This window comes from Esox lucius, chromosome 3 (genome assembly GCF_011004845.1).
Source record: "Esox lucius isolate fEsoLuc1 chromosome 3, fEsoLuc1.pri, whole genome shotgun sequence".
Taxonomy (NCBI): domain Eukaryota; kingdom Metazoa; phylum Chordata; class Actinopteri; order Esociformes; family Esocidae; genus Esox; species Esox lucius.
Window position 1 is genome coordinate 31,510,831 of NC_047571.1, and position 139,978 is coordinate 31,650,808.

Genomic DNA, 139,978 nt, shown 5'->3' on the forward strand with positions numbered 1-139,978 from the left:
GCACCGAACAACACCGCGCCATTCTTCTGGGCGATGAAACTCTTGTGACATGACACCCAACATCTAAGCAGTAAGAATGTGGAGATATATAAAGCACAAATACAGCACGAATAAACATAACAATGTAAAATAAAAGTCTAAAACCCAACCATTTCCTTAACTGGCCCCTTAACAGGGGACAAAATTGTGTTCCTCATTAACACACACGGTAAAGCCACACTGGCCAGCCAAGGCTACAGAGTTTCACACATCTGCCGACACAGCTGCAGATATGTAAACGGTTGAGGTGTGACAGCAGAATACTGGTGATTACAGAAAAAACAAATGTATAATTTCCTGTGACTCATCAAGGTATGTGACTGATATCTGGAAGATGCTTAATCCGTTTTCATATATGCTGCGCTTTGGTGTTAGTAACTGGGCTGGAGTGAGTGGGGAGGGGCACATGTCACCTCATTACTGAATGATATCTCCCTACTGTTGCCTGATTGTGCGCACGTCATTAGTGGTTTAACTGAAACCTACAAAAGCGTTTACTGAGCAGGCAGTTGCCAGACAGTTCCTCAGAGTGTCTGGTGACAAGGAGGCAAACAACAAACATTTCAAATTTTGCCGCCTGATAGAAATCTTCACAATAGCAAAAAACAACAGTAAGTAAAACTTGCTAAATTCCATTTAAGTTGCAGTGTTCTCAGGTGAATCAATACTATTTAAGATTGTAGACTTGGAATTATCATGAGGTATGCATTTTATGCTGTTTAGTCTAATTTCTTATCTTTAAATATGATTAAGAAACAGATTTGCAACGAATAGCAGTTTGTTTTAATAACATTGAAACACTTATTAATCAATGTTTAGGAACCATTTTTCTGAAGGATGTGCAATTAAATTAGGGGAAAAGTGAGCACAGTTTTGGAATGTCTTGACCTAGAAGCATGTGGAAATTCATGTGAAAGGAGTAGGTGAAATATTTGCTAACAAATCTGTGAGAGGCATGAAAAGACGCTTCATATTACAGCAAGGTCTGTAAACAACCTTGACACACTACAAAATGTGATGATCTATTATTCTATACATTTTCTTCTCTTTTAGATGACATTTACAGATACTGCAGTGACTCAAATCTATGAGGTGAACATCTTTTTGTTACATAGATAAAGGACATCTGTTTTATAATTTTTGTAAATTGCCCATTACCGTGCATGTTTATTGATGTAAAATGATGTTTAGATATTATTACTCGTAAAAAATATTGAAATACACACGAAATACAATGTCGATGACCCTTTGTCTGGAGGTTCTGCATGTCTAAGAAACTGTGTTGTCCGGTTTTGCATACAGATGGACTATGACACCAACCTGACCCCTACGGCTAGCGAGGATTACCTGGACGATTACATGTGCGACAAATCAGTCGTCAGGGATTTCCGAAGCAACTATGAGCCGCCTTTCTATTGGACAATCGTGGTTCTGGGTGGCCTGGGCAACCTGACCGTGGTGTGGATTTACCTTCACTTCCGCCAGCGCCTCAAGACCATGACCGACATCTACCTGCTAAACCTGGCCATGGCCGACCTTTTCTTCCTGGGCACCCTGCCCTTCTGGGCTGTGGAGGCCAACCACGGCTGGAAGTTCGGCGTGGAGGTGTGCAAGGTCACCTCGGCCCTCTACAAAATCAACTTCTTCAGCAGTATGCTGCTGCTCACCTGCATCAGTGTCGACCGCTACGTGGCCATCGTCCAGACCACCGTGGCCCAGAACTTCAAGACGCAGCGGCTGAGCTGCAGCAAGGTGGTGTGTGCGTGCGTCTGGGCCCTGTCCGTGGCCCTGGCCGTGCCTGAGTTCATGTTTGCTAACGTGAAGAACCTGGAAGGCCAGAGCATCTGCACGAAGGTCTACTGGATGAACGAGGACAACAGCACCAAGATCTTGGTCATCGTGCTTCAGATCTGCGTGGGCTTCTGCCTGCCCATGCTGGTCATGGTGTTCTGCTACACCTGCATCATCCGCACCCTGCTCAAGACCCGCAGCTTCCAGAAGCACAAGGCGCTTCGTGTCATCCTCGTGGTGGTGGCTGTGTTTGTCCTCTCCCAGCTACCGCACAACAGCGTGCTGGTGATGGAGGCCACCCTGGCGGCCAACAGCAAAGGGGTGGACTGCAACGCGGAGAAGCGCTTCAACATGGTCGGCCAGTTGCTGAAGGGCCTGGCTTACATGCACGCCTGCCTGAACCCCTTCCTCTACGTGTTTGTGGGCGTGCGCTTCCGCAGGGACGTCATCAAGCTCCTCCACCTCTACTGCTGCTGGCCCGGCCAGGGGAAACTCGGCAAGTTGCCTGGAGGCCCTGGGCGCTCCTCGGTCATGTCCGACACAGACACCACGCAGGCGCTCTCGCTTTGAATGCGCGGTCACAGGAACACCTTTGCACCCTCTCCGCCAGTGCCTCAGAATGAAAGGCGTGCAGCACTAACCTTTTTTGCGAACAACACTCACATTGTATTCCATGAAGAAATGTCTTGCGACAAAAGAACAAAGCAAGCCAGTGTGGCGAACAGCTCTGCTGATAGAGGTGGTGCGTCGTGCAACAAAACGGCCACTCTTGCATTACCAAGACCGAAACAGGATGGAAGAAGTTCCTTCCTGAGAGACGTTGACAAAGTCGTCTTTGTTCATGGGTGCATTGCTAGGGATTTGTTGGTCGTGATGGGACTCTTGTTTGGCTAGTCCAAATACTTTCAGCTGGTGACCGACCATAAGGGATGGGTGTGTTTGACGATTACAACCGTCAGAAATATGGTAACTATTACAAACCTGATACTTGTCTGCCAATTGAGCCATGTCATTTTGTGCCTTTGTTGCTTTGTTCAGCAAAGCACTGAGATGGGACAAAACCCTTTTATATGCAAATATATACTGTGACAGCAATGCCGTTATTAAAATATTTGAATTCATTTTATACTTCTCCAAGTTTGTTATCAGTTTGTAAACCACATTAAAGTGTGTATCTACTGTGTTTATGCCGGAAAAGGTGTATAGTGCTGCATAGCCTTTGAATGAACCATCTCCTATGCTCTAAAGTGAATTGTCAGTGGTGACAATCTTTGCTGCTAATCTCCTCATTGCCGCAAGCAGAGTAAGCCTACATTATTTCTATGTTTATTTCATGTTATGTAGGGGATGACATCCATAGATGTCATCCCCAATTCATGTTCATGTCATCATCACCGATCAACTGCATTAAAGCTTTTTGACTGTGGCAGTGACAGGAGACATATTTCTGTCCCCAAGACTGAAGTTCCACTGACCCCTTGCCTTTATCTTGTTCGTTATTGCCATTTTTAGGTATCACCGTGAGTTTGAAAAGGTGTCGTGAATAAAAAGTTGTATTCTATAAGACAGAGATTTCCTTGTTCAGAATTATGAAAATGACATCATAACGATTGTAAATAAACCTGAGTCTCTTCAATTTGTTGGTGTCTTTTATTTAATGAAGTTTTTGTGAATTTACAAATATCTTATTAATGTTCACTAAGAAAGAAAATCCCTCACAAATATAATGGAAAATGTTACAACACGGAGATTCAAACTCGGAAGTCCCAGTGACACCCACTGTATCTATGTCAGGTATTTGTTCGGCTGAATTATGGAACGTACTGCTCAGGGCTTTATGTCAGGATGGCGCTTGAGACTTCATTACGTGGCTGCTCACTGACTCCATCTAGTGATCCAACCGGAAAACAGCAGCCGGGTATCCCAACATGATTCCATGTGCGTTTAACATTTACGTAGTTCAGCAGACACAATGAAACCAGAATGACTGTGGGATTTGAACACACAACACTGGCGCCCTGTTCTTCACAAGGGACCACCAAGCCATCCAGGGACCCCCAGCAATTCCAAGTACTTGATGTATTCCAGAGAAAGCAAACCTGATTGGGTTTGTCAGCTAATCATCAATCCGGGGGGTCCCTGAGGATGATCAAAGACCTAAGAGGTAGAGGTGATCATTTTTCATGTTTTCACCCCCTGTTTTATGCACCTGGATGTTGTGGGGTTATACAACCCAGTTTCCAAAAAAGTTGCAATGATGTCCAAATCATTTATTCCTATATTTAATTGAAAATAGTACAAAGATATATAAAATATTGAAACTGAAAAATGTTATTGTTTTTTGGCAAAATCACTTTTCAAAGAAATTGGGACAGGGGCATGTCCACATTTTCCACTGGGTTGCATCACCTCTTTTTTTAAGAACACTCTGTAAGCTTTTGGGAACTGAGGAGACCAATTGCTGTAGTTTTTAAAGTGAAAGGTATTCCCATTCTTGCTTGACATAGGATTTCAATGGATGACAGGTCTGGACTGCAGGCAGTCCAGTTTAGCACACTGATTATTTTACTACAGAGCCATGCTCTTGTAAAACATACAGAATATGGTTTGGCATTATCTTGCTGAAATAAGCAAGGCCTTCCCTGAAAAATATGTCACCTGGATGGCAGCATATGTTCCTCGAAAACCTAAATATATTTTTCAGTATTAATGGTGCCTTCACAGATGTCCATAACATTACAGATGCTGGCTTCTGAACTGTGCTCTGATAACAAGCCGGATGGTCCCTCTCCACTTTAGTCTGGAGGACGCAGCGTCCATGATTCCCAAAACAAATTTCTTGAATTAGCACGGGCCCAGAGAAGGCGGCTACATTTCTGGATCTTGTTATATATGGTTTCTTCTATGCATGGTAGAGTTTTAACTTGCATTTCTGGATGCAGCAACGTCCTGTGTTCACAGACAATGGATTTCGGAAGTGTTCCTGAGCCCAAGCAGTGATGTCAATTACAGAATTGTGTCTGGTTTTAATGCAGTGCCGCCTGAGGCCTGAAGATCACGACCATCCAAGATTGTTTTTCGGCCTCGTCCCTTACAGAAAAGGCCGAAAACCAATACAGAGATACACATACTGAGATTCCTCTGGATTTTTGATGATATTATGTCCTGTAGATGATGAGATCCCCAAACTCTTTGCAATTTTACCTCGAGAAACGTTATTCTTGAATTGTTGCACTATTTGCCTGCGCAGTCTTTCACAGAGTGGTGAACCTCTCCTCATCTTTACTTCTGAAGGACTCATCTTCTGGGGGATTGCACTTTTTATACCCATCATGTTCCTGACCAGCTTCCAATTAACCTAATTGAACCTAATTAACCTAAAAGTTCAACCAGGTCCTTTTTTAACATGACGCAACTTTTCCAGTGTTTATTTTGTCCCTGTCTTAGTCTTTTTGAAATGTGTTGCTGGCATCAAATTCTAAGTGGGCATAGAGTGTTTAAGAAACAATAACATTTCTCTGTTTCAACATTTGATATGTTGTTTTTGTAGTATTTTCGATTGAATACAGGGTTTAAATGGTTTGCACATCATTGCATTCTGTTTTTCTTTACATTTTACACAATGTCACACCTTTTTAGAGACAGGGTTGTAAAATGGGATTCATTATTAAATATCACATGAAATAATATTATGTGTTATTTATTTCTGATTCATTTTTCTGATGCACACATTATACTCCAATGATAGGATGAAAAGTAGGGATAACATAACTATCTCTAAATGAATAATACATAACTGACATGTCTTTAGGTTTATTTAGGTTTACATACCTAAATATGTTCAGGTGCATAATGTGGTTATAAAATCAGAATTAGTAATTATCTTTTGAAGATTTCCCAATTTTTAGATTGTTAGGCAAACCAACAGTTAGAAAATGAAACCTGCAATGTGGTATCTGAAATGTTGCTAGTGATAGAATATGGGCATGAAAAACTTAACACAGTGCATATGTGCTGACTTACTCAAAACAAAGTACAATAGATAGGATGTGGGGCTGGGCCCATTATTGATGAGTCCCACACACCCTACCCACACACTCTGTCCATACCTACTGAAAGGAGTTTTCCATGTGACTATGAATAGACTCATGGGTCGTAGGTTGGAACATGCCATGTGAGGTTAGGATATAGAATACATGTGTGTGATTGAAAGACAGCCAGATACTACAGTCAATCAATCAAATGTATTTATAAAGCCCTTTTTACATCAGCAGTTGTCACAAAGTGCTTTTACAGAAACACCCAACCTTAAACCCCAAGGAGCAAACAACAGTAGTGTTGAATTTCAGTGGCTAGGAAAAAGTTCCTAAGAAGGCCGAAATTTAGGAAGAAACCTAGAGAGGACCCAGGCTCAGAGGGGTGACCAGACCTCTTCTGGCTGTGCCGGGTGAGATATTAAGAGTCCAATTGGAATAATAAATAAATGCATGTGGGCTAAATCCAGAGTCTATTTAAATTTAGACTAGGTCAGAATCATGACCAGATGGACAAGGACTGGGACAGCAACGGGCCCCCCAAACCAGGTACTCAGCAGGTGTGGACCAGGACCTCATGTCCTCCTAAAGTTTAAAACGGGAGGAGACTGGGAAAATTCAGAAAATGCATTCCTCATATCAACAATGATTTTTAGTGGAGAAGGAGAACATAGTGGGGAAGGAGAACTGACCCAATCCCCCAGCACAATAATATAGCAGCGTAAGACCTTGGGACTGAGACACCCACCAACTGCAACTACAGGGGATGTGCTGGAGCATAAAAGACTGTGTTTAACTTTGTAATTATTGGAGAACTATGGAAGATCAACATCTTGGACTCAGACTGAATAAAGATTCTTCCCTGACTACCAGTTGCATTAACTTTGTTCATGGATAAAAAATTTACAAAATCTGACACTAGGTCAATCTGCCATTCTTTCCCTGTGCAAGGCAGTAAATGCTTTTTGTTCCCAGATTGATACTTTAAATGAGAATGTGTTTTCAAAATAAAAGTCATGATGCCCAACACCGACAATTCTCGCTATGTTCCCCAGCAGCCGGATCATATCAGCCTGGTTTTCTGACATGGACGGAGGATTAAGGCCGTTCTGGATTCAAAGTGGTCAGATGTTTCACTTGATGGGTGAACTGAAATAAAATTGAAAAGTGTAGGTTGCAAACCTGCTCAGGATAATACTGACCCTTCATGGTGAACGCACAATACACTGTATACTAGACATGAATCAAGAATAAATACACAGGAAACTAGACATGAATCAAGAATCCATACACAGGAAACTAGACATGAATCAAGAATCAATACACAGGAAAATAGACATGAATCAAGAATCCATACACAGGAAACTAGACATGAATCAAGAATCAATACACAGGAAAATAGACATGAATCAAGAATCCATACACAGGAAACTAGACATGAATCAAGAATCAATACACAGGAAACTAGACATGAATCAAGAATCCATACACAGGAAACTAGACATGAATCAAGAATCAATACACAGGAAACTAGACATGAATCAAGAATCTATACGTTCTCTTCTTTCTCTGAATTTTATATAGCCATGTCTGAAAACTCAACCATTTTGATCAAACCAACAGCCACGGCCCGCTTCATGTCTCGCACAGCAAAGCGGCTTGAGATGGACATGCAAAAAAACATTTAAAAAAACATCACGTTCTTCAAAATGACCAATTCATGGAGCAACATCCTCAAAACATTAAATATTAAAGAACATATCACTAAATCATGTTTCAGTAATACTTTTGGGATTTTAACATCTTTCTATCCTTTTAACTTTTCCTTTAACACACAAAAACATGACATTGCCACCATTGTCCATCCAGGACAGGTCAAATAAACCCTTTACTGAGCAGCTTTCCAGTGTCCCAAAACATAAGAACTGTGACATTTGTAATGGAAACAGCAGATTTCAGAAGAAATGTTCTGAAGGTATTGTTTAACCACTTGATGGGGCTAATTTTGTCTCTTAAATATTACTGCGAGAGGTTGTGTGGGGGGCATGACAATATTTGTTTTTAAATACATATTTTTGCTAATCCAGACACCTGTTCCCAGACACCTCTGACCATATTCGTAGAAGGCCTGGTGACATTGCCTTCGTTGCCAATTAAAAGATGCCAAGAACCTGGCAGCTCAAAAGCCATTGGCTCAATTGTCTGTATTTAGTTCAATAGCTTTTTGGTTATTTTTCCATTCCTTGAATATTGTATTTATCCATCCATCCATCTTCTTCTGCTTATCCGGGGCCGGGTCGCGGGGGCAGCAGTCTAAGCAGAGATGCCCAGACTTCCCTCTCCCCAGACACTTCCTCTAGCTCTTCCGGGGGGACACCGAGGCGTTCCCAGGCCAGCCAGGAGACATAGTCCCCCCAGCATGTCCTAGGTCTTCCCCGGGGTCTCCTCCCAGTGGGACGGGACCGGAACACCTTCCCAGGAAGGCGTTCCGGAGGCATCCGAAACAGATGCCCAAGCCACCTCAGTTGAACCCTCTCGATGTGGAGGAGCAGCGGCTCTACTCTGAGCTCCTCCTGGGTGACCGAGCTTCTCACCCTCTCTCTAAGGGATCGCCCAGCCACCCTGCGGAGAAAGCTCATTTCGGCCGCCTGTATCCGGGATCTTATCCTTTCGGTCATGACCCAAAGCTCATGACCATGGGTGAGAGTAGGAACGTAGATTGACCAGTAAATCGAGAGCTTCGCCTTGCGGCTCAGCTCTTTCTTCACCACGACAGACAGATACGATCAGCACTGCGCAGTCGGCCTGGAAAACATGAACATAACCACACTTTACGTGGTCCGCAATAGATGCGTGGTAGTGCCATTGGAAGGACAGTAGGGGGAGCTCTTTCCACTGGTCTCAACATGAAATCCCAGGACCCCCTCAGGCAGAGATTCAACCTGGGAACGGTCATTTCAACGGGACTGTGTGGCCACACAGAAAACAAATCATCAATACTAATGTCAGTACACGATCAGGAAACCTCTGACCACGGCTACAGTATGTGAATATGCCACAGCTTACCATGGCTAGGACTCTAATGCAGTGTGTCAGAGTTCTGGGCCTCTCACTGAAACCCTAAATCGACCCATGATCCTCCTGATGGGACATTTTGTTTTGTGGCTGGAATGTTCCGTAACACATCAAAGTAAAGATGCAACACGACTAAGATCTAAATGACACCCTAAAATACAGTGAATAATGGTCTAAATTGTCAGAAATAACACCTTATGGGGGTTCCTCACCTGAGAGGTACCAGTTATCGTGTTTTTGATGAAGTCCCTGTGACCGGGGGCATCAATGACAGTAATGTCTCAAACTTCCAGAGAGTGATGTCAATAGTGATGCCCCTTTCCCACTCTGCTTTCAGTTTGTCCATCACCCAGGCGTACTTGAAGGAACCTCTCCCAGACTGCAAAACCATGTGTGAAGGATTTATTGTCAAGATCCTATCTTGCAATTCTATTAATTTTGGAGAAGATGCTGGGTCAGGAGGGAGGAGAGGCTGGGTCAGGAGGGAGGAGAAGCTGGGTAAAGTGGGAGGAGAGGCTGGCTCAGGAGGGAGGAGAAGCTGGGTCAGGAGGGAGGAGAAGCTGGATCAGGAGGGAGGAGAAGCTGGGTTGCTGGGAGGAGAAGCTGGGTCAGGAGAGAGGAGAAGCTGGGTCAGTGCAAGGAGAAGCTGGGTCAGGAGGGAGGAGAAGCTGGGTTGCAGGGAGGAGAAGCTGGGTCAGGAGAGAGGAGAAGCTGGGTCAGGAGAGAGGAGAAATTGGGTCTGGAAATGGACAGTGTTTTCCCATGTAGTCAAAAAATGTGTTTGGTTGTGTGTCATATTAGATGTTCAGCTCTTGTGAAAAAGTCTCAAGTAGAGCCACACTGCTTTATAAAAAAAAACTGCGTGGCTCTCATGTCTTATTGAAATGAATAGTTACTTGTCTATTGTTTTGTGGCTGTCCCTGAAAAATATATGAAAGATGTCTGGGAGGGGCTGGGTACAATGGACATATTTACACATCATGTGGATTACTCCACACAGGGGGGGCGAAGGAACCCAAAGCAGATTTCCCAAGTTCTATCAAGACTGAAGAGATCTCCATTATAATCCATCCCTGAGGATGGTTTTGGTGATTCCTGTGTCTAAATTGAATCAGAGAGGTTATAAACAGAGGAGGGTCCTGCTAGATTGCTTTGTATATGAATAAAAATAGATGCAGCTGTCTTACAGGCAGAGAGGTCCATACCACATGTTCATACAAAGCACAGTGATGAGTCCTTTAACTGCCGAATTGGCAAAATATATATTTGTATATGTTACAGTGCTATCTTTTGCTCTGTGTCTGTATGTGGTGGTTGCAGGCCGATTGGCTTCCTGATCGCCGGTTGCAGCTGATTGGTTGGATTTCGGACTGATTGGAGAGCTGACATACGCCCGCTCGTCAGTGGTTGCAACTGGTTTAGCCTGCATATAAGCTCTGGAACCTCAGGAGGAAAGCCTGCTGCTGCTTTAGCTGATTGGTCTGTGGTGCTGTCTGTGAGGTAGTAGTACATTGGTGATTTAGTGCTTTGGTTGTGTGTTGTGGCAATTGTTTATGTTAAAACCTTTTTCATTTGTTTCCAGGGGGGAAGGGGAAAGCCATTGTGCTTTAGGCAAGAGGCCCTGGGGCATACACCTCCCGTAGCTTTACTCTGTCTAAAACCACTAGGTCAGACCTGGGGCATACACCCCCCGTAACTTTACTCTGTCTAAAACCACTAGGTCAGACCTGGGCAGACCACCCCCCTGTAGCTTTACTCTGTCTAAAACCACTAGGTCAGACCTGGGGCATACACCTCCCATAGCTTTACTCTGTCTAAAACCACTAGGTCAGACCTGGGCGGACCACCCCCTGTATTTTGGTTAGAGCACCGGCGCAAGAGGTGCTAGTCAGGTAAGTTCTCTGTTTGACAGGTAAGGTAGGATTAGAGGGTTTGGGTTTACTTTTATGTTCTTTGCTTTGGTTCCATCCAGCCCCTTTTCCCTAATTTACCGTTACATTAATTAAATAGTCCTGTGAACGGTAGTCCTGCCTCTGTCGTCCATACTCACACCCACGACCCCCTACCCATTCTGACAATTCCTAGGGTGCCTCACGTGTAGCGGGGTGTTGCGCTCTCTCCTCCGGGAGGCGTGCGTAACAGTATATAAAGAAACAATCATTACGACTGTCATGTTAGATGTTTTTTTGCTCTGGATAAGTGCATCTGCTCAGTCACTTAAAATGGCCAGATGTCACCCCAGTGGGCACATTCACTGGAGAGGCCATATTCACTCACATTGCTGCTAAGCCTGAGGGGCTGAAGCAACCTGCCCAAAAAAGAGGGGCCAGAGATAAAACAGGCTCTTATGGACAAGGCTGCCACGCCATCCGTCCCCCAAAACCGAAAACACCAGGGGCAGGGGCAGTGAGACGAAGGTGGCAGGCAAAGGGAAGAGAAACACTTTCTATTTTTTACTAGAAAAACTCTAGCAAAAGCAGATGTGAGAATTGCCTAACACGGATGTACATGTGAGGAGCGGTAAATCACGGAATACAAATGTATGCTGTGTATTTACAGGAAGGCAGGTGGGCTCGCTGCTGCTACACCTGTGTGGGGCCATATCAGGCGTGATTGTATGTTTCCACGGATATGCTTGACCCACATGATGTTCCCCATAGCGGCACCGAAGTGACATACTGACAGGGAACCTATTCAACCCGGCTTACAAGGTTTATTCATACTTTTTACAATATTTCAAGTGGAATTTTTCTGTACCATGTCACATAAAAAAAAAAAACAGGAAGGTAAAGATATCGTTCCCCGCGCAAGGTGCACTGCGTCCCTGGTAATTTAGCGTATTAGCAAAGGTAACCAGTAGGAAGTCCTCTTTAGGAAAGTTTCTACTCAAACTTTAACAAACAAAACGGAAGTGCTTTAGGTTATTTCAGGCGTTACCATGGTTTTAGTCACTGTTTCGGTTTCAAGGCATTTATGTGCTGGCCATTGCGCTGCCCGTCGACGAGTTTTAATTAACATATTAGAAAAGCTTGTAGCGTACGACGTTTTGGCACTACTGTTGCTCACTCTTGATGTAACGGTGTAAAAAATGATAGCTACCTGTTTGAGAAAAAGGTTTAAAGGCAAGATTGCAGAAGAGAGAAGTTTAGCCACGGGTGCGTGAATATGACTAGACAGTAGCTCTTGAAATGACAACATGCCAAATATTACTGACGTCTGGAATCCAGTTGACTTTCTATGGAATTTTCGAACGGAAAGAGGAGAAGCGTGAACATGTCATCTCCTGTCCGACATAATGTAGCGAAGACGCATCTTTCGACAGGTAGCCCCCTTGGTCCTTTTCCGAAATACTTATTTCCACACGAACTTTGCACCTGTCGTTGCCTGTCTTGGACAGACATGTTAATCAAATAACTCCTTTTTGTAGGATCCGGTCTATCTGGCCGAGTATACCAGGTGAGTAAACAGCCTGCCACTCACCAAATCATTTGTAATGTGATCTTGAACAGTTACATCTTTATTATGTTTATATCTTAAGCAAACTGCTAGCTAACAAATCTCGTCTAGTAGCCCAATACTCAATTTCATTTTAATAAATCTCACAAATGTTTGGATCAATCAAATGTGTAGGCATTGATCGAAACGTTGTGTGTGCTTATAATTGAACATGTGGGCAGTTATTTCCATTTTCTGTAAACTGATATGGAGAAAGAGAGACACTGTTATCCATAACATAAAATATTACTTTAGAAAGTTCACCCACCAGTGAGCTAATCGGGTAAAATGATCACGTGATTTAACTGGCAAACTCAATTATAACTCATTGGTGACCTTAAAACGTGTATCACATTTCAGACTGTTTTAAAGTGATTCTTTGTTGGACTATGCGCAGCAGTCTGATCACATCTAAATGCTGGTGTATCGTTGGTAAGGTAGGCGTAATGGAAAAGTAAGAACCAGAAGGGACTAAATCGACCAACTGTTAAGCTGTAAGAAAATAATGTATTAACTGTCTGCTCTCCACAGGATCTCTATATCTCGCAATTGATTCGTCATCTCGAGGACTTGGACTTATCAAGTAGCGTCAGAGCACAGAAGGTAATAACCGCCCCATTCCTTGATTACTGTAGCGCGTTCAGAAATATGTACGGTACATTTAATCTGTAAAAGCATTTTTTATTCATTCTACACAAACTCTTAAACTGGCTCTCTGTGACTGCTTAGAAAACGCGTTGTTTTCTTGTCTTTGTTGTCAAACTCTTCATAATGCCCGTGACTTTATATATGGATTTGGTAGTCATCCATTCATTTCTTCCCCTAGGCATTTCCATCAATTTCAAGAGTCCACCTCTCCTGCTGTAGCCCATCAGAGTCTACATCAGTGTAAGTAGATCAATTATTTTAAAGGCTGCGGCCTACTATACTTGGTGACAGCTGGTCTATTCACCGGCAGAATTAGATCTTCAGTGTGTTGGAATATTACCTTCCACACTTCTGGACCATGACAGATGGTTCATTACCAGTCACCCGTGTCGATGACAAAGGGATATTAAATAATGGGTCAGCCATTACTCGGATGAAGAAAAAATCTGTCAGAAACCTATGCCAGACAGTCTGACAGCGGTTGGCGTAATGTTTGTTCTGCAATCTGCAAACCCCCTTTTTTTTTTTATCGTTATCGTAATACATGGTCATTTTATTTTTTCTGTTTTTATTCCATAGATATAACAACATATTTTAATGAGGGTTTCCCATGAGCCGACCCTCGACTCTTGAATGGTTCAATCTGATGATGTAGATGTAAGTTTGAACGTATTCACAATGTTAGTGTTATTTCCAACCCCCCCACCCCCCAAAAAAAACCAACAGATCCAAATTCCAATACGAGGACAATAAATATTTAAGGCAGTTTCATGCTTTGTTAGACAGGAAAATGGGGGACCCCCACACTGCAGGAGTATGTATGCATTGGAGGCACCAGCCCTGCTACTGGACCACCCCAGGACACCCCAAATATCAGGCTACCTCACTCTAAAAGACATGTAAAAACCCTGATGCAATGGCTGTATGCCGACTCCTAAGAGTCCACGAAGATTGTATCTTGTAAAGGAATTTCACTTACAGGGCCAGATTAACTAAAGGAGACCATGTTTATGTCGATATATGGCGTTTAGATCTGATGTAAACACATCGCTAGCTTAGCATAATTGCCTGAGGTCCAAAGCTGTTGGAAAGCGGAAAGGATCCAAGTGACTTTGAAAGGGATTTCTTTTTTGGGTCTCCTTGGGGATGACAACGCCCTCATCCATGGGGCACGAGGGGTCACTGGATGGTTTGATGATTATGGAAATGTGAATCGTATGCTATGGCAGGGGTTCCAAAACCTTTTTGAGCCGGCGACCCCATTTCGATATCTAAAAATTATTGCGACCCCAACCATGTGAAGAAAAAATATGTAATCCGTCTATGGGAGTCATTTGTAAAACATTCTCCTAATTTTCAAATCAGATGACCCCACATGGGGTCGCGGACACTAGTTTGGGAACCTCCGTGCTATGGTCTTCACAGTCACCAGGTCTCAACCCAATTGAACACCTATGGTGCATTTTGGACCCATGTGTTAGACAGGGCTGTCCACCACCATAAAAACACAGAAAGTAGGAATATCTTTTGGAAGAACAGTGTTCCAGAGACTCATAGGATCTATCACCCCTCTGAGCCTGGGTCCTCTCTAGGTTTCTTCCCAAATTTCATCCTTCTTAGGGAGTTTTTCCTAGCCACTGAAATTCAACACTACTGTTGTTTGCTCCTTGGGGTTTAAGGTTGGGTGTTTTTGTAAAAGCACTTTGTGACAACTGCTGTTGTAAAAAGGGCTTTATAAATAAATGTGATTGATTGATATGCCAAGACCCTTTGAAGCTGTTCTGTCGAGACACCACGTTGGTTTTTCCTTTAAATTTGTCGCCACCATCCGTACATCTCACCGTGCCCCATTACAATATTAAAATGATCTGTCACTGCAATAATTGGCTGCTTACCACATTTCTACGCCCCCTGTTTCCATCAGCCAGTGTCAGCAACAGAGAGCCACGTTCAGGATGATCCACCGCCATCCAACAGTCAGCGTCCATCATGTCAACAACACGCTACGGAGCTCCACCGAACCCCCCCGCGGCAGGGCCCTGGACGGTAGCTCCAGGGAGCCTCAGCTGAGGGTCACTCCCGTCCAGGTGGCGCGCGTCAGCCCCGGGGACACGAGACGGGGTGGCAAAAAAAGAATGGCGAAGACATTGTGCCGCGGGGGCTCGGTCGGCGACGGGGTGCGGCGGTCCGCCGGGCTCAAGCCAAATGATCGAGGCACGCGGGCCGATTTCAACACCGACGACAGCGATCTGTCCGATCAAGAGAAAGGGGGCGCCGAGGTCCACGGTTGGGCCACGCCTGCAGCCGAGCTCCGGTTGAGGCCCGACCCTTTCGGGTCAGACTCGGACGTCAGTGTACCCGTGTTGCCGGACGCTGAATTTCAGTACGAAGAGGTGCTCCCCGCACCTCTGAATGGGCTGGATCTGACCCGAGGTCTGCCCAGCGCGGCCGAATGGGAGGGCGAGCCTTCGCTGGCTGCCATCGTAAACCGACTGTCTGAGATGGCGGCGCTCCAAGCGGCCACGGTGCAGCAAGAGCTGACCAGAACGGCCCGGTGTCGGCTGGTCACGAATGCCAGCTTTACCAGGAGCAGTCCTCGCTTGAGGAAAGCTGATTTCCCAGAATTCAAATCGGAATCTGCGCCAACCAGCAGGTATGGTACAGTGGTGTCCAGTTTGATGAAACTGAGCCTGACGCGTGACCTGTGCACTAGGCGGAGTGGACAGGCTTGTGCTCTTTACAAACAGAATCGTGCCAGAGTCTTTAAACGGTCCTGTTCGAGCCCAACCAAACCAAACAGCACAGAGGCCCGGGGCCAGGCCCGGGGCGGCGGATCAGCACCAAAATCTAGAGCTGGCAACAAAGACAGAAAAATCAAAGCTAACAGGAAAGGCACATTTTGTTCCCACCGAGAGCCACCATCAAACTCAGCGAAGAAAACCAAATCCAGTGACTTGGGAAAGGCTTAAAGATTGTAGACCCAGGGATAACTCAGATTATGCGCCTAGAAAGACCTGCCTTTACCCTTACAGGGACTGGGAATTATGGAACACAGCACTCTTCCAAAAGGAGCTTATTTCAGAGTAGAATATGACAACCAACAAAACATTGTCAGTCAATAAATATACAAAATAATGTTGTTACCTAAACCTTTTGGTGAATAACAGTCAGAAAATGTAATATACATCCGGTATGCTGTAAGCTAGTTGACTAGCGGAAAGTAGCATGACTTATATTTTGTACAGGGATAAAAGTAGAACTTATATTTTATAATTGAAATGTCATGGTTGTTCATCAAGCCAGTCGTCGTATGAACAAGCTGTACATGAACGTCACATTTATCATAATGGCAACTCCATTATGTTGGCTTTGACAGAGTCCAAGTAAACTGGCACCAAATATCCCTATTGGCCATCAGATAAGCACAGACTATCAAATACCTTCGGCACACGTTTATTATATGAATGCACATGACAGGGTGTTACATTCTCAAGAGGACGGAATGTTCATATTGGTATTTCGTCACATTTTATCTAAGTGGTGTGCAGTTATTTGTGTTGGATGACATGAATAAAGTGAAGCATGTGATAAAACCTGTTAGGTACATTTCCTAGATGTATTCATGTTTTAACATTTCCTAACCATGTTTATGTTCCACTTTCTGGAAGTATCCGAGGGTGTCATCGGTGAACGTGTGTCTGGTCCTTACAAGGGAACCAGCGCTGACACATGGCAGGGGAAAGGCATTCTGGTTAACCCTGGGAAAAACAAACGTGTCGTTACCAAGGTGATCATAGGAATCTGGACATATTGATCAATAACAAGCAAGAGTATTACCTTATTGTTGATGGTCAGTTTGCCATAGATTTAGCCACATATTAAACCAAGTTCAAGCTGAATTAAGTAAAACTGCTCATGATTGCGTTTGTTCACAGTCCATAGGGCAAGATATTGAGTTCGTGAACAAATCAAAAATGTTTAAAATGGACTCAAAACCTCACCCAATCGGTTTAACGTTAATTATGATAACTGTAGTAGCTTCTGCTAATATACTTGAAATGGAACAGAACATTACGACATGACATCATGCCGATTACAGGTTGAATTAGTGGAATGACATCATACATGCCCAGCCTTCCTCCTCACAGACAGAGTTGTTTTTCTTTTAATAGGCCAAGACTGACACATTTGTCTCTCTTGACCTTCCCATGAGCTTCAGCCACACTGGGAGGACTTATAACCGAATGTATGTCTGTATGACAGAATTTGCTCTGCATTGTATGATGGGTCCATTGTTACAGACTCTTTATAGAACAGAAACCTTTGTGCAGATGAGGTTCCTTGTGTCTTCTCTAAAGGAACGGCACCTAGGATATACAGAGAACAAATGAACAAATGTCTTGGTTCAGCTTCGACAGATACAAGACAAGCCACCATGATTCCTTGATTATGGCAGTCTGAAACCAGTTAAGAACCTGGAGGATTAAACAAAACACTCAAAACACCCAGTCATGACTTATACTTCATTAACCAGGAAGCGTCTGTGTCACTTGGAAATAAATAAAAAGATCAATTGGATCTTGATTAAACTTGGAACCACAACATTTGTTAATACTCTTAAGTGGAACTAAGTAGTATCAAGAAGAAATTAAGTGAAAGTATGTCGCCATCAGATAAGACTACGGCGTCTTCCCAATTCTGAGCCTTTTTTCCCCCTAATTGGTATTTTCAAGAATCACACTTGAGGTAATTTTTCAAAAGACCCTTAGTGTAACAAAATATTAGAAATGTGGCTGCTTGAGAAAACACAGCACTCCTAGACATTTCCCATCTCCCCCGTGTTGTCATTTGCTTTTTGCAATCTACACTTGCCATCAAAAATGCCCTGGATAAGAGGCCTTGCGGAGGTCTGGTCTCTCTGAAAGTGAAGCCCAGGTCGGAGAAGGTGCTGGACTGTCTCGCTCTCAGCCCCCACAGGAAACATCAGTGCGGAAAAAAACAAACATCACAAACATCAGTTAGTTAGTGGAGAAAAAGCCCCACACCTTTTTTTTTTGCTCATTTGGTTTGAACTAAATCTAGAGTATACTAAGACAAATTATTCACTGTTGTTGAATTAGACATCCACCCTAAAAGCTCAGTTTAGGCTCGTCAAAATAGCATTAAGAATACATTCTAGTTAATTACACTAAGAATACATTCGGTTAATTATTGACACTTTCAGTGGCCTGAACATTGGCAGATTTATGTAGACATTTATGAAAAAGCCATAAATACTGCATTATCTAGTCATTTGGGCACGTTTATTTCCATTTTGCTCCTATAAGAATGTCACAATATTAATATAACAAAATAAAATAGATGCAATTACCGCTTATAACAAGCAGACCCAAAATCTCAGAGCAGGAATATCCCTGTATCAAAAGACAACATAGTCACAGAAACATGAAAACCAATGGCAAATACAGGAAAACAAAACATTTAAATATCCTTTTTTTTTTTTTTTTTTGCAGAACAACACACCTAACAAATTGTAAAACATGGTTTCGTATAAATGTACAGTAGCAGAGCATCCATGGTCACCCAACACATTGTATTGAATGGGACACAGGAACAAAAAAAGTATCCTTTACAGCAGAGCAAAAGAAATATGCGTTGTTCCTTTGTGACAGAAGTACACTGAAAGTGCTGTTGTCCATTGTAGCTAGCTGGCTACTGTCCCCACGATCTGGTTGTGTGACTGATTTCCTTGATAGACACTTTCACATTAATTATCAATAGTAATTTTTTTAGGTTTAAGAAACATATACTTTACTTCTAGAAACCTTGTCTCTAAACCAAGCCAACAGAAATTTTTGTCCGACGTTTCTTGTCATATATAAACCGTGCCTACGGAGCCTCTGGCTAAAGCAAGGTTTGTAACATAAAAAAAAGACATTTAAAAAAAAAAAAATGAATAAACATAACCAGGTGAAGTTGATGGGTTTTGTTTTTTGGAGGGGGGCTGAGTGGCTTACCTTAAATGTACCGAACATGGCATACAACTTGCTTTAAACATGTTGAGATGTCAGCAGGTGGGCTCAAGCAGGACCAAAGGACCACCAAGGGGTCCTTTGGTTTTGTCTCTGACAGACCTACTGGCAGATGGGGGGGGGGGATTACACCTGAGGGGATGTGGACGCAGACGGTGGTTAAACTGGCCCGGCGCCACATCACAACTCACAGGACAGGTAAGAACATTAGAACACGAGTCAGAAGAGCCGCCAAGGCTGCCGACTGCCAACATCCCATTCAAAAGGCTTTGCGCCCGGCTCCGCAGCCAGTCGGACGAACACCAATCAACCAAAACCCATGACGAAAAACTGTGAAACGGCCAATCAGCTGTGAAACGGCCAATCTGGACCAGCGTCCCCTGCTGGTCACAGCCTTGGCAACGGTGAATCCCAAAACGTGTCCCGGAAAATTTGTACAGCTACAACATCATTCACGTTCAGTCGCCTGAAACAGGGCCCGAACTGAAGATCTGAGTGGATGAGACCCAAACTTGTCTTCTGCGGTCAGGTCAGACCACAAGATCTTTGCATGTCATTATAAGGATGTGTTTTTCAAATGGGGCTGGGAGGACAGGACTACTTTGTCAGCTAAGTCTTCCAGCTCTAATAAATCGCAGGGTCCGACCAGAATGGGCCACGGCTTCTGCCGACGGGTGATGGCGACAGGGTGGCAGGCGGTTAGAAGATCTTCTCCTGGATGTAGGGGTGCTGCAGGGCCTGGTTGATGCTGATCCGCTTGGCCGGGTCCAGCATGAGGGTTCGGTCCAACAGGTCCTTGAGCTGGGCCACCTTCTTGCGCTGGTCCTCGGGGAGACGCTGGCAGCCCACCATGTCGGACAGCAGCTCCTTGGTAGGGTTGATGGTGCTCATCACTGTCACCTTCTCCTGTGAGGGCGGGACGGACGATGGGGGGAGGGGGGGGGAGTTGAAACCAGAAGTGGACAAAGTTTGAGTGCGAGTTGGTCGGGGTGAGACAACAGAAGCTTGAAAACGGCATTTTAGAAGACAGAAAATAGAGGAGAAGGGAAAACAATATGGCGGAGAGACAATTGGCACAGAAGGGAACACTACTGTGGGCTGTCATGGCCCTCACTAATGTTTAGTACCATATTCAGAAAACTGGGGTTCTTAAAATGGACATGGACATGGCTCAGCTTACTGCACGACGCCTAAGCCACCCAGGGTAAGCAAAGCTACTGACGTTCCCTGTAGGAGGTACCGCAGTCTCTGTTGCCAAAGTTCCCGCTGTCATGCCGTGTCAGACACCATAACAACCACCCACCCGTTCAGTAACCTTGTCCACTTCAGTGTACAGGAAGTTGAGGTTCTGGTCAAAGTGTTGGTCCTTGAACACGCCTTTCCTGATCATCTGTGAAGAAGGGGAAGAAAGAAGCCAATCGGTATCAGTTTCATCCTGAATTAGTGACGAAGGAAACTTCCTCACGGATCCCCACGAACTGGAGTTGCAGTACTGCAAGTTGACAGCAGTAAGGGGGAAGGCGGCGTTTCCCAGCGGACAGTCGCTCTCACCTTGTTGGGCATCTTGCCCTTGAGGTCCATGGCCAGTTTGATCATGTGGTTGTTGGTCTTTCCCGGGAAGAGGATCTTGCCGGTGTACAGCTCGTACAGGGTGCAGCCCACGGACCACATATCGATGCCGTAGTCGTACGGCTTCCCTATGACTGAGGAGAGACACGACACGGGCTTCACAGTGCAGCCTCCATCACACATTTCACAGTTTTAATGAGGTTCACTTAGTCACCGGCCGGATGAGTAGTTAGGGGCCACAACAAAACTGCAACCTGCCTTAGGTGGATGTTATGAGTCTGCAAAAAAATATTTGCTGTTATTCATGTTGAAGTAGCCCCCCCTCATCTGACTGGGGGGGGGGGGGGGGGTGACTGAACATCGGCCAGTTGTAGTCCTGGGATGCGTTAATTGAGCAGTTCCCAACTCCGGTCCTCAAGTACTCCCAAAGGCGCAACACATTTATGTTAGCAGATTCTACGCTAGTAATTATCAGACCCTCATTGAGTTTAACTGGGTGTGCTGGTCCAGGGCTAGAACTAAAACGTGTAATGTTCAGGGTACTCGAGGACCGGAGTTGGCAACCACTCCACTAACTTAACTAATCAAGGGTTTGACGAGGAGTTGATTTGGTTTGTGGCTGCATAAAAAAATAGTGGCACTCAAGTCAAGGGTTAGTGAAAAAACAAGACAGCGACAGGACATTCAAAGCCAACCCAGAAAGAAATATTTAAGGAAGAAAGACCAGGTGAGAATAACAAACAGAAAAAACCGAAGGAGCCGAGACTCACTAATCTCCGGCGCCCGGTAAAACCGGCTGACCAAGTAGGGGGTGATGTCATTCTCGGCCACGTGGGACGCCGAACCGAAGTCGCACAACTTCAGGATGGTTTTCGACTCGTTGACCTGCCGAGAACAAGTCAATCAGAAAAAGAAGCCACCCTTCCGCCAAACTTCTTTTTCATACAGTCTAAGCAGTGAGAAGCTTCTGTCGAACAAAGAACCGGGAGGCAAATCTGGTATATTATTGGTAGTAATTAGCAGGTGAGAATAGCCTGCATAGTAAACTAAAAGTGTTAAAACATTAACGTGTGGATTATAGAGGCAGAGGCATTGTACCATTGGCGTCTCTAAGCCGGTGAGCGGTGTTTGTTTACAGCCCTCTAACATCACATTGTACACACTGAGTGGGTTTAATTAGAGCCCAGCTGGGCTAGGCAACGCCTGGTCACGTGACCCGGCATAACCGCCCTGCTTGATTCGAACGCCGATCTCCGCAACCACCCCGAAAAGGAAGCGCAAATTAATCATTCTGAAACACACAACCCGGTCTGAAACACATGCTTTCCGTCAAATGTTTAGGTTTAGATGCGACGCACCAGGATGTTATCGGGCTTGATGTCGGCGTGCAGAATGTTGCAGCGTTTGAGCAGCTTCAGAGCCAGGAAGAGCTGCTGGCTGTAAGAGCGTACTGCCTTGATGTGGAGGCCCACGTCTTTGCCATACTTCTTCAGCACCTCGCGGAGGTTCATGCTGGGGAGGGGGAGGGGGGGAGAGACGTGCCACTTAGAATCTGGGGCTGGGTCACAAAATAACATTTAAGCACAGATGTAGTAACAGTACAACATGGGGTTTTAGTCAAACATTTACTTTAGTTCAGTCGTACATTTGTGCCGACATGCAATGTCAAACAGCATATTCTCATCAGTGACACCTTTTTTTTATGTATACTTTTATTTATACAATCTAGGTCTATAGGGAATATATCTACGCTGGATACTATGTCTCTTGGGTAAATCTAAAGAGGGAAAAAAAACCTAGTAAGCTATTCTGTTTAAACTACTGGAACTATATTGTTGCATTTTCAAGAAGATCCTTTGGAGGGGCACAGTTAGCTTGAACTTGTTCTGAGTGGTGAGTCAAAGCAGGATTGGAGGATCCTCTGTTTTCATTTAAATCTCCAGACATGGAGAAATGTTGGTTTCACTGTGAAAAATTTGTCTATGCAGCTGCCAACACCTTAAAACATGTCCACATCAACACCAAGCAAGACAGGAACACAAAGAAACACTTCAAATTGTATTAAAGCATTGTATTAAAGCAGCCTCTCGCACCTGACTGACCAGGATAAAGACATTATAAGAACAATAACAAATGTTATACATGTGGTTATCGTCAAAGTGCCTGATTACAAATTTCCCGCTCACCCACATTTCAGCAAACGGGTAGATTACAGCATGCTGTCATGAGTAGGAGACTGGAAGAGACACGCTAAAGAGGCTAACAGTCTTGGGTAGGACATGGAAAGAGATGCGCTAGAGGAGCTAACAGTGACAGCGTTGGGTAGAAGACGGAAAGAGACGCGCTAAAGAGGCTAAGAGTGACTATCTTGGGTAGGAGACGGGAAGAGACACATTAAAGAGGCTAAGAGTGATTATCTTGGGTAGAAGTCAGGAAGAGACTCGCTAAAGAGGCTAAGAGTGACAGACTTGGGTAGGAGACGGGAAGAGACACATTAAAGAGGCTAACAGTGACATTCTTGGGTAGAAGACGGGAAGAGACGTGTTACGTCTGTGTACCTGAGAGGCTCAAAGACCAGGCAGAGGTGCTGCTTGTGGTAGAAGTGTCGGAAGAGGCGCAGGCAGTGGAACTTGTCATCCGGGTCGGCATCGTTGAGTTTCTTCAGGAAGTCCAGCTCCTTGAGGCCGGTCTTCTGCCTGTCGGGACAAACGGCACGTGGATCAGACAAGGCGTCACTTTCGACCAGGACAGGCCTCCATATCAACCTTCTCAAGCTGAGGAAGCATCCCCACCGTTTCCAAATGTTTGTTTTGCCTCCTGAATGGGACCAGGTTCAGCTAGTTCGCACTCACATGAGCTCGTTATTGCGGATGATCTTGATGGCCACGTCCTGGCTAGTTCGAGCCACATCTCGGGCTCGTATGACGTTGCTGAACACGCCCTGACCCGTGTAGCCGTACACACTGTACCGCTTGTCCAGGATCTCCCCGATGTTAAGTCCTGGACAAGAAACAGAAATAACGTACGCCGGTGGGTAAGATGGGGGACAAATTCACAATTGCGCACCGCCGTACAGCAAATTAAGAACAGATGAACTCAAAACAGTCCCCTCCAACTGATTAATAACGGAATGGGCAAAGAAAAAAAGAAGCGATGGAGGGAATTACGGCTAAAGGGACTTACGGTAGTAGCCCTCTGCATCGGTCCAGTTGTCCCGGAGGTTGGGGTTTTCCTTGAAGTCTTTCCCGATGCCTGCAGCTCGAAGCCTTGCATTCTGCCGAGTAGCTACCAATTAGTTTTGGTGTGAAGTGAGACCCGCAACTTCAAGTAACTGCTTAATGTCATGGTAAAACACTGTGCTGTGAGTTCAGTTTAGTTTTTTGGTTTAGGAATGGATCTGTCAAGGGTAAATTATAAATAAATATTTGTGGAATTATTTTTTCTTTTTCATTTACAGTGTAGGCGATCTGTGTGGTTGGTGGTTTTGGTATTCCATCTGAAGTGACAGGCCTTCCTTCTAAAGGTCTTCTCCTTTACTCCCTGACTTTGTGTTTTCCCTCCCTCAGTGTTCCTTTTCCTGACAATGAGAGAGCACACAGTCCCAAGGGAACACCGACCTGCTCCTATAGAAAACCTGAACATAGTTCAAGTGCTAGTCGGACTTCTCACGATGTCTCAAGAGTCTCACAGTAATGCCAATGGATGATCTACGGCAAATTTCCACGCTCATCTCAACTCAGATTAGCGGTTCTTGGTCGCCTCACACAGTGATCCCCACCAAATAACCTGGTTTAGGGTTACCTAGTGACAAGAGAGGTGTTTGGACAGTAATAATAAAAGGACGACCCGAGACACAGACACCAGGCCGTGCAACCTTATCTGCCAGGATTATGTTCCACAGACAACTTCATTTAAACGCTGAAGGCGAAGTGGCATGATTGATGCGCTCAAAGAGGCCAAACAACACCACAGAGACAAAAAACAACAAGGGAAGTACTCACGTCAAAGTAGGCGATGAACATGTCATCTGATTCGGTGAACATATCGGGGGCAGATAGTTTTTTCAAGTTGGTCCCATCTAGGAAAGAATGGCGGCAGAGTTTAGGCTCAAGCACTGGTCCAACACACTGTGTGACGGGGCAGTTTCTTTACCTACTTTTAGCAGTTTCTCCACTGAAAAATGTGTACAGCCGAAATATAGATTTACTGTGCACAAACACACATTTACCATCCCTCCCGGGTTCGATGAGGTTGTGCTTGGCCTTGATGTTCTCCTCGAACGTGTTGACATTCTCCCGCTCATACTCTTTGACGTCGGCCGCTACACGCTCCAGGATGTCGTCGGGCGAGGGCGATCGGCTGCGCGGGCTGCTCTGGGGGCTGCTGGGCTCAGACGGAGCGGACAGGTTACTGTCCTCGTTTCCTCCCTTGTACTTCTGTTCATGGGACACACACACACACACGTCGAACTAACACACTGTCTCCCGTAAGCAGGCAGTGTACGACAAACAGCCATTTAAAAGAGGTTAAACATTTTGGGTAAGTTTTACGCACACAGATTAGGCCAGGTCCTGTCCAAAGAATTCCATTTCAGTAGAGATTCCCAATTTCGGTCAGATTATTTCTTTTGGTCCACGACTAGGCTTAATCTGGGTCCGTGAAATCGGCCCTTAAATTCCACGGCTGTTTTGAGAAGGTTGAAGGTGAGTCCAGAGAGTATGATAATGTCCACCCACCTGTATGATGGCGAGGCGCTGTAGCCTCCTCTGTTCGATGAGGGCCTCCTCGTCCTCCTCATCCAAGTCAAAGTCTTCCAGCCTGTTACAGGACACACTACATCAAATCACACACAATACGGTCAACAGACACAAACGCACGCCAGTCTGTGTGGTTTAATGAGATGGAAATGACAAGGTCGTAACCCTCGGCTTGCAGAGTTAGCTCATATTCTTACGAGCCCGGGGAAGTTTACAGTATAAGCGGGGAGCTAAATGAACGCGGGTAGGTGTAGATCTTTAAAACATAATGAAAACCGCCACGCCTATTCGGAAGACCAAATTATGCAGAGTTAGCATATACTTGGGACAATATAAGAACTTTTTTAAATGTCTTGTTCATATAATCTGGTTAAAATGACCAAATTTGACTGACAATGAAATCAATTGCATTCATTGTGGACTCTTCCTTCCATTAATGCATGCTTAACCCCTAACCCTATTCTAATTGCTGGAAGTGGCAAAGAACTTGGATACAATACATATACTGAACAAAAATGTAAATGCAACATGTAACAATTCCAACAATTTTTACCTGAGTTTCAGTTCATATAAGGAAATCATTCAATTAAAATAAACATATTACGCATTAATTTATTGGCTTCATATGACTTGGAATACAGATGTGTGTTTGGAACATTTCGGGACCTTTTATTTCAGCTCATGAAACATGAAACACTTTACATGTTGCGTTTATTTATTTTTGTTCAGTTGAATACAAATAGGACGTTTTTGTGCCTTTTTCTAAAAAATAAAATAAAAAACTTCAACAACTTCATAAGGTAAAGTAAAAGCCAGGTAGAGGACAGAATGAACCAGTCAACACCAAAGCCTAAACCTGACGTAAACAACAAAAACAAAACAAAAAAAATCTATCCACAGCCAAACAAACTCCACTACGCCTACATCTCGTCTTCAGAGTCGTCCTTGTCGACCCTCATTCCCTCAGACAGGCTGCCCTTGAACTTGTCTTCTCTGTCCCGGCTCCGTCTCTGCTTTCGCTCCTGGGATCTGGACCTCCAGCTGGACCTCCGTGCCAGCCTGTCTCGGTCCATCGACCTATGTACAGCAGCCAAGGGTTGCAAAGAACTGAGTATCTCATTGGTTCCATGCAGAAGATTTCCTGCCCTTCGAAGGTTCTTTGAATAATAATGAGATTATTAACTTAGATGCCACGTAAACCTAGGAACAACTGGGAAGGGGAAGTTCAACCCTCCCAGTAATGTGTTGACTTACTGGCTGTAAATGTTTGAGGTCAATGGATTGTTTTCAGGGTCATCAGACAGAATAGGTGTAGGCCTTGTCAAACTGGTGGGGCTTTAGGGGGTACTAACTCAGAAACAGCTGGAGGGATTTCCAGAGCCGAGGCGTGACCCTGAGGAAGGCCTTGTTGCCAAAGCTCTGGAGTAACCACTTTAACAAGTAACAAGTCACTTTTTTAAATAAAAGTAAACACTTCTGCACTAACACCCACCTCCTCCTGATTGGAGACCTGCTATGTCTCCTGGGAGAGCGAGACCTCCTCTTAAAAGGTGAACGGCTGAACCTCCGCCGGGCCCCGAGCCCTGGGCTAGCTGCCCTGCGGCCTCCTGCTTCCTCTTGGCTCCGAATCCTGAAAACCACGCAGCAACAAGACAAGAGGTTACACATTCCATGGTCTTTGTGAATTACCTAGATGATTCATTTCCATGGTCTCTGTATATTAACTAGATCATTCCTTTGGTGTATGACAGAGACTGGGCTGTGTTTGTTTGAAAGTCTTGTGTAATGAAGACATGTAGAGATGGAATGCACAACTTCTTTTCTATTCAGCTAGAATATGTTGCCACCTTTTCTTTGTCCTCTAAACCAATGATTTGTTGGCAATGTGTGGTCTTTTAGAAGGGCAAATGTCTGAAAAAAACTTTTCTCAGTCTCCTCCAGTTTTAAACTTTAGGAGGACATGAGGTCCTGGTCCACACCTGCGGAGTACCTGGTTTGGGGGGCCCGTTGCTGTCCCTGTCCTTGTCCACCTGGTCATACTTTTGACTTAGTCTAAAATCAAATAGACCTGGATTTAGCCCAGAGAAATGTATAAATAATTCCAATTGGACTCTTAATATTTCACCCGGCTCAGCCAGAACAGGAATGGTCACCCCTCTGAGCCTGGGTCCTCTCTAGGTTTCTTCTTAGGGAGTTTTTCCTAGCCACTGATATTCAACACTACTGTTGTTTGCTCCTTGGGGTTTAAGGCCGGGTGTCTCTGTAAAGCACTTTGTGACAACTGCTGTTGTAAAAAGGGATTCATAAATAAATTTGATTGATTGAAATAGGCTTTCTGAAATAACATTTGCCGCTGATACTGCTGATCATTGCATTTTCAATAAGGATTTACTTGAGGGAATGGTGATGTGTGGTTTTAACTTGCCTCGTGTGGTACCTACAAACCAAATAGAAAGCAGCCAAACATGGCAGGACTAACCTGAGTTTGCTGATAATAAACACATTTTCATTACGTTTTTTCTCCTCAAAAACACTAACACAGTTAATCCGTATTTCATCGAAAAGGCCAGACTGCCTTACTTTTTGTGTGATGTGGGTGTATGTGTCCTAACCTCCCAGGGGAGATCCTCATCTCTCTCCTTCGACTCTCCGGGGAGCGTGAGTGGCCTACTCTGAGCGGTGGCGGTGACCTGGCCCTCCGCTCAGCTGCCTGGGGGCCCGAAGAGGACTCCCGCGGTTCCCGGCGCTGTGACGGGGATGTGCTCTGCCTCAGGGTGGGGACTGGCAGTCTCTCCCGAAGGCAAGGAGAGCGGTTCTCCTTTCCAGAAGAAGCCTCCTTGGCATCTTTCCGGTCCACGTCCCCTTCTGTGTCCGGCCGTCTGGCCTTGGAATCGTTGGACTGCCCGGGTGACTTGCGGTTGCTGCCGCTGGGCTCCTGGCTTGGGGCTTCTCTGCCTTGAGCTGGCGGGGTGTGTCTCCTAGAGCCGGCGGGAGACTTGGATGCACGCGCCTTTTCTTTGAAGCACTCCGCACTCCTAGAATGTCTCCGTCTGTCGCAATCCCTGGACGTGCTACTTCCTCTCGTCACAACCTTGGTCTTCACGTCTGTCCCGCTCTTCCTGGCGTTTTTACAGGGACTGCCCTGAGTAGCTTTCGCGGGGTCCGTCGACTCTCGTCCGACTCTAGCGGTGTCCTTAGCTGTCTGCAAGTCTGAACTGGCCCCTGTCGCGTCCCTGCGCCACGGCTGCCCATTGTGTACCCATTCCCTCTGATACCCCCCACTTCCCTCCCCCTCCCCCTCCTCCTCCTCCTCCTCCTCCTCCCCAGACTGGTAGCCCTGGAGGATGAACCCCCTACCCCCCTCAGTCAGTTCACCATCGAGCTCGGCTTGGATCAAGGCCCTCTGTTTCTCCAGCTCCTCTAGAAGCGTCATCTCGTCGTCTTCCAGTCCTGGCTGCTTGGTGGAGGTGGAGTACAGGGGTGCATCGCTGTTCCCACTTGGGGGGAATCCTTCGGTCGATGGGCCGTCTTTGCGCTTGCGCCTCTTGTGCTTGTGCCGGTGCTTGTGGCGACGTTCTTTGTCCTCGGGGGAGGGGTGCTTGTGGCGCTTGTGTTTGCTGCGGTGCTTGTGTTTCCTCTTCTTAGCCTTGGCAGAGCTTGCAACAATGCCGAGCTTTGAGGTACTGGAGGCGACCTTCCCGACACTGCCCCCTTCCTCATCTCCATCTGACAGCCCCTCGTCTTCGTCTTCATTATAACTTCTCTCAGAGGTCCCTGGGTCCTCTCCACTGCTCGGCCAAATTATATGCAAAAGAGTGTCATAATTGGAGAACTGGAATGCCGTAATTTGTACATTTCTCAACTACTGCTGGTTTATTATTTTACTTATAAGTTGCAACATTTGAGTTTCTCAAACCTCTTCTTACTTTTCAGTTGAGAACCCCACCGCCCCCCAGTCGTTTCACAATGTTGATATTGCAGACTTAGTCAAAGTTAGATACGTTAGCCGAGACCTTTGAGAGCCTGGCAGAGACACTGAAACTAAGCTAAACAAGGGTTATAAGCTAGCTGGCTAATCGTATTCCGAATTACGGTAATCAGACTGAGCATCCATAAATGACACTGGCTTGCAAGTTCGCTAAATAACTTGACTATTTCACTACGTTTATTTGCGAAATGGGATTTTATTTTCACTAACCAGTGAACTTAACCTTTTTAGCTAGGAGCGGACTGTAGCTAGCTTATTTAGGAACGTCATCTACCTGGAATAGATTGACAGTGTACATAGGCTAGCACTACCGGGCTTCGACGATTATAGAATGCATTATTTATTAAAAAATACATTTGAATCTGACACAGGCAGGATCACCTCTCCTAAAAGCTATGAATGTTGCCTTAACACAATTTAAAACATTTCTTACGCTTGGTTCCTCTCGCTGTCACCACTTATAAAGTCCATGGCAGCCATTTTCATTGTTTACTTTGGACATGCGCACTGGATAGCAAAACAAGAAATGTCAAGGCACTGTCGTTGAAGTTCTATGCATATGCATTATTGTGTGCATTGTTTATATCTGAGATTTCGAAAGAGCTGGTATTTTTTGGTGTATATTTTCTTGCTACCCATTATTTTACAATTACTTAATAAATAACGTGTTTGGATATTTAAATTAGCTGCACATAAACAAACAATTCTAACATTGACAGTGGTCCCTAAATGTCCGCACGGATTGTCTCCTTTGCTGCCTGGATTCCGTTTCGGACGTGTTTACATTTAATAAAGCATCCTAGCTAATCATAGTTGATATAACCACAGTACTTACATTGAGGGTTAATTAAACGTATTTAATTTAACTCTGACACTCCAACCTAGCCCATTGATAGTATACGCGGGTAGCAAATGAAGTATCTGGTTATGTTAGCTAGCTACTGTAGCTAGATAGGAGTTTTCAAGACCAAGGACAAGGTTCAGCCAGGTAAGGCTGTGGTGACAAAAGGAGATGGTCATTCACGCTGAGCTGCGGTCATCGCGGCGATCCAATGTGTAACCTAGCTAGCTATGGTTAGCTTCCGCGGTGAGTTTATTGCACAACGTACTAGACTAGTATGTTCTATACACCTAATCAAGCTACGTACGTATTTGAATTTGGAGATGTGAATGTGTTGATGTCGATGTGTTTTCTAAAGCTAACTTGTCTTGCAGTGTGTACTTGACCATTAGATATTTATATTATTATAGCTACATCGATAACTGCAGCCACGGTGCAATATATTCTCTGTTAAATATTTTGTCATATCTAGCACGGTCAATACACGGCCAGGAAAGTGTAGCACAAACCAAGGTATTTCTTGTGTATTGCATCCCAAACATTTATCTTATACCTGCATGTTATTAGTTATTCATGCAGCCTGTCTCACCCAATCTCTCTGCTCAGTTCAATTCATAGAATGAGTCCAGTCAAAGATGACTTTCAGGACATCAGTCCGGTCACACTACGACTTTCAGAGAACACTGTCACCTCGAGCCTGTACTGTGCCACTGCTAAGGGGCTGGACCCCCGGGTAACCTCCCTAGTTGAGTCCTTCCTGGTCGAAGTCTACCGCTGCAGGGCTTGCCAGTACAGCAGCAGCCTAAAAGTCAGTGTCCACACGCACATACTGGAAAGACATGACTCCCGCGCCGGCCTGCCCTGCCTTGAGAAGGACGATGCCCTGGGGATGGAGGTCGGGACGAGAGGTGACAGAGAAAACGACCACGGCGATGAACTGGACCCGAATGGTTATCACCTGGAGGATCATCTCCACTCCAGCTCAAAGGATGCTGATGAAGACCAGATGGATCACATGGGCTTGGAGCGCTTGTCCTTCCTGCTGCCCATGTATGGCATGCTGCCCAACATCAGTCCCCGGTCATGTGACATGGCTCTGAGCGCCAACTCGGACGCTAGCCTCCAGATCGCGCAGTCCTGTGAGGTAAGCTGGCGAGGGTCCCGGGAGCAGGTTAGGAGAGTGGGGGCAGCGTTGTGGGTTTGGAGAAGCTTAAGGGTCGGCTGAAATGCTTACCGAACCTGTCACGATAAGTCAGTGTTTAAGATCCGTTTCTGATGCATTGAAAGAGAAGATTTGGATCTAGAGAATAGGAAGATGGACTTGTTTTTCACCCTGCCAATTCTATGCAGTCAGTTTTGTTGATCCCGTTCTGGTCCTGTGCAGGTGAGCACGTTGTTTGAGGAGGAGAGACACGGAGCTGCGGATGAAGAGGAGAGTGTGTTCCGATTGGACGCGGCCGGCTCTGTCAACCTGTCCTGTCCAATGGGATCAATGGCGGCGACGGAGCCAGAGGCTAAGGATGAGGAAATGGCCCAGTCAGCTCACCTCATGACCCTGGGTCTCTGTCGTATCTCCACTGCCAAAAAAGGCCCGTCAGGCAGAGCCGGTACCCATGTTCCATCGACTCCGGTCGGGCAAGAGGGCTTGGAGTCCGACACCTCGCTCGATGAAAAGATGGATGACAAAATATCCCAGCGCCAGGGGCAGCAATCTGCTCCTCCCGGTGGCTCTAAGCAGCGATGGTCACTCTCCTGTGTTCTCTGCCGCGCCACCCTGGCCTCCAAGCACCTGCTTGAGATCCACCTGAAATGCCACGACGGGGCCCGGGCCTTCAAATGCCTCCAGTGCGGCTGGACGTCAGCCGGCTGGGGTGAGATGGAGCGCCACTGGCGGGCCCACGGTAAGAGGCGGAGGCGAGTGGACCGGGACAGAGGCTCCAGGCCTCACAGCTGCCGGGTTTGTCCCCGGAGGTTTCGGAGCGCCAGGTCCCGGGATGCCCACGAGCGGCGGTACCACAGCCAGCGGCAAGAATGCTTCACCTGCTTGCACTGTGACTACAGTGGTGAGAGCCTCTTTAAAACTGAGCCACGTTTCACACCATGTCCCTATACTCTGCCTAACCGTGACTTTCAACAGGGACGAGCATGTTTATATTGGTATAGGTCACGCCGAATGAACACAATTATCGCACGTCTGTCTTCCAGATAAGTCATGGGACAGGTTGCACAAACATATTCTGTCGGAGCACAGAACCTTCCGGGTCCGGCTGACCGACACGGATGGACGTGGCGCCCGTGTGGCGTAAGTTTCCCAGCTGTTGCATGATCCCACTCTGAACCAACCCTCTCGCCCTGCCAGTGTTTTGCATTGTATTGTTTGTGGCAGTGGATGTATTTGAAAACACCCTTCTCCTCTTCCTTCTGAGGTAATTACTAGGGCTAATCGTTAGACATGGCATGTGTGAAAAGGCCAAGACTGCTGGCGTTTTCTGGGACACGGCCACTGGCGCTCTTTAACCGGTTCTAAGGTTCAGTGAAACTGAAATTGAATTCCTTGTTGCCGGTTTGCCAGTTTTATACAGCAAGCCACGCCCACGTTTCATTTTGGTGACTGGGACTTGGACCTAACTAACTGGATTTGAGAGTACACCGTTTGGTTCTTGAACGCTATGTGTTATGGATGCCTCTGCAGTACAGAAAGAGATTTTGTACGTCACTAGAACCCCAAATATAAGATTGTTTGTCCTGTTATCTGAAATCGCTATTGTAAACAAACACTTTACATTCTAATTTTAGCTAACCGCTAAAATTAGCATCTGAAGGATGGCCAGTCCCCACGTTAATGGCTCATTTTTGAGTTGCATTTTTCCAGCTCAGTCATGTTTCGACTGTTCACCAAAACAATGATGGGGTCCACCCATCTCTCAGCTATCTATATAATAATAGCAGGGTGACCCAATTTGTTGTTTATTTGAACTGCTGATTGCCAATTTTAATGTTGCCCTCACCGACTTACAGACCTGCTTCGAGGAACTTGACCCACGAAGGCTTGTATCCACCAGACCTAGAGGGAGGGAAGCCAGAGAATTGGTGCCATGCCAGGAAGAAGAAGGAGAAGAAGAGGAGGCCGAAACGGACAAATGGCAGAATCGATGAAGAGGAGAGAGGCGAGGACCTGGGGCAGAAAAAGGAGGAGTCTGTGAGGAGGAGAGGAATTAAGGAGTTCTGCTGCGCCCTCTGCAACAGGTAGTCAAGCAAGAGGTGCCGCAGTAACACATTCCACCACATGGGGTCATTGTTTTTGTTGTGGAAGATGTTCACCTAACAGCAGACGCGCCCACCGTTTGGGAGGAACCTGTGTAGTGCTTATAAGGACTTTAATGGCACCTTATAAAGCACGCAGGGCCGTGTGTTATGAATCTCTGAACAAGCCCCGTTTCCTGCCCTGACAGGAAGTTCTCCACCAGGCTGACGATGAGGCGCCACATGGGGATCCATCAGGAGGACAAGCCCTTCGAGTGTCCCCACTGCCAGTACAGCACCCGGCTCAAGGCCTCACTAGTACAACACCTCAGAGTCCATACAGGTACTGGTCTCCAGACGTCATCCAGTCATCAGCTTCTCTTGTTAGCCTAAGTACACACACCCCCAACAGTACACACACCCCCAACAGTACACACACCCCCAACAGTACACACACCCCCAACAGTACACACACACACACACCCAACAGTACACACACACACACACACCCAACAGTACACACACACACCCCCAACAGTACACACACACACACACCCCCAACAGTACACACACACACACACCCCCAACAGTACACACACACACACACCCCCAACAGTACACACACCCCCAACAGTACACACACACACACACCCCCAACAGTACACACACACACCCCCAACAGTACACACCCCCAACAGTACACACACACACCCCCAACAGTACACACACACACCCCCAACAGTACACACACACACCCCCTACAGTACGTGAGTGTTGTTCATGCCATGCACCTTGATGTTCTAGTTGGTGCGCGAACTCTGGCCGTTGGCCAACTCTTCAGCGGACAAACGCTTATTGTCAGGAGACAGGAAAACCTTTGGGTTTTTTGGGGGGGGTTTAGGAACAGAAAAGCTTTTGATCACTTGGGCACCGTGCGCAATCACTGACAGACAGCTGAGTTTTTGAAATCCAGGGTCAGGGAAAGATGTTGGATGAGTGACTGGACGCTCGATAATTAGCCCGGTGTTTGCTCGTTCGACTGTGGTTATTAGAGAACCTTTCCCAGACATCCTGTCCCGACATTGACTTAGCTGTGTTGTCATGGTTGTGCCGTTGAGGTGACACAAAGTGCTGTGGGCTTCATGACTAAAATCCTCATCTCATATAGGCTAGTTTTCCATTCCAATGACAGGATGTATATACACCATAAAAACACAATGGGTATATTTTGTAAAGTTTAGATATTCGGTCGACCGTGTACAGAGGAAAGCAGACCCCGAATATTTACAAAACATTTCAGATTTTTCTTCTGGTGTTAGGAGGCACTGAGTAACAGAGCAACACAGGCAGTTACGACCACAAACATGTTTGTTGTCGAGCAACTGAGCATAGCAGGCATTTAGAGAAATGCCCGAAACTAGGTTCCCCACATAATTGGGTTGACAAAAAGGAAACTTTTTGGGGGGAGGTTGTTTTCTGCACTGTTCAACCAATCCAAGTGGATTGCATTGTAGTTGAAGTCCTCAAACAGCCACAAGGACTGTACTGTAGCACAAACCTCTTCCATGAAAACGGTTCGATATTCACATCAAAATGAACAAAATATTTAAATCCCCAAATGACATTGTTTTTTGTTGCTCCAACACTGTTCTGATCTCATTCGTAATGTTTTATTGAGTTTTCGGACAATAAGATTGTGATGCATTGTGATGAAATTTAATTTCAGTCATTTAACAGAGATTTCTCAGCAGGTCATTATCACTCTGCGACCCCTGACCTGTTAACTATCACCCTGTAGGTGAGAAGCCCTTCAAATGCCCTCAGTGTCCCTACGCCTCAATCGACAGCAGCTCCCTGCGCCGACACTCCCGCACACACACACAGGAGAGGCCCTACTGCTGTCCATACTGTCCCTACAGCAGGTAACCACACACACACACACACACACACACACACACACACACACAGGAGAGGCCCTACTGCTGTCCATACTGTCCCTACAGCAGGTAACCACACACACACACACACACACACACACACACAGGAGAGGCCCTACTGCTGTCCATACTGTCCCTACAGCAGGTAACCACACACACACACACACACACACACACACACACACAGGAGAGGCCCTACTGCTGTCCATACTGTCCCTACAGCAGGTAACCACACACACACACACACACACACACACACACACACAGGAGAGGCCCTACTGCTGTCCATACTGTCCCTACAGCAGGTAACCACACACACACACACACACACACACACACACAGGAGAGGCCCTACTGCTGTCCATACTGTCCCTACAGCAGGTAACCACACACACACACACACACACACACACACACACACAGGAGAGGCCCTACTGCTGTCCATACTGTCCCTACAGCAGGTAACCACACACACACACACACACACACACACACACACAGGAGAGGCCCTACTGCTGTCCATACTGTCCCTACAGCAGGTAACCACACACACACACACACACACACACACACACACACAGGAGAGGCCCTACTGCTGTCCATACTGTCCCTACAGCAGGTAACCACACACACACACACACACACACACACACACACACAGGAGAGGCCCTACTGCTGTCCATACTGTCCCTACAGCAGGTAACCACACACACACACACACACACACACACAGGAGAGGCCCTACTGCTGTCCATACTGTCCCTACAGCAGGTAACCACACACACACACACACACACACACACACACACACACAGGAGAGGCCCTACTGCTGTCCATACTGTCCCTACAGCAGGTAACCACACACACACACACACACACACACACAGGAGAGGCCCTACTGCTGTTCATACTGTCCCTACAGCAGGTAACCACACACACACACACACACACACACACACAGGAGAGGCCCTACTGCTGTTCATACTGTCCCTACAGCAGGTAACCACACACACACACACACACACACACACAGGAGAGGCCCTACTGCTGTCCATACTGTCCCTACAGCAGGTAACCACACACACACACGCACTTTACCTAGAGCAGATAACCAGACAGACACACACACACACAGGAGAGGCCCTACTGCTGTCCATACTGTCCCTACAGCAGGTAACTACACACACACACACACACACACACACACACACACATACACTTTACCTAGAGCAGATAACCAGACAGACAGACACACACACACACAGGAGAGGCCCTACTGCTGTCCATACTGTCCCTACAGCAGGTAACTACGCACACACACACCCACACACACACACACACACACACACATACACTTTACCTAGAGCAGTTAACCAGACAGACAGACACACATACAGACACACACCGTTTATTTTCATCTCTACTCCTCAATGGCAGCCTTTGTCCACCACTCCAGTCTCCCACACACTGGCTCCTCGATAAAAGTCTCGGTAGTAGCCTTCAGCCAAAATCCAAGTTCGCAGGCAAAATGTTATTATTGATAGGCTGAGAGGCAGGATTCTGTCCACTGGGGAAACCACGCCATCCACTTCCATTCGGGGGAAGGTCATTGCTTGGCAACAGAAATGGTCAAAGAAAACGAAGGCGACTGAAATTAGGATGGATGGGCTTTGACATGGTAGAGAAGCGATTCAAACAAGTCCGTTAGAGGAGGTACAAGAGCAATATGTATCGACAAAAACACGACGGTGCAAGAAATGTATGGAAAGAATTGCTTTCTGACGATCGCACAGAAATAAGGGCTTTGACACAGTGTCAGGTTGACACTTCAGAGGAGCTTTATGAGCTAAACAAAGTTTGACTTCTCCGACAATATCTTTGTACTGAACAATGCACACCTCTCTCTCTCTCTCTCTCTCTCTCTCTCTTTTTTTTTTATCTTCTGCATCTCTGTCATCTTGTGCTTTTCTCTATGGCCATCCCTGTCTTTCTGTCTCTCTCTCACTCTGTATGTCTCTTTATGGCCATATCTGACTTTCTGTCTACCTCTCTCTGTATCTCTCTCCTTTTGTCTTTTTGTTTGCCTCTGCCTCCATTTTTCTGCAGCATCCAGAAAAAGAGCTTGGACCTCCACGCCCGACGCCACCACACGGGCGAGTCCTTCCCCTGTCACCTCTGCCCATACACCACCCCGGACCGCCAGCTGCTACTGCGCCACGTACGCAAGCACCACGCCTCTGAAACAACCCCCCCTGTTGGGACCAAGGGCATCCAAATGCCCAGAATCCTCTCTGAAGGAAACATCCCACAATCCTGAAAAATTGCTTTTTTTCCCCCTCAGGCACTGAATGAAACTGACTGAAATACAGAGAGAGGAGTTGGACTCATCAAGACTAGTTTTAGTTGCCTAATAAACACGACCCTCATGAATGGAAGTAGTTTTTAACAAATTAGCCGTATATTTTAGAACACCTCACAGTAAAAACCTATGCATTTTCTGAGAAGGTTATGAGGTTTCGGTCTGAAAGAAGATTCTTTCAGATCTATTCCCATTTCCTCTTTTGCTTACAACAGACAAGTGTTTTTTGTTATAAACCCGGAATTTAACCAAACACTTTATTTAGAAAATAAAATGTCATACTTTTCATAACTTCCTGCGTGTGCCGAGTTTTCTATAAAAACTGTAAGCATCTACCTGAAACTAACCAGATCGCCAGCTAGAGTAAAGCTAGCAGAAAGATTTCACAATAACCAAGTGTCAGATGGGGGAACAAATATTTCTCCCATTGTATGCTTTGTTTTTCCCAACAGAGGGAATTGCTGCCTTTGCCAAAATGATCTGGAAACCGTTTCTAAAAGTCTTTCATTAGAGCCGGTATCCAAGGCGACTGGTGAGGGGTTACATAATAATGTGGGGTTCAGGGACAGACTGTGGCTGGAATTTTCTTTCCCCATCCCACAAGTTTCTCTTTAACCACTTGTTATTTATACCTCAGCAACAGCGAAGCCTGAGGAATGGTTGTATGTCAGTGATTTTATAGAGCAGTCCTACCCTTTGTTCTTGAGCAAAGGGATCTGTGGTACTAGAGGGAAATAATTCATGTGCACTGTACGTTTGACTGTGCTGAAGCTGATCTCATAGCAGTGCTGGGTGGAAACTCTGGAAGTTGAGTTAATACTATTACACTGTTGGGTGTGATCATGAGCTCCTTGGGAAGTTGGGTTAATACTATTAGAATTCACATAGAATACAGTACTGTTGTTTTTGTTGTGTTTGATGGGTTAGGGTTAGCTTGAAGGTTGCAATGGAAAAGTAGAGAAGTCCTAAAGTACAAACTCCAGCCAGGCAAACTCTTTGAATGTATTTGAAAGAGTGCAAAATAGTATTTGAACTTGTGTTCATGTTTAAATGTATTATTTTATCTCCTGCACATTTACACAATAAATTATGCAGTGAGATATCCTACAAGATTAACCCAAGCCTAAGGTGACATGGTTTTACCGTGCTGTGAAGCAAATCCCACTACCCAATCCTCCAATTGGATTATCCTATAAAAATAAGCAGGCACACCAGTCCCACCTGTATCCAGTATGGAAGGACCATAAACTAAATAGCAGAAATGGATTGCCTGTGTGTGAAAATCGTTGGTTTTCCTAATTCTAAACCGTCTTTCTGCTTGGTAAAACTTGGTGTATGTTTCGCAGGGCTCGGTAGTCGTTGGTTTTAGACGAGTGCTTTCCCTGCAGCAAATAGTGGTCTGCTGGAGAGGGGGCGAAATGGGGTGTTGGGGGGAGCAAGCTTCTTAAGAATCACTGTCACTTCTGTAGAAAGATAGTGTACGAGTCGCAGCCATCTGGTCTTTATGGCATTTGTGCCATTTTGATTCAAATGGATATTATACCAACCTATGACAGTGTGAAGGACACTTTCTTTTAAAGCTTTCGAGAAGAAAAAAACCCGATGCAGGATGAAGAATATTAAAGGAAGTACAAATGGCAGATATTTATGTCCTTCAAAGTCGAACGAACAACTTTGGCCTATCGTGGAATGAAATAAAGGAGTGAAAATGACAACAGTTGCTTTTCGGGGAACTTCTCTCATGAACATGTTCATACAGAACTGTTGGGTTGTTGGTACACAGCGAATAATCAGTCCCCGCGGCGAGGAAGAATTCATTGAAGTCCGGACTGAATTGTCGGATAGAAGTATTCTCTATTTGCATAGAACGGACCGCGATCTGGGAAGCTTTCTAAGAAAACTCATGGATGCCTTCCCAGAAGACAGAGGAAGCCCTACACAATCAGCGCTCCTAGATGGTACGTAGCCTGTTAAATTGCAGACTGTCAGCTTCGATTTCAGGGTATTAACATCCATAAAACAATAACCATGTCAGAATTTTTATACATACCCCTGCACTTTAGGGGGCAATTTTTAGGAAGAATTAACAATCTTAAATTTCGTGGTAATTATTAGTACTGGGTTGCATTTGGTGACAGACTGATGTCTGCGACCCATAGATATCCAGGCATTGGATATCTTCCCTGGTGATCCTCTGCCAGACCTGTACTGCAGCCATCTTCAGTTTTGTTTGCTTTAGGGATTTCTGCCTTCAGTCTTGTCTTCATCAAGTGAAAGACAATTGGATTCAGATGCCCAAAAACAAAACACCTTCTCCACCATTTTGAGTTGGTGGGCCAGTTCCTTTTGATATCCACACTTGCCAAAACACTTTCCACTGATTGGTTCATTCTGAATTACTTGTATTATAATGGCCAGCTTGACTTGCACCAGCACTTTGGTCCTCGTCTTGTCAGACACCAGCAACCGACTCCAAATGCAAAGCCTATAATAAACAAACAAATGCATGCCTAGTAAGAGATAGCTTTGAAGCCAACTGACCAAGTAACCTCACATGGGTCAACTATGTACTAACCGTGCTGTTATTCCTAAATGATTCATTCGATATGGATGAAAATGTTCTGAAATCAAAGTTGACGATCGTTGTCGTATTTCAATTAATCGTCGTCGAGTTTTCATCTGAAGTGGTGGTGTGCAGAGCCAAAACAACCAATCACGTGTCACCGTCCACATCCTCATACACAGTATTTAAACTGAACCTGATACATTCTGAAGTACTTAAATATGTGACTGTTCAAGCACACCACAGTACTTCTTGTGTGTGTTTTTCCGCACCAGGACTTGTGAGAATCAGAGAAGCCGCCAAGGCCAATGACATTGAGAGACGATTGGTGGAGGTGGAGAAGCTTCTCCGTAGTGCCATCAACTTGCCCATGAAGGTGGAGTGGCAGTTATTCACATTCAGAGATGATTATCACCCTCGATGACCATTTATAATGCCTCTGCCATTTTGATTACTGTTCCAGTAGGGCAACTGCTTTCTAGTAAGAAACGGGAAGGCGTCGCGTCGAAGTATTTTCATGTGTGGCTTGTGTTGTTTTTATACACTGTAAATTCATTCTGAAGATGATGAGTGTTGCTCATGGTGTTAATTTCTTTATCCTCACCCAGATGACTTGTGTCCTACCCTCACCCTTGACCTTTTGCTCTGTCTGCAGTACTCACGGTCAGAGGCAGTGCTCGCGTTCTTCGAGCAATCTCCACTGGACATGATGATTAGAGAAAATGACATCAGTGACATGGAACCACACTGCCAATGTCCAGTAACAATATCAGGTCGAGATTAGTTTGGTTTAGCGATATATGGGTCGCAATTGTCTTTCACTGTAAACCATTGTATGTTTGATTTTTTTGGTTAAGACAATTTCACCACTCACATTCAAATTCCACGAGGGCAAGCAAATGCTACGTTTTCATTTAGGAAATCTCCACTGCCCAGCTGAAGCCACGTCAAGTTGTTGTTCATGTGCTGACCACTAAAATCAATAGCGTGTAGTCCTATCATGTTGTTCTAGTTACTAGGGACAGACTACACGTGTGTGTGTGTGATGACAGATACAGGAACTAACACTGTGATGTCACTGCCACCCGATCATGGTTTCCAATGGGTTCAACCTCCGACCCCTCAAGACCCCAGTAGTTGTCTGATTGACTGTACATTGGAACTGAACACCGAAAGCAAGATGTCAGAAATGTAAACAATTCGCATGTCCACAGGCCCGGATCCTTGGTCGGCCACTGCCCCTCCAGATAGAATGTGTGCACCCCCAGATTTGTTTCCTCATAAACACTGCAAAAGATATATAGATTGGATATGCCCCCTCATATATAAACAATGCTCACTCAGTCACTTCATCCTGAAGCCGGGCCTGCGTGTCCAGCTCTGCCGTTGTGACCCCGGTTGACAGTGTCCGGGAGTCCCTGTAATTGGCTTAGCGTCGCCAGGGTTGGTTGGAGGTATGTGGGACAGGGCAGCCTTTGTCATTGGAGTGACTAGTGGCAGGTTGGTTGCCTACAAGCTCAATGGGGGCGCACGTTTTGGCAAACCTCTTGGTTTAACGAGCTGTGTGATAGGTCCTGGGGAATGTTCTTTAAGGTACATGTTCCAGTGTTTCCAGAGAGTGTATGTCGTCGTCTTTGTCTTACAGATGTCATGAGGAGCAATGGATTTTGCCTGGCCAACACCGAGACCGTTTTCTATGATAACTGTGTATCGAGGGACCGAGGGAGAACTCTGCCCGCACCTGACCAGGCTGCAGGGTCTGCGTGAGTCGTCAAACATGGCTCTCTTCGTTATATTCCTCACAGGTTTATTTGATCGTATGGATAATTCTACAGTTCAGTACTGTAAAATCGTACTATAATTGACTGTAAATCCATAAATTGTTCACCTAAATATAAAGTGGAACTGGTTTTTACAAATATTTTGGTATGCTAGATGGAAGCAATGGAAACTACTTGGGTTGATATTGTAATTTCTTCTATTTTCTTTAAAAAAATGTTCCTTTCTTTTCTTCTTTTGTCAAACATCAACCTCTGACATGATATTGTCAATGACAATTTAAAGTTTTGGATGTAAAAGTATTTTTATGTTATTTCTCATTGTTTTTCAGGTACAACACCCAGTCTGTTTTCAAAGACACCCTGGACCTTGTTGAGGCGGCATCAGCGGAAGGTTGTGCCGAAGACCAAGAAACGCCTTTCCCTAAGTTAACCTACTACCAACTGTTGACATATGAGACGGATATTCTGGAATGAAAGAGATGGCTGCCATGTTGCTCTAGTCAACCTACTCTTTCACTGGCCTAGTACAAAATGTATAGCTTACAGACAGTTGCTGCTTGATTTAAATAGTTCCTACTTTTTGCCACAGTAATAGTAAGAGAATAAAAACGTGTTAAGATTATAATTTTTTACGTCAATCCCATTCTCAGAACAGATTTAAGAATATACTAAATGTTGCATTGCACTGATAACTAGTCTTTTTTTTATTTTTTATACACCAGATTTGTTTTCCCCGCGTAGTGCAGGCATTCGTTTTCGTTCATCTTACACATATGCTTTTAAATCACGAAGTTAGACTGTGTTTACGGTTTACTTGTTTTCCATGAAGAACAGGGAAATGGATGTGATGGGACCGGAGAGATATAGCGAATAAGTTGAGCAATGGGGCTGGGGCAGCTCAGTCTAATGCCTCCAAAGTTAATGACAGGTGTGAGGGGGTGGCGTCTACCACACCAGACGCCGTTTCCACGGATCTGTACCCCGACCGTACGTCTTTCTGACGTCTGATTTGATTGTCGTGCCAGAATGTGCGGGGTTAAAGGAGGCTGTGTGAATTCTTTGTAGTTGGAGTCTGAACCGGGGCCACATTGTAAAGGACCTCCATGGTTCATAATATAAGCTTCACTGCACTGCCATCCACTGGCCAATCAGGTTCAAGAACAAACCAGACATCGACTGTGTGTTGTTTTGTAATGCATTTAGTCTCAGAGGTCCTGCCATTATTGTTTTTCTTGCCATCCATTGGTTCACAGGTAATTCTGCACTTGATTAATTAGCATTTTGTTTTCTGCAGTATTTCAGGATATGTGTCTGTCCGCATTAATATAATGATGGGAATCAATTTTCTTCCTGATCTATTGTTGGCTTTTTAACATACATGTTGTGTAGTTCATTGAAATTAAAGATTATATTGTAATGGTTTGCAGTTTACTTCTACACTTCACCTTTTTGAAGTGTAAGGTTGCAAAGAGAGGTTCGATACCTGGAAATTTGTGAAGTGTGGTAAATACTAGAAGTTGTGTAACGTATTTTAGAAAAGACAATGTCAGATGACATCTAGTGGCCTTTTGGGGTACTTCAGATTATTACAGGTCATATCACACTGTAACGACAAAGCTGTAAAACATGATCCTATACATATATATAAACCATTTAATTAATGAACACAAGGCTTATACAATGTTAGAAAACATCTAACTCTTTTTAACAGGTGCTTTAGAAAGTGCCACACTTCATCAAGCCAACTTATTTCTCATTTATATAAAACACAAGTCTGCCAGCCAACCTTCAACAGGTTATATCAGGACAAACTGGGAAGAGGAACTTGTCTCCGGAATGAACGAAGCAGGCTGAGAGGAGATCTTAGAGTGCATCCACACTGGTTCAATCCACTGAGAGGAGATCTTAGAGTGCATCCACACTGGTTCAATCCACTGAGAGGAGATCTTAGAGTGCATCCACACTGGTTCAATCCACTGAGAGGAGATCTTAGAGTGCATCCACACTGGTTCAATCCACTGAGAGGAGATCTTAGAGTGCATCCACACTGGTTCAATCCACTGAGAGGAGATCTTAGAGTGCATCCACACTGGTTCAATCCACTGAGAGGAGATCTTAGAGTGCATCCACACTGGTTCAATCCACTGAGAGGAGATCTTAGAGTGCATCCACACTGGTTCAATCCACTGAGAGGAGATCTTAGAGTGCATCCACACTGGTTCAATCCACTGAGAGGAGATCTTAGAGTGCATCCACACTGGTTCAATCCACTGAGAGGAGATCTTAGAGTGCATCCACACTGGTTCAATCCACTGAGAGGAGATCTTAGAGTGCATCCACACTGGTTCAATCCACTGAGAGGAGATCTTAGAGTGCATCCACACTGGTTCAATCCACTTAGAGGAGATCTTAGTGCATCCACACTGGTTCAATCCACTCCAGACATTGTTGTTCACCATTTAAGATGTTTCACTTCCAACAACATGATTTTGCCTAACACCTGCTCTTCATGGTACAAATACCAAACTGCGGAGGGCACCCTACTCCACTGCTTTCCCCGGAGCTCAAACCTGCTAGGCTGTCAATCCGGATTATTCTGGGATTATTCTGTCGATCCGGAAAACTAGGAGTCTCAGAGGCTTTGAACTGATTACCCAAGTCTCAATCAACTACTAATTTCTTCTAACTTAAAAAAATGTTTTACGTTTTGATGAGTTCCCCTCAACTGTGAAAGTAGCCCCCCCCTTCCAAAAAAAAAGACATTGTATGAGATGGAAAGTACTGGTGAAGTCAACATTTTGATATGGCCTGATAGACAAAGGAAAGGGCTACAGTGAGGGCTACATTGGGCTCATCAAAATGATGGCCCAACAACAGAAAAAGGTTGCCAACCATTGGTTTAGAAGACGTTTCCTTGTTGCTGCTTATAAAGCTGCCCAACATGGATATAGAAAAGTTAACAATGTACAGTCACTGAATAATCAATGCAGTATGATCACCTCAAAAAAAACATTCACTTCAAAAGACAACAGGCCTGTCATTGTAGGTGCTCTGTGGGATGAACAGTGGAATGGTGTTCCGTAGACGTGTACTCTGTTGATGTGTTTCTAAGTGTTGCCGTCCCTCCCTCATTTATGATTTATTTTTTTCAAATCAAACACCTGCTTTTCTTGTTGTACCTTGTCGTTTTGGCTTAACGTGGCAATCCACTGAAAATACATGTTGTAACGTTAAGAGTTCAGGTCAATGAATGCTGGAGGATGTGGAGCTAATAGACCTGTTTATCTTCAGCTGTCGGAAAATAAACACCCTGTTCCACATTTCCGCTTGATGCCATATTGATTAGACGCGCGACAAGCACTCAAATGATCCATTCGTGGAAGTTTAATGGGAAAAAACGTTATTCTAAGTAATTTTCCACTTCCTTTGACCCCAGAAAGAGAGACCAACAGCTTCTTGTTCTAAACAACATTTGACGATTTTATTGACCTATAGGTGAAATGTTACCATTATTACAATCCCGTGCATGGAAACGTCCACTCTTAGAGCCATACTCAGTAGATAATAAGCACATCGAGGTTTCTGCATTAGGACCCATATGGAGGCAGAACCAGAAACCAAATGTGTCACCGGAGAGGTGGCAGAGTGGATGAGAGGGTGGACAGTTTGACCCACTAAATGCCAACCTTGGTGGTAGCCGCTAGTTAATATTATTTCCAGAAGTCAGCCACACATGTTTAGTATAAGTGAACGAGGCAATACATTTGATATAACATGACTTGCTTGTGAAATGACGCTGGCAATTAATTGTAATTGCTGGCCCCTCCATGACAGGGAAACGTATAGCCTCTGATGAAGCTGGCAACATAATCAGACATTTCGCCAACATCCAGCGCTGAAATGATCGCATTCACAACAGCCCTAGAGGAATAACAGCCCTCATTAATGCCATCGCAGGTGAAGGCAGTCGCGATAACATACCAGACTTCTCAGTTAAATCTGGGCTAATCCTTTCTGGGCAGGGATACATCTTTTGAGTCCAAATCAACATTCAAGAACCCGCAAGAACCTGCTGAGATGGAGTCATGCAGCTCTGAACCCCAGAGAATGAACGTGGGAGACAGGATCAGAGGTCTATGGTATCGCCTGCTGGTGTGACTGCAAGCCAATCATCCAGGTTGGTTAGTTCCCTGAGCCCCATGTAACAAATTGGAGCAAGCTAACATTAACCCACAAATGTGCGACACTGGTTGCCGCATGCCGGACTTGTAGGGAGAGTAACCGGGACCATTTTTAGATTCACGGAACAAATTTGCCATTCACCAAAGCAGTGTTTCGTAACGACTATAAAGCATTGTGAATGCATCCAGCTTTGTACTGGGCTCTTCACTACGGTAATTACTATCTTCCCATTGGTTCATGTGTGCAGCTTGAGATTGAGTTGAAAATATCTTAAAGGGAAAGTTCACCCAGTTTACCAAATTACGATTTTCCTTCCCATTTATTCTTCAGTCAATGTATTTTTTTTCCATTATGTATTATTTTTTTTACGTGAACTATGCAGGGTTTTTTCTACCATGAATGAGTTGCAACCACCAACATAATACTGAGACAACTCAATATAGACAATCAATGTTAACCAGAGCATGATAATGGAGCAGTCAGGGGTCTGTTCAATAGCCTAGAAATGAATCTATCAATATATATGGAACTGATGGTTTTGGCAGTATGTAGGTAGTCGGTGGGCAAGAAGGGAACCACAATGCTCCCTCGTTGGCTGGGAAGTGAGCCACAGGACTGGTTATAACTAACAGTTATCTCCCCTTTGTAGATTAGTCTGAAGTGAAGTCGTTGAGATAAACTGGCCTGAACCCGCTCTAAACTGGTTGACCGCAGAGGACATCTCTGTTTTTCTACTGTTCACTTTGTCTACCTGTTTTGAATAACAGCAACATTGGTAGTTGTTAGTTCTACAAAAAAAATAATCAGGAGATGGCAAATCACCAATCGACGAGCACAGTCGTTTGCCCACCGGAAGAGCTCAACTGCACAGCGGTTTTTAAGGACCACCTCTCGGCCTCCAGGAACTACAGAGTTCATCGTGGGTCCGTCCATGGGCCGGCCGAGCTGCCAATCCATCCGGACACTTGGCACCCCACCCCCCCCTTTGTTGATGTGCCCGACCATGCCCACTACATCATTGGCTCGGCCGTCCTCATCGTGGGCATCACGGGCTTGCTGGGCAATGCTTTGGTCATCTACACCTTCTGCCGCAGCCGCGCCCTCCGCACGTCGGCCAACATGTTTGTGGTCAACCTGGCCGTGGCCGACTTCCTGATGTCGCTGACCCAGTCGCCCGTCTTCTTTGCCGCCTCCGTGCACCGCCGCTGGGTGTTCGGGGAACGCGCCTGCGAGCTCTACGCCTTCTGCGGTGCCCTCTTCGGCATGTGCTCCATGATGACGCTGACAGCCATCGCGGTTGACCGCTGCGTGGCCATCACGCGGCCACTGGCCTCCCTGGGTGGCAGGAACCGGCAGCGCGCCGCGGTCATGTTGACGGCCTGCTGGCTCTGGAGCCTGGGCTGGAGTCTTCCCCCGTTCTTCGGCTGGAGTGCCTACGTGCCGGAGGGACTTCAGACGTCGTGCAGCTGGGATTACACCACCTTCACGCCATCTGTGCGCGCCTACACCCTGCTCCTCTTCACCTTCGTCTTCTTCATTCCGCTGGGGGTGATCGGCGGCTGCTACCTGGCCATCTTTCGCGCGGTCCGCCGGGCTGGACACGACGTGTGCCGGCTGGACTGCGGCGAGGAGCACAGGACGTACGAGAGGCTGCGCGGTGAGTGGCGCATGGCAAAGGCAGCACTGGTGGTCATCCTGCTGTTTGTTGTGTCCTGGTCGCCCTACGCGGTTGTGGCATTGGTGGCCACGGCCGGCTACGCCCACCTGATTACACCTTACGTGAACTCGGTGCCCGCTGTCATCGCTAAGGCCTCGGCCATCCACAATCCAATAATCTATGCCGTAACTCACCCTAAGTACCGGGCTGCCATAGCACGCTACGTGCCTGTGCTGCGCTGCCTGCTTCGTGTAGCCGACAAGGACCTGCATTCGTCCTTCAGCTCCGACAGCGGGACGCCCTTCGACTCTCGCCGGCCCACTTGTATCGGCCAGTGTTCCCAAGGCACGGGTGTGGTGTCGGGAGCGGGCTTGAGTGTCGGGGCTCGAGCGAACGAACGCTGGGGGCAGACGTGCCTCTCGTCCGTCTCTGACACTGATTCGTACTGGACAGAGAGCGAGACCGACGGCTCCGGCGTCAACTCAGTGCATTTAGGCCAACACTTCTCCGTGGAGATCAGCAAGGATACCGGCATGCCCAATGAACAGTCAGGTGGCGTGTTTTCTGGGCAGAAAAAAGAAGTGTTGTCAGACAACCTCAGAGCGGGCTACGGCAGCACATCGGGCTCCTTGAATATGTTTGAAGGACATGTGCTTGATGCAGGCCTTCAGTCTGATGTCACTGAACTCCTGCTCCTTAGCAACTGAGCTTAAATAGTAATAAGTACACTTAAGTGTGTTAAAATGTATACTTATAACACATTAATTCCCATCTTCCCCCATGTTATCTTATTCATCCTGATTCTTCCTGATTATGTAAAGGTACAATTATTATAAATGATACAACTATTAATTATTTTACAGAGGTTTACTGAGATGTTCTGTAGTGCAATGTATCTCTGATATAAGAAACACAGAATTTGTATTGCTCTTATTTATTTAACTTGCATATTTTGTCACTGCCAGATTTTTCCAAAAAAAAAAAATCCAGAAAAATTATAAGTAGCCACCATGTTGTGAAAACATTAACCCGTTACCTTTAATACATTTATATATAATTTCATTCAATTTGAATGTTCGTGTTTTGGATTTACTTTTCAATCTTCTAATTTGTTTATTTCAATAATAGTTTGCTAAATGCCATTTCAAATAAAATTGCTAGGCTTCATTTTAAATGTACTGCCGGTCTTGCATTTTCAATGTAGCCATAAAGGCAGCAGGATGGTAACATTTGCAACAGCTGTCTTTCTTTAGCTGACTGTACATCAGATAAAAAGTTACCACTCTAAAAGTTCACTAAGTAGACTCAACTACCAATGATAACATTTACTGTAAACTACATCAGTTGTGAAATGTCATTCACAAAATATAACGATGTAGGTATTTTATAAGATACTTCAAAAGGTGCAGAAAGAAGAAAGAAAAAAAGTTCTAAGATGTGTTCACCAGTGTAGGGATGTATCAAAGTAGTACCTAAATGACCAAGTAAAGGGAGGTCATGACCTTCATTGATAAAGAAAACGATCTGTTAAGCTCGCAGGTTAGTTATGAACACACTTTACCATTTGAATTAACTTAACTACTTAGCTCTACATTTGGAACTTCCCAAATCGGTGAACACAGCCGAGTACTTTTACTTCATTTTATTTTTTTACACCTCTACTTCCGAGTTTGATGTTGCATCCAATCACCTTCGTTTTTAAATGGGATTTTATTTTGATAGACAGTCCCGGGACTTGTGGCCCTGTTGCTCACCGCAGCAGCGCAGAGACGGAGAAACGAGGATTCAGATTAGCGAGATCACAAGCGTAAATTGCACATTGTTTATTAGATAAACCATTTAGGGAAAATGACAGCGAATAAAAAGTTATTCCTCGTATCCACAGGTATGAGAGTAAATCGTGTAATTAAGAACTTATTAATAATTAAGTAATAGCCTTGTTGATTAGTCTGTCTTGTGGGATACTAAATGTAGTATGATGCTTCGGTTAATAGTTGAATGTACTTAACGAGCAGAGAATGACTGCTAATTTGTCTATTTTGGTTTGTGTCAGTGGTAACCTTTTAGTAATATTTTCTCTGTATCGCTATAGTTTCTTTTACAGTTTTATTGAATATAGCCACTGCGTCAGCCTATGTTGAAGAGCTCGATGACAGGTAAGTTATTTTTTTAAATATAAATTCGAAAGGTTTAGCTACATGAATCGCTTAGATAATTTATCAAATTTGACCGGTATAAGCTATAACATACACAAATATCGACCATGTAACGGAATATCAAATTAGACTTGTCAGCCACACCACCTGTCACCGGTAGCCGACTACCATCTTCGGTCCGTAGTCGATGAATATAAAGGTAACATGCAGTTCGCCGCCTGTAAAGCATTGTGAAAAGCTCCGTATAAATGTCCATGGAATAGATTTACCTATGCTTGTTATTTCTCTTTCTAATTTGCAGGTTTAAAAACACAAGACGTGCTGATGAGATATGGCTTATAGAAGTAAGTACGAATGTGACGTAAATATATATAGCCCTACATACAGTATATAAAGACCCATAAAGACAATGCATTAAGGAGAATCTGAATTTTAAAAAGGGTTTTATTGCCAAGTAAGTTTCAATACAAACAAGGAATTTGTTCTGGCCGTTGGTGCAGCAATTTATACAAAAGAAATTATTCATGTGTAATTTGGGCTTCATCAGGAGAACAAAAAAAGGGGCATTGAAATACATGTTCCTCACTCTAGTGTGGTCGCACCCACGCATGCACGCACACACAGGTACCATACCGCTTAGGACTGTAGCAACACTTCTATCGCTGTCATGGTAACAGGTACATGTTTGGCATGAATCCAGAAAAAGGAAAAGTTGCCTAAAGCAACATCAGCCTAGCCAGTGCAATTATGATTTATAGTAAAATATATATTGGTTTTATAGCAACAGTAAATTGTTTAATCGTGTGTGTGTGTGTGTGTGTGTGTATAGGCTATACATACTGTGTGTGTGTGCGTGCATGTTTACAGTATGTAGCCTAGGTGTTTTTGTTTCCAGTGTCATATTTCTGAGAGCAGAAGAAAATATGCATTTTACATGACGGTGACAGTGCGACATTTGTCTTGTGTCAGTTCTACGCTCCCTGGTGTACTTTCTGCCAGCAGCTGGACCCAGTGTGGTACGAAATCGGGGCCGAGTTGAAAAGCATGGGGTCTCCAATCAGCGTGGGAAAGGTGGATGCCGATGTCCACAGGAGTGAGTCTGGTGATGAGTTAGGCACATAACGTTAGAAAACGGAACAAAAACACTTAAAATCCATATGATTTCAATGTAACGTGAATACCAGCGAACAGAAATTACTGGAAGGTGGAATTATATCAGAAATGACTGCTATGTGGAATTATATTAAGATAGAAGAGGATGAGTCATTAGCATTTATTGCAATACTTTCTTCACAGTACAGATTCTGTTGTTATATAATACATATCTTTTCTGTGAATTCCGCTCCTGACCTGTAGTTGGTCAGAGGACAAGACAATACTGAGGTACTAGAATGTTAATTGGGAATGTTAATTAAGATAACAGTATTTTGTAGGCCACAAAAAAGAACAAATGGTTCAGTAGAGCATCATGGTTAATGTGCTGTTTGTTCAACCAGTCCTCATTCTATCGTTCAGATCTTCGATAGAGTGTGGAGTGATTCAAATAACTGGTTAAAAACTGTTAAATAACTAGAGCCAAACGGGTTACTAGAGTTACTAGAGCCAAACAAGTTACTAGAGTTACTAGAGCCAAACGGGTTACTAGAGTTACTAGAACCAAACGGGTTACTAGAGTTACTAGAACCAAACGGGTTACTAGAGTTATTAGAACCAAACGGGTTACTAGAGTTACTAGAGCCAAACGGGTTACTAGAGTTACTAGAGCCAAACGGGTTACTAGAGTTATTAGAGCCAAACGGGTTACTAGAGTTACTAGAGCCAAACGGGTTACTACAGTTACTAGAGCCAAACGGTTTAGGGTTTGACTGTACTCCGTCCTCAGACAGCACTGACCTCTACTGGTCTGTCTCTGTGTGGGGTACAGTATACAGAGAGTGTACACACATCTCTGTGATTATATAATCTTGTAATAGTACTATAATCAGGTATTCCTATAGAAAGGTTCAACTACCTTTATCCTACATCGTGTTGCCTATTGGCCTGACATTAGATGAGAAGTTTTCCTAATGTGCGACAAGGCAACCGAGACACGGATCGCCCAGTTAACGTCGAGCCCACAGGGCCAAGATTAGGACAGTTGGTTTGCCCTAATAGGCTTAGGGAAGATTTAAGAGCTGTGTAGACATTCCTACTGTGTGTATGTGTGTGTGTGTGTGTGTGTGTGTACATACGTCTGTTTAAAGCAACATATGGTCTGCCATGCTGGGCAGAAGGGCTAACAGTTTAGTAATCATTTTCAGTGCTGTCAATCTCTTTAGACCATTTCAAATCTTCCAGCATCTGTTCCTATATGAGCGAGTGGTGTAGGTTAGCTATTTAGGCATTGTCTTGCTCTCTCTCTCGCTCACTCTCTCTTGGTCTCTCCCTTGCTGTTAAGCTGTTTCACCTTAGTAGCAGTATTACACCTTAAAGAAAGATCTCTCAGTTCCCCATCTTTGCCTTAACCTGTCAGTCAATTCCCTGTACATGAACTATATCAAGATAATTTACAGTCATGTGAAAAAGTAAGTACACCTGAGAAGTTGTCCTTTTCATGCATATTTGAACACAGGGATATATAACCTTCACTTCAATACTATTGACAGATAAAGGTAATCTAATTTAATAAATTACACTTAAAGATTACATTTTGCAATCATTTGTTCATCAAAAACCAACAGAAATATTATTTCATGATGAGGAATAATTATGCAGAACATTATAATTGCATTCAGTCATTCATCAGTGCCGAAAACGACAGCAGAATCCTTTCTTGATTTAACATTTTATATTTGTCTTTCAGGTTTGGCAAAAGAGTTTCGAGTGACTGACTATCCCGCTATAAAGTTGTGAGTTATTCACTTCTTCAGTATGTTTGCCAAAACATCGCTGCTACATGCAAACGCTCTACGGAGCACACAGCCAAGTTGTCCGTGTCATTCTCTGTTGGATAGGTGGAAGGATGACCTGAAATACAACTATAGAGGACCCAGAACCAAGGAGGCCATCATGGACTTTGCAGACAGAGTTTCAGGGTAAGATGGAGACTGGCAGTTTATGCTCCTCGTCTGACAAAAGCAGGCACATTCACAGGTAAGGCTCAACTCACTCTGTTCCGGTCCTGCGGGCCACCTCATAATCCTCAAGTCCAAGCTCAAAGGCTTTGGTGACGGGGCATTCTCAAGTGTTGCTCCTAGACCCTGGAACTCTCTCCCCAAAACCACCCGTGACTCTGAGACTATCCCCATCTTCCAGCAACGTTTCAAGATACATCTTCTCAAAATCGCCTACCCCTAGCCGTGCCCAATCCCACTCTCTCAATCTCCTTTGTTTTCTCATTTCATCTTAAATTTTTTTTTGTTTCTGCACCATGTCCATTTTGTAAAGCGCCTTAGGGTCCTTGAAAAGCGCTATATTTTCATGAATGCCCCTCCCAATTGGCATGTGCCCGTCCGTCTCCGTGACGTGGGTCACTCTGACCGCTCAGCCGCTTCATGTTCCTATACCATAACCTTTATTCTTGAAATGTAAAATAGTAAATATGTACAGGCTTATACAGTAAACAAACAATGGGCTATTCTTTTCAAATACACGTTTCAGGCATGTAAGGCTGTAGAGTTAGAGGAGACAGTATGTCTCATTCTAACGCACTGCAGCAGTACAGAGGAAACATGGTTTGGACTGCCGGACCATGTATTGGGTCATTATGAACCAGGTTCTCATATTAGCTACACATTTCTATTGTCTTGCTTCCTGCTGTGACCAATTCCAAGTGTGTAGTCCCAGTACAGCTATCCTATTATCTACATTATCTTGTTTAACATTTGTTGTGAGCGTAGTTTTAACGGGGCTGACAGCTTCAGCATTTTTCTATTGTATAGGTGATTATGTTGTGTACATCATTTCAGTGAACTTATCTGCTGCATGTTAATGAACTCTCTCTCTCTCTGGTGTGAAAGTCTGACTGCACCCTATGGAAATTCTTCATGCGTGTTAATTTTACTTCTGACAAGTGATGTTACAGTGAGACGTTTCATCTTTGCACTTTTAAACCGACAGCACGAGAACTCATCAAACACTCACTTGACGACACACCCTCTCCCCTCGAACCACTTGTCTGTCGCGCTTTCCGACAGTGTCTCTCTCTCTCTCTCTCTCTCTCACTGTCACTCTTCCTGTCCTTCCTTTGTCTTAGGCCTGTGGTGAGGGCACTGCCGAGCCAGCAACTGTTTCAGAACGTCATGAGTAGACACGACGTTCTCTTCGTCTATGTTGGTGGGACGTCCGACTTGAAGGTATGGGTACACCTGCGCCTAACACACACACACACACACACACACCTGCCCCTAACACACACACACACACACCTGCGCCTAACACACACACACACACACACACATGCGCCTAACACACACACACAGACACATGCGCGCACACACACACACACACACCATTGTCTAAACCCTAAACCTAATCCGTTGTCCTTTACCTCTACCCTAAACATAACCCCAGTAATCTACCACGTATGCTGGAACTTTAGAGCTCACACACCCCATCATGCTTCACAGTGGGGATGGTATTATGTTCACTATAGGCCTTGTTGACCCCTCTCCAAACATAGCGCTTATGGTTGTGACCATAAAGTTCTATTCTGGTCTTGTCATTCCAAATGACAGTGTGCCAGAAGCTGTGAGGCGTGTCAAGGTGTTGTCGGGCATATTGTAACCGGGCTTTTTGTGGGATTGGTGCAGTAAAGGCTTCTTTTTGGCAACTCAACCATGCAGCTCATTTTTGTTCAAGTATCGTCCTATTGTGCTCCTTGAAACAACCACACCGTCTTTTTCCAGAGCAGACTGTATTTCTCCTGAGGTTACATGTGGATTTTTCTTTGCATCCCAAACAATTCTTCTGGCAGTTGAAATCTTTCTTGGTCTACCTGACCTTGGCTTGGTATCAAGAGATCCCCAAAATTGTAACTTCTTAATAAGTGATTTAACAGTACTGGCTGGCATTTGCAAGGCTTTGGACATGTTTTTATATCCTTTTCCATCTTTATAAAGTTCCATTACCTTGTTAGGCAAGTCTTTTGACAGTTCTTTTCTACTCCCCCTGGCTCAGTATCTAGCCTGCTCAGTGCATCCACGTGAGAGCTAACAAACTCATTGACTATTTATACACAGACACTAATTGCAATTTAAAAAGCCACAGGTGTGGGAAATTCACCTTTAATTGCCATTTTAACCTGTGTGTGTCACCTTGTGTGTCTGTAACAAGGCCAAACATTCAAGGGTATGTAAACTTTGGCTCAGGGCCATTTTGGTAATGTTATCATTATGATATAAAAAGGAGCTAAATAAATGTGATAATAAATGGCTTCACATGATCACTAACCTTAAATAAATCAGTCATTTCATGATCAGTCATGTTTCCAAAATCAATGCCAGAATTTCACAATTTCTGCCAGGGTATGCAAACGTATGAACACAACTGTATATGTAGTAAAAACAAGATCAAACACACTCTCACATCTTTGTTGTCGACTGGGTTTGAGGTGTCCTTCCTTTCTCTTCTGTCCCCCTAGGAGAAGTACTTTTCTGCAGCCAAGGAACTTATTGTGCACACTTATTTCTTCTCTGCAACCAGGCACATTTTACCCAAGGTAAGTTTACAGGTATTGTATATAGTATTTTAGAATGTTTTAAAATGTTGCTTGACAGGCACAGGAGAAGACGGGGAGATTAATTAGAAGGATACAGCTCAAAAGTGAGGTGGGATTGAACCTCTGCCTCCAGGGGCTTGGACATTGAGCTTCAGTCATGTATTCCCCTAAGTGAGTGAGGTTTCTCTCCTCAGGCAGTTACTCTTGAGGAATACCCAGCTGTGGTGGTATTCAAGGAGGGCACCTACTTCCTTTACAATGGTAAGAGACCGGGGTTGCATTGTAATCCCAAGTGGGAAAAATACTTCAATACTTCAATTAACGTGTTTTGCATTTCACAGAGGTACATCAGCGAAATGTATCCTGAGGGTATTGAAGAGGAATTATACAGTAGTACGCATAATTGAGCAATAAGGCCCAAGGGTTTATTGTGCATGACCAGTATACTGAACCACGACTAACAGTTGTTCTGGAACACAACTCGTGACACCGAGGTTAGCTGTGGTATATCGGCAGTATAATACAAACTCCTGAGATGCTTTATTGTGATTTTAAACCAGTTACCAGCAAAATTAGGGCAGTAAAAAGGGATGTAACGTCCAAGGTATACAGTCTCACATTTGTTTTCTTCTTTTCCTTTTACCTAGTAGATTCCACGTATTCACTCCCTCTCACATGTGTAAAAGCATTGGCTTGATGCAATGACGCTTGAAAGGAGCTTTCACACCCGTAATCCCTTCCTTTAAATCCTAGAATACTCCAGAAAACATTACTTCATGCACAGTACCTAGGTGGTTTATAATCTATCAGGAATGTTTTTACCTGCATTTTTGTGTGGTTTTGCATCTCTCCTCTATGGTTAACATTCCCTGACAAGTAACTATCTTGTATATATTATTTATACTCTCTCTTAGAACAACAGGATGGGGAACTTGTTTCTTGGATCAATAGAGAACGTTTTCTCAGTTACCTCACATTTGACAGTTACACCTTGTATGCAATGGGAGATACAGGTATGACAATCTCACACACACACACACCAAACTTAGAGGCTGTGCCAGGAAATTACTTTCCAGGTGTTAGAAGTGGTCTTATGAGCACAAGGTGACAATGTTCAATATTCAGTGTGAGTGTACAAACTAGTGATTGGCGTTTATCCAGTGACATTCAATCCATGATTGATGTTTAACCAGTGACATTCAACCAGTGATTGACGTTTATTCAGTGACATTCAACCAGTGATTGGCGTTTAACCAGTGACATTCAACCAGTGATTGACGTTTATCCAGTGACATTCAACCAGCGATTGACGTTTAACCAGTGACATTCAACCAGTGATTGGCGTTTAACCAATGACATTCAACCAGTGATTGACGTCTAACCAGTGACATTCAACCAGTGATTGGCGTTTAACCAGTGACATTCAACCAGTGATTGACCTTTAACCAGTGACATTCAACCAGTGATTGGCGTTTAACCAATGACATTCAACCAGTGATTGACATTTAACCAGTGACATTCAACCAGTGATTGGCGTTTAACCAATGACATTCAACCAGTGATTGACGTCTAACCAGTGACATTCAACCAGTGATTGGCGTTTAACCAGTGACATTCAACCAGTGATTGACGTTTAACCAGTGACATCCAACCAGTGATTGACGTTTATCCAGTGACATTCAACCAGTTATTGACGTCTAACCAGTGACATTCAACCAGTGATTGACGTTTAACCAGTGACATCCAACCAGTGATTGACGTCTAACCAGTGACATCCAACCAGCGATTGACGTCTAACCAGTGACATTCAACCAGTGATTGACGTTTAACCAGTGACATTCAACCAGTGATTGACGTTTAACCAGTGACATTCAACCAGTGATTGACGTTTAACCAGTGACATTCAACCAGTGATTGACGTTTAACCAGTGACATTCAACCAGTGATTGGCGTTTAACCAGTGACATTCAACCAGTGATTGACGTTTAACCAGTGACATTCAACCAGTGATTGACGTTTAACCAGTGACATTCAACCAGTGATTGGCTTTCAGCTCTCTCAGTGTGGCTTTAATAAGTCTAGGGGAAATGACAGCCTGTGTGTATTGCGGTGTTTTCTAAACCCTGTCCAGAACGGCTTTGGTGTTTAATTGGTGTTCTTCACCTTAGGCAAAGTGGTGGTTATGGCTGTATTGGATGAGAAAAAACCTACCAAGGACAGTATACGGTATGAGAATCCCTCTTGTACTGTAACATGAACCTCAAACACACACATCTCGCTACAGGTCAAGGTGCGCGTGCCCAAGTTCAAACTTACAAACCCACCACTGTTCCTGTGATAAATATTGCCCCTAAATGTCTGTCCTTAACATGCTAATATTATCTCTTAACCAGGTATAAGACCTTGATGCAGAGAGCAGCCACTGAATACAAGGACTTCTACAGCAGGTGGGTTGACCCAAAACAGACCAGAAATGTGTAGTACTACCTGAGTTTCACATTTTGGTTTTGCAAAACATTTTATCTGTAACAAACGCAATGTTTTCTCAGGGAATTCCAGTTTGGTCACATGGATGGAAACCTGTACATCAATGGGATTATAATGGAGTGAGTGGTCTTCTAACTGTTCTCCAATTCTTTTAATCTTAGAAAACAGCCTTTTTTTCTTTACCCAAAAGAATCTGCATTTAACATAAATATATACAGGACTGTTAAGTTTGTAACTGAGCCAGGCAATGATGTTTGTCCAGGACCTTACCTGCCTAGTACCCACTGAGGCAAGGACGCTGAAAATGTTTAGAAAATACATCTTTCAAATGATCTCGCTCAGTGGCTCAGTGTCTTCTGAGCGTGTTGACAAGAGCCTAATGTGTATGTTGACAGTGAACTGGCCATGCCCGCCATCATAGCGCTCAACATGTCTAACGACGGATATTTCCTGCCACCCAACAAAGTGGAGACAATGGAACAGCTGGTGAAGTTCCTCGACGCTGTGTCAAAGGGCCGGATCAGGGTCAGCATACAAAATTTAAGTCGGACCATGTAGATTAGTAGTTTTGTCCTTGAGGAACGCTGTCATTGAGGAAGTTTCAACTTTCATAATTTAATTTCTTATTCATTTCTTTAAATCAGCTCCAAGGAGGGAATGGTTACCTTCAACGCATAAAAAGGATGGTGTTCAACACCAGAACGACTGTTACGGTGAGAAAACACCAACAAACCAAAAAAAAGGCTTTTACTTGAACCTAGAATGTATACTTTTCTTGTTTGTATTTTAAAGTACATCTTTGCCCGACCAGAAAGCTCTAAACCGTGGGTATACAGTTCTCAGTGTTCAGTTCGCTCACTCTTCAACAACCCAACCATCATCTCTCTCTCACTCCTGTTTGTCTTTTTCTCCCCCTCTCCTGACCCAAATGTTTTCTCTCTCCACCATTCCTGACCTCCTCCCACCACTCTTCTTCAGACCATACTAACCGAGGCGCCCCTCCTCGGCGCCCTCCTCTTCTTCGTATTTGGCTTTGTCGGGAGCACCTTTTGTTTCGTCCTTTACAAGTCCTGTGAAATGGTAAGATCGAGGATGAGGGAGGAGAGGGAGGAGGCAGAGGCACTCCAAAGTCCCGGGAGAGACAAGAACACGGAAACAAGAAAGAATCCGTCGGAGAAGAAGGCTGATTGAATCTGAAACAGGACGTCTGCCATTTCTGACCCTGAAATATTTTTTTTACTGAGCTGCCCTCTCGGCCAGGTTTTCCTTCATAAAATAGGTTATGGCTTTTACTGAACTTCTTTGAAAATGAAATGTTAAATAAAATAACCCCCTAGTCTCGTTAATAACAGTAGGTCCTTGAGTAGATCTAAGACAACTAAATGGGTTTTGGCAATATGGTAATAACTAAAATTGTCTTCTGATAGGTTGGGTGGTTTTACTTGTTATTGCTTCAACCAGTGTTGTATTGGTATGTTGTGCTTGAAAATAAAAATAAAACACACTCTATACTATACTTTCAACGCTTTTTTCTCTTTTGGCATGTTCAACAACAACTTCTCTGAAATACTTGATTCCCCAGCTATCCGAAGCAGGGAAATATCCTTTGTTATTTTTTGTTTTCTTTGTATTACATTTTATTTAAAATGTTTAATGTATATTGATACAATATTTTAACGGATTATTTTTAGTAGGGTTTATAACATATTGATTCAGCCACAAGCATGTTTGTCAGTGGATGGTCAGGGGACAAAACATAAAAACAAATATTCATAATTTAATGAACAACAGCTAAGCCCAACAAGATAGTATTATATTATAATAATTTAACACCATTATAACTGAGACAATAAACATTTTTGCCAAATGTAACAAAATGTGGGTTAATGATGGCTCTTGCCAACATTTCACCGATTGGCCAGATGATGGTGCTATCACACTCAATTGGATGTTCAAACTTCCCAAGGTCAGGTCTCACCCAGTTTTAACAGAAGTCATGAGGTTAGGTAGAAACGGCATTTCTAAACGATTAACATTGACGTGGGCGTCACCTGGAACAATTCATAGAAATCAGTCAACAATCTTCACGTTGTGTGACTTGATGCGCACGTTTCTAACGCTCAAATCCACAGTGTCGCTATATTTGAAGCACTTTGTATCTATTGATATGTAAGTCTCGAAGTGATTACATTTGACATTTGGTAATATTGTCGCTAACCCGCGCGGTATTTCCGATGCCATTGCAAAAAACTAGCAAACACTTTGGCACAGGAGTGAGGTGCCTTGGTTGGGGAGACCATGGGGAACCACATATACAATTGTTACTACTATGTTCAACTGTGTCGCATTTTATCATTGTCACTGAAGGACTGTGAAACGCCCGATGAATGTGTCCATAGATGTGGACCCACTGGCTTTCTATACTTCAGTTTGACTTTCAAGATATTGCATTTTGGGGTCGTTTGTAAATGTAGGTTACTTTGTTTCAGTCAAAATTCCAACATGCATTCATCCCTCCATTTTTCTGATTCAGCTTCTTTCATTCAATGGCATTGTTTTGGTGAACAGTTCATAATGACCCGTGATCCAATGACTGCACAGGAAACTCCACCACAGAATGTTCTAATCTGACCTACACTAAGTGATGTTTCAATAAACAGTGAACAACATTGCTGGTTTGGATTATTTATGATGCCCATACAATGTTTCACATTTACAATACATAATATCAGCGATTTATCCTTACCATAGAGAAGCCAAAAATACATAAAATAAAAATGTACAATCATTTTGATTCAAACCTAAGTTAAAATGTAAATATCCTAGTCAGTTTTAAAGGCATGTCACACTCTCTCAACTTTTCCTAAATAAGTCTATTTAACACACGTGTCATTAAAATTATTAAATTACAAGCAGAACTTTTGGTTTTTGTTAGTTTTAAGGGAATATTATTATCCTATGGCACTGAAAATGTAATTAAATAAAATTATTTCACAGTCTCATGGTAATCTGTGGATTTATATATTGGATCAGAAAGATTGGATGGTGAGGTTTCCAAAACAATTTCCAGTAACTCTCAGCTGGCAGGACCCAAAATAGTCAGGAATGTCAACAAAGGACCAGTAAAAAAAACCAAACAGTATGAATATCTACTCTACCACTGTAAATCCCTCTATATGATAGCATTTAAAGTCTACAGATGCCAGATTTCTATTTCTGTTTCTGTTGGAGACTTGAATATTAAGTCTCACGGTTTGATAGCGTTGTTTGATAACAACATGTTAGGCATAACATCAGCATTTCGATCTCATGAGTAAGATAACGGATGAAGACTGCAAAATTGTTGGCTCAGTGTAAGCGATCTTATCTATAAGTAATATTAGATTCGTGTTTTTACTTATCAACCTAAGGACGAATACTAACATGAGTTATACTGTGTTTTGATAATTAACCTTTTCAAAAAGTACAATGTAATAACAATCACATAGCATAATCACATTCAGATTTCAACACAGTGAAAGTGGGGCATAACATTCTTTAAAAACATCCTCTTCTCCCCACCAAATACTTGGAAGGAATCATTTCCAAGAAATACTTGACTTGACTGTACATCTGTTTCCACAGCTGCTGCCTGTTTCATAATATACTTTTGGAGCTGTGTTAACAATGTGTTTCAATAGAGAATAATAGAACTAATCATTGTTGGATGTATCCCGGTCGAGGTGGACTGCAATCATGGACGTATTTGGATGACATGTCTCTTACAATGGATAACATCCGTTAGTACCTTGTCCATGACGTAAATTTGGAGATGAAGGTAACAGAATTGTTTTGATAACCTAAACCTACTTGCTGTCTTACACTGTGTTACGTAACCATGAGATTAATAGTTAAGCGGACGTTCTCCCCTTTTCAGCTTGATGTCCCTTTTCGTCTGTTACATGACAGGCTACATATTACTGTGGGAGTATTCACAAGAAACGAAGAATAACTGTTTCCAGTGACAGAGCAGTGAAGAAGCAAGGGAATGGAATTTAACCCCACCGTGAACAGCAAAAGGATAACCAACAGATAGCAGGGAGGAATAATACTTAAGGCAGGCAGCGTTTGTGACAGGAGAATAGTTAGAGAAGGGTTACAAAATGAAAACAAAAACATCTGGTTCCTGGATCATGGCTCAAAAGTGTGCAGGACGATCAATGGTTTTATTTTTACTTATGATTGTCAGAGTTGCTTTCTTAAGACTTACTGACATCTCAGACAACAATATTATATATGAAGACGTGGGGAAAAATACTTTAAAAGGAAATGGAAATGCAACAGATCATCTGAAAAGCTGGCCAGCAAACCTTCACCCAAATCTTTTTTTTAATCTGGTGGAGGTACGGTTATTGCAACAGAGATCGGCCACGACGCACAGACACATTTTTAAAGTGATCAGAACAGCTGTGCACACTATGCTGGTTAACAAGCCTAAATATCTTCCCCCTGTCACTCATAAGGATTTTATCAGCAAATGGAATGAAATTTATGGCAACAACCTCCCACCACTTGCCCTGTACTGCCTCCTCAGCCCAGAGGATACAGCTTCCCGTCAATTTCTGTTGAGATACATGGATCAGATGGCCCTTTACCCTAACTGGACAGTGACCAGCGCTCCCAACGACGAGGTTCCCATGGCTCACTCCCTCACCGGATTCACCACGGCCTACGACTTCATTTACCCTCTCCTGGACACACAGCGACACGTGCGCTACCTGGAGAAAATCCGCACCGTCACAGAAGATCTGTACGAGCTCTCGAAACACAGGGCATGGGGGAAGCAGTTCTTGCATAATCATCAGACCACCAACATCTTAGCCATCCTGACCGGCGCCCTGGTGGTGGGAGCGCACGGCTACCCGGAGACGATGGTGTGGAAGCAGGCGGCGGTGAACTTCATGGAGAAGACCATGTTCCTCCTCAGTCACGTGGTGGACGGCTCACTGGACGAGGGGGTGGCCTACGGAAGCTACACCGCAAAGTCCGTCACACAGTATGTGTTCCTGGCACGTCGCCACTTTGACATCGACCATTCCCAGAACAACTGGTTGCAAGCGCACTTCTGGTTCTATTATTCCACCCTGTTGCCGGGCTTCCAGAGGACCGTGGGCATTGCGGACTCCAACTACAACTGGTTCTACGGGCCTGAGAGTCAGCTGGTGTTCCTTGATGCGTTTGTCCTCCGGGACGGGACCGGGAACTGGCTGGCCGAACAGATCCGGAAGCACCGTCCCAAAGATGGCCCTATGGGACAATCGACAGCGCAGCGCTGGGCCACTTTACACACCGAGTTCCTGTGGTACGACTGTGAGCTCCCCAGTCAACCGCCCCAAGGGTTTGGCGAAGCTGGGCTGCACATGTTCTCCAACTGGGGCGTGATCACTTACGGGGGAGGTTTGCCGCACGGCCAAGGCAACACGTTTGTCTCCTTCAAGTCGGGGAAGTTGGCGGGCAGAGCAGTGTACGATATTGTCCACACCAAGCCTTACTCCTGGCTTGAGGGATGGAGCAATTTCAATCCGGGCCACGAGCACCCAGATCAAAACTCCTTCACCTTTGCACCTAACGGACAGGTATTGGTTTCCGAGGCGCTTTACGGCCCAAAGTACAGCTACCTCAACAACGTGTTGATGTTCGCCCCGTCTCCTACAAGCCAATGCAATCAGCCCTGGGAGGGCCAGCTTGGTGAGTGCAACAAGTGGATGCGATGGGAGGAGCCGGAGGTGGGCGACACGGCTGGTGAGATCATTGCTGCAGCATCTCACGGAGACTCGATGTTCGTGAGTGGAGAAGCAGCATCGGCACACTCCTCGGCGATGGGGCTGAAGAGCGTATACCGTGCCCTTGTCTTGCTTAACTCTCAGACTCTGCTAGTGTTTGACCATGTGGAAAAGAGTAAGGACTCTCCATTGAATATGCTGAGTGCTTTCTTCCACAACTTAGACAGTAATTTAAAATATGTCCCTCACAGGGCTATGGACAAATACAGTGGGGTAGTAATGAACGTTTGGGACGCCCACTACCAAATGTTTTGGTTTGACAATCAGGGGACAAGTCCAGTGGCAAAAATACAGGGGGCAGAGCAGGCCGCAGAGTTTAAGAAACGATGGACACAGTTTGTCAATGTTACCTTTCCAATGGAGGGCCCAGTAACCAGAGTGGCCTATCTGATGCACGGCCCCAATGTCAGAATATCAGACTGTAGATTCATTGACAACAGTGCAAATGGAGTGCGACTCTCCGTCATTGTCAATGACACAGAATTAATTGTGTCCATAGCAACGAAATATAATGACATTGCTGCTAGATATACATACTTGGGCTTTGGGGGATTTGCAAAGATGCAAAGCACACATCAAATAATTGAGTTTGGTCTGGGGGTTCAAGTCATGACTAAACCAAACTCTGTGGATCCACTTCATGGCTTTGTATTGACGGTCAATATATTAGTGGTGTTGACAATGTGTCTGGCCATTGGGTTTTTGATCGTACAGCACAGGTTTTATTTCTGCTTCAGAAGGCTCATGTGCTATATACTAATGTTTGTTCTCGTTCTATGGGTCGTTGAGTTCATGTTGGTCTCCAAAAGCTGTTATTGGCTTGTTGGTGTCCAATCAGTGTCCAGCAATACTCTACACCCTCTCCCAACGGTCGTCATTACATCACTGCCAGGGTCTGGAGCAGAAATTCTTAAGGTCCTCTTCTACAACAACACAGACTTTCTCTACTTCCAAGTCCCCACAAAACACCTTGTCGTCCCAGAGACTGAGTTCAACTTTGACCCCCTGGTGGACGCCTGTGTGTGGTCCAGGCTGGATGCCAAAAGAGGTCACTACAAGGCCATTCAGGGCTGGTTCCATTCTGTGGTGAAGAACCCCAAACTCCACCTGCAGAACATTCGGTTGCGTGACACGGGACAACAGATGGACGACCATGGGATGACCAAGGGTACTTGGAATAAGACTGAGGATGTGCTTCCTGGCAAGATAAGGAAGCCATCTAGGTCAGGATCTGCGAAACAGAGGAGCTTCAGCAGAGACGTGAAGTATGTTCAGGAGCTAAGGCAGCATGTGAAGAGTAACCCAAACGCCCGCCCTGTTCTCAACCTGGGTAGTGGGAGCTGGACCCTGAAGCTCCTGTTTGTTCAAGAGGTAGTAGGTCGCTCACTCCGGGCTGTGCATGTGGTGAGAGATCCTCGCGCATGGATTTACCTGATGCTCTACAACAGCGAGCCAAGCCTCTACTCTCGCAAGAACGTGCAAAAGCACATTGCCGCAATCTTCGAGCAAGCCAAAGACGGCGGGAGGAGCAAGTGTGCTACCGGGATCGCGCCGGAGTTCTTGAAGTTGCACAGCGTCCTCTCTGATCCAGAGACGGAGCCTGTGCTGCTACTGGCTCATTTGTGGCTGGCTCACACAACAGCAGCATTGCAGGTGAACCCTATTGACAATTACCTCTGTGTGAGATTTGAGGACATCATTCAGCTCCCAGAGGACACAGCAAGGAAGATACACACATTTCTCGGGGTTCCCGTGGCCCCAGCTGCTCTCAACCAGCTCATGTTTGCCACATCCTCCAAACTCTACAGCCTAGTGTATGAGGGAGACATTTCTGCGGCTAGCATTAACGTGTGGAAAGAAAAAATGCCAGTCCACGAGATTAGAATGATTGAGGCCGTATGTATGACGTTAATGGAAAGTTTAGGGTACAAGATGTACTCAAGTTAATACCTGTCCACCCAAATATGGACAACACGCCTATGGTATGTTGGCATGCATTCTTGTATTAGGTATTTTGCACATTTTAGAAGAAAATGTTTCAACCAGTTTGAGATAAAATGTTGTTCGAATTCTCATTTTAATGGACACTGTCACAGAATTCAACTCAAACTTAAAGCACAGCCTCTTTTTCTTTGCCAGATGCAAGGAATGGTAGTTAATGGCCATTGTATGCAACTGCCATCTGTATTTAAACTGTTTGTGTAGAGATTCTGATTGCTTCGTGAAGCCTGGCATCCACAGGAAGGTCAGGAGAGGGAGTTGTCTCTCACCAAGAAAGTTAGTGCATGTCTGCCATTTTCCTAAGGAGGAGTTAGCAAGGAAACTGGTCAACCCAAACTTTGGATAGGTTAAGTCACAGCTAACTCCAGTTTGCCTGAATTAAATGACAGTTGTGCAAAGGACGAGAAAAAATATGGCTGATCAAATATTTATTAAATCAAATGTTGTTTTTTCCATTTCCATTGCTTATGACGTTCATTAATGACAAGATGCCTTTCATTGTTAACACATATTGTGTACGACCAACACTGACTCAGCCATGGACTGGTTTAACATTGTATAAATGAAGAGGTCAGTGTCTACGCTGGAGTTATCAGAAGACAGACAAAAATGACCCAGGCTTGTAGTACAGTTGAAGCATGAGTAGGAATGTGAAGCTAGACTTTTTTGTAAACATCAATATTGAATGTTGAGGTTACACAATATTTTAATGTGTGATTGCTTATTTTTAAATTGCCACAGATTTCCAGATGTATGTAGACATTGTTTGGTATTTTTTACATTTGGAATCAATATGTTGGTATATGAGTCTTTCCCACACATTTAGCTGGGCCTCTCCAGACTTTTCATAATTTTAATTTTAACCTTTTGTTTGTTTTCTGTTTCATGTAGTTAAGTTATAATGAAGCTTTTGACTATTTGATTCAGGTATGCCAGTTTAGGCTTCAAATAAAATGTCAGACTCAAAGGTTTCAGGTTTCAGAATTCCTAAGAACAGCAATGTAGAACAAAACACACACACACACACACACACACACACACACACACTCACACTCTCTCACACACACACTCACACACTCTCACACACTCTCTCACACTCTCTCACACACACGCACACAGTTATGTCATGCCTGAACTAGACAACCTAGTTAGATGTGAAATGTTTTATTAAATATGTTCTTAATGTTGGTGATAGGGAGACAGAACTTAAAGACATTTATTTACAGATGTGTCTGAAAGATTTGAAGCTTATTAAAAGTGCCGTCAATTACTTCATTTTTCAGCTGCACTCTTATAGCTGATTGCAAAAAGTCCCTGTCTGTAATTTCAGTGCTTTACTTCTGTGTGCAACACCACCAGCTGGCTTCTCTTACTAACAGGAAAGGAATTTTTGGGACAAAATGTCTTTCTTAGCCAGGATGTCTATACAGATTCCTAAATTTTGAGTCCCTATACCCAAATTAACCCATTCTGTAAAGAACATAAAAAAACATCTGCAGTAATCACTGACATTAGTGTGGTTATTGTTTTAACACATTTGTCATAACAGCCATGTCAAGGCTTACACAATATGCAGTTTCACTAGATACTAGGCAAGACAGATTCTGGACATGGCCGAGCACTTTGGTCAGCACATGGCTAGTTGCCATTTGGCCAGAACACAACATAATCATAAACTGTCTTAGTCTGTTTTAGTAATTGAATGTGGTTTCCTTCAGGAATGTCAGCTGACGGTGCGCTGTGAGATTAGATTGAGTTCCACCAGTTTTGAGCAAACTGTGACATAAATCAGAATGGCATTGGTCGTGGTTAAGAAGACACATACCTTGACATCGACTGTTCCAAGTCTCCTGGTAGTTGCTACAATGAAGCAGGGCCTTAATCAATAGTTGGATATCATAAAATCTGCGAGAAAAACATAGTAAAATTAAAACAAAAAAATAATTTTACATTAGGTTGCAGTAGGGCTATGTTGTGGAGACCACCTGTTGAAATCCTAGCTTCAGCATACTGACAATGCCTGAAGGGGCCAGCAGAGAGTGATGCACACTTGGTTCCGCAAAGTGGATCTCAGACCGGTAGTACGGCTCACCAAAGTCTAGGAACCTAAGTAAGATTGCAAGCTCAATTCTTGTTGCTGGCTGGCAAATGTGTTCCCCTTCAGCGCACTTGTCGGAATATACCCACAGTTGAGCAGGTAGAGTGATAAGAAACAAAGGTTTGGCATGATGTGTATCGAAAGACAGGTCTCTTCAACAGTTCTGAACCTGCAATGCGAAGTTGCAACCTGGACAACAAGAAGAGTGCGTGTGCAAGCTTCTCAAAACAAATCTAAAAGGGGATTATCACACAATAACGTGACTTTGTAAGGAATCCAACACTGGAGCTTTCTTCAGAAAGGGGATAGCTTCTGTAGTCTGACTTGTTTTGTGTTTGTATGGTCTTCTCTGTCTTTGTAAAAGCCGTAGGCGTAGCCAGGCTCACAGCTCGAGAATCTACAGTCAGCACTAACTAGATGCATAATTCAGCCGTGGTCTCCAACCGCTGCGCCTTTCTTCAAATGTGTAAAGCAATTAAAGGTAAAAAATATGCAGCGTTGAACATGAGAGGGTAGAGGCTTCTTAGAGCAATGTTTGAGTTTCCGTGGTTGAACGAGGCAGGTGGGAGAGGAATAGGCCTGGAAATACCTCTGGCGTGCTGCATGTTTAACTTGAAACACAGCGAGAAGGATTCTTTTATTGTGGCTGACATTTTCTAAGACTAGAAAATATCTGATTTGAGAGTATGTTTTTTTTTTAGAGCTTTTGGTTCAAAGGTCGCCAATTCTATAATCCTTTTCTGGACATGTATTTCTCAAATGAACAATACCGCCATCCACTGGGATAAATGTTTATTTAATAATTGTTGATTGACAGTAAGGTGTACAGCATTCCTAATTCTTTTGAGGACACTCTTATCCAGAAACAAATACGGAAGCAATTAGGGCAAACTGTCTTGCTCAAGGACAGAGCAATTTTTCACCATCAAGGATATGATCAAGAATGATCAAGCAACATTGCTACATCAGATACTCTAACCACAACAATGTCTCCCACATACTTCTTGAAATGTTTTGTCCAAGAATAGAGAACATGGCCATCTAGTGTAGAAAATTATGAATTGCACAAATGTTATTTCTGCATCATTTTAATTAGGTTGTAAATCCCTAATCTAATATGATTCCTTATTCTACCTAATAAACAGTCCTATTTGATACATACAGCACACTCATTATTACTAGTTTCGCTGCCTCTGCTTTGAATTTCCAGAACCAGTAGATGGCAATACAACAAAAGAGAAGCCTCAGTTTCAACATAGCAACACTCCAGTCCAGTCCTAGGTGGCTAAAATGCTTGTAATCAGAAAGCAGTTTCGACCTAAGACACCAGGTATGAGTCGAATTAAAGCAGATGTGTTTCAGCCTTCCTGGACCATCATTATGTGTTTCTTTCCTCTTACTGTATCTTTTATTTAAACAACAGAACAGTATTATTATCTTTGGGCCCCATTTTTCTTCACTATTATACTCTAAAATCAGTTCCATACATTAATTCTTCTTCTAGAGTATAAGTTAGTTAAACCAGTATGAACAGAGACACCAATCAAAAGGGATTCGTTTATTGGTCACAACCTCTGGGTAAGACCGCCTGTTAAATTATGGAAATGTCAAATTGTTAAATGGCAGTTTTCAACCGAAGCCATCGTCCCATTACCTATTCTCTGTGCGGCTGTGGCATTTGCAGTGTCAACTGTCCACTATGCTGTGCTCGCACATACACGTCAAGTATAACTTGCCTTTGATTAAATTACCTACATCACTGACTTTGATGAATGAAGTTTACCGACTGCGCGGTGGCCAGCGTGCAATTCTCCTCGTTTCAAATATCTGGCCCCGTGCGGCTGAACACACAGAGAGAGAAATGTCGCTCTGCTAAATCAAATCAATCAATCAATCAAATTAGTTTTGTAAAGCTGTTTTCACATCAGCAGTTGTCACAAAAAGCTTGTGCATATACCCACCCCAGCACCTAGACTATTGCAGTGTCAAAATTGCTTATTTAATAAAGTGGTAGGGTATACAACTTACCAGATTAATGTATCCTTACAGGTTATTTTCAGACCTGCAATTTCTTAAACCTAAATGGGTGGCCTCATAGGAGAACCCCTCATTGAATGCTGTTTGGTTCCATGCACTGTATTACCCTTTTGGGTTCCAAGTAGAACCCTTTCCAGAGAGAGGTTGGTATTTCCAACTTTTACTGGTATATATAAACATGTAAGCAATAAGGAACAAGGGGGCGTGATATATGACCTAAACACCATGTGGAATCTGAGCATTAACAATTACAATATGAATGTACGTTTCATTGGAAGTGAATGTGTCTAAATAATTAGAACAACAGAAACATCTCTGTTTAGATTATCTCTCTGTAGGTTGTGCTCTAAGGGGAATTTTTATGATGGCCATATGGCATGGGGGTTACTGTCTTGGAAACCAGATCTTTGCTATGTAGAAACGCCCTTAATGTATAGGCTAGCTGGCAACCATACAGTGAGAAGAGAATGGAACGTTCACCGAATGACATCTGGGCTGTAATTTTCCAATTAACTTCAGCGAACTTCTCCCTCGATTTGATACGGGTTCTACATTATTTGATCACTATACGAAACTGCAGATTTCTAACAACCACAAAGCCCCAAGATGCCTTATAAAGCCCCAAGATGCGTTATAAACAGGTTAAATGTAATTATAGCAGTAAAAAGTGTTGTGATGTCGTACCTGTGGTATTTCTTGGGATTATTATAATTTGGACCCTAGGATTCACACCACCCAGTTCATAATTATTAATTTATTCGTACATATTTATCAAACTCGATGACATACTGAGGCTCATATCTCAATAAGATTGTTTTAATAGATACAACTAGATGTTCTAGGGTACTCAAATTCAAATCGGGGCCTACAGGCCAGTTCCATAGCTTTCTTCTTTTCCTCTATAATCAGGAACTGATTAAAACCTGGGGCACCAGGTGGAAGCAATTAATTATCAGGTAGAACCCAAGACCAGCAGGCTCTGTCTCGGATGGGAAGATTTCAATACCCCTATTCTAGGGGAATCCACATGAATTCAATTTCGAATTCCATAAAATGTGACAATTTCCTAGGACAAGTTAGTCTCTAGACTATATTGGGCTTGTCTCCGCTTCACCAAACTAAACAAGCGCCATGCGTCGATCGCATTCTGCCCGTCTCTTTCCCAATGGGCAGTCAGATCTCAGAGCCCTGGGGATCCATCAAAAGTTAAAAGTATGGCTAACACGTGACAATGGGCAAACAGATCCATACTCCATTTTACAGGATCAATCCCTCTGGGACGCCACTCCGTGGATAACGGTAACATCCTGACGTCTGAAGAGATATCGTCTCTCCCACACTCCTCTCCAAAAGGTCCGTGTCCACTTGCGGATTTGAGAGAGAAATGCTTCTGGGCTCGCTTAATTTCAAACCATATTCAGATGAATTGGTTTAGCCTAGCCACTGTGACCTAATACTGGGATTAATATTTGAAAGCCTCATTCAGTTTTCAAAATGTATTTATTTGTATTGTATATTTAGACTAGATATTTAAATATCATGTATGTATAATATTTACTGTGTATATATTCAATGAAAATACAAATACATCTGTCAGTCATTAATTTCACTGACCTTCATTTACATACACTGGCCTGATTGGCTGAAAAGATTGCCTGAAGCCCATGCCCTTACTTGGACGTACAATCACTGGGCTATATCGGCCAATTATAATACGATAACATTTGTTAACTTAAGTTTGGCCGAAAGTTCCATAACACCTAAATGGGCAAAAATACCCAGATATTTTTATTTTGCAGCGGATCTGACTTTCCAGGGGTTTTTGTGTGCCAGACCAGAAAGGCAAGAGCTTGTCAAAGCCTTCTCTGATGTGCCCAAAATGTGACAGAGCGCAACTTGGCAAAGCACATGTCTGGGCTCCAGGGGTTCTGGAACGTTTGGAGCAGAAAAAATAGGTGTCCGTTTGCGTCTAGTCACTAATCTGGACATGCGTGCCGATGCTGATGATCAAGCCCCAGAGTGTTTTGGTTCTGAACCACAGGTGACGAGTTTTGATACGACAAATTCACTGCAATGAATTGAGCCCGGGGACGTTTCAATGCACTGGCTTAACAGGGATGTAATAGGTGACTGGCTGTCACAATGGCCCAGTGTTTGGTGGCTGTCTTTGATATTCTTTAAGTCATATCCACTCTAGCTAGTAGGCTAGCCTACTCAAACTCCCAGGAAGTATAAGAGTGGGATCCAAAAAAAGAAAAACACAGAGGCCAAGATATTTTAAAAAAATGAACATTTGGGTTAGCCAGCCAGCGGACAGTTACAGCACAGGATCCCTACTAATTTTTCTCAATTGCAAATGGGCTGTCAAAAGGCGTTAACTTCCTATAACCTGCCCAGAAGGACAGGGCCATGTTCTACTAGCCGACTGGCCAATCCAAACTGACTGGTTTCCATTCAGCACAGAAGGTCAGATGGCTAACAATGTTTAGGTACAGGCGGCTTCGTTTTTGGTGCCAGTTTTGCATTGGGCCTGTCGACAGCGACATGTTATCACATTTGCTAAATGAGTACTGGCATAAAGGCCTGAATCCCAGATGGGACCCGACCAGGTTAAAATGGCCCTATGCTATTAAACAAATAAGAACCGGATGCAATGGCTCCTGCAGTCTCCATAATATGTTGCCTATTAAAATATTTCTGAAAAATTACATTTTCTCTCCCATTCAGTTTAACACATGTGCCTTCCAAAATTGTAATTTGTTAACACCATCAGCACTGAAATTAATTCTGTACAACACTGGAGGCTGTTTCACAACAATAGAGCACAACTCCAGGATATCTAAATGCAAATCCCCACTGAGCTAATTCGGATCAAATGGTTTAACACTAATACGCACGAATAACGCTGCAAGGGTGTTTCGTCCAGCAACACTGCAAGAATTCTACCATCATTCACCATGGTGGGTTTTGCCTTACAGTAATGTTACAGTGAATTGTGTTCTGGTCTGTAGGCTATATTACTGGTAATCCTGTGATCTTGCGGACATTGATTAAGGTTTGATGTAACTTAATGGAATGAGCACCTTTTGCCAGTATAAATTCAGCGGAGACGTGATCCGCATCTGTATATTCCAGATATTGGTCCAGCAGGCTAAATAGCCTAACATATTTATTCTAACAAAGAGCACTGGAATGAATCTCAACACGTCTGCTTTAAAACAAAACGGGAAAGTCACATTTAGAGTTGGCCAGCTCCCTTATCAAGATCACTTCATCAAATGCCCTTTGCGTAATTTATCATGTTGGACTACACCCAGTCACTACCCAGTGACATGGTCTTGTAGTCATGTTCTCAGACGTCCTCGCTGTGACCTCAGCAAATTTCACCTGAATTTCTATCCTCTGGGTATTATAGTCTAGTCTAACAACTCCAACCCAACGTGCTACAGGGCTGAACATGGGCAGATTAAACACAACCTCAATCTTAGGGGTTTCCCCACATGGGACCGTCTCTGCTATTACTCAAGGACACTGCACACTGTTATGAGGAAGACAATTTCCCTCTATCAGGTCTGCCGCCGTCTGCGCGTTTCCCTTGTCCGTTTCACATTTGATAAGGGGGTTATCCATCCCTCACTGTGCCCATTCCCCACAGACCAATCTGGCCCTCAGAAAATGGCTTACCTCTCGCCCCATAATCACCACAGCCCTGACCCCTGGAAGTGAAATTACATTTGTCCCTTTCGCCCCAAACCATCTTCAATTACCTGGTTCTCAGAATTATCCCCCCCTCCCCCAGAAAAAGATGAAGATTTATTAACGAGAACACCTGCACTATACAGGGTAGAACTACTCATCCAGGGATCATTGTGGGTAATATTGGTTACTCTTTCCTCTAGCTCTCTTCCTGTCAAACTTTCAAATTTTATTTTTTGTCAATTATTTCAGTCCCTGACCCCTAGGCCACGACTGGAGGAAAGCAGGAAGTGAAACTACATGAAATTGAGCAACAGGTGGATAAATGGGAGAAAGCATGAAGTAGACCTACTTTCGAGTAGCATTGCACAAGGGGTCTGGTATATTGTCATATCCCTTCCAATAAGGTCTGTTCTTAGGCACAACACCACACAGAGTGCCTGGGTGCAGCTTGTTGTTATTATTTTGTCCATATACCACAAATCCCTGAGGTGCTTCATTGCCATTATAAACAAATTACCAACACAAGACAATGGAAGAGAACAGTAAACATAATGTTCTGTCACCTGTGGCACACACTCTCATGTAGAATGGCCTTCAGTCATTCAGCATTCAGAGTTCAAACCACCTGGATTGTAACAGATACCACACCATCCTGTTACAATTGTATTTTGTCCTGAATACATGAAGCACATACTGTGTGTGTGTGTGTGTGTATATGTGTGTCCTGTTGGTGCGTGGGTGGGGATTTGTCAGTTCCATCTAGTGACAACGCACATTTCTGTTCAGCCCCAAACAGCCACGATGTCACCCATCCCCTACAGGCAACATCCCCATCTTCATAAAAACGTCCATGAACAGACGGAAGTCTTTTATCAGTGTTGACTACCACTTCTCCTCCTCAAGCTGTCAGACACTCAATTACATATGGGAATATCAGTCCCTAAGATGTCCCTGAGATGTTATGGTTGATTGAGAGCTAGCGTATTAAAAGTACACTTTGATTGAATGCTTTGTTTGTTTTTGTCAGGTACATTACACCAAGAGCCTCACATCTCTTCATGAGATAGCTAAGGTTCTTGTAAACTAATAACGGTTGCTTAGAGATATTATGCTCATGACATTTCACATTTAAGTCATTTAGCAACTCTTATCTAGGGTGACTTAAAACAATGCCTTTGCTCTTATGCCTTGGCAGCCTCCACTCAGAAAGAAAAAAGGGCGACCTGTTATACATTGTAACTGACATTTGAAACATTTTAACAATCAAGGCCACGTCGTTGGTCAATTGCACAGAAATTCCAACAATAAAAATCAGACTTAAAAGATGCGCACACAAGTCAGTTGCCATTGGTAACACCAAAGCCCACTTTGGTAACACCAAAGCCCAATTCTCAGACGGAATTTCATTCATGACAATGAAGTAAAGAGGGGGAAAAACCAAAGCCTAAACAGGACAGAGATCACAGCACATGTAATTCCATGTGATGTCAAATACTTATTTCTATCAGGTGGCTTGTAGAGCAACCAGGCCAGAGGCAGTGAGCTTATGACAAATATTCCTCATAATGGTCGGAAACTAATGAAGCATGAAAAGCTTCTGAGCTCTGCTGGGGGCCCTGTGGCCATGGACGTTCCCTTCTCCCCTCTTCTCTCCTCTCCTCTTCTCTCTCTCTCCTTTTCGTTCTCCTCATCCTTCCCACCCTCATTCTTTAATTCAATTCTCGACTTTCACTCTGTTTCCCTGGTTCTCCCTGCCTCTCTCCCCCTGTTCGTCCCTCCGCCTCTCTCACTCTATTTTTGATACGTTTCTCTCTATTGCTCGCCACACATTTTTCTCCACCAGCGTTGTTTCTTGTTTGTCCTCTCATTTTAGTCCGTCTCCGCCACTCCGTGTACCTGATAGTTTGCCAAAGAGCGTACCATTTATTTAGAAACGCAGACTTATGTCAATAAACCCATGTTCAGAAATCCGATTCATATTAGTGTGGGCTTAGCACTACTAACACAGCGGAGCAGGACTCTGTTTGTTCAAGCACACCGCCTCAATACACTCCGGAATATTCATTAGATGCTCGCTCCTGTGCGTGTCCAGATAGGAGAGACTCTGGGCATTCTTGGCTTTCTGTGGGCTCATAAGTTGTTTCTATGCCGCTTCATATCCCATCTTGCTGGCCTGGGAGCCCTTCTCACCTATCACACTGTATTAGCTGTCTCTGACCATCAACTTCCCCCCTGGCTCGGGCTCAGATTCAAATGAGCTTGCTTCGCCATGCGTGTGCTGCAGATTAAAAGAAAAATTATAAAAAAATAAGCCAGAAGACTTGTGACACTAGCCCGGTTACGACCGTTAATGCTTACACAGAGTGTTGTTGCTTCCCATTGAGTTAGCCTGGCTGACAACCTGCCTCAAAGCCGTTCTGGCTTAAGAGAGGGAATGTGTGTTGTATTGGAGGCGACGCTGACTGCTGGTTGGATATCCCTGTTTCAAATGTAATATATTCTATATTCTAATAGGACAGGGCCCCACGTAACCAAAGTCATGTTAACTTCCTAAATCTTTGGTGTAGCGAAAATACAAGGAAGCTCGCTGCACTGCAAATTCAAATAGCAACACACATAAAGAAGAACCAATTAAAACACATGCATGTTTCCGTAGCGAATATTGGGCTCGCAATAGATCCTATCAGCGTGGTGGTTTCTTTAAGTTCAGCCATGGAATGCCAGGTAGCGAGGGCAAGCTGAGCTAACTGTTCTACCTGTCGTTAATGAGGGTTATCATGCTAATAGCACCTGTCCTTGAAAACAGATATTTGTTATGGCATATAATTTATGAGGAACAGGATTTAACAAGGTCATTTTGTGATTCAAACGGCGGATTTTGAGCAATGTTTACTTCCTTACCCAAGTGGAGGGATGTGGCCGATGTGAAACGCCAGCCGGAGAGGCTCTATAGGCTCCTTTCCAGACCAGTGAGTCACAGCTCTCCTAGCGCTTTGAGGAACGTACTGTAGGCCGTGTCACATAGGCCAGCGCTGTGGTGCTGAGGTGAGCGCGTAGTGACAGTCCTTCTTAGCACAGCGAAACATCATGCAATGACGTCGCCTTTCTTGAACGTTTCCTTGACAGTTTTGGTGTGGCTGTGTGTGTAACTGAAAAAATATTGTTCTCACTCATACTGACACAGTCATATGGACATTGTCCGAAGTACTTTATAGTTATTTAATTAAATGTAGTCACATACGGGAAATTGTAATTACAATCCTTGTGGTCATTGAAACCACTTACATTCCAATTGTTTCTCTTAAACTTTGAGAATATTGAATGTTGACTAACTGAACTAAATACAAATAATAGCTCTTCTGACAACTCAGAATGATCCCATGCAAGGAATATAAGCGCCAGTCCTGGCTGTCACAGCGGCAGAACACAGCTTTATATCTATGGCCTCAGCGTCCCAAACAGGACCCTATTCCATACATAGTCCACGGCTCTCGTTCACTGGTAGAGAAGATAGGAGGGCATTTGGGACGCAGGCAATGTACTGATGAAGAGAGATCCCGTGCAATGGTCACTTTAAGGCGACAGCCCCGGTTGATGGAAAATAAGCCGGTCCAAAGATGGATGTGATGCTGCACTGTCTGAGGTGAGTACACATGACAAACTATGCCTTCGCCAGAAGGGTCACGCTACTACTACAGGACACTTCCTAGTGGTCGTTTTGCACAGTACCCGCCACCAACAGACGCAGCGTCATGCCCATTACCGGGATTAAAACACTTGGCTTTCTGAGAGGAGGTCGCTACATTACCACACGAAGGTAACCCCCCGACGTGTGCTGGCGTGCTGACGAATCATACCAGCATTTCAGTTTCAACCTTTGGTGTAGGGCGTTTGACGCTCTTTGCCCAAACAGCAGTCTCATAGAGGGCAGGTCTGATTTGAAAGCGGCCCTGTCTTTTCTCCTGTGTTGGCGGCCACCTCAATGATGCCTCAACAGCTCTGACGCCAGAGACCGGGTTTAGAGTACTGCTTTTAACCTAATCCTTGCGGGCGCTACGGCAAGTAGGGAGGGCCAGTTTAAAAATAGCCCACTGAAAAGGGAATAGAAAGGGACCCGTGGGCTCATTTGGCTAATTGCTATTCAGTTCATGTCTCGAGTGATCTCTGACACTCTCAGACGTGTGTACATCTCAGCCAGAAATTTGTTTCACCATCTGCACACCCTGAACCATTTTTTCCCCCTGCTGTTATAGAAACTGCGTCTTAAATACATCCAGTGGTGGATCGCGAGGCCTTTCAAATCCCTCCCATCACAGACCCTACGCTCTGCAGACTGTATCGCCAGACACATTGTGGGCCTACGACAGTCTTAGTATTCACAGCGCTTTATGAAAATGTAATTGCATTATTTGGGTCCGGTCTCTTGAAAAAGTAATTAAATTATCTTCTGGTTCCACGGGGGGGGGGGGGGGGGAGATAGAAAGTGGTGCTTTATGCATTATTCATAAAATGCACTAGAAGCTCATTAAGTAAAAAGGGCTACTTCATGTTTACGATAACCTTTTACATATTATACATAAGCGGGGCCCTTGGTTTGAAGAAAACAACGCATGTGCGCCCAACGGCCCCCTGTCCCCTAAATAGTGCCCTCCCTCTGGCCGGAGCATTTTGGGTCCTGAATACACCACGGGATTCACTGGAAGTCACAGAAAAATGTTGAGGGTGTGAGAGGTTCAGGGTAAGTTAACTGTGCTGTTGTGATGGACGTCACGCCGCTCGTTTGGTGGGCACCCCTTCTCTCGATGTCGGACCCCAGACATCTGCCTCTCAAACCCCTGCGGTCGTCCGCCCCGCGGAGCACATTTCCCACATCTCCGTGTGCTGGAGTCACCCCTCGAGAACACGCACCACAGACACCCCAGGCCAATGGTCAACCTCACTCTACAGAAACTCCCAGCCAGGCCAACCCATGCCAAGCCAGGCCGAGCCAGTGGTTCCCCGACCTCTTTCAGTTACTGTACCGCCGATAGAATTTTGCACTGCTTGGAGTTCCCCTGATGTACCCCCTCATGTTAATGTTACTTGTAAGCCTATGGTGTCATGAGTGTTTACAAGTGCACCCTGTGGAGAGGCCCCCAGGGGGCCTAGAACCACTTCTTTAGAGAATGTCAATGGTCTGATTGCTTGCTTGGCGTGCACCGCTGCGTCCCGATTTGGCACGTGCCTGACATCCAACCTCTGCTTCGCAGTCACAAGCGGTGCATTACTCTATCATGTGTCTCATCAGTTTTTCCCTTAAACTGAGACAGACAGGCCGACATGACGTGATAAAGAGCATCTGTTCAACCAGAGAGCAGGAGTCTGATCTCATTAGCACCCATTTAACGTCACAGTGCCCCTCAGTTCAGTGTCATCGTTCCTGACACTACCGTGGGAAACGTCTCAAAGTTACGAAGTGTTACACTGAGCGAGGTCTGAACAATCGGATGTTAATGGCACAACGCTCAGAGAGTTCACAAACTTATAGTCTCGCAAAACCAAATCTTGTCATGTCTATTCAGGGGTCTGGAAGATATTGCATTGCAAAAGTTTGATTTGATTAAAATTGTTAGCTCCACATACTAGTTTGCAACATTGCACTGAACGGAAGAAAACGTGGAGGAGAAATCTAGTTTTTGACCTGAGGTTTTGTCAAAAGATGCTATTAAAAATAGTATTAGCATTAGCATGCTCCACTGTCCTCCGAAGTGGTCATATGAAAAGATTCAAGCATCTTACCAGCACCCCACAGGCTAGCCGGGTAGCCATTGACCACCAGTTATACAGTGGTAAACGTTTAGAATTTACTGAGCGTGGCTCACAGACTGTGATGTTTTAAAATGAAGTAATCCAATGAAAAGTAATTTCTGTTGAGGATCAGGTTTGTTTTCTGAACACTTGAATGAATCTACGCTGCAAACGTGGGTTAAAATGATGGAAGAAGGGACAGTTGCAGGAGGAGGCATGGTTTTTCTGAGGACGTGATAGAACAGGAGTGTTTTGGTCGTTCATAGCGGACTGTCGTTATCCCAGGGAATAACCTCAGGTAATGGCCATTTCATTATCACGGAAAAGTTGGACGGGTGAGCAATATATAACTTGCAAATACTGGCCACAATTGAATTAGCTCAAGGCTGGTGTTGTCAGCTACACTAGTAGAGCTTAGCTTTACACTTATCATGTGTAAAGTTTATGTCCAGAGAAAGAGGATTAACTTCACTATATACCTAGCCATGACAATTTTCAGCGAGCACCTTTTGGAGCTTTGCCCATGCAAGGCATTTGATTGGGTGGATGTATTGTGAGACGTTGGGAATTTAAACTGTGTTCCACCTCTTCTGTAACTGTATTTTACCAATCTCACCAATCTTACAGTGTCTGTAGCATTTTCTTTCTACAGTATGTGTTGAATCAGTAAAAGTAGAGGTTACCAGTCTCTATTACATTTCCCCTCAGTATTATATGCTGAAGAATATGAAAACAAACCATCTTTCCATGTTCACCCATTACTTTTTCTTTTTACAAAGAGAGTGTAGGGATTTAATGCAATGAGAACATCCTCATTCTCAAAACAAATTTCCAACCAGATGACAGAAGCTGTTGGAGATTGAGCATGATATGCCTCCAAATTTCCCAAGTAAATATCATTAGGTGACAAGAATTAAGCTTTTAGAGAGGGAAGATTTTGAATGCAAATGTCAGCTCAATTCAGTATGGCAATACAAGACTGCCAAAGTATACTGTCAGTGCTGTCTCTTATCATTAAACCAAGCAGGTAGATTCATTCACGCTCTCACATATTTACAAACGTTCAAACCAGGCAACTCACATTTCTCCTCTACTTATTTTTGTTCTCTGTCTAGGGGATGTTAAGCATCATTTTTGTGTTATCTCGTTAGGCTAATTATCATGGCAGTTAGCAAAACTCTCTCTTTCTCTCTCTCTGAAATTCCATTGCTGCGTTTGCTCAAACAATCACTGCATAACAAAGCTAGTACAATGTTTGATTTTTAATAAAGCATCTGACAGGAAGATTGCATAGACCCTTGAGACATTTACATTTTCTACTGAAATAAACTGGGATTATACTTCCTATAGACATTACAGGGTGACTCGAGGGATCTCACAAATGCATACTGTAATCGGAAAAGCAAAATCGTAGATAAAATCCACCCCTGGAAACATTATCTGCTGTCGGGCTACAATTCCCATTACACAATAGACATTGTCTTGATGGTGTGCTTTGCGTACTGATAGTGTTGTCTCAGAGACTAAGGGATGTTCACTGGAAAGGAGCACTTCATTGTTATGTTACAATTCCAATGAATAGAGGTTAGAAGGCTCTTTAGGTTTATCTGGGCTGAATTTGGACTTAGCCAACAATCGCTTTGAACGGAAATGACAGAATAGAAGCGGCACTGATCCAAAAGAGCCTTTTGCAGGCAGGAGGAAGTTGTCTGTTCTATCTCTATTTTAATCAGGGATGGATGACACACTCAAAAAAAATGTATCAGCTCCAGTCTGAACGCAATTACAGACATGATGGCTGTTGCCCACAATCTGGATTATATTTCACTGCAGGACAAAGAGGTTGGTCAAAGTACTGTGATGAAATGAAAGAAAATATTCTGCCAAGGTGCATTTCAAGTCCTGGGAGTGACTGCTGCTTAATCTAAGTATGACCAAAATTGTAAATAAGCCTGTTTCCTTCTGAATATATATATTTTTTCCTTCTCTGTTTTTATTGCCAACGTGCTTTATTAATAAAACATTTTAACCCAGCACATAAGCCTATAAAGCCTATAAAAATCTTTGTTTGTGTGTGTGTGTGCGCGAAGGTGTCCCAAATACACCTAATTTACGTATTTGATGCAGTCTTTAAGCTGCTACTAATATTGCCTCTATGGTGGCTCCACAAAGAGATATGTTCTCGCCCGGGCATCACTCAAACACACGGCCCCAAGTTACCGCCCATAACGGTGAGTGAGTGATACACATAATCACATCTCCCATTCCACCTCATTAGTTTTCTCACCTCATCCCCTAATCCCCTGGCTGGAGCTTTTCAGAGGAGGAGGAGATATTCAAACCACGAGTCGTCATGTTCCGATGGGCGACCTGTCAGAGGGGTTGCGGACATCATCTCAGAGAACACTTTGTGAGACGTATCACTTCAACAGTTTAGACGCTGTGCCATTTAATAACATGTGTTGTGGGGGACTCAAAGGTGGAAACACAAGTTTGCGAAACGATCCTAGATGAACCTGAAATATGCCTATCTATTAGTAAGACTAAATAATTGACGCAATTTAAATTAAGGAGAGGACTGATTGTCAAGGATTTACCATTGTTTCTACAGTACCTCGGTAGTCTTCCAAATGACCGACTCTTCCAAAGAGAGCTACCTTCTCTAGTGTCAGCTTTCACGTAATGACAAAATCTGCTTGCTTAATTTTTTTCTTTCCAAACTAGACCATTGACCTATTAAAAAGCACTGAACCAGCATGTACCACCTTTGAAGGGTTTCTCATCTTGTGTTGTTGTGAGGTTCTGTTTTGTTTGGTTTGGATGTAGCTTTTGCTTTTTTTCCACCCTTTGTTCTTAAATGCAGCACGTCCTTGTCCTTATTCCTTTCACCTGTATCTTGTTTGCCCCATCGGAACGGAACGGTATCCCAGAGAAGGAGCAGGTGCTCTAAATGAGGGGACGGGCGTTTGATCTCACTGACACGGCCAGCCTTGGTGTGGAATGCATGGATTTGGATTGCGATGCAAACAATGAATTTGTCCTATTTTCAGGAATTATATTTGGCGTTTGGTGAAATATGTGCAAATGGAGATGCGTTTTCATGCACCATTTGATAGTTGCGTGTTTGATGTTGATCATCATGATATGGAGAAAGGCCAGAATTTGTTTTTCTGCTTGGACTCAAAATATAAATAATAAAAAATATGTATGGTGCCCCAGACTCAATACATGTAATCTGTTTAATTATATGACAGGTTTTGTGTGGATCAGCTGCTTTTGTAGTCTTTCACAGTTGCCTAATGGATAATTTTGAAGTATTTGTGGAAGTATGTACTTTTAAATGGGCCTTTGAAGTTAGATCTCACTGGACCTCACTGACATAGTATGTTTGTCGTGTTGTGTTGTGGATCTTTTGATGTAAAATTAATAATAATAGATTTAATCACGTAGATTATATCATAGTATTTCAAAATAATTATAGATCAGTCCCATCAACTAAACCTTTTCACACAAAAAGGTTTAGTTGATGGACAATTTGCACAATTTGTTTCCTTCTCTGGATATAGAACAGGATTAAGGACTGACTAATGCCCATATTTTTGCACACCTTCTCTTGTTTGCAATTTGCCCACAATGTGCCCCAAAACATAGCATCTTCCTATTTTTATGACACATTTAGTATCTGCGAAACCACAACTCAGCAGAGGATATAGGTACTGAAATACTACACTACGCCTTCTGTAGGGCGTAGTGCTCTACAGAAGGTGTAGTGTTCTACAGAGGGCGTAGTGTTCTACAGAGGGCGTAATGTTCTACAGAGGGCGTAATGTTCTACAGAGGGCATAGTGCTCTACAGAAGGCATAGTGTTCTACAGAAAGCGTAGTGTTCTACAGAGGGCGTAATGTTCTACAGAGTGCGTAGTGTTCTACAGAAGGCGTACAGTTCTACAGAGAGCGTAGTATTCTACAGAGGGCGTAATGTTCTACAGAGTGCGTAGTGTTCTACAGAAGGCGTACTGTTCTACAGAGGGCGTAATGTTCTACAGAGGGCGTAGTGTTCTACAGAGGGCGTAGTGTTCTACAGAGGTCGTTGTGCTCTTCATAGGGCGTAGTGCTCTACAGAGTGCGTAGTGTTCTACAGAGGGCGTAGTGCTCTACAGAGGGCGTAGTGTTCTACAGAGGGTGTAGTGTTCTACAGAGGTCATTGTGCTCTTCGTAGGGCGTAGTGCTCTACAGAGGGCGTTGTGTTCTACAGAGGTCGTTGTGTTCTTCGCAGGGTGTAGTGCTCTACAGAGTGCGTAGTGTTCTACAGAAGGCGTAGTGTTCTACAGAATGCTTAGTATTCTACAGAAGGCGTAGTGTTCTACAGAGGGCGTAATGTTCTACAGAGTGCGTAGTGTTCTACAGATGGCGTTGTGCTCTTCATAGGGCGTAATGTTCTACAGAGGGCGTAATGTTCTACAGAGGGCGTAATGTTCTACAGAGTGCTTAGTGTTCTACAGAGGGCTTTGTGCTCTTCATAGGGCGTAGTGCTCTACAGAGGGCGTAATGTTCTACAGAGGGCGTAATGTTCTACAGAGGGCATAGTGTTCTACAGAGGTCGTTGTGCTCTACAGAGGTCGTTGTGCTCTTCAGAGGGCGTAGTGCTTTACAGAGGGCGTAGTGCTTTACAGAGGGCGTAGATATTACACGTTTGCTACCAGCTTCCATTACAAATTAACTGAACCCAACTCACCCCCTAAAAAGAACATTTTAAACCTTGGTCAAACTCTTTTAACCTTGACCATGGAGACAATGTGTACTTCTGACAAATGTGTGTCTTCATGTAGGATTTACAACAGGGTCTCCCAGTGGCATAGAGAAGTTATTTTAACGTTACTCATAGTCGCCGGTACAGGAGTTATGTACTTGGGTCAGATGAAACTGTTTTTACAGTGAATGAAAGCCGAACAAATGATATTGCACATCTTCCAGAGCAAGGCGCCATTGTCGTAGGGATTGGGGAGGTACACTTCCAGTGGTGTTTCATTATTAACGACCAAATGTAATATGTGAATGTGCTTTGAAATTTAACGTGGATGCGATATATTTCATAGTCATAATATGTAACATCTGCATAAAGGAGGGTTGGAAAAACAAGCTGCCCTTTGCGTCACTAACAGGAACATGAAGGTCAAATAGCCCGCACCGAATATATATCTCATCACCTCATTGAATGCCACCCCCCCCCACCCCCCCCAACTGAATGTCAGAGATTTACTTCTTGGTTCAACCCCTCTCTTTCTCCTAGAACATCTCCACCTTTTGTGAGTCATCACAAGCAGCAGGACATGGGTTGTCAGCGAATGTGAACCAGTGGTAGCCCCATCATAACCATCACCACTCCCAGGCTCACCTCTTCTCTGGTAGCTTCTCCTGGGGGCTACCATATTTCCTTCACCCTCACACCAAGGTGATCTTTTCAGAAATCTCAGAATCTCATCAGGCATCACATTTTTCGCACTAGTTATCAGATGTGGCACCATGTCTACTTTGACCTTGGTGGAAACAGAGCATGTGGTGAATGCTGAAATAGTTTTTTTTGGTTTTGTAAAGCTTATTAATTATGTCTACTGGTGAGTACAAAGGAGAGAGTCTGAGTGGTTCAAAATCACCTGATTGTTATTACTCATTTCACAAAATGTATTTAGAGTACTGTGGCTATGTCCAGGTCAAATAAATAATATTTTCAATAGGTCCACCAAATCAAGGAATGAAAACGGTTAACTTCAGATATTGTGTTTTTTAAACGTGTTTTATTGTCTTAACTTAAGAGTGAATGCGTTTGATGGATGAGTGGGTGAGTGTTGGTTCTCTCTGAAGAGCCTCCCCCACACCCGCTTTGTCCAACACTGACTAACTCTGTTCAGGTTGACCTACTTAAATCCAGCCTTTTCCAATAAAACAGTGTTATTAGTATACATGCATCGCTGTCTTTCTTATAAATCATTTGATTTGGGGCCCCATGGTTATCATTGACACGATCCCCACAGAGTGATGAGGTGTTCACAAAACAAAAATGGAAGATGACCCAGTTATGAATCTGCCAAATTCCTAAAAGTGAAGTTAAATTGAATAGGGATTTTGGAACTTCATGCACAGAGTGGAATGGGGACTTTACTAAGGACCAAGGTCCATGTTAAAGGTACATGTCCATTAATATGGTATAAACATATCAAGTGACATCAAAACTGTGAATTATTTCAAGCCAGGCAAACACGAGCGATTCTGTATTTCACTGGTAGAAATGGTCAGTTGGCATATCTTTGTTGTAGGCAAAAGACAACAATGACAATTGAATTTCAGAATGATTTTCAATCATCAGAAGCAGATACTGTTTTATGATCTCAAAAACACTGGCTAGGTAACGAGCTTCAGAGAATCTGTAAAAACCAGAACCGCCCCGGTTTCGAACTACATCAACAGCCATTCGTAAAATAATAGGCATGTTAACTTGATCCATCAGTGAAAAAAAGTTACATCCTAGGCCACCAAAAAAGAAATCGCGAACGATAAACTGCATTTAGTCCTGTTAGTATGTGCTTCACAATGGCACTAATGAGCACTGAGAATCAGTGCTGATCGTTCCCGAGCTGGGAGACCAGATGTCTGCTGGAAGTAGTGTTGGTGGACCAGTTGAAGGCACTCTTCCCTCTTCATACCAATAACCAATCAGACCCTCATACCATGGGTAACTGATCATGCCCAGATTCTAATTTACTTATTCTTCCCATCTCCTCCACCTGTTACTATTCCCCAGGTGTTGGCAGTTAACGAGAATGTGATCTCATTCAAAAGTAAGTAACAGTAAATAAATTTAAAAAACTCCTAGTCCAGTGGTCTATGCTACTGTAACGTCTTTCTGTGAAATCTCCCCCTGTCTAAATCCTGCTTTCCTTTGAAAGTAAGAGTAAACATTCATTCACACTTCTTCTAACAGGCCATCGCAGCATCTGCAGGACTGTGTTTCTTATTGAAAATATTTTTTATTAGAAATGTTTATATGTGCAAACAGGTCAACAGTTTGATGTAGAAGATGCTTTATGCAAAAGGGGAAGTTGTTCCATGATGTTATTGTTGAGAGATTCAATAACCATTCAGGTCCACAGAAATTCAGTCTTCATGAATTACAGTTCAGATTCGGCTGGTTATCTTCAATAAAGTGGTAGAACATACAAACAACGCTGCAAGGAGGGTTTGAATCTGCGCAGGGAAATCCCATTGTATTTCAAATCTAGCACCTTAACAACTCTGACATCACAGCTTCTGTTGATAGGTGTTTCTTAGTAAAATATATTTGTATTAAAAATGAATATTTTCTGAACCATTTGAGGTGAAAGATGCTTTCTTCAAGAGGCAAGATTGTGTCTGTGAGAGTTCCATAACCATCCAAGTCTACAGTGTTTCACAGTCTATATGTTTATATATTTCCTTTCAAACATTGCCTAGTTGGACTGTAAGATAATGAATTAACTTTCAATTCAATATAGTGAAGGGGAAGCGGATAGTCCCAAGATGCTCTATGAGAATTTCAATAACCATACAAGTTAATTCTGTTGACTACTCCCCATGTAAAAGGAATAGAATGGAGAGTCCACGCTGTGATCAGAGTTCCCTGCAGGGGGAAAGCAGAATGGATCTCAAGTCCAACTCCTTAAACACTCGGCCGACTGAGCTTGTATTGCACACATTCTGTTTGGGAGTAAATAATTGTATTAAATATGCTTAGAAACAATGGATGAAAGATTGTGCCTTGATAATCCGTGAGAGACTCAATAAAAGTTCAAGTCGATATTGTAAAATGACAGCAAATAGACTGAGCACTTGAGAAAACATGGGCTTCATGTATAGCCTTCTTTTTTGTGAAAATTACTTTTATTGAAGAGACGTTGTTTGAAAGGAGGGCAGATTGTGCCTTGATGGTCTGCGTGAGAATGAATAGTGTTTCAAGTCAATAATGTGAAATTTCCAAAAATAGCCCAGAAATGGGGTGTGTTCACTTCAAGATAGGTTCACGCGAATTTGGCGGCCTAGAATGTATGCACAAAGAGTAAGGATTGAAAGCAAACGCTGCAAGCAGGGTTCGAACCTGCGCGGGGAAACCCCATTGGATTTCAAGTCCAACGCCTTAACCACTCGGCCATCGCAGCACATGTTTGGATTCTTCTGTTTAGCGAAAATGACTTCTTTGGAAAACACTTTGAGGCTTAATGGTCTCATTGAAGACACGTTGGAGACGCTTTTTGAAGACACTTTGGGCCTTCATTCGGCCATGTGCCAATGGGGCCTTCATTCGGCCACGTGCCAATGGGAAAGCCCATTGGATTTCAAGTCCAAGAACACAAACATTCGGCCATCGCTGCACATGCCTCCCCACCTTCTGTTTTGTGGAGAGAAAAAAGTATTGAAGATGCGTTCTTTGAAAAGATGGCAGAATGTGCCTTGATGGTCTGCGTGAGAATGAATAGTGTTTCAAGTCAATAATGTGAAATTTCCAAAAATCGCCCAGAAATGGTTCAAACCCGTGCGGGGAATACCCATCAAGTTCAAAGCCTTAACTTGTTAGCCACGGCAAGGCTTGTTTTGCGCCCTTCTGTTTCGGGGAAACCACTTTTTTTGAAGACGGTTTGGGGATTGATGGTCGTTTTGAAGACGCTTTGGGCCTTCATGGTCTGTGAGACAATGAATAACATTTCAAGTCAATTTTGAGATATATTCCGAAAATGGCCAGCAATTTCATCAACACACATTCATGTGATTTGGACTCGAGCACAAAGAGGGGCATTAAGAATCAACGCTGTGAGCAGGGTTCGAACCTGCGCGGGGAAACCCCATTGGATTTCGAGTCCAACGCCTTAACCACTCGGCCATCGCAGCATACCTTCCACCCCCTCAGTATGGTGAAAAATATTTTTTTGGAAGATTCTTAGTTTGAAAGAGAGGAGAGGTACTGGTGAGATGGTCTGTGAAAGTATCAGAAAGATTTCATGTCAATTTAGGAGAAGGACAAGAAACCATCCCACAATGGTCTGTGAGCACATAGAAACACCCTCACGTTGAAACCCGCGTGGGAAAGCCCATTGGATTTCAAGTCCAACAACACAAACATTCGGCCATTGCAGCACGTGCCTCCGCACCTCCTGTTTTGTGAAAATTACTTTTATTGAAGAGACGTTGTTTGAAAGGAGGGCAGATTGTGCCTTGATGGTCTGCGTGAGAATGAATAGTGTTTCAAGTCAATAATGTGAAATTTCCAAAAATAGCCCAGAAATGGGGTGTGTTCACTTCAAGATAGGTTCACGCGAATTTGGCGGCCTAGAATGTAAGCACAAAGAGTAAGGATTGAAAGCAAACGCTGCAAGCAGGGTTCGAACCTGCGCGGGGAAACCCCATTGGATTTCAAGTCCAACGCCTTAACCACTCGGCCATCGCAGCACATGTTTGGATTCTTCTGTTTTGCGAAAATGACTTCTTTGGAAAACACTTTGAGGCTTAATGGTCTCATTGAAGACACGTTGGAGACGCTTTTTGAAGACACTTTGGGCCTTCATTCGGCCATGTACCAATGGGGCCTTCATTCGGCCACGTGCCAATGGGAAAGCCCATTGGATTTCAAGTCCAAGAACACAAACATTCGGCCATCGCTGCACATGCCTCCGCACCTCCTGTTTTGTGAAAATTACTTTTATTGAAGAGACGTTGTTTGAAAGGAGGGCAGATTGTGCCTTGATGGTCTGCGTGAGAATGAATAGTGTTTCAAGTCAATAATGTGAAATTTCCAAAAATCGCCCAGAAATGGTTCAAACCCGTGCGGGGAATACCCATCAAGTTCAAAGCCTTAACTTGTTAGCCACGGCAAGGCTTGTTTTGCGCCCTTCTGTTTCGGGGAAACCACTTTTTTTGAAGACGGTTTGGGGATTGATGGTCGTTTTGAAGACGCTTTGGGCCTTCATGGTCTGTGAGACAATGAATAACATTTCAAGTCAATTTTGAGATATATTCCGAAAATGGCCAGCAATTTCATCAACACACATTCATGTGATTTGGACTCGAGCACAAAGAGGGGCATTAAGAATCAACGCTGTGAGCAGGGTTCGAACCTGCGCGGGGAAACCCCATTGGATTTCGAGTCCAACGCCTTAACCACTCGGCCATCGCAGCATACCCTCCACCCCCTCAGTATGGTGAAAAATATTTTTTTGGAAGATTCTTAGTTTGAAAGAGAGGAGAGGTACTGGTGAGATGGTCTGTGAAAGTATCAGAAAGATTTCATGTCAATTTAGGAGAAGGACAAGAAACCATCCCACAATGGTCTGTGAGCACATAGAAACACCCTCACGTTGAAACCCGCGTGGGAAAGCCCATTGGATTTCAAGTCCAACAACACAAACATTCGGCCATTGCAGCACGTGCCTCCGCACCTCCTGTTTTGTGAAAATTACTTTTATTGAAGAGACGTTGTTTGAAAGGAGGGCAGATTGTGCCTTGATGGTCTGCGTGAGAATGAATAGTGTTTCAAGTCAATAATGTGAAATTTCCAAAAATAGCCCAGAAATGGGGTGTGTTCACTTCAAGATAGGTTCACGCGAATTTGGCGGCCTAGAATGTAAGCACAAAGAGTTAGGATTGAAAGCAAACGCTGCAAGCAGGGTTCGAACCTGCGCGGGGAAACCCCATTGGATTTCAAGTCCAACGCCTTAACCACTCGGCCATCGCAGCACATGTTTGGACTCCTCTGTTTAGCGAAAATGACTTCTTTGGAAAACACTTTGAGGCTTAATGGTCTCATTGAAGACACGTTGGAGACGCTTTTTGAAGACACTTTGGGCCTTCATTCGGCCATGTACCAATGGGGCCTTCATTCGGCCACGTGCCAATGGGAAAGCCCATTGGATTTCAAGTCCAACAACACAAACATTCGGCCATTGCAGCACGTGCCTCCGCACCTCCTGTTTTGTGAAAATTACTTTTATTGAAGAGACGTTGTTTGAAAGGAGGGCAGATTGTGCCTTGATGGTCTGCGTGAGAATGAATAGTGTTTCATGTCAATAATGTGAAATTTCCAAAAATAGCCCAGAAATGGGGTGTGTTCACTTCAAGATAGGTTCACGCGAATTTGGCGGCCTAGAATGTAAGCACAAAGAGTTAGGATTGAAAGCAAACGCTGCAAGCAGGGTTCGAACCTGCGCGGGGAAACCCCATTGGATTTCAAGTCCAACGCCTTAACCACTCGGCCATCGCAGCACATGTTTGGACTCCTCTGTTTAGCGAAAATGACTTCTTTGGAAAACACTTTGAGGCTTAATGGTCTCATTGAAGACACGTTGGAGACGCTTTTTGAAGACACTTTGGGCCTTCATTCGGCCATGTGCCAATGGGGCCTTCATTCGGCCACGTGCCAATGGGAAAGCCCATTGGATTTCAAGTCCAAGAACACAAACATTCGGCCATTGCAGCACGTGCCTCCGCACCTCCTGTTTTGTGAAAATTACTTTTATTGAAGAGACGTTGTTTGAAAGGAGGGCAGATTGTGCCTTGATGGTCTGCGTGAGAATGAATAGTGTTTCAAGTCAATAATGTGAAATTTCCAAAAATAGCCCAGAAATGGGGTGTGTTCACTTCAAGATAGGTTCACGCAAATTTGGCGGCCTAGAATGTAAGCACAAAGAGTTAGGATTGAAAGCAAACGCTGCAAGCAGGGTTCAAACCTGCGCGGGGAAACCCCATTGGATTTCAAGTCCAACGCCTTAACCACTCGGCCATCGCAGCACATGTTTGGACTCCTCTGTTTAGCGAAAATGACTTCTTTGGAAAACACTTTGAGGCTTAATGGTCTCATTGAAGACACGTTGGAGACGCTTTTTGAAGACACTTTGGGCCTTCATTCGGCCATGTGCCAATGGGGCCTTCATTCGGCCACGTGCCAATGGGAAAGCCCATTGGATTTCAAGTCCAAGAACACAAACATTCGGCCATTGCAGCACGTGCCTCCGCACCTCCTGTTTTGTGAAAATTACTTTTATTGAAGAGACGTTGTTTGAAAGGAGGGCAGATTGTGCCTTGATGGTCTGCGTGAGAATGAATAGTGTTTCAAGTCAATAATGTGAAATTTCCAAAAATAGCCCAGAAATGGGGTGTGTTCACTTCAAGATAGGTTCACGCGAATTTGGCGGCCTAGAATGTAAGCACAAAGAGTAAGGATTGAAAGCAAACGCTGCAAGCAGGGTTCGAACCTGCGCGGGGAAACCCCATTGGATTTCAAGTCCAACGCCTTAACCACTCGGCCATCGCAGCACATGTTTGGATTCTTCTGTTTAGCGAAAATGACTTCTTTGGAAAACACTTTGAGGCTTAATGGTCTCATTGAAGACACGTTGGAGACGCTTTTTGAAGACACTTTGGGCCTTCATTCGGCCATGTACCAATGGGGCCTTCATTCGGCCACGTGCCAATGGGAAAGCCCATTGGATTTCAAGTCCAAGAACACAAACATTCGGCCATCGCTGCACATGCCTCCGCACCTCCTGTTTTGTGAAAATTACTTTTATTGAAGAGACGTTGTTTGAAAGGAGGGCAGATTGTGCCTTGATGGTCTGCGTGAGAATGAATAGTGTTTCAAGTCAATAATGTGAAATTTCCAAAAATCGCCCAGAAATGGTTCAAACCCGTGCGGGGAATACCCATCAAGTTCAAAGCCTTAACTTGTTAGCCACGGCAAGGCTTGTTTTGCGCCCTTCTGTTTCGGGGAAACCACTTTTTTTGAAGACGGTTTGGGGATTGATGGTCGTTTTGAAGACGCTTTGGGCCTTCATGGTCTGTGAGACAATGAATAACATTTCAAGTCAATTTTGAGATATATTCCGAAAATGGCCAGCAATTTCATCAACACACATTCATGTGATTTGGACTCGAGCACAAAGAGGGGCATTAAGAATCAACGCTGTGAGCAGGGTTCGAACCTGCGCGGGGAAACCCCATTGGATTTCGAGTCCAACGCCTTAACCACTCGGCCATCGCAGCATACCCTCCACCCCCTCAGTATGGTGAAAAATATTTTTTTGGAAGATTCTTAGTTTGAAAGAGAGGAGAGGTACTGGTGAGATGGTCTGTGAAAGTATCAGAAAGATTTCATGTCAATTTAGGAGAAGGACAAGAAACCATCCCACAATGGTCTGTGAGCACATAGAAACACCCTCACGTTGAAACCCGCGTGGGAAAGCCCATTGGATTTCAAGTCCAAGAACACAAACATTCGGCCATTGCAGCACGTGCCTCCGCACCTCCTGTTTTGTGAAAATTACTTTTATTGAAGAGACGTTGTTTGAAAGGAGGGCAGATTGTGCCTTGATGGTCTGCGTGAGAATGAATAGTGTTTCAAGTCAATAATGTGAAATTTCCAAAAATAGCCCAGAAATGGGGTGTGTTCACTTCAAGATAGGTTCACGCGAATTTGGCGGCCTAGAATGTAAGCACAAAGAGTTAGGATTGAAAGCAAACGCTGCAAGCAGGGTTCGAACCTGCGCGGGGAAACCCCATTGGATTTCAAGTCCAACGCCTTAACCACTCGGCCATCGCAGCACATGTTTGGACTCCTCTGTTTAGCGAAAATGACTTCTTTGGAAAACACTTTGAGGCTTAATGGTCTCATTGAAGACACGTTGGAGACGCTTTTTGAAGACACTTTGGGCCTTCATTCGGCCATGTGCCAATGGGGCCTTCATTCGGCCACGTGCCAATGGGAAAGCCCATTGGATTTCAAGTCCAAGAACACAAACATTCGGCCATTGCAGCACGTGCCTCCGCACCTCCTGTTTTGTGAAAATTACTTTTATTGAAGAGACGTTGTTTGAAAGGAGGGCAGATTGTGCCTTGATGGTCTGCGTGAGAATGAATAGTGTTTCAAGTCAATAATGTGAAATTTCCAAAAATAGCCCAGAAATGGGGTGTGTTCACTTCAAGATAGGTTCACGCGAATTTGGCGGCCTAGAATGTAAGCACAAAGAGTTAGGATTGAAAGCAAACGCTGCAAGCAGGGTTCGAACCTGCGCGGGGAAACCCCATTGGATTTCAAGTCCAACGCCTTAACCACTCGGCCATCGCAGCACATGTTTGGACTCCTCTGTTTAGCGAAAATGACTTCTTTGGAAAACACTTTGAGGCTTAATGGTCTCATTGAAGACACGTTGGAGACGCTTTTTGAAGACACTTTGGGCCTTCATTCGGCCATGTGCCAATGGGGCCTTCATTCGGCCACGTGCCAATGGGAAAGCCCATTGGATTTCAAGTCCAAGAACACAAACATTCGGCCATTGCAGCACGTGCCTCCGCACCTCCTGTTTTGTGAAAATTACTTTTATTGAAGAGACGTTGTTTGAAAGGAGGGCAGATTGTGCCTTGATGGTCTGCGTGAGAATGAATAGTGTTTCAAGTCAATAATGTGAAATTTCCAAAAATAGCCCAGAAATGGGGTGTGTTCACTTCAAGATAGGTTCACGCGAATTTGGCGGCCTAGAATGTAAGCACAAAGAGTTAGGATTGAAAGCAAACGCTGCAAGCAGGGTTCGAACCTGCGCGGGGAAACCCCATTGGATTTCAAGTCCAACGCCTTAACCACTCGGCCATCGCAGCACATGTTTGGACTCCTTCTGTTTTAGCGAAAATGACTTCTTTGGAAAACACTTTGAGGCTTAATGGTCTCATTGAAGACACGTTGGAGACGCTTTTTGAAGACACTTTGGGCCTTCATTCGGCCATGTACCAATGGGGCCTTCATTCGGCCACGTGCCAATGGGAAAGCCCATTGGATTTCAAGTCCAAGAACACAAACATTCGGCCATTCGCATGCACAGTGCCTCCGCACCTCCTGTTTTGTGAAAATTACTTTTATTGAAGAGACGTTGTTTGAAAGGAGGGCAGATTGTGCCTTGATGGTCTGCGTGAGAATGAATAGTGTTTCAATGTCAATAATGTGAAATTTCCAAAAATCGCCCAGAAATGGTTCAAACCCGTGCGGGGAATACCCATCAAGTTCAAAGCCTTAACTTGTTAGCCACGGCAAGGCTTGTTTTGCGCCCTTCTGTTTCGGGGAAACCACTTTTTTTGAAGACGGTTTGGGGATTGATGGTCGTTTTGAAGACGCTTTGGGCCTTCATGGTCTGTGAGACAATGAATAACATTTCAAGTCAATTTTGAGATATATTCCGAAAATGGCCAGCAATTTCATCAACACACATTCATGTGATTTGGACTCGAGCACAAAGAGGGGCATTAAGAATCAACGCTGTGAGCAGGGTTCGAACCTGCGCGGGGAAACCCCATTGGATTTCGAGTCCAACGCCTTAACCACTCGGCCATCGCAGCATACCTTCCACCCCCTCAGTATGGTGAAAAATATTTTTTTGGAAGATTCTTAGTTTGAAAGAGAGGAGAGGTACTGGTGAGATGGTCTGTGAAAGTATCAGAAAGATTTCATGTCAATTTAGGAGAAGGACAAGAAACCATCCCACAATGGTCTGTGAGCACATAGAAACACCCTCACGTTGAAACCCGCGTGGGAAAGCCCATTGGATTTCAAGTCCAAGAACACAAACATTCGGCCATTGCAGCACGTGCCTCCGCACCTCCTGTTTTGTGAAAATTACTTTTATTGAAGAGACGTTGTTTGAAAGGAGGGCAGATTGTGCCTTGATGGTCTGCGTGAGAATGAATAGTGTTTCAAGTCAATAATGTGAAATTTCCAAAAATAGCCCAGAAATGGGGTGTGTTCACTTCAAGATAGGTTCACGCGAATTTGGCGGCCTAGAATGTAAGCACAAAGAGTTAGGATTGAAAGCAAACGCTGCAAGCAGGGTTCGAACCTGCGCGGGGAAACCCCATTGGATTTCAAGTCCAACGCCTTAACCACTCGGCCATCGCAGCACATGTTTGGACTCCTCTGTTTAGCGAAAATGACTTCTTTGGAAAACACTTTGAGGCTTAATGGTCTCATTGAAGACACGTTGGAGACGCTTTTTGAAGACACTTTGGGCCTTCATTCGGCCATGTGCCAATGGGGCCTTCATTCGGCCACGTGCCAATGGGAAAGCCCATTGGATTTCAAGTCCAAGAACACAAACATTCGGCCATTGCAGCACGTGCCTCCGCACCTCCTGTTTTGTGAAAATTACTTTTATTGAAGAGACGTTGTTTGAAAGGAGGGCAGATTGTGCCTTGATGGTCTGCGTGAGAATGAATAGTGTTTCAAGTCAATAATGTGAAATTTCCAAAAATAGCCCAGAAATGGGGTGTGTTCACTTCAAGATAGGTTCACGCGAATTTGGCAGCCTAGAATGTAAGCACAAAGAGTTAGGATTGAAAGCAAACGCTGCAAGCAGGGTTCGAACCTGCGCGGGGAAACCCCATTGGATTTCAAGTCCAACGCCTTAACCACTCGGCCATCGCAGCACATGTTTGGACTCTTCTGTTTAGCGAAAATGACTTCTTTGGAAAACACTTTGAGGCTTAATGGTCTCATTGAAGACACGTTGGAGACGCTTTTTGAAGACACTTTGGGCCTTCATTCGGCCATGTGCCAATGGGGCCTTCATTCGGCCACGTGCCAATGGGAAAGCCCATTGGATTTCAAGTCCAAGAACACAAACATTCGGCCATTGCAGCACGTGCCTCCGCACCTCCTGTTTTGTGAAAATTACTTTTATTGAAGAGACGTTGTTTGAAAGGAGGGCAGATTGTGCCTTGATGGTCTGCATGAGAATGAATAGTGTTTCAAGTCAATAATGTGAAATTTCCAAAAATAGCCCAGAAATGGGGTGTGTTCACTTCAAGATAGGTTCACGCGAATTTGGCGGCCTAGAATGTAAGCACAAAGAGTTAGGATTGAAAGCAAACGCTGCAAGCAGGGTTCGAACCTGCGCGGGGAAACCCCATTGGATTTCAAGTCCAACGCCTTAACCACTCGGCCATCGCAGCACATGTTTGGTCTGTTCTGTTTAGCGAAAATGACTTCTTTGGAAAACACTTTGAGGCTTAATGGTCTCATTGAAGACACGTTGGAGACGCTTTTTGAAGACACTTTGGGCCTTCATTCGGCCATGTGCCAATGGGGCCTTCATTCGGCCACGTGCCAATGGGAAAGCCCATTGGATTTCAAGTCCAAGAACACAAACATTCGGCCATTGCAGCACGTGCCTCCGCACCTCCTGTTTTGTGAAAATTACTTTTATTGAAGAGACGTTGTTTGAAAGGAGGGCAGATTGTGCCTTGATGGTCTGCGTGAGAATGAATAGTGTTTCATGTCAATAATGTGAAATTTCCAAAAATAGCCCAGAAATGGTTCAAACCCGTGCGGGGAATACCCATCAAGTTCAAAGCCTTAACTTGTTAGCCACGGCAAGGCTTGTTTTGCGCCCTTCTGTTTCGGGGAAACCACTTTTTTTGAAGACGGTTTGGGGATTGATGGTCGTTTTGAAGACGCTTTGGGCCTTCATGGTCTGTGAGACAATGAATAACATTTCAAGTCAATTTTGAGATATATTCCGAAAATGGCCAGCAATTTCATCAACACACATTCATGTGATTTGGACTCGAGCACAAAGAGGGGCATTAAGAATCAACGCTGTGAGCAGGGTTCGAACCTGCGCGGGGAAACCCCATTGGATTTCGAGTCCAACGCCTTAACCACTCGGCCATCGCAGCATACCTTCCACCCCCTCAGTATGGTGAAAAATATTTTTTTGGAAGATTCTTAGTTTGAAAGAGAGGAGAGGTACTGGTGAGATGGTCTGTGAAAGTATCAGAAAGATTTCATGTCAATTTAGGAGAAGGACAAGAAACCATCCCACAATGGTCTGTGAGCACATAGAAACACCCTCACGTTGAAACCCGCGTGGGAAAGCCCATTGGATTTCAAGTCCAACAACACAAACATTCGGCCATTGCAGCACGTGCCTCCGCACCTCCTGTTTTGTGAAAATTACTTTTATTGAAGAGACGTTGTTTGAAAGGAGGGCAGATTGTGCCTTGATGGTCTGCATGAGAATGAATAGTGTTTCAAGTCAATAATGTGAAATTTCCAAAAATAGCCCAGAAATGGGGTGTGTTCACTTCAAGATAGGTTCACGCGAATTTGGCGGCCTAGAATGTAAGCACAAAGAGTTAGGATTGAAAGCAAACGCTGCAAGCAGGGTTCGAACCTGCGCGGGGAAACCCCATTGGATTTCAAGTCCAACGCCTTAACCACTCGGCCATCGCAGCACATGTTTGGATTCTTCTGTTTTGCGAAAATGACTTCTTTGGAAAACACTTTGAGGCTTAATGGTCTCATTGAAGACACGTTGGAGACGCTTTTTGAAGACACTTTGGGCCTTCATTCGGCCATGTGCCAATGGGGCCTTCATTCGGCCACGTGCCAATGGGAAAGCCCATTGGATTTCAAGTCCAAGAACACAAACATTCGGCCATTGCAGCACGTGCCTCCGCACCTCCTGTTTTGTGAAAATTACTTTTATTGAAGAGACGTTGTTTGAAAGGAGGGCAGATTGTGCCTTGATGGTCTGCGTGAGAATGAATAGTGTTTCAAGTCAATAATGTGAAATTTCCAAAAATAGCCCAGAAATGGGGTGTGTTCACTTCAAGATAGGTTCACGCGAATTTGGCGGCCTAGAATGTAAGCACAAAGAGTAAGGATTGAAAGCAAACGCTGCAAGCAGGGTTCGAACCTGCGCGGGGAAACCCCATTGGATTTCAAGTCCAACGCCTTAACCACTCGGCCATCGCAGCACATGTTTGGACTCCTCTGTTTAGCGAAAATGACTTCTTTGGAAAACACTTTGAGGCTTAATGGTCTCATTGAAGACACGTTGGAGACGCTTTTTGAAGACACTTTGGGCCTTCATTCGGCCATGTGCCAATGGGGCCTTCATTCGGCCACGTGCCAATGGGAAAGCCCATTGGATTTCAAGTCCAAGAACACAAACATTCGGCCATTGCAGCACGTGCCTCCGCACCTCCTGTTTTGTGAAAATTACTTTTATTGAAGAGACGTTGTTTGAAAGGAGGGCAGATTGTGCCTTGATGGTCTGCGTGAGAATGAATAGTGTTTCAATGTCAATAATGTGAAATTTCCAAAAATCGCCCAGAAATGGTTCAAACCCGTGCGGGGAATACCCATCAAGTTCAAAGCCTTAACTTGTTAGCCACGGCAAGGCTTGTTTTGCGCCCTTCTGTTTCGGGGAAACCACTTTTTTTGAAGACGGTTTGGGGATTGATGGTCGTTTTGAAGACGCTTTGGGCCTTCATGGTCTGTGAGACAATGAATAACATTTCAAGTCAATTTTGAGATATATTCCGAAAATGGCCAGCAATTTCATCAACACACATTCATGTGATTTGGACTCGAGCACAAAGAGGGGCATTAAGAATCAACGCTGTGAGCAGGGTTCGAACCTGCGCGGGGAAACCCCATTGGATTTCGAGTCCAACGCCTTAACCACTCGGCCATCGCAGCATACCTTCCACCCCCTCAGTATGGTGAAAAATATTTTTTTGGAAGATTCTTAGTTTGAAAGAGAGGAGAGGTACTGGTGAGATGGTCTGTGAAAGTATCAGAAAGATTTCATGTCAATTTAGGAGAAGGACAAGAAACCATCCCACAATGGTCTGTGAGCACATAGAAACACCCTCACGTTGAAACCCGCGTGGGAAAGCCCATTGGATTTCAAGTCCAACAACACAAACATTCGGCCATTGCAGCACGTGCCTCCGCACCTCCTGTTTTGTGAAAATTACTTTTATTGAAGAGACGTTGTTTGAAAGGAGGGCAGATTGTGCCTTGATGGTCTGCGTGAGAATGAATAGTGTTTCAAGTCAATAATGTGAAATTTCCAAAATAGCCCAGAAATGGGGTGTGTTCACTTCAAGATAGGTTCACGCGAATTTGGCGGCCTAGAATGTAAGCACAAAGAGTTAGGATTGAAAGCAAACGCTGCAAGCAGGGTTCGAACCTGCGCGGGGAAACCCCATTGGATTTCAAGTCCAACGCCTTAACCACTCGGCCATCGCAGCACATGTTTGGACTCCTCTGTTTAGCGAAAATGACTTCTTTGGAAAACACTTTGAGGCTTAATGGTCTCATTGAAGACACGTTGGAGACGCTTTTTGAAGACACTTTGGGCCTTCATTCGGCCATGTGCCAATGGGGCCTTCATTCGGCCACGTGCCAATGGGAAAGCCCATTGGATTTCAAGTCCAAGAACACAAACATTCGGCCATTGCAGCACGTGCCTCCGCACCTCCTGTTTTGTGAAAATTACTTTTATTGAAGAGACGTTGTTTGAAAGGAGGGCAGATTGTGCCTTGATGGTCTGCGTGAGAATGAATAGTGTTTCATGTCAATAATGTGAAATTTCCAAAAATCGCCCAGAAATGGTTCAAACCCGTGCGGGGAATACCCATCAAGTTCAAAGCCTTAACTTGTTAGCCACGGCAAGGCTTGTTTTGCGCCCTTCTGTTTCGGGGAAACCACTTTTTTTGAAGACGGTTTGGGGATTGATGGTCGTTTTGAAGACGCTTTGGGCCTTCATGGTCTGTGAGACAATGAATAACATTTCAAGTCAATTTTGAGATATATTCCGAAAATGGCCAGCAATTTCATCAACACACATTCATGTGATTTGGACTCGAGCACAAAGAGGGGCATTAAGAATCAACGCTGTGAGCAGGGTTCGAACCTGCGCGGGGAAACCCCATTGGATTTCGAGTCCAACGCCTTAACCACTCGGCCATCGCAGCATACCTTCCACCCCCTCAGTATGGTGAAAAATATTTTTTTGGAAGATTCTTAGTTTGAAAGAGAGGAGAGGTACTGGTGAGATGGTCTGTGAAAGTATCAGAAAGATTTCATGTCAATTTAGGAGAAGGACAAGAAACCATCCCACAATGGTCTGTGAGCACATAGAAACACCCTCACGTTGAAACCCGCGTGGGAAAGCCCATTGGATTTCAAGTCCAACAACACAAACATTCGGCCATTGCAGCACGTGCCTCCGCACCTCCTGTTTTGTGAAAATTACTTTTATTGAAGAGACGTTGTTTGAAAGGAGGGCAGATTGTGCCTTGATGGTCTGCAGTGAGAATGAATAGTGTTTCAAGTCAATAATGTGAAATTTCCAAAAATAGCCCAGAAATGGGGTGTGTTCACTTCAAGATAGGTTCACGCGAATTTGGCGGCCTAGAATGTAAGCACAAAGAGTTAGGATTGAAAGCAAACGCTGCAAGCAGGGTTCGAACCTGCGCAGGGAAACCCCATTGGATTTCAAGTCCAACGCCTTAACCACTCGGCCATCGCAGCACATGTTTGGACTCTTCTGTTTAGCGAAAATGACTTCTTTGGAAAACACTTTGAGGCTTAATGGTCTCATTGAAGACACGTTGGAGACGCTTTTTGAAGACACTTTGGGCCTTCATTCGGCCATGTGCCAATGGGGCCTTCATTCGGCCACGTGCCAATGGGAAAGCCCATTGGATTTCAAGTCCAAGAACACAAACATTCGGCCATTGCAGCACGTGCCTCCGCACCTCCTGTTTTGTGAAAATTACTTTTATTGAAGAGACGTTGTTTGAAAGGAGGGCAGATTGTGCCTTGATGGTCTGCGTGAGAATGAATAGTGTTTCAAGTCAATAATGTGAAATTTCCAAAAATCGCCCAGAAATGGTTCAAACCCGTGCGGGGAATACCCATCAAGTTCAAAGCCTTAACTTGTTAGCCACGGCAAGGCTTGTTTTGCGCCCTTCTGTTTCGGGGAAACCACTTTTTTTGAAGACGGTTTGGGGATTGATGGTCGTTTTGAAGACGCTTTGGGCCTTCATGGTCTGTGAGACAATGAATAACATTTCAAGTCAATTTTGAGATATATTCCGAAAATGGCCAGCAATTTCATCAACACACATTCATGTGATTTGGACTCGAGCACAAAGAGGGGCATTAAGAATCAACGCTGTGAGCAGGGTTCGAACCTGCGCGGGGAAACCCCATTGGATTTCGAGTCCAACGCCTTAACCACTCGGCCATCGCAGCATACCTTCCACCCCCTCAGTATGGTGAAAAATATTTTTTTGGAAGATTCTTAGTTTGAAAGAGAGGAGAGGTACTGGTGAGATGGTCTGTGAAAGTATCAGAAAGATTTCATGTCAATTTAGGAGAAGGACAAGAAACCATCCCACAATGGTCTGTGAGCACATAGAAACACCCTCACGTTGAAACCCGCGTGGGAAAGCCCATTGGATTTCAAGTCCAACAACACAAACATTCGGCCATTGCAGCACGTGCCTCCGCACCTCCTGTTTTGTGAAAATTACTTTTATTGAAGAGACGTTGTTTGAAAGGAGGGCAGATTGTGCCTTGATGGTCTGCGTGAGAATGAATAGTGTTTCAAGTCAATAATGTGAAATTTCCAAAAATGGGGTGTGTTCACTTCAAGATAGGTTCACGCGAATTTGGCGGCCTAGAATGTAAGCACAAAGAGTTAGGATTGAAAGCAAACGCTGCAAGCAGGGTTCGAACCTGCGCGGGGAAACCCCATTGGATTTCAAGTCCAACGCCTTAACCACTCGGCCATCGCAGCACATGTTTGGACTCCTCTGTTTAGCGAAAATGACTTCTTTGGAAAACACTTTGAGGCTTAATGGTCTCATTGAAGACACGTTGGAGACGCTTTTTGAAGACACTTTGGGCCTTCATTCGGCCATGTGCCAATGGGGCCTTCATTCGGCCACGTGCCAATGGGAAAGCCCATTGGATTTCAAGTCCAAGAACACAAACATTCGGCCATTGCAGCACGTGCCTCCGCACCTCCTGTTTTGTGAAAATTACTTTTATTGAAGAGACGTTGTTTGAAAGGAGGGCAGATTGTGCCTTGATGGTCTGCGTGAGAATGAATAGTGTTTCATGTCAATAATGTGAAATTTCCAAAAATCGCCCAGAAATGGTTCAAACCCGTGCGGGGAATACCCATCAAGTTCAAAGCCTTAACTTGTTAGCCACGGCAAGGCTTGTTTTGCGCCCTTCTGTTTCGGGGAAACCACTTTTTTTGAAGACGGTTTGGGGATTGATGGTCGTTTTGAAGACGCTTTGGGCCTTCATGGTCTGTGAGACAATGAATAACATTTCAAGTCAATTTTGAGATATATTCCGAAAATGGCCAGCAATTTCATCAACACACATTCATGTGATTTGGACTCGAGCACAAAGAGGGGCATTAAGAATCAACGCTGTGAGCAGGGTTCGAACCTGCGCGGGGAAACCCCATTGGATTTCGAGTCCAACGCCTTAACCACTCGGCCATCGCAGCATACCTTCCACCCCCTCAGTATGGTGAAAAATATTTTTTTTGGAAGATTCTTAGTTTGAAAGAGAGGAGAGGTACTGGTGAGATGGTCTGTGAAAGTATCAGAAAGATTTCATGTCAATTTAGGAGAAGGACAAGAAACCATCCCACAATGGTCTGTGAGCACATAGAAACACCCTCACGTTGAAACCCGCGTGGGAAAGCCCATTGGATTTCAAGTCCAACAACACAAACATTCGGCCATTGCAGCACGTGCCTCCGCACCTCCTGTTTTGTGAAAATTACTTTTATTGAAGAGACGTTGTTTGAAAGGAGGGCAGATTGTGCCTTGATGGTCTGCGTGAGAATGAATAGTGTTTCAAGTCAATAATGTGAAATATCCAAAAATAGCCCAGAAATGGGGTGTGTTCACTTCAAGATAGGTTCACGCGAATTTGGCGGCCTAGAATGTAAGCACAAAGAGTTAGGATTGAAAGCAAACGCTGCAAGCAGGGTTCGAACCTGCGCAGGGAAACCCCATTGGATTTCAAGTCCAACGCCTTAACCACTCAGCCATCGCAGCACATGTTTGGATTCTTCTGTTTAGCGAAAATGACTTCTTTGGAAAACACTTTGAGGCTTAATGGTCTCATTGAAGACACGTTGGAGACGCTTTTTGAAGACACTTTGGGCCTTCATTCGGCCATGTACCAATGGGGCCTTCATTCGGCCACGTGCCAATGGGAAAGCCCATTGGATTTCAAGTCCAAGAACACAAACATTCGGCCATTGCAGCACGTGCCTCCGCACCTCCTGTTTTGTGAAAATTACTTTTATTGAAGAGACGTTGTTTGAAAGGAGGGCAGATTGTGCCTTGATGGTCTGCGTGAGAATGAATAGTGTTTCAAGTCAATAATGTGAAATTTCCAAAAATCGCCCAGAAATGGTTCAAACCCGTGCGGGGAATACCCATCAAGTTCAAAGCCTTAACTTGTTAGCCACGGCAAGGCTTGTTTTGCGCCCTTCTGTTTCGGGGAAACCACTTTTTTTGAAGACGGTTTGGGGATTGATGGTCGTTTTAAAGACGCTTTGGGCCTTCATGGTCTGTGAGACAATGAATAACATTTCAAGTCAATTTTGAGATATATTCCGAAAATGGCCAGCAATTTCATCAACACACATTCATGTGATTTGGACTCGAGCACAAAGAGGGGCATTAAGAATCAACGCTGTGAGCAGGGTTCGAACCTGTGCGGGGAAACCCCATTGGATTTCGAGTCCAACGCCTTAACCACTCGGCCATCGCAGCATACCTTCCACCCCCTCAGTATGGTGAAAAATATTTTTTTGGAAGATTCTTAGTTTGAAAGAGAGGAGAGGTACTGGTGAGATGGTCTGTGAAAGTATCAAAAAGATTTCATGTCAATTTAGGAGAAGGACAAGAAACCATCCCACAATGGTCTGTGAGCACATAGAAACACCCTCACGTTGAAACCCGCGTGGGAAAGCCCATTGGATTTTAAGTCCAAGAACACAAACATTCGGCCATTGCAGCACGTGCCTCCGCACCTCCTGTTTTGTGAAAATTACTTTTATTGAAGAGACGTTGTTTGAAAGGAGGGCAGATTGTGCCTTGATGGTCTGCGTGAGAATGAATAGTGTTTCAAGTCAATAATGTGAAATTTCCAAAAATAGCCCAGAAATGGGGTGTGTGCACTTCAAGATGTGCACTTCAAGAACCTTGAGGCGGATGGGCTACAACAGCAGAAGACCCCACCGGGTACCACTCATCTCCACTACAAAGAGGAAAAGGAGGGTACAATTTGCACGAGCTCACCAAAATTGGACAGTTGATTACTGGAAGAATGTTGCCTGGTCTGATGATTCTCGATTTCTGTTAAGACATTCAGAAGGTAGACTCAGAATTTGGCGTAAACAGAATGAGAACATGGATCCATCATGCCTTGTTACCACTGTGCAGGCTGGTGGTGGTGGTGTAATGGTGTTGTGGATGTTTTCTTGGCACACTTTAGGCCCTTTAGTGCCAATTGGGCATCGTTTAAATGCCACGGCCTTCCTGAGCATTGTTTCTGACCATGTCCATCCCTTTATGACCACCATGTACCCATCCTCTGATGGCTACTTCCAGCAGGATAATGCACCATGTCACAAAGCTCGAATCATTTCAAATTGGTTTCTTGAGCATGACAATGAGTTCACTGTACTGAAATGGCCCCCACAGTCACCAGATCTCAACCCAATAGAGCATCTTTGGGATGTGGTGGAACGGGAGCTTCGTGCCCTGGATGTGCATCCCACAAATCTCCATCAACTGCAAGATGCTATCCTATCAATATGGGCCAACATTTTTAAAGAATGCTTTCATCACCTTGTTGAATCAATGCCACACAGAATTAAGGCAGTTCTGAAGGCGAAAGGGGGTCAAACACAGTATTAGTATGGTGTTCCTAATAATCCTTTAGGTGAGTGTATATTACCAATTATCCAAAGGTATGCTAACTTTTGAGCACAACTGTAGTGCTGAGATTATCTGTGAGAGTATCAAGAACTTTTCATGTCAATATATTAAAAGACCACAGAATATTCCCAACATGGTCTGCATGCACTCCAGTACACATTCACATATATTCTGTTGTCTCAAACTCTATACCAAAGGGAAATAATGGCGAGTCAACATAGGGAGCTGTGTTCAACCCTGCACAGGGAATCCCCATTTGATTTTAAATCCAACACCTTTACCACTCATCTATCACAACTCTTATCACAAAACAAATTAATTGTTTTGAAGATGCTTAATATATTTGGACGAAAGGTTGTGCCTTGATGGTTTCACAGTTTGATAGAATCAATTACCTGTCATGTCAATGTAGTAAAACAATAACTTATAATTTTGAGCTAGTAGAATATAGATTCCTTTAACCATTCTGCCATTGCAGTATGTGCATGAGTGCGTCTGTTTAGTCAATATGAATGTTTAAAATGGTGGACAAGATACTCTGAGACATTCAATAACCCAATAACTCTATGCCATGAAAACAGTTACGCCTGTTCCTTCAATTTTTAATTATTCTCTGTGGCTCGTTGGTCTTGGGGCTTTATATTTGTTAGGGGGCGACAGGTCCCGGTTTTATATCCTGGACGAGCCCTTATGAATTGACAAGTTTTGAGAATGGGTTTAGTAATCCAGAAATGATATGTCATGGTTGCGTTTTCCACAAAATAAACTTGTGTTGGTGGGATTGCGTTGATAGAGGCCGGAGCACTTATCCGGAGCCTAAAACAGTTTCAGCCACACTACGTGTCAATGACGAGGTAGGTTGCCTGGCAATCACTTCAGTTCAAATCTCTAATTGTGTTCCTACATTTTTTTTTATGCTCCACCCGTGGCTCGTTGGACAGTGAACAGAGAAGACGCCCAAGCACTTGAAAAAGTCATAGCCTGTTACTAAGAAACCTAATGTTGAATTCCTCTCTGTTGATCTAGGGGTGTGATTCTCGTTTAGGGTTTAAGAGGTCCTGTGTTTAAATCCCGGACATGGCCCTTTGAAGTTCAAGGGTTTTGAGAAAGAGACTAGATATCTGGTTGAAAGTTTACACTGGATTTGATTTTCCTGTGTTGCCAACATGATGTTAAGGCCTGATGATCAAAAACGACATGACTTTTTTTTCTCACTCAGTTTGGACTGCCATCAAACTGCAGTCTAAACATGCATTTGTTTGAATGTGATAATAAAAGGGATGTAAGATGTTGAAGGGATGTTAACCTGACCTTTAACCTGTCAGCTTTACCTCTCACCCATGTCATTTGACATTCGTCAAAGAGAAAAGCGTCCATTTCAAAGAGAACCAATTAAAACAAGCAGCAAATCAAGATTGAGTTAGATATTTTGTGATAACTTCAATAATTAGGGGGAGCTCAAATACATGGACAGTTATTTTTGGTCACGGCACCAGTTCAAACCTGTGTGGGGATAACCTGTTGAATTTCAAGCACAAATCTTTACCGCTCAGTCACCACAGCTGTCAGCATGCGTTTATAGTAATTGGGATTCAGACACAGACTATTTCCAGTTCACATCTGCATAATTGATGGCACCATATGTTCAATCTATTGTCCCAAAACACCTCACTCATTTCCAAAGCTGTGAAGGTTGGCCAGTTTAAACATCATGTCAAAATGTGAGTTGCATACCAAGCCCAAGCAGGTAAAAGTCTGTGGGCAGGGTTCAAAGCTGCACTGGGAGACTGCGCTGAATTTTGGGTCCACCACCTTAACAACTCTGTGTTCGTAGCAGCCCTGCACTTTCAAGCCCTGCACTTTTCACTTCAAGTTCTTTCAAAAAAAAGAATTGGTTTGTTACGACATGAGAGCATTCCGAAAGAAACAGGGTTTGCATATGATGTCCGAAAGTCTTCAGTCAGAAGAACTGATGGTTGTATTGGAAAGAATATGTGGAAACCCCACTGGACATAAAGTCAAACTGCTTAACCACTCATCCACTGTTTTCTGTCCATCATCCTTTCTACAGAGAGAAAAGTACTCAGTTTGGAGGAGGCCTAATTAAAAGAGTGATGAATGAAATTGAATCTTTCGGGATCAGTAACACAAGAGGTAATAGCTACAATATTAAGGTTAATTTAATTATTTGAAAGCCCTTAAATCAGTAATAAAAGGTTATATTAAAGTATTCACAGAGAACTCGCTGTCCACAATTCCACTGAAGACACACAAAACACAGTGATGTCCTTGTCTTCAAGTCTACATCAGCCCCTACCAGCTACCGTGGCTGACGCTAGCTGTGGTAATAATTCTTGGATTACCGCAGGACACGGAATGCCGTGGCCAGGTGTTGGCTTCCTGGAAGGCTCACCCCACTGTCTTACCTATCCTGTCTCACTCGACGCTTCCCTAGTGCTGCTGTCACTGTCACATCGCCGCTGCTTGTCGACCTGCTTTGCTAAACGCTAGGTTAGGCCTATCAGCCTTATGCGGCTGCTCCAATGCTTTACTGGAGGCATTTGGAAACATATACTCAGGTGTTTTGGAATGTTTCTCTTGATTTCTTCTGTTTTCCTTTCATCGCCAGAATCTACGTTCGGTGTCCTTTCATGTTACTTAATAATGTCAGCTAATTATATTCCACAGATCTGGATTCTGGATCCTAGATTTTGGATTTGTGGAAGAAATGCAGATGTAATATCCCTTAGCAATGTCAAAATACAGTTTTCTTAAACCATTTTCCTCGACAAAGAAAATTTCATAGTATAATTTTATCCTGCATGTTATTATTCTTGTCACTGATATGGCTCTTAATTGGCTGCCATGCTTCCATAGCACAATTGAAGCTCCACCTCTGCTCTGATGACACATATCAGTAGTTTTCTCAACTTTAATTTGGTCACTCAGTATGGGCCTCCTCAGAGAAATCAGCACGCCTTCCAGTTATCATTTTTCTCCACGATTGTCTGTGTTTAGTAAATGCCATGGTGTGAAATGGCATGCATAATATCACGTTTGTAAAACAGTGGAGGAGTTGTAATAAATCACCATTAAAATTATTTACCAAAAATATATAACTGCTTAAAGGCTATTTTCTTTTTTAAAGGTATATTAATGCTTTATTGCATAGAACAGAGACAGGGGAGAGTTAGCTGTAATAGCCACTGGCCAGATTCAAACCGTTACTGTGGCTGTATGTGTGCAAGTAATATAGCAGCTTGGAAAGATAGACAACCATTGGACACATTCTGGCTTATTATAAAGTGGCAGACCTATGTACCTTCACATGTGAGTTAATAAAATGTATAACAGATGAACGGATACCTTATTTGAAATGGGCAGATGTAAGAACATTTGTTAAATTACCAATAAATAATGGAATGTTACTTTTAAGAAAGAAGAAAACTTAATTAATGTGTGTGTATAACTGCATAAATAATACTCATAAACATGCAATACATACTCAGACCAACATTTAATTTAATAAATAATTGGATTGCCTTCTGTGTCTTCATCTGTTCTTTTCTTGTTAAGTATTTTGCTGTCCTGCTGGAATCCACGGAGGCAGGACTATTTTTATGAAAATGTATTAAAATGTTTACTTTTATGTTTATTGTTTCAGATTTATTTAACCCGGGTAAGTAAATTGAGAGCCACAACCTGGCCGTAGGCATGAAGATTGCAGAATTTGGTAACACCAGTGAGTCTGGCGTCATCTGCAGCAAGGGGCCAATTTAACAGGGTGTAAAATCACTGCAATGACCGGTGGCATAGCAGATGGCAAGGGTGGATACATGTTACTCATTAAGGTAACTGCTGGCGGGCAGCCTGTGAATTAGATGGACAACATCCAGGATAGATGGTCATTTTAACAAGGGTAAACCTTGTTAAAATGATTCTTCACAGCAAAACAGGAAACCAATTCGGGGCCATTCTGCTTGCTAGCATTGTCATCATTCTGGCTCTTTAAATATTGGCTAATCTAGATCTGGGACAACAGCTGAATGCAATTAAGTATCAGGTTGAATTGAACCTGATAATTAATTGTGGGTCCCCACGCTCAGAGTAGAGAACCCCTGCATGAGGCATTTCGAGTCACTGGTACGTACGTAGTAAAAAACCTGGAAGTGTTTTAGTCTAATTCTGTAACCAATCAGCCGTTGCAGCTGTTGTCATGAGTGTACAGTAATCGGCATTCAGACACAGAGTTTTTCAGAACAAAGTGGCTTCATTGGTGACATCACATGTTGAGGCTATGGTCCCTATTGCCCAGTGTAAATGCAGTGGGTTCAGTGAGCTACTGGAGAAGGTAAATATACAGGCTAAGAACAAACCAAAAAATACTTGATCAAGAATGTAATAGGTCTGTTGGCCGTGGAAAAGTGAATTTTTTTTAGTACAACATATTCCAAGCAGTGTTTTATACAAACTTTTTTTATCAGCTTTGTCACACGAGTACCAGTGTCCTTAGAGGTTAATGTAGTTACATGGGGTTTTAAAAAAATTGGCAGGTAAAATGTTCACGGAATACAGCATTACATTTTATAGAGTATATGTGCATGGTTTTTCATATAATATTAATATGATACAATAATAATAATTTTAAAATGTAAATGTTACCATTACTGAGTTTGTTTTGTTGTCCCACCGAGCTATCTTAAGATGAATGCACTAACTGTAAGTCCCTCTGGATATGAGTGTCTGCTAAATGACTAACATGTCAATGCAAAAATGTAAATTGCAAGAGCTGTTTGAAGGGGGGAGTTGCTTGAGCTGGTCGCCTGCGGTTAATGGATGGCCTCCAGTCGAACACAAATTATTTATTGCATGGACTCACTCTGTGTGAAATAATATGGATTTACATTTATTTTTAAATGCTTACCCCTTTCATTGTCAGCAAAGCATACAACATCACTAGTCAAACATTGCATTTCAAGAAAAAATTCTACCATCAAGACCAGTGAGCTTTTTCTGAACTTATCACAAAGAAAGACAGTGATTCAAAGATAATAATAGGTAATAATAACAAACCAGCCACTAAGATACTGAACTGTAGAAGGACAAGACAGAAAATACTAAGGGGTGTCACTGTGATGTAATTGAGAAACTACTGTGATGTAATGTGATGTAATTGTGAAACTACTGTGATGTCATTGTGATTTAATTGAGAAACGACTGTGATGTCATTTTGATGTAATTGTGAAACTACAGTGATGTCATTGTGACACTACTGTGATGTCATTGTGACACTACTGTGATGTCATTGTGAAACTACTGTTATGTCATTATTATGTAATTGAGAAATGACTGTGATGTCATTGTGGCGTAATTGAGAAACTACTGTGATGTCATTGTGATGCCACTGAAAGAAAATCCAACCAAGATGCAGAGAAGCACAGGCAAATTTGTAAAGGAAACCCTGATTTAGTCCGCTTTGAACCAAACACTCAGAGAGGAATTCAACTAACATCAGGATAATAACCAGAAATAATAGGGCACATCCACACTAAAGTTTCTTACTAAAGTTTATTTCTTTCTTGCCTGAAGAAATTTGGAAATAATTAAAAAAATATTGCACTAGCCAGACAGTCTAGTCCATGTCTAAATGATGTAATCACTGCCAAAGGCGGTTCTTTGTATTGACTCAGGTGGTGAATAAGAATCCAATCAAAATCAGTAGTGTTTTTATTCATTAATATTTAATTGGCGATGGACAAAATGAATAAAAAATGTAATCACACTTTGGAACGCAAAAAAAATATATAAATGAATTGAAATAAATTCAAGAGTGTATTCATGCAAGGTTGAATACCGTTGCAATTCACTGTAAATTCCTGAAGCCGGCTCTATAAGTAGTTCTCCACCTTCAGTACTCAAAGGACCCCATGTCTTGGACAATCCCACCTTATTTAAAAAATGTGTACTCTTTGTTAGACTCAACCATAGAGTTGAAAACGATGGTTGAGGTGATATCAGTTTTTAAGGATTTTCTTATAACGAATAATCTTTAGTTCTTTTGAAATGTTTACACCAAATGTAACCATCTGTACCCTTGTTTTTTATCCCAATAGACCTTTGACCTGATTTGTGGAATATGGACAACTTGTACTGTATTTTATGGCAGCCCATACGTCCTCCTGGATGTCTAGTCTGAGTGAAACCCCTCAAATAATCTACTGCATGAGCTCCTGTTAATCTTAGAGTATATTAGCTCAAATAGTATGAACAAGCTCATGCGCCTAAATTTAAACTGTTGCAGCTCACAACATAAGTTCCGGCACTTACTGTATCTCAATCGCAAGTTCTAGAAGACCTCTGAATGAAAACCTTTGAAAGCATAAATGTCCAGGAAGAGGGTACAGTTTAGTAAGTGAATTGAAAAGCGTTCCAAAATTACAATGTCGGTTGAATATTTGCACTTGCCAGTTGGGCTGCTACATAATGAACAAATAGAGTTTCTTACACAAGTTTATCATGGCCCTTATGATCTTTGTCACTCCTCAGCAGTTCAGGCTTGGCTTTTTTTCTGGGTGAGATCCATGAAGTTATCCGGGAATTATATCTTCGAGGGGCGGAAATCAGTGTTCAACCGGCGATTGAGTTGTGTAAGTCTGAAGGGAGCTCCCTCACTGGCCCTTACTGGCAGGGGGCCAGAGACAATTACTCCATGCCGACACATCTTCCTAGCTAGTTTACACGCTGAAGCTATGTGCTCAGTGACCTGCCTGTTTCATCCTAACATCATCTGTACCCGTCTGGATAACAATATCTCTCTCTACTTGCCAGTTTCGTAGTTCTTCGAGCGTACACACTAACTTTTTTAGTGTGTTATAATTGATGTCATAATAACTATATAGTACCAAAACATCTTGGTCCTGTCAAACTTTGCAAAGGTTATCTAGTTAAAACTTAAAACTAAAAAGATCGAGCCCACGCTGTTGTGTGCGGGGTTAAAACATGTGCAGGGAGAGCTCATTGAATTTCAAAGTCAAATGCCTTCATCATAGACACTCTGCCCTTTGCTTTTCCCAGAAGATACTTCTCCTGTTGACATGTAAACTGTCATGATTTTTCATATGTATAGGGTTCAACCAGTTCTTCCCTTTTCACATAATATGCTACAGATTTGTTCTGTACTCAACAGATACCACCTCCTCTTTAAAAAGAACAAGGGCACACTGTTCGGTCATTGGTGGTTGATTGTGATCTTGATACCTTATTCTCATTTCATTCAACTCCCTGCTCTTGCCAGCACATAATCACTATATTTGTGCAATTTTCAGGTATGGACTGCTACTTATCTGGTCTACCAGAAGAGGTACACTACGTTGACCTATTTTGTACTGTAGTGGAAAGAGATATCCTTAACCATTAATGAAAAGTAACAATCCATTGTTCAATAGTATCCAGGAACAAGTGATCATATAAGGTATCTGGGTAGGAATAAAACATGAGGACGCTAATCTATACCGCTTAACAGTTGTCATGGCAAACAACAGAATGTTTTGTATTTGTTGGTTGCTAAGGACATATGGCTAAAGGATTGCAGCTGAAATGGAATCCCAAGAGGATCCAGAGATGCTCAATCTCTCTCAGTGACAAAGTTAGACAATGCTGGGGAATGAAAAGACCTTCAACAGCAAGGACACTTTGAACCTGGAATTTAATCTGTCTGTATCATTTTAAGTTATTCCTCTTATTCCACGGTCAGTGGTCCTATCGGTTCTGATGCCTACACCTTTTGTCACACATACGCTGTGGTCATACGCGAACCCCGGGAAGGGATTACTGGAAGTAATGATTTTTACGAGAGGTTATTTTCTCCTAGCCAATTCCTGAAAAGGAATTAAACATCATTGTGAGCTAGGAAATACCAGTGCACAAAGAGAAAAATGACTGAGAAGGGGTTTTGGAATGTGATTGAATTCCACTGAGGAGAACCTTAATGGCAAATATTTTCCAACTGAATGATCCTATAAATCCAGCTAAAGGATTCTGGGAATAAAAAACACACCTGGAGGAGGAATGATGATGGAATTGGACACTAATACCGTCATAATAAAGAGCTCTGTGTCCTGTTTGATTACTTTGTTCACTATTATAAATGTTGATAAGACTCAGAACAGATTTAAAAAAAGCATTATTTGTGCACTGAGTGTGTGAAAACAAAAGAGAAAAGGATTAATTCTGGTTTGTTGTCTGTGCTACTTTTTCTATTTGGCCAATGCACATTTTGCCTTTCTCTAATTGGCTAATGTATCTGTCACTCTGTCTGTTCTTCTTTCTGTTTATGGAAATGTACGTCTCCCATTAAGAAAGCACTGGACATCACAAATACTGATCAAATCAATTACTCAATGTTTTTTAATTCCAGGCAGCAGGTCAAACAAATTACATAAATGGAAAAGTCACAGGAGTCTCGAGTCTAACAAAAAGTTGTTCAAAATGGTTCACCAACAAAGTCACTCATTGGTTTGAGGACAATTAATCTGCTATACACAGATTTTACTTTTCAAGTTGACATGAGCAGAAAACAAATTTATTTTACAACCTAATTTCCAAAGAAGTTGGGAAGCTGCGCAAAATGTAAATAAAACAGAATGCAATGATCTGCAAATCATTTAAACCATACTACATACTCAGTAGAAAATAGTACAAAGTCAAAATATCAAATATCAAATTACATTTTATTTTTTCTTGATCAATATATGCCCACTTTGAATTTGATTCCTGCAACACGTTGGGGCAACAAAAGACTGGTAAACTTGTGTAACGTAATAAAACTAAACATAGTTGAGTATCACACAACTAATTAGGTCATTTGGCAACAGGTGAGTAACATGATTGGGTATTAAAAGATAATTCCAGAGAGGATGGGTCTGTCAGAACTGATGATGGGGAGGGGTTAACCATTCTGTCAAAGACTGCGTGGACAAATTTAAGAATAATGCTTCTCAACAATGATGAGACTTTGGGGATCTTATCATCTACAGTACATAATATCATTAAAAGATTCAGAGAATCCGGATACATTTTTGTATGCAAGGGACAAAGCCGAAAACCAGTATTGGATAGCTGTAATCTTTGGCCCTTCAGGCAGCACTGCATTAAAAACAGACATGATTCTGTAGTGGAAATCACATGGGCTCAGCAACACTTCTGAAAACCATTGTCTGTAAACACAGTACATTGCTGCATCCACAAATGAAAGTTAAAACTCCACCCTGCAAAGAAGAAACCATGTACAAACAAGATCCAGAAACGCTGTTTGACGGAGGGAGCCATGTTGTCGTTAGAGTCCTCTGTGGAATCGTTTCTCTGTTGAAATTAATATGGTTCTAAATGGAAAAAAAAGGTTTCTTTTAAGGGGTTCTCCAGTTGGGACAGTTTGAAACCATACTCTTTAGGAACCCATTTTAATAAGAGTGAACAGCGGTGAATATGCCTCTGGTCTGATTCAAGGTCGTTTTGCGGAACGTTGACAAACAATTGTATTTTTCTTTACAGGCAATCAGGTAATGTGTCTGTGTTGTATCTTTCACTATATGTTTATATATATGTATATAAAAAATTAAACATGTTAAAATTCAATAGACTGGTTTCAAACTGAATGATAACCAAAAAGCCAAAGCATACAATGTTTAGAATTTCACAAGGCCACCCACACTGATCACAATATGCACAGTAATAATTTTCATAGAATTTGGCATTGAGTTATATCCTGACACATTTGGTAGATATTACAGAAGCTGATGTTTGGAGTCCTTAATAAGCAAAAGTTTATTTGCTAATGGAAAATTAGTCGGTCTACAGTTATTATAGTCCCTAAAGAATAGCTGTGATTGCATTGCCTAGTTTCTGGCAAGATAAATCATGTCAGAACTTTTTCCACCTTTAAAGTGACCTATAACGTAAACAATTCAATTGAAAAACAAACTGAAAGCTTTGAGAAAAAAAATTAAAATAATAATAACTCACAATAAACTGGTTGCACAAGTGTGCACACACTTAAACTAATACTTTGTTGAAGCATCTTTTGATTTTATTACAGCACTCAGTCTCTTTGGTTAGGAGTCTATCAGCAGGGCACATCTTGACGTGGCAATATTTGCCCACTCTTCTTTGCAAATCTGTCCGATGGCGAGGACATCTCCTGTGCACAGCCCACTTCAGATCACCCCACAGATGTTCAATTGGATTCAGTTCTGGGCTCTGGCTGGGCCATTCCAAAATGTTAATCTTCTTCTGGTGAAGCCATGCCTTTGTGGATTTGGATGTGTGCTTTGGGTCATTGTCGTGCTCAAAGGTGAACTTCCTTTTCATCTTCAGCTTTCAAATGGACACCTGGAGGTTTTGTGCCAAAATTACCTGGTACTTGAAACTGTTCATAATTCCCTCCACCTTGACTAAGGCCCCGGTTCCAGCTGAAGAAAAACAGCCCCAAAGCATGATGCTGCCACCACCATACTTCACTGTGGGTAAGGTGTTCTTTGGGTGATGTGCAGTGTTGTTTTTGCACCAAACATACCTTTTGGTTCAACCTTGGTTTTCATCAGACCATAACACATTTTGGATTTGGTGTTTGTTTTTGGATGTTTGGATGTTTTTCTTTGTAAGAAAAGGCTTCTGTCTTGCCACCCTACCCCATAGCCCATTCATTTGAAGAATACGGGAGATTGTTGTCACATGTAGCACACAGCAGGTACTTGCCAGAAATTCCTGCAGTTCCTTTAATGTTGCTGTAGGCCTCTTGAAAGCCTCCCTGACCAGTTTTCTTCTCGTCTTTTCATAAATGTTGGAGGGACATCCAGTTCTTGGTAATATCTCTGTTGTCTTATATTTTCTCCACTTGATGATGACTGGTATATGGTATGTCTAATGCTTTGGAAATTCTTTGTACCTTTCTCCTGAATGATATCTTTCAACAATGAGATCCCTCTGATGCTTTGGAAGGTCTCTGCGGACCATGGCTTTTGCTCCAGTAGAAAAATCCTACTAGAACAGCTGAACTATTTGTGATTAATCAGATTCACTTTAAATGATGGCAGGTGTGTAATGACTTCTATTCAACATGACTTTGAATGTGATTGTTTAATTCTGAACACAGCCACATCCCCAGTTATAAGAGGGTGTGCACACTTATGCAACCAGGTTATTGTAAGGTTTTTATTTTTCATTTTTCCCCATCGAAGATATCAGTTTGTTTTTCAATTGAATTGTTCACATTATATGTCACATTAAAAGTGAAAAATGTTCCGACATGATTTATCTTTGTCTCATTCTTTTACATCACAAAAACCTGGCATTTGAACAGGGGTGTGTTGACTTTTTATATCCACTGTACCATATGTCGTAAAATCAAAACGTATCTGGTCCAGTGTTTTGTTATTGTAATATATTTCATAATGCAATGCATTGCAATGCATGTTAAATAATTGCCTTCTCATTGTCGCCTCAGGATTTATGGGAAACCTGGAAATGTGAGAAAAATCGGGCCATGTTTCAGAGTCAAGTTTCAACTTGAATTGTCATTTGAACAGGATACACTACAGGTCAGCTAAATAGTGACATCCCAATTCCCTCACAAAAACGCCACACAAATTGAAATAACAGAGAAAATAAATACAAAATAAATATGGACACAATACTAAAACCAATAGTAATATGAATGATTTGGTTTAATTTATATTTGTTTATGGTTTTGAAGTAAATGATGATTATTAAGGTGAGCTAAGATTAAATGTTTTGCAGGAGGAAATTGACAGGACAGTATTTGTGGTGGATGTCCTTACTATTCAAGCACTTTGACTGTAATATCCTAAAGAGGGATTTATTTTCAGAATCCACTGTTATGTCAAGTGTCTTTTGATGTTGTGTTTGTTTGTCCTATTCAAATTGTCATGTTAAGTGAACGCAGGAATTTCCACTCCTTCACAATTCATATTTCTAGGTAGACATCTACTTACCAACTTCTTCATTTTATCTGATTCCTTTAAAAATGTGTACTGCCTCAGCATGTCAACTGCTCGACAGCCTTGAGCCTCGCTACGTTGTCTTTCTTCAACTGAGCAGCATTCCAAGGAGCATATTTTATATTATATTGATACGTTCAAAACCTTGCGTCCGGCTGAACACATCCCAGTTCTATATCTGTCAGAATAATGTGTGAACTACAATGCACTAATGCAAGTCCAGATACCAAGAAGTTGAAATAATTAAGTTTACAAATATATGCAAGAAAGTCAGAATCTGCCAGTAGATGTCCAAGTTAACCAGATATGTTCCCAGACCTGAGTCTTATAGACAAGGGAAGAGATTCAAACGGGAGGGAACAAAGCTGGTTTGAAGACAATTCCTTGGTCCCTGAAGACACAGAGTTCTCTCTGAATTCATATTCCTGGGCAATAAAACCAGTTAGTCATGAATGAACTATTCCTAGGATAAATCAGAGTTATTTCCTCCAACAGACTCCCAAGTAATGAAATAATAAAGATGGGTAACAATAGTTTCATAAAACCTTCATCCACAAATGCTTCCTCTTGTTTTCCAAAGAATGCACCTTGCAATTACATACGAACCATTTAATTTCATAAATGGTCCTTTGAATACAAACGGTTTCATGTAAAACCATTTGCCCAACAATCAACCCCTTGTCTTCCAAAAATGATTCTTCAGACTGAACCGACTTTCTTTGGTACAACCTTATCCATTGGCAGAGAACCCTTTCGTCCACAGTGTAAATAGCGATGGAAGTGAATTTCTCTGCTGGTCTGTTGATCCTGGCAAACCTCAGTTGAAGTGGGCTTAGACAAGCCTCTTAAAGCACTTCACGACAACCAGGGCGAGGGTGGCCCGGCGAGAGACATTAACAGCGTTACCTCGGTTTTCCCTGGGGCGCTGGGACAACGGTGGTCCCTTTTAAGCAAATGGGACCTACAACTGGGAAATGGAAGAGGTTAAGTAAGCCATTGAAAATGCCTGCAGGCTTTTAGTATTTCCTCCACTGAGAGTGTCCCTCGGAGCAGCAAGCGCCTTCCTAGTTGAGTCATTATAGTCTGCCTTGAAGCAGCACTAGAAGGTGTTGCGCTTGTCTGGGAGGGGGGCCATTGGATGGCACCATGCAGCTTGATATGCCCCCGTGATAGCATAAGACCCAGCCACATTTTCTTATACAGCCTGTGACTGCCATTCTTTGGCTTGTCGGGGATCAGAGTTAGGAGAAGGTCAAATTTTTGGCTGATTTTGTAATATTTAATTGTATTTAAGACTTAATCAAGATATTACTAATGTCAATACCATACCCCCCCGCCCCAAATAGATATATATTTTTTACATTATCGTATGTGCAATTATCTAATGATCATCCTTTGAACATCGTCTAATGTTAATAGCGGCCTCATGGTCTCTTTTCTTCTTGGTCCAGTGACAGAACAAATTCATTCACAAACAAGAAATTGCATCATAAATGCACACTTTGCATCATAACTGCATTACATTGCCAATTCAAAAACAAACAGAGAAGTATAACGTCCACAGGACCTCCTCATGTGACTACAGGGGTCTTCCAAAATTCAGTGTAAGTTATGATAAATAATCCATTATGTTAACTGACCACGGGGAGTTATTAAAGCCCAGGGCACTGCCAATATGAGGAGCACGCCCTCCATCGCCTCCTCCATTCATCATAATCCCCCGCAGCAAATCCAATAAAGCTGCTGTTGACCGTCTGTCTTCTTTATTGTGTAGTATGTGTGTCTTACACTTTGGAATGGGTCAATCTGGCCATTAAATTAATTCTGTCTATAATACGCGCATTTAAAATGTGATATGTTGATACAATGAAATGTATGCCTCAAGGACCTTTTTTCCCCCAGTGAGGACACATGACCTGAACTAGGATTGGATCCCAAAGAGCGTGGAGGGAGGGTGGGTCTCAGCACGGTCCAGGCAGAACTTCCTTGGACCAAAGTCTTACCTAAGGCGCAACACCTGCCATAAATCTGGTTATCCTATTCGATAAACACCTAATTCGAGTACACTGTGTGATAGGGGGGCTCATGGGTTGCCTTGAGGAAAATGGAGTGCTGTTCACTGTTCGGTCTAGGTTTTTATCACACCAGGCGCTCCACAGTGGTCAAATTTACCTCCCATTACAACACCATGAAATGAAAGCAAATGAATAAAACATGCCTGCTCACTTCAGCACCTACCTCCTCCCCTGCCCTGTGTCACTAGCATGGAAGGTTCTCACCCGGCTGCAGCGAGGGACTAGTGATAGATCATTACATCCTTGTTTGTTTGGATGCAAGATCGGCATGCCAACCAAAGGTGGATGCAGGAACAAAAAATATGGCGTAGCAATATTCTAAGACACATGACATGGGAACACATAAGCAATTCATAACATTCTGAATAAATAAGAGAACAGCTGTATAACATTTGGGAAAATATAACTCAATAACTCATCAACTAATCCAATGAAGATACGAGCAGTGAAAGATACACAATAATCAACTACTCGCAATGATGGTGACCTGAGGTGATGTGTCGATCTGGGTAAGATGGGCTCCAAGGACGAAGCTTATTCAGTGGAGAATCTCCATTGAAAGTGCTTTTTAGTCCCGGAATACACAAATTCTTAGTCCGGGAAACAGGGACTAATTGTGCAGCAGAGCATTTACATATCAGTTATTCAACGTGCTTGTGTGATGACTTTACTTTATGTATGGAATATGATATTCATCAGTGCATAAGATATTCATCAAATAATTTGGTATTCATCAGAACAGGAGAGCTTTTCTGTTCGGTATATAAGGAACAGCTGCCAGCATTCAAAACAGAACCACAAATCATTTTCACATCCACCGCCATAAAAAATACTTAAAAAAAATATATATATTTTTTTTATATATATATATAAAGTAAACAATATGCTGCCTAAAGCAAGGATGTTCTGCAAAATGAAAAAAATAAGAATATGTCTGGTATGTATTGATCGATTGATTCTATTTTAGGCATGCTTCACAGCTTTACAATTATTTGTATTTCCTATTGTCTTCTCTCTGGACAAGTAGGAATTAGAGAAATTGTTTTGTGGGATCATGCGTGCTGCAACAGTCCCACAGAGAATTTTGGTTTTTGGAAGCTGACTCAAAGGTTAGACAGGCTGAAAACAAAGGGGTAATTTTTTGTTAACCTGCGCTCTATTTAGACTAAGCTATAACTCCCAAGTGGATAAATGACAGCTGGCAGAATGTCTTCTTTCTGCCTTTTCCCCCCTTCTGCCTCCACAGTGTGGCAACATTTGTGAAGGTCAAGACCAATCTTTTGGTGAGTCAGAAGAAAGTACTGAATTTGAATAATGATTCCAATGAGAGGAACATTGAAGTGACCTTATGGGCAGGTAGCTTACTCTATAAATATATACGTTTTCATTAAATATACTCAGTTATTCAGATAACTGCAAATGTGGTGAAAACTATATTTTGCACAATAACTAATAGCCCATGTAGCTATGTGAACATATAGGCAAAATATGAACGGCACTCAGCAGTCTATAATAGATCACACTGAAAATGTCTTACAGATGGTGTGTAACACACTATAGTAACACACTGCAGTGGCAATTGTATTTTAGTATTTTCTGTCAAAAGAGGATATGCTCATTTCATTTTAACCAGCTGCAGTATTTGTCAGGCTGTTTTAAAGCAGTAGATAAGATCACCTTTGATATTATAGATACAAATAATGATTGTGTAATTTCTAATCCCTCTTTAGGTATGTCATTTATATTTTTTAGATATTATAGACAGTCTGTGTCCTGTGCACATTAATGTACATGCATTTATTTTGATATTGAGCATTTTTTGTATGTCCACTGTCATGTGTCCATGTCTTTTAATAGTTATTTGATGGTGTAATAATTCTTTTGATGGTGTAATAAATCCTTTTTTAACAGGTTTAAAGAAAACAATAAATGACACAGCTTATGAACAAACACTCAAGGAAGTCATTACAGTCCAACCAGGATGAGAGCTACATGTGTAGACGTAACAAATCCTTGTTATATGTATACATTGTCATTTTTTCTGAGTATAACACAGGCTCTCTGGCTATTCCATTTATTTTGAATATGCAAAACATCTGGCAGACTTTAAAGTTACAGAAAAGGCCATCAGTGTAGGGTTAGAAGAGTAAGAGAGTTTGCATTAACACAAAAGCCTGCATAAATACCTCGTTAAATTCAATAACCTTTGCGAAATGCCCAATGCATCCAGGCATATCAGATATTATACAGCATCTACTCACTTCATCACAGCGCACACTTAGCCAGCCTTGCTACTCATTGCGAAAGGACATGCAATAAAAACCACCAAGCATGCTAATCAGAAGTCATCACCCTATTGCCGACCAATTTAGAACGTAATTAGACCCTGTCGGGCTGCATTTGATACTGAACCAGGAAATGGGCGTTTTAATCCCTCCATGTGCTGTGTTTGGGATAATCTCTTATTGTCCACTGATGAATTATCAAAACATAAAACGCTGGCCCTCGGTGAACTGGTAAGTTCGGTAATCAGCCTTCGCCTTTCTTGTCAGGGAAGTAAAATGTTACCCCTACCCCCCTGGTTTGGGTATCTTTTTGCTGTGTGATTTTGCATATATTAACAGAGAAAGAGCCTGATTACCTAGCTTTTAGCATTTTCATCGCAATGACAGATAGTTTTAGCACTCCAGAGCAGTACCCTGGCCTCCGCCAAATGTAGCCAGCAGATAACTATTCAAAGTACCAATTCTCATCTCCCTGTGCAACCACCCACCCACAACTCCCAAACTTATTTTTAGTACATTGCTATTGCTGTGTGTGTGTGTGTGTGTGTGTGTGTGTGAAATTCAGCACTAAACGTTAGGAGGAAATTGGGCAAAGCGGTCTGGATGCTGAAATTTCATTTCAAATCGATAGTGGGTGTTATTGGCAGTGTGGTCACAGAATCAGAATTTACATTAAATTATTATTAAATTATTTATGTACATCACTTGTTTCAAATGCTCTGAATTTTACTTTGTGTTCTTGTGTCTCTAGTTTAAGGACACCCACAGTGACCTCAGTGACCCCTTCACTGTGTAGAAATGTTGCGTCATGGACATACTATGTAATTTACTACCAACCCAATTCCAAAAAATTTGGGACACCATACAATTGGGAATATAAACAGAATGCAAAAATGTATCACTTTAAGGGAAAAATAAGTTGATTTTAAATTTCATGGCATCAACACTTCTCAAAAAAGTTGTGACAAGGCCATGTTTACCACTGTGTGGCATCCCCTCTTCTTTTTATAACAGACTGCAAACGTCTGGGGACTGAGGAGGCAAGTTGCTCAAGTTTATGAATAGGAATGCTGTCCCATTCTTGTCTAATACAGGCTTCTAGTTGCTCAACTGTCTTAGGTCTTCTTTGTCGCTCCTTCCTCTTCATGATGCGCCAAATGTTTTCTATGGGTGAAAGATCTGGACCGATTTCAGTACCCGGATCCTTCTTCTATGCAGCCATGACATTGTAATTGATGCAGTATGTGGTCTGGCATTGTCATGTTGGAAAATGCAAGGTCTTCCCTGAAAGAGACGATGTCTGGATGGGAGCATATGTTGTTCTAGAACTTGGATACAACTGTCAGCATTGATGGTGCCTTTCCAGATGTGTAGGCTGCCCATGCCACACGCACTCATGCAACCCCATACCATCAGAGATGCAGGCTTCTGAACTGAGCGCTGATAACAACTTGGGTTGTCCTTGTCCTCTTTAGTCCGGATGACATGGCGTCCCAGTTTTCCAAAATGAACTTCAAATTTTGATTTGTCTGACCACAGAACACTTTTCCACTTTGCCACAGTCCATTTTAAATGATCCTTGGCCCAGAGGAAACGTCTGCGCTTCTGGATCCTGTTTAGATACAGCTTCTTTTTTGATCTATAGAGTTTTAGCCGGCAACGGCGAATGGCACGGTGGATTGTGTTCACCGACAATGTTTTGTGGAAGTATTCCTGAGCCCATGTTGTGATTTCCATTACAGTATCATTCCTGTATGTGATGCAGTGCTGTCTGAGGTCAAGAAGGTCACGGGCATCCGGTATGGTTTTCCGGCCTTGACCCTTACGCACAGAGATTGTTCCAGATTCTCTGAATCTTTGGATGATATTATGCACTGTAGATGATGATAACTTCAAACTCTTTGCAATTTTTCTCTGAGAACCTCCTTTCTGATATTGCTCCACTATTTTTCGCCGCAGCATTGGGGGAATTGGTGATCCTCTGCCCATCTTGACTTCTGAGAGACACTGCCACTCTGAGAGTCTCTTTTTATACCCAATCATGTTGCCAATTGACATAATAAGTTGCAAATTGGTCCTCCAGCTGTTCCTTATCTATACATGTAACTTTTCCGGCCTCTTAATGCTACCTGTCCCAACTTTTTTGGAATGTGTTTCTCTCATGAAATCCAAAATGAGCCAATATTTGGCATGACATTACAAAATGTCTCACTTTCAACATTCGATATGTTATCTATATTCTATTGTGAATTAAATATAAATTTATGAAATTTGTAAATTTTTTACTCACAATTTGTACAGTGTCCCAACTTTTTTGGAATCGGGTTTGGACATTGTTTTTGTTGCTGTGGAACTACACAACATACCCCTTAACGACAATCTAAATGCCTCAAGTATCCTGATGTTTTGCCATGACTCTCCAAATTAATCTGCATCCTGTATCCTTTGATAATTCTTGAGAAGTTTCTAGAAGTGGATTGGGGTCCACCTGTTGGAATTTCAATTGATTGGATATGATTTAGAAAGGCACACACTCGACGATATACAGTACCACACTTCATGATGCATGTCAGAGTGAAAACAACTCTTGAAATCTACTCTTGAAATCTAGGGACTCTCCAGAGCTCTCTAAGACTGTCGAGGCATAGACCTGGGGAAGGTCATGAAAATATTGCTAAAGCATTGAAATTTCCCAGGAGCACAATGGGATACATCATTTAGAAATGGAAGACGTTTGGAACCACTTGGACACTTCGAGCTAAACATCTGGCCAACGTAACTGAGCAAGAATGACCTTGGTCAGGGAGGTGACTAAAATGAATCCAATGGCCACTCAAACAGAGCTTCAGAGTTTCTCTGCAGACATGCAAGAACCAGCCAAAAGAACAACATTCTCTTCAGTGCCCCATCAATCAGGCCTTCATGGTATGAACAGAGTGGCTGAACAGAAGCCTTTTCTGAGTAAAAGGCACATGACACGCTGCCTGGAGTTTCCCTTACGGCACTTCAAAGACCCTGAGAGCATGAGGAAACAGATTTTCTGGTCTGATGAGGCCAAAGTCAAAATGTTTAATGCCAAGTGTTATGTCTGGCAGTAGGGACTAGTAGACTGGTAAGGGTTGAGGGGAAGGATGAACAGAGCAAAATACAAAGAGGTCCATGAAGAAAATCTGATCCAGAGCACACATGAATCTCAGAATGGAGACAAAGATTTATCTTTCAGCATGACAATGAAGCACACATACAAGACATTGCGGGATTGACATTGGAACAGGTCTCTTAATGTGAATCTCAGTTCACTAACGCTAACCCATCCAATCTGACAGTGCTTGAGAGGATCTGCAGGGAAGAATGGGAGAAACTGCCCAAATCTGAGTGGGGAAAGCTGTTAGAGGTTTACCCAAGAAGACTTGAGGTTATGATGGCTGCCAAAGGTGGTACTGCAAAGTCATTCTTAAAGGGTCTCAATACGTATGGACCTGAGATATTTCATATTTCTATTTTCAATTAAATTGTCAATACGTATTATTATTTATAGATTGATACAATAAAATATGAAAAAGGTGAATACTGAATACTTTCTGAAGGCATTGTTCATTTCTGTTTTTGCTGTTGATGTGCACATTTACCTGTTTATTGCTCTTCCACATTTTGTTCACATCACTTGGAATTCCCCTGATGAGAATGTGGATTCCATTTGCAGAATGTGATCTTGTTAATCCCTTGCTTGGATTTCAATCGCAAATTCAACAAACTTTGTACTTTTAACACCACACTCTAAAACAGGAACCAATATGTACCAAAGTTCAAGAGGCTTCCATAAATGTGTTAAGTCTAGCAGCCTATTTGCCTCCTTGGCAAAACAAAATTTAGGTGATGTGTTTCCATGGAATAATCAATTTATAACTGTGTAAAACATCCGTTTTTTCTAGTCCTGTGCTTTCACACTGCGTTCCATTGGCTTTGTACCAAACATCTACAATTATTTTGGCTTTACACTTGTAAAGCCTGTGTGTTTAAACCAGTGAAGTGGCTAAAACACACAGGCAATATTATGTTTTCATAGTATGATTTGTTTTGTTACTGTAGTACCAAAGATTTCCACAACAGGGCAACAGATCTAAAGAGTATGCAGTATACTGTACATACAAATAGTTGAGAAAGGGTTGTTTTAAAATGTCAAGTTGGGTAAAAGTTAAATATTTTCATACATATTGAACATTGAACATTTCTTTTCTAAAACTGGGCTACTGTATTATGCTGTTCTGATTGACCCAAGAAACCAATGGGTGGAAAATATATGGTGAGACCACATTCATAGTGTGTTTGGTTTGTGTGATTGTTTTTTGTGTGTGTGTGTGTGTGTGTGTTGGGGCGGGGGGTAAATAGGTATATGGACATTGATTCAGCAATGTGAATTGCATTTTAAAATTGTTTTATTTCTGCCTGCTACTGTCTAATATGTTGTGTTGTCGCACAACATACCCATGTTACGCAGGTCCTCGCTGTGCTGAGTAAACCAAACAAAAAGAAAAGACTAACTCCGTGGTTCGATCGGCCCATCAAGTCTGCTAATTAGATGCTGATTTATTTAAATGGGAAAGTGAAACTGTGAAATACCAAAAAGGATCTGATGGGAAGAAAATGACGGCTAAACCCTCTTGACCTTTCCACCCCAGCCATTACGGTTGGACTGGCAGCACCTGCTTGGTAATTAAAGTGCAAATGCGACTGCGCCCCCTCCCCCACCACCACCCACCTCCACCCACCTCCACCCAGGGCCCAACATTCACCATCTCCTCGGTCTCGCTCTCCTTTTCTCCTCACTTTCTCTCAATTAGGCGGCGGGCCTCTAATGTAGATTCTCATTACTGAAAGCAAATTGGTTTTAAATTCTGAGTCCATCAAAGGCTAAGTAATCCAGGGGTCTGTGTGTGATTGTCTGAGCCTTTGCTGTGTCATCATCCGCCTCACTCCGTGCCGCAGCCGCCGAAAACTGGCGTCAAAGTGCTGTTCTAATACCTTTGTCTTGTGCGTACTGACCAAAGGCCCAGACTTTAATACACACATATATATATATATATATATATATATATATATATATATATATATATATATGTTCCATTCTACATATATTAGTTGGGTCATTATTTAAGTTAAAAGCAACGTGAGAAAAAGATTTTCTTCACCAATTCTTTACACTATTCCTTTCTAATCCACCGTTCACTGTGACAGTGTCAGGTTGGAGGCACATTTCTGAGCTCGCCCCTGCCTTCTCGGGTACATCAAGCATGCTGATGATGAGAATTTATTTCGGTGGGGGGAGAGATACCGGGAGGGGCGCGGGGGCACTTGGAGGGGATTTGCTTTTCATGTTACTCTGTCACAAGCTCACAAGCCCACAAACTCCATAAGAACCAACGCCTGCCCTCCAAAGACACAATGGTAATCCACTCCCAGTGAGAATTTAAATGTGTTTGCCGGCAGTGTTGTCACTGCTGCCGCAGAAACATTCCACGGATAGTTCACATCCTGCTGCGGTTTACTCCATTGTCGTTCTTGGCTCTGGAAGATGAACGCCAAGCTCTCTGAGGCGAGGGAGGACCGACGAGCGCTCTTTTGCTTCAAAGGACGGTGACAAAAGAACAGATAGCTATTGCCACTGTGAGTGTCTGTGGAAATGTCTACAGCACTGCAACACGGCCAGTTAAGCCGAATCTCTCGGAGCACACAGGTTTCACACAGACACATTGCGGAGAGAAGACCCACTTAAGCTCCACTAGCAAGGGGTTGACGCAGAGAGGAAAACGACGTAAAAGAGTGTTGAAGATGAAGTCTTGTGCGCCTCATTCATAGAATGGGTTTTATATTTGTGAAATGAGGCCTTGACCTAGTACTGCAAAGGTGAATATATGTTAGGAGCCACGAAAGTATCTGCGTCCTTCAAGCCTTAAGAATGCGCAGGCGAACGCACGATTGGGCCATTAGCGTCTGACATCATCTGGTTCATCCAATCAGAGAGCAGACCAGGTCGATCTGTTAGCAAATCTATGAGGTGGTTGGACTGTACAGTCCTCAAAGCTCAGGATTAGCATACACTTTTTGTGCTCTTTTAAACAAAGAACTGAAGGTTAAAAGAAAGCAATGTTTGAAACTTACTAATTATTTTCATTTGCCCATATGGTTTAAACTTTTGAAGATTGTTCTCTAATGACTTGAGCGGGCAATCGGCAAAACATATTGGCAGAATAATTGCAAAAAAGATGATTCCATTCAAAACTTCTAAAATAATGCCCAGCTTATATTGTCGGCTGAAACCACTCTCAGGTGACCAACATGATGTAGAGTGACTGAAAAAATTTACAAAATATTGCAAATTGGTTAACTATCCCTTTAATATGTCAGTTAACTTTGGTTGCAGGTTTGTTACTGGACACCAAAAAGACCAATCAAATTAGTACAATGAATCATGAATATAACAGCAGACAGACATAGTGTTACATTGAAAGCAGTAAGAAAGGGTTTTAGAGACATTCGTTTTTGAAGGAGGGGAGAATACCAAATGTGTTTCATATTTTCATGAAAGGACAGGAGCAAAATCAGATGGCGAGCAGAAACGCATAGGGCTCACGTGGGGATTGAACCTGGATCCCCGCCACAGGGTGTGGGGGAAGAGCGTATGGTTCTGGAGGCGAGTGTGTTAACCACTCGATCAGCCTCTGGTCCCTATGAGAAACATTCTGATTGTGTTCTTTTTTTTGTGTCTATGTTTAGAGATTAATGGTGTCTTGGGAGAGAGAAGGCTCCACCAGCCCCATTTTTCACCCCTCATTAAAGGCGAGGATAAATAAAGGGTACGGACATGAGCTGGTTGCCAATAAGCAGCATATGTCCAAGGTAATGAGTACCTATTTGAGTTAGGCACTACAATGTGCAGTCCTCTGTGTTTAGATTGAACAATATATATTGTTCAATCTAAACACATATATCTACACATATATTAGGGTTGCACGATATTGGAAATAACTGACATTACGGCATTTTGTTTTTCTACGATATATATTGCGATATGAAAAAATACAGGATGTCTTCAGAAAGCGCTTTGGCTATCAACCTGACAGTCTGTATCCTTCATTCTTCCCCAACCCTATCCTCTACAATAAATATTTCTGAAACTTATTAAAAAATAAATATTTCAGAACAGGTTGCTAGGTAATAATATGTAGCAGTAATAGTATAGCAATAGCAACAGTAGTAAAATAGAATGCGCAATTGGGCATAACTTACTAACTGCAAGATTCAGTCTGTGGCCAAAGCACTGCAATCTGGTCCACTCGTTCAGGTGCAGGCATCACCATTACCGCCGCATTGTCTATTGTTATACAGATTAGACGACTCTCATCTAGGCCCAATCACCTAAAGTTTCTCTCATCCCTGTTGTGATGTTCTCACTTGTATGATTCTCTGGGAAAAATTCAGTTTTCAAACAGCGACTTTTCACTTTTCAAGTCCTCATTAATAAAGTGTACGGTCAGACTTATGTAGGGCTCAGTTGTCCGGCTGGACCACAAGTACGTTGTTGCTGTATAATATTCCACTTGTGACAGCTCTGTTTTAACTTGCGCCTTGCATTTCTCGTACAACTCTGGGATGGCAACTTGAGAAAAAGAGTTGCGTGATGGCATTACATACCGCTTGTCAAGCGACCGGATCATGTTTTTAAAACCCTCTTTGGTAACCGTGTTAATTGGTACCATGTCTTTGGTGACGTGAAATGTTATAGAATCTGTGATTTTTGTCTGCCGTTTGGAACCTTTCTCATATGGTGCACTACTGGCAAAGGCATCCGATATAGATTTTTGCTTTGGACGACATTGAGATGCTTTGCACTCATCATACGAAGATTGGTGGTGCCGCCTTAAATGATTGAACAAATTGGTCGTGTTGCCTTGTGTTGTGGCAACAATTGCAAGGCACTCTAGACAAAGTACCTGTTTTTGGTCAACATCCTCTCTGTAGCAGAAATATTACCATATAATTGACAATGCATTTATTTTTGCAACCACATTCTCAATCTCAGTCTTGTAATTTCGTCACACGCAAGCGGAGCCTGCATGTCAACCACGTGCATCAACGAACACTGTGTTTAAAATAGTAATAATAATAAACTGTGTATCCAATAACCCACAAATCAGAGTAAATGACCTTATATCAGACAGATATAATGCCAGTTTTCCATTTGAAAAGAAATCATATTGTAGACTGATATATTTTTACCTTACTAAAACGCACATTCTGCGATGGCCCTATGGGGGATGTGTGACGATGCCGATACATTGTGCAGCCCTAAAATATGTATATATATAAAACACAACTCAAGGTTGAACATAGCAGGTGGTTTGACTTCACTCTGTCACACGCAACTCGAAGCATCAGCCTCCTCAGTGTAGTTTGCGTTCGCGCTGCATCGAATGATGAGGATTTCATTGAATACCACAGGGATCTCCGGAAATGAAACTGCCCCCCCACAATATGTCTCCTCAGCCCTCAGTGTGTGTGTTCAATCCCTACGTAGTGTGGAAATGATCTTTAGTACATCCCGTCTGGCTACGTTCACAAATAAAAGTATAAAGATGCATTACATCCGGCTGCTTAGGGGGGAACACTCCCACTTCACCTGTAATATTCTGTCTGGTAAATCATTATGTATTTTTGTCAGCACACACCACACACACACACACACACAAACACAAAAAGACAAACAAACAAACACAGCCCGTAACTCAGACTTCTTTGGTTAGGTGCTGCAGGCCTTCGATAAGTCCTTGTTTGTCTCCTGGAGATCCTATGTAATTGCTAGGCTCCCGTTTGTCAGGGTGGAGGAGCCGTCTCAAATCACCTGGGGTGGGGTGGGTTGCCGGCTGACAGTGATGTGTTGTAGACATCAGGTCCTAGTCCCAATGGAACCCAATTCCTCATACAGTGCACTGCTTTTGACCACGGCCGGTAGGAAGGCAGCCTGGCTGTCTGGGACAGCTCACTTCCAGCAGGCACTCACTGAAAAAAACCTGGTGAAAATTAATTAAATAATAATATAGACACTGTGTGGGAACTACTGCCTTGTGCATTTACCTACTGTTTGCTATGCAAAATAACAGCATCACACTTGCTGTCTTGTGGAATCTATATCGTCACGCCATACATGTTGATTTGGAGAAAACTGCTGCCTCATGAAGGCCCAGCGCAGCCGAAAACTAATAAAATCAAACTTAAGATAATGCCATGTTTGTGTAAGAGTGGTTTGATAAGATGACTTGCATTTCATTCATGTGGGTTGGAATGTTTGGCCTAGTCTGTGTCATACACGGGATCAGATTATAAAAGACCATTGAATGTTAATCTGCTCAAGGGGTTGGGTTTTAGATTATCCTACCAGCCAACCAGGGCTGAAACAAAACAAGATAGACAGTGGAACGCAGATAAACACGAATTGTGCTGGTTTTTTACATAATGGTGTGTCTTCACCTTAACAGTTGTCGCTTGCTGCAGCAAACTGTAGAAAATCCTTATTATAGAATAAATACGTGCAACAGATGACTATGTTCTCTTATTTGTCAAATAGATCCATCCACAACACTTAGCTAAACGTTTTGACATTTTGAGTCTTGTATAAACTACATGAGACACTCCAAAAGTATCCTGTTCAGATCAAGTTTGGTCCTCATGTTAATCAAGACTGTCACATAGAATTCAAGGAAGTAAGTGATTATTATTACAGGTTATTTTAATAAACACAAAACTAGATTAACAGTGATGATAAAACATAAATGTCAAAGACTTAGTTGGGAATATATATATATATATATATATATATATATATATATATATATAGATATTTATTTATTTTTACGGAGAACTAATATGGTCTGAATCGTTATTCAAAGGTATATTGGGGCCTAAGGTCTTCAAAGAATAAACACAATATAAGAGATTTCATTTTGCAGTGGCCCTTGCCCCTATCCTCTACCCTTTCACAAAGACACGGGTATTCGTAATTAATTAAATCATTTGCATATGAAAACAGAAATGACGGCAAAGGGAAAAACGTGTCGCAACAAAAGATGGAAGTACCTGAAATTTAAATCCCAAAGTGACAACGCTTGATTGAGTGGAAAATCTGAGCACACTGAAGGTAGAGAAAGGCAATAACACAAAACATTTCTTATCGTGTTTAACTGCGGGACTCAAGTGTCCTCCTTGCGTTGCAAATACCCACAAATAGGTTCGTGTTTTTTATGAGCTCATGCTGTTGATGAGCCAAATAAAAGCTATCGATTGGTTGAGTTAGTTTTAGTCTATTTATGAATACACCCGGGAAACAGACACACGTACCACAAAATATCATGAATCTAAGTGCAATAAAATCTGAAGATCTGTTTCCCTTTCCGGGCGGGACTCAGAGAGGTGAGATGTCTACAGGAAAGCTGCACGTACTGCCTGGCTAAACCTCTCTATCTCGTTCCCATAGGTAACACATCGAAGCAGCATGAAGAGTGGAAATACAACAGAGCATATGTTATGCCATGCAGCACGCTCATCTCAAAGCCTGCCCTCCTGTGCTAAGTCTACTGTCAAGACTAAAGGAACTAACTTGCAAACTGGCTCAGAGCCCACAATGTTTTTAATTTAGATAACACCTAGGTGATTGCAGATCGCATTTCCTGCGTCACCCGCCCAACATCGCTCCACCACCACCACCGCCAGACTCGCACCATTCCCGCCCCGAACCCTCTGCTCGTCTGGCCCGAAGACCCAGCGGGCCACCAGAGCCCACGCCAATACCCAGAAAGATATGCGCATTAAATATAACGGTGTCTGCAGCGGACCAAACAAACCCGCGACAGATGGACCCAATCGTTCACCCCAATCTCAGCCACAACCCTCCGGTGTCCCTAGATCAAACCGTTGTTCCTGTTCAAATTTCATTCCACGATTTCCTCTCTCAATGCAGCTCTCCATTCAACCATGGGACTTGAACTTCCCCCATCTGCAACCTATCTATTTGTCTATTTGTCGCCAATGTCATTTGAATCCCAATTGAGTATATGCAGTCCCCAGACAGTACAGTCCAAACGGACCCTGGTGCTATGTTAAAATAGTCAGTCCTGGATGTGACTCCACAAACTACCTGCAGATGGACAATGCTGGAATAGATTATCTACTGACGGTGTTTTCTTGCATCAATGACCAATTTTTGGAGCATCATATTCTAAATTATACAAGATACAATTTACCATTTGATCGCAGATATGTAGAGGTGGGATGTGTCGAAGGTTGTTTTATAGTGTGTCTGTTCATGGACCAGATGTCATGGTATTAGGACAGGAAAGATTTGTTCTCTAAGTCACCTATAAACTCTCACATTTGATGACGTGTGTTAGGCAGTTTGTGCAGTTTCTGCTTGTTTTGTAGAAGCCCACTGGGTTCAGTTCTGTACATATACTGTTAAGTTTGACAAAGGCTAAAGGCACTCTGTGTTGTTATTGTACGGGCCCTGAGAAAGATAAACAACACACCATATGGCCAAATATCATAAAGTGGCTTTGCATACATATTAAGGGGACCGTAACCTTGGACTCTGATCAGATATGCCTTTTTCTGCCATAAACAGCTGTTCAATTAACAAATGTGACACCTTTCAATAAGCAGACTAATGTTATGTTAATGGTACACCTCAAGACCTGGTGTCGGTCAACGGTGACGTTGCTTCAATCAAATCAGTGGGAAAAACATGTTTTACCTTCATGGTTTGAGGGTCATGTTCGTCAGGTACCAAATGGAATAACATTTAGAAACAGGGAGGGACTATCCATACATACAATCATACAGACTCATTTTACATTTCCTTGTATTCTTTTGCATGTTGAAATGAAAAGAATCCCAGCTATTTGCGCTTCCATTCCATTCAAATGGCACAGTGCTTTTACACACTTAAATCAACCAAGGATGGATCACACTGTAAATGGGAATTATTGGATTTGAAAATAATGCAGAGCCAGTGAGAATGGCTTCGTGTTTTTTTTGCTGGTGAGAAAAAGGTTTTCCAAGAAATAAATGTTGAAGTGGGCAGTTTGAAGAAAGACTTCATGTTTTAAAGACTTTTGTCTGTGATGTTCCATAAGGGACATTTTTTGAGGAACAGGTAACTGTATATGGTAATCAGTACTGTGCTGTTATAAATGGGAATGAAAACAGATTACGATTATTTATCCATTAGGATGATAAACTGTACATTTTCAAGATCCCAGCAGAAGAAGTGAAAGTGGAGAAAATTGCAGTACCTACTGCATCAAAGCTAGCAGGTAATGTAAATGTGTGTCCTTGGCACACCTCCTGTCCAAATTAGTTTTTCCTGTTCATCTCCAAATAAAAGTACAGATCTAATGGATGATGATGCAAAACTGACCCTAGTGCCTTCACCTCACTCCCCAGATGAATGTAGAGAGAGGTTTCTGCTCTCCTGAAGTCTTGAAGGTGTGCTTTCATCATCAAATACTTGGTGATCTGTAGTAGATCTGTTTTGTCTGTCTGGCATTATTAGTAGTAAGCTTTTTAATGTAGTAGGCCATGGTATGGTGGGTTTGACTTTTCTCAACGTATTATTGTTCTTTAAACACTACCAAATTCCATATTGGACCAAATGAAAGTTGGCTGTCAGTCATTGTTCTATTTTTTCTTGTGAAATGTTAGTGATTTATGACCATGCTTCGTTCTGGCTTCCCTCTCATCGTTTGCCCCCAAGGCCTCCAGTGCACCAACACAGTCATTCCAAACACAAAAGCCTCCCACTATTGAAATATTTTGTTTCAAGCAGCATGACTCCTGTATTCCACCGATTGTTTGATGTTTCCGTTCTCTTCCATGTTCTTCTGAGGGCTCTCCCTCTGTGATGCAGACCCCCTTCTCCCAGACCTGGGTTCAAACCTTATTAGAAATCATTTCAAATATTTTTATTAAGCTGGCTGGCATTGTGAAACAAATGGAATATCTGAAAATGTGCAAAGCTCAGCCATCTGCCACAAAATATGCATATATATATATATATATATATATATATATATATATATATATATATATATATATATATATATATATATATATATATATTTACAGCTCCGGAAAAAATTAAGAGACCACTGCTCCTTTTTCTTTCCTTTCAAAAAGGAAGGTTTTGAGTGAGGAACAGAAGGGTTGAAATTAAGAGACCACTGCAAATTGAACACACATATACACTCATCTAAAAGATTATTAGGAACACCATACTAATACTGTGTTTGACCCCCTTTCGCCTTCAGAACTGCCTTAATTCTACGTTGCATTGATTCAACAAGGTGCTGAAAGCATTCTTTAGAAATGTTGGCCCATATTGATAGGATAGCATCTTGCAGTTGATGGAGATTTGTGGGATGCACATCCAGGGCACGAAGCTCCCGTTCCACCACATCCCAAAGATGCTCTATTGGGTTGAGATCTGCTGACTGTGGGGGCCATTTCAATACAGTGAACTCATTGTCATGTTCAAGAAACCAATTTGAAATGATTCGAGCTTTGTGACATGGTGCCTTATCATTCTGGAAGTAGCCATCAGAGGATGGGTACATGATAGTCATAAAGGGATGGACATGGTCAGAAACAATGCTCAGGTAGGCCGTGGCATTTAAACGATGCCCAATTGGCACTAAGGGGCCTAAAGTGTGCCAAGAAAACATCCCCCACACCATTACACCACCACCAGCCTGCACAGTGGTAACAAGGCATGATGGATCCATGTTCTCATTCTGTTTACGCCAAATTCTGAGTCTACCATCTGAATGTCTCAACAGAAATCGAGACTCATCAGACCAGGCAACATTCTTCCAGTCTTCAACTGTCCAATTTTGGTGAGCTCGTGCAAATTGAAGCCTCTTTTTCCTATTTGTAGTGGAGATGAGTGGTACCCAGTGGGGTCTTCTGCTGTTGTAGCCCATCCGCCTCAAGGGTGTGCGTGTTGTGGCTTCACAAATGCTATGCTGCATACCTCGGTTGTAACGAGTGGTTATTTCAGTCAAAGTTGCTCTTCTATCAGCTTGAATCAGTCGGCCCATTCTCCTCGGACCTCTAGCATCAACAAGGCATTTTGGCCCACAGGACTGCTGCATACTGGATGTTTTTCCCTTTTCACACCATTCTTTGTAAATCCTAGAAATGGTTGTGCGTGAAAATCCCAGTAACTGAGCAGATTGTGAAATACTCAGACCGGCCAATCTGGCACCAACAACCATGCCACGCTCAAAATTGCTTAAATCACCTTTCTTTCCCATTCTGACATTTAGTTTGGAGTTCAGGAGATTGTCTTGACCAGGACCACACCCCTAAATGCATTGAAGCAACTGCCATGTGATCGGTTGATTAGATAATTGCATTAATGAGAAATGAACAGGTGTTCCTAATAATCCTTTAGGTGAGTGTATACACACACACACAGGTTTGCACACACTGCAGCAGGGATTTTGGCCCACTCCTCCATACAGACCTTCTCCAGATCCTTCAGGTTTCGGGGCTTTCACTGGGAAATTCAGATTTTCAGCTCCCTCCAAAGATTTTCTATTGGGTTCAGGTCTGGAGACTGGCTAGGCCACTCCTTAGTTGCCCTGTGTTTTTCGCGTCGTTGTCATGCTGGAAGACCCAGCCATGACCCATCTTCAATGCTCTTAATGAGGGAAGGAGGTTGTTGGCCAAGATCTCGCGATACATGGTCACATCCATCCTGCCCTCAATACAGTGCAGTCGTTCTGTCCCCTTTGCAGAAAAGCATCCCCAAAGAATGATGATTCCACCTCCATGCTTCACGGTTGGGATGGTGTTCTTGGGGTTGTATCATCCTTCTTCTTCCTCCAAACACGGCGAGTGGAGTTTAGACCAAAAAACTCTATTTTTGTCTCATCAGACCACATGATCTTCTCCCATTCCTCCTCTGGATCATCCAGACTGTCATTGGAAAACTTCAGACGGGCCTGGAAATGCGCTGGCTTGAGCAGGGGGACATTGCGTACGCTGCCGGATTTTTATCCATGACGGCGTAATGTGTTACTAATGGTTTTCTTTGAAACTGTGGTCCCAGCTCTCTTCAGGTCATTGACCAGGTCCTGCCGTGTAGTTCTGGGCTGATCCCTCACCTTCCTCATGATCATTGATGCCCCACAAGGTGAGATCTTGCATTGGGGCCCCAGACTGAGGGAGATTGACCGTCATCTTGAACTTCTTCCATTTTCTAATAATAACAGTTTGACCTTCTCACCAAGCTGCTTGCCTATTGTCCTGTTGCCCATCCCAGCCTTGTGCAGGTCTACAATTTTATCCCTAATGTCCTTACACAGCTATCTGGTCTTGGCCAATGTGGAGAGGTTGAAGTCTGTTTGATTGAGTGTGTGGACAGGTGTCTTTTATACAGGTAACGAGTTCAAACAGGTGCGGTTAATACAGCTAATGAGTAGAGAACAGGAGGGCTTCCTAAAGAAAGACTAACAGGTCTGTGAGAGCCGGAATTCTTACTGGTTGGTTGTTGATCAAATACTTATGTCATGCAATAAAATGCAAATTAATTATTTAAAAATCATACAATGTGATTTTCTGGATTTTTGTTTTAGATTCCGTCTTTCACAGTTGAAGTTTACCTATGATAAAAATGACAGACTTCTACATGCTTTGCAAGTGTATCAACTACTTGTTCTCCCCACTGTATTATATATTTTGAATAGTATTTGAACCCAGGTGTGTCATCTTGGCAACATTGCTTTTGGGGCTCAATACACTGAGCCACGACCAAGAACAATGGCAGTTATCTCTGTAGTGCACATGCCTCTTTGAGCGTCTTCTACAAAGACAGTGATGTTCACCAGTGAAGTCCTTCGTTCCTTCTGCACGTGTGCCATCTGTACCCAGGGCCTGATTAATGCAAGGGCCTACAGGTGGCTGAAGTCTTGGGGCCTAAGCACATAGGGGGCCCCTTTTAGGCTTTGTTTTTTTTGGTGTTGTTTTCCTTGTGATCTGAAATTGAGTTTTAAGTTGCTCTTTGTTCTCTTCAGCCTGGGCTCAAAGACCAGACATAATGCGATATGTGTATCTAGGATTTTTATTGTTGTTGTTGTAAGTTTTCATTATTTGATATGGTTAAAAAGGAACCTGAAAATTTAGAAACAATGGCAAAAATTAAATAAGGTGGGTTGGTCAAGGAGCATAGGTATCTATATAATGTAAACCTATGGCAAACAAATTTGTTTGAATGGTGTTAGTATTTTAATTAATTAAAAACATTCCTACTCCTTTCTGCTATTTAGCGACTGTGCATTTTCTTTTAATATTTTCATATAATTGGCAACGACAATATAATGGCCAGATTACCCATTCTGAATTATGTTGAAAAGGTAACCTTTAAATGACATCACAGAGGTCAACACTTTTGCAAATGAGAACACATGCTGTTACTCACAATGTGCCTCCAAGGCTGGTTTGGTGACAAACATGAGTCATCCAATTAAATGCCGTTTTCTGCTCTTTCCAAGACAGATTTAGATTTTTTTTATTTTAGGGAATTACTTAGCAAGTTGGTATGTGTCAAAAATATATTTTCAAAAAGAAACGCTCAAGGGACCTCACGTTCCTTACGGGGTGACAACTAAGTACATTGGTTTAGGGGTTTTGCTAGTGATTAGCTAGCTTGTGTAGCACAGGAAGAAGTAAATGTTGTGTTTGCAATTGTGTGCTTATATACTTCCTCTTGAGGCTGTGTGCTCCGACATGTTCAGTGCTCTGTGAAATGTCCCTCAAGGCTTTCCTTCAGTGCAAAGAAATCAGGAGAAGCTAAAGTGTTTACAAGTGGCATGATCATACTCCTTTCAATGCTAAGATGAAATAAACCAATTTTAAATGTTAAAACCCAGTCATTTCTAAATCCAGAACTGTTACATAAACACAGAACAGTAAGACATAAAGCATTAAAGCATTACAGCATGCGGTGTGGCATGGAGTCGATCAGTCTGTGGCACTGCTCTGGTGTTATGAGAGCCCAGGGTGCTCTGATAGTGGCCTTCAGCTCTTCTGTATTGTTGGGTCTGGCGTTTTGCTTCTTCCTCTTCACAATACCCCATAGATTTTCTATAGAGTTAAGGTCAGGCGAGTTTGCTGGCCAATTAAGAACAGGGATACCATGGTCCTTAAACCAGGTACTGGTAGCTTTGGCACTGTATGCAGGTGCCAAGTCCTGTTGGAAAATGAAATCTGCATCTTCATATAATTGGTCAGCAGAAGGAACTGCTCTAAAACTTCCTGGTAGACGGCTGTGTTGACCTTGGACCTCAGAAAACACAGTGGACCAACACCAGCAGATGACATGGCACCCCAAACCATCACTGACTGTGGAAACTTTACACTGGACTTCATACAAGGTGGATTATGTGCCTCTCCTCTCTTCCTCCAGACTCTGGGACCTTGATTTCCAAAGGAAATGCAAAATTTACTTTCATCAGAGAACATAACTCAGCAGCAGTCCAGTCCTTTTTGTCTTTAGCCCAGGCGAGACGCTTCTGATGCTGTTCAACAGTGGCTTGACACAAGGAATGTGACAGCTGAAACCCATGTCTTGCATATGTCCTTGCGTGGTGGTTCTTGAGTCACTGACTCCAGCTGCAGTCCACTCTTTGTGAATCTCCCCCACATTTTTGAATGGGTTTTCTTTCACAATCCTCTCCAGGGTGCGGTTATCCTTATTGCTTGTACACTTTTTTCTACCACATCTTTTCCTACCATTCACCTCTCTATTAATGTGCTTGGACACAGAGCTCTGTGAACAGCCAGCCTCTTTAGCTATGACCTTTTGTGTCTTGCCCTCCTTGTGCAAGGTGTCAACGGTCGTCTTTTGGACCGCTGTCAAGTCAGCAGTCTTCCCCATGAT

At 43.2% G+C, this 139,978-nt stretch overlaps 8 protein-coding genes, 1 long non-coding RNA gene and 28 other non-coding genes across 50 annotated transcripts; 7 read left to right on the plus strand and 30 right to left on the minus strand.

The window, feature by feature from the left end:
* The first annotated feature begins 495 nt into the window (after positions 1 to 495).
* ccr9a (chemokine (C-C motif) receptor 9a) lies at positions 496 to 3,466 on the plus strand. Its single transcript, XM_010895368.3, has 3 exons — positions 496 to 650; positions 1,093 to 1,131; positions 1,342 to 3,466. The coding sequence occupies exons 2-3, from the start codon at positions 1,093 to 1,095 to the stop codon at positions 2,398 to 2,400; spliced, it is 1,098 nt and encodes a 365-aa protein (XP_010893670.1). The 5' UTR covers positions 496 to 650; the 3' UTR covers positions 2,401 to 3,466.
* A 6,904-nt stretch (positions 3,467 to 10,370) lies between these two features.
* Positions 10,371 to 16,423, plus strand: LOC105025017. Of its 7 annotated transcripts, none has more exons than XM_010895402.3 (7): positions 10,371 to 10,439; positions 11,499 to 11,650; positions 12,167 to 12,261; positions 12,367 to 12,395; positions 12,966 to 13,037; positions 13,261 to 13,322; positions 15,007 to 16,423. In XM_010895402.3, the coding sequence occupies exons 3-7, from the start codon at positions 12,177 to 12,179 to the stop codon at positions 16,049 to 16,051; spliced, it is 1,293 nt and encodes a 430-aa protein (XP_010893704.2). In that variant the 5' UTR covers positions 10,371 to 10,439; positions 11,499 to 11,650; positions 12,167 to 12,176; the 3' UTR covers positions 16,052 to 16,423. The 7 variants fall into 7 exon arrangements, with proteins under 7 accessions (XP_010893704.2, XP_010893722.2, XP_019899750.2 ...); XM_010895420.3 differs by lacking the exon at positions 12,167 to 12,261 and adding an exon at positions 12,795 to 12,871; XM_020044190.2 differs by having other exon boundaries at positions 10,424 to 10,442.
* Positions 16,424 to 16,519: 96 nt separating this feature from the next.
* On the minus strand, positions 16,520 to 17,450 carry LOC109615263. Its single transcript, XR_002196237.1, has 2 exons — positions 17,404 to 17,450; positions 16,520 to 16,840 (listed from the first exon to the last, which is right to left on the minus strand). It is a non-coding gene; the product is annotated as an uncharacterized LOC109615263 (long non-coding RNA).
* Positions 17,451 to 17,955: 505 nt separating this feature from the next.
* prpf4ba (pre-mRNA processing factor 4Ba) lies at positions 17,956 to 29,972 on the minus strand. 5 transcript variants are annotated; one of them, XR_002196236.3, is made up of 16 exons: positions 29,862 to 29,972; positions 28,053 to 29,228; positions 26,933 to 27,070; positions 26,365 to 26,517; positions 25,420 to 25,516; positions 24,906 to 25,119; positions 24,685 to 24,761; positions 23,867 to 23,957; positions 23,536 to 23,683; positions 23,242 to 23,379; positions 22,042 to 22,195; positions 21,454 to 21,568; positions 20,666 to 20,817; positions 20,418 to 20,504; positions 19,100 to 20,020; positions 17,956 to 18,496 (listed from the first exon to the last, which is right to left on the minus strand). XR_002196236.3 is itself a non-coding variant. In XM_020044189.3 (15 exons), the coding sequence occupies exons 1-15, from the start codon at positions 29,912 to 29,914 to the stop codon at positions 19,814 to 19,816; spliced, it is 2,979 nt and encodes a 992-aa protein (XP_019899748.3). In that variant the 5' UTR covers positions 29,915 to 29,972; the 3' UTR covers positions 17,956 to 19,813. The 5 variants fall into 5 exon arrangements, 4 of the variants coding, with proteins under 4 accessions (XP_019899748.3, XP_019899747.3, XP_019899746.3 ...); XM_020044189.3 differs by having other exon boundaries at positions 17,956 to 20,020; positions 24,912 to 25,119; positions 25,420 to 25,501; XM_020044188.3 differs by having other exon boundaries at positions 17,956 to 20,020; positions 25,420 to 25,501.
* Positions 29,973 to 30,171: 199 nt separating this feature from the next.
* Positions 30,172 to 38,099, plus strand: si:dkey-154p10.3 (zinc finger protein 3 homolog). 3 transcript variants are annotated; one of them, XM_013132002.4, is made up of 9 exons: positions 30,172 to 30,515; positions 30,876 to 31,413; positions 31,654 to 32,332; positions 32,475 to 32,571; positions 33,288 to 33,515; positions 33,722 to 33,855; positions 35,311 to 35,434; positions 37,556 to 37,667; positions 37,791 to 38,099. In XM_013132002.4, the coding sequence occupies exons 2-9, from the start codon at positions 30,889 to 30,891 to the stop codon at positions 37,809 to 37,811; spliced, it is 1,920 nt and encodes a 639-aa protein (XP_012987456.2). In that variant the 5' UTR covers positions 30,172 to 30,515; positions 30,876 to 30,888; the 3' UTR covers positions 37,812 to 38,099. The 3 variants fall into 3 exon arrangements, with proteins under 3 accessions (XP_012987456.2, XP_028971540.1, XP_028971543.1); XM_029115707.2 differs by having other exon boundaries at positions 37,556 to 38,099; XM_029115710.2 differs by having other exon boundaries at positions 30,181 to 31,413; positions 37,556 to 38,099.
* A 923-nt stretch (positions 38,100 to 39,022) lies between these two features.
* On the plus strand, positions 39,023 to 43,569 carry LOC105025060 (PX domain-containing protein 1). Its single transcript, XM_010895477.3, has 5 exons — positions 39,023 to 39,766; positions 40,647 to 40,747; positions 41,027 to 41,144; positions 42,017 to 42,134; positions 42,482 to 43,569. The coding sequence occupies exons 1-5, from the start codon at positions 39,517 to 39,519 to the stop codon at positions 42,624 to 42,626; spliced, it is 732 nt and encodes a 243-aa protein (XP_010893779.1). The 5' UTR covers positions 39,023 to 39,516; the 3' UTR covers positions 42,627 to 43,569.
* A 2,748-nt stretch (positions 43,570 to 46,317) lies between these two features.
* On the plus strand, positions 46,318 to 49,144 carry opn4.1 (opsin 4.1). The gene has a single exon (XM_010895490.2). It carries the CDS (start codon positions 47,145 to 47,147, stop codon positions 48,696 to 48,698), a length of 1,554 nt encoding a protein of 517 aa, XP_010893792.2. The 5' UTR covers positions 46,318 to 47,144; the 3' UTR covers positions 48,699 to 49,144.
* Positions 49,145 to 49,715: 571 nt separating this feature from the next.
* On the plus strand, positions 49,716 to 59,848 carry LOC105025072 (protein disulfide-isomerase TMX3). The gene is made up of 16 exons (XM_010895504.3): positions 49,716 to 49,876; positions 50,084 to 50,147; positions 50,449 to 50,491; positions 51,117 to 51,240; positions 52,990 to 53,035; positions 53,141 to 53,221; positions 54,382 to 54,481; positions 55,768 to 55,845; positions 56,040 to 56,106; positions 56,760 to 56,858; positions 58,014 to 58,071; positions 58,239 to 58,292; positions 58,395 to 58,451; positions 58,728 to 58,857; positions 58,977 to 59,045; positions 59,311 to 59,848. Exons 1-16 carry the CDS (start codon positions 49,840 to 49,842, stop codon positions 59,521 to 59,523), a joined length of 1,320 nt encoding a protein of 439 aa, XP_010893806.1. The 5' UTR covers positions 49,716 to 49,839; the 3' UTR covers positions 59,524 to 59,848.
* Positions 59,849 to 61,932: 2,084 nt separating this feature from the next.
* Positions 61,933 to 67,165, plus strand: LOC105025080 (dermatan-sulfate epimerase-like protein). Of its 2 annotated transcripts, none has more exons than XM_020044157.2 (2): positions 61,933 to 62,149; positions 62,249 to 67,165. In XM_020044157.2, exon 2 carries the CDS (start codon positions 62,475 to 62,477, stop codon positions 66,099 to 66,101), a length of 3,627 nt encoding a protein of 1,208 aa, XP_019899716.2. In that variant the 5' UTR covers positions 61,933 to 62,149; positions 62,249 to 62,474; the 3' UTR covers positions 66,102 to 67,165. The 2 variants fall into 2 exon arrangements, with proteins under 2 accessions (XP_019899716.2, XP_019899717.2); XM_020044158.2 differs by having other exon boundaries at positions 62,281 to 67,165.
* Positions 67,166 to 87,883: 20,718 nt separating this feature from the next.
* On the minus strand, positions 87,884 to 87,965 carry trnas-uga. Its single transcript has one exon. It is a non-coding gene; the product is annotated as a tRNA-Ser (tRNA).
* Positions 87,966 to 88,610: 645 nt separating this feature from the next.
* trnas-cga lies at positions 88,611 to 88,692 on the minus strand. Its single transcript has one exon. It is a non-coding gene; the product is annotated as a tRNA-Ser (tRNA).
* A 476-nt stretch (positions 88,693 to 89,168) lies between these two features.
* trnas-uga lies at positions 89,169 to 89,250 on the minus strand. The gene has a single exon. It is a non-coding gene; the product is annotated as a tRNA-Ser (tRNA).
* Positions 89,251 to 89,894: 644 nt separating this feature from the next.
* Positions 89,895 to 89,976, minus strand: trnat-cgu. Its single transcript has one exon. It is a non-coding gene; the product is annotated as a tRNA-Ser (tRNA).
* Positions 89,977 to 90,452: 476 nt separating this feature from the next.
* Positions 90,453 to 90,534, minus strand: trnas-uga. The gene has a single exon. It is a non-coding gene; the product is annotated as a tRNA-Ser (tRNA).
* Positions 90,535 to 90,977: 443 nt separating this feature from the next.
* On the minus strand, positions 90,978 to 91,059 carry trnas-uga. Its single transcript has one exon. It is a non-coding gene; the product is annotated as a tRNA-Ser (tRNA).
* Positions 91,060 to 91,502: 443 nt separating this feature from the next.
* On the minus strand, positions 91,503 to 91,584 carry trnas-uga. The gene has a single exon. It is a non-coding gene; the product is annotated as a tRNA-Ser (tRNA).
* Positions 91,585 to 92,027: 443 nt separating this feature from the next.
* Positions 92,028 to 92,109, minus strand: trnas-uga. The gene has a single exon. It is a non-coding gene; the product is annotated as a tRNA-Ser (tRNA).
* Positions 92,110 to 92,753: 644 nt separating this feature from the next.
* On the minus strand, positions 92,754 to 92,835 carry trnas-cga. Its single transcript has one exon. It is a non-coding gene; the product is annotated as a tRNA-Ser (tRNA).
* Positions 92,836 to 93,311: 476 nt separating this feature from the next.
* On the minus strand, positions 93,312 to 93,393 carry trnas-uga. Its single transcript has one exon. It is a non-coding gene; the product is annotated as a tRNA-Ser (tRNA).
* A 443-nt stretch (positions 93,394 to 93,836) lies between these two features.
* trnas-uga lies at positions 93,837 to 93,918 on the minus strand. The gene has a single exon. It is a non-coding gene; the product is annotated as a tRNA-Ser (tRNA).
* A 443-nt stretch (positions 93,919 to 94,361) lies between these two features.
* trnas-uga lies at positions 94,362 to 94,443 on the minus strand. Its single transcript has one exon. It is a non-coding gene; the product is annotated as a tRNA-Ser (tRNA).
* Positions 94,444 to 95,093: 650 nt separating this feature from the next.
* trnas-cga lies at positions 95,094 to 95,175 on the minus strand. Its single transcript has one exon. It is a non-coding gene; the product is annotated as a tRNA-Ser (tRNA).
* A 476-nt stretch (positions 95,176 to 95,651) lies between these two features.
* trnas-uga lies at positions 95,652 to 95,733 on the minus strand. The gene has a single exon. It is a non-coding gene; the product is annotated as a tRNA-Ser (tRNA).
* A 443-nt stretch (positions 95,734 to 96,176) lies between these two features.
* On the minus strand, positions 96,177 to 96,258 carry trnas-uga. The gene has a single exon. It is a non-coding gene; the product is annotated as a tRNA-Ser (tRNA).
* A 443-nt stretch (positions 96,259 to 96,701) lies between these two features.
* Positions 96,702 to 96,783, minus strand: trnas-uga. The gene has a single exon. It is a non-coding gene; the product is annotated as a tRNA-Ser (tRNA).
* Positions 96,784 to 97,427: 644 nt separating this feature from the next.
* trnas-cga lies at positions 97,428 to 97,509 on the minus strand. Its single transcript has one exon. It is a non-coding gene; the product is annotated as a tRNA-Ser (tRNA).
* A 476-nt stretch (positions 97,510 to 97,985) lies between these two features.
* Positions 97,986 to 98,067, minus strand: trnas-uga. Its single transcript has one exon. It is a non-coding gene; the product is annotated as a tRNA-Ser (tRNA).
* Positions 98,068 to 98,510: 443 nt separating this feature from the next.
* Positions 98,511 to 98,592, minus strand: trnas-uga. The gene has a single exon. It is a non-coding gene; the product is annotated as a tRNA-Ser (tRNA).
* Positions 98,593 to 99,237: 645 nt separating this feature from the next.
* Positions 99,238 to 99,319, minus strand: trnas-cga. Its single transcript has one exon. It is a non-coding gene; the product is annotated as a tRNA-Ser (tRNA).
* Positions 99,320 to 99,794: 475 nt separating this feature from the next.
* trnas-uga lies at positions 99,795 to 99,876 on the minus strand. The gene has a single exon. It is a non-coding gene; the product is annotated as a tRNA-Ser (tRNA).
* Positions 99,877 to 100,520: 644 nt separating this feature from the next.
* Positions 100,521 to 100,602, minus strand: trnas-cga. Its single transcript has one exon. It is a non-coding gene; the product is annotated as a tRNA-Ser (tRNA).
* A 477-nt stretch (positions 100,603 to 101,079) lies between these two features.
* On the minus strand, positions 101,080 to 101,161 carry trnas-uga. The gene has a single exon. It is a non-coding gene; the product is annotated as a tRNA-Ser (tRNA).
* A 644-nt stretch (positions 101,162 to 101,805) lies between these two features.
* Positions 101,806 to 101,887, minus strand: trnas-cga. The gene has a single exon. It is a non-coding gene; the product is annotated as a tRNA-Ser (tRNA).
* Positions 101,888 to 102,352: 465 nt separating this feature from the next.
* Positions 102,353 to 102,434, minus strand: trnas-uga. The gene has a single exon. It is a non-coding gene; the product is annotated as a tRNA-Ser (tRNA).
* Positions 102,435 to 103,078: 644 nt separating this feature from the next.
* On the minus strand, positions 103,079 to 103,160 carry trnas-cga. Its single transcript has one exon. It is a non-coding gene; the product is annotated as a tRNA-Ser (tRNA).
* A 477-nt stretch (positions 103,161 to 103,637) lies between these two features.
* trnas-uga lies at positions 103,638 to 103,719 on the minus strand. The gene has a single exon. It is a non-coding gene; the product is annotated as a tRNA-Ser (tRNA).
* Positions 103,720 to 104,363: 644 nt separating this feature from the next.
* Positions 104,364 to 104,445, minus strand: trnas-cga. Its single transcript has one exon. It is a non-coding gene; the product is annotated as a tRNA-Ser (tRNA).
* Positions 104,446 to 139,978: the final 35,533 nt, after the last annotated feature.

Excerpts from the sequence above, each read along its gene's own strand:
- ccr9a (XM_010895368.3), top strand. The coding sequence starts at position 1,093 with ATGACATTTACAGATACTGCAGTGACTCAAATCTATGAG. Across the intron at positions 1,132-1,341 it reads CAGTGACTCAAATCTATGAG|ATGGACTATGACACCAACCT; the intron begins GTGAACATCTTT and ends TTTTGCATACAG.
- si:dkey-154p10.3 (XM_029115707.2), top strand. The coding sequence starts at position 30,889 with ATGAGTCCAGTCAAAGATGACTTTCAGGACATCAGTCCGGTCACACTA. Across the intron at positions 32,572-33,287 it reads GGACGTGGCGCCCGTGTGGC|ACCTGCTTCGAGGAACTTGA; the intron begins GTAAGTTTCCCA and ends ACCGACTTACAG. Across the intron at positions 33,856-35,310 it reads ACACCTCAGAGTCCATACAG|GTGAGAAGCCCTTCAAATGC; the intron begins GTACTGGTCTCC and ends ATCACCCTGTAG.
- LOC105025072 (XM_010895504.3), top strand. The coding sequence starts at position 49,840 with ATGACAGCGAATAAAAAGTTATTCCTCGTATCCACAG. Across the intron at positions 56,107-56,759 it reads CACCTACTTCCTTTACAATG|AACAACAGGATGGGGAACTT; the intron begins GTAAGAGACCGG and ends ACTCTCTCTTAG. Across the intron at positions 56,859-58,013 it reads GTATGCAATGGGAGATACAG|GCAAAGTGGTGGTTATGGCT; the intron begins GTATGACAATCT and ends TCTTCACCTTAG.
- LOC105025080 (XM_020044157.2), top strand. The coding sequence starts at position 62,475 with ATGAAAACAAAAACATCTGGTTCCTGGATCATGGCTCAAAAGTGTGCA.
- opn4.1 (XM_010895490.2), top strand. The coding sequence starts at position 47,145 with ATGGCAAATCACCAATCGACGAGCACAGTCGTTTGCCCACCGGAAGAG.
- prpf4ba (XM_020044186.3), bottom strand. The coding sequence starts at position 29,914 with ATGAAAATGGCTGCCATGGACTTTATAAGTGGTGACAGCGAGAGGAAC. Across the intron at positions 23,684-23,866 it reads CGATGCAGAGGGCTACTACC|GACTTAACATCGGGGAGATC; the intron begins GTAAGTCCCTTT and ends TTTCTTGTCCAG. Across the intron at positions 22,196-23,241 it reads CTGGTCTTTGAGCCTCTCAG|CATGAACCTCCGCGAGGTGC; the intron begins GTACACAGACGT and ends CCCCCTCCCCAG.
- LOC105025017 (XM_010895402.3), top strand. The coding sequence starts at position 12,177 with ATGGAATTTTCGAACGGAAAGAGGAGAAGCGTGAACATGTCATCTCCT. Across the intron at positions 13,038-13,260 it reads GTAGCGTCAGAGCACAGAAG|GCATTTCCATCAATTTCAAG; the intron begins GTAATAACCGCC and ends TTCTTCCCCTAG. Across the intron at positions 13,323-15,006 it reads CCATCAGAGTCTACATCAGT|CCAGTGTCAGCAACAGAGAG; the intron begins GTAAGTAGATCA and ends TGTTTCCATCAG.
- LOC105025060 (XM_010895477.3), top strand. The coding sequence starts at position 39,517 with ATGACAACAGTTGCTTTTCGGGGAACTTCTCTCATGAACATGTTCATA. Across the intron at positions 41,145-42,016 it reads ATGTCCAGTAACAATATCAG|ATGTCATGAGGAGCAATGGA; the intron begins GTCGAGATTAGT and ends TTTGTCTTACAG. Across the intron at positions 42,135-42,481 it reads GACCAGGCTGCAGGGTCTGC|GTACAACACCCAGTCTGTTT; the intron begins GTGAGTCGTCAA and ends ATTGTTTTTCAG.